The following is a 111,448-nucleotide window of genomic DNA, read 5'->3' on the forward strand; positions in this document are numbered from 1 at the left end:
TGTCAGCTCTTCTAGTGATGGTGAGGCAGGCCTCGCATTGGGAACCCAGGAGATGAGGGGGTGGGAAGACCGGGATGGAACTACCAGTCACCAGCTCCCCCAAACAAGTGCGTCATCCAGAAAAAAAAAAAAAAAAGCTGGGTGAAAGGCTGCCAGTGATTGGTGATAAGGAGGCCTTCCTCTGTGGAGCTCAGGAAAACTCAAGAGCATGCTCATGCTTCATGGCTGAAAGCAGGGAGAGGAATATAATTACAGGGTGGCAGGGAGATTAGGGGCTGCCACTGCTGCTCAGAAAGGCATCCAGCCTGATGAGCTGATACAAAAATCTGGAATGGATTTATCTGTTTCTGTGGTACAAACACAGGAAAACCCATGGCTAATAAACCTGGATTTAAACGTACGGTTCCAGCAGTCATATGAATGAGGTTCTGGGATTTGGTCCCCTGCTCCTCTCATGGGCAAGACTTTCAATATTCCTGAATTTGCTAAAGCATACATGTGTTGTTTTGTTTTGTCTGGAACACACTTCTCATTTTCTTGCACCCTTGGTAATTAGTGTGAACTTTCTGGATGCCCAGTGAATGGACCTGCCTATTGAACACATTTGAAGTGGTGTCCGCTATTGGTGGCTTCTAAAACAGTGAATACTAAGGGTGGATGGTCTGTAATCTCAGAGTTTCCCAAGATTGCATCTTGGAAACAATGACTTCTCCCAGGGTCAGAGAAAATGCAGTGTCCTCATACAAGATGTTACGCAGTTCAGGGTGCCAGATAACGCCATCCACCAACTCAGTAGCCTGTAGGCTGAGGGAGACATGGTATTTGGAGTCCTTCTGTGTCCTTTTGAGGCTTATGCAGGTCAGCTTGTGTGCTGTTTTCCTGTAGTGCCTGAAAGATATCATAAAAGTGGCTGAACCAGTGGGATGCTTTATATGCAGGCTTGAATGGGCCAATACTTTTATTTTAGGGGGTAGGGGATACTCTCCAGGAAGAAGGGAAAATTCAGCCTCTGAGCTCTGCTCATCTCTGTGCCCTGAGAGGCTGACCTCTATGGACTCCTTCATTTGGGTTCCCCTGTCATTTGGCTTCTGGTCAGCAACTGGGGAAAGGGGGAGAAAGGAGGAACTAGAATATTTAGTCTCCCTCAGCTGGAGTTTTGACTATAATTGTGTTTTTCTGTATATGCCCAAACTCATCAAAATGTGTATAGTAAAAGGTGAAACTTTTGGTATATATCAACTAAACGTCAATATAGCTGTATAAGAGGGGGGAAAAGAAAAGAAGAAGTGGGCATGGGACCTTTCTGGGGGCTTCCTGTGTGGCTAGCAGCCATGGGAATGGAGGCCCAACCTGTGATTGGCCTATTTTGGAAACAACACTCTCTACACATAGGAATTTCACTGCAGCCTTATATATCAGATAAGCAACCACACTTGGGGAGGGGGCACCTGGGGCAAGAAGCCCTGGAAAGTGATCCACATCAGGGAAGCTAACCTTGTGCTGGAGGCCTCCTCCTACCTCCTTCAGACCCATGGACTCACAGGTGTCACGGTTCAATCTCACAACATGTTGGAGACTGTGGAAATGGGGCTCTACTTTCTCATCAGCCAAGTCTGCAGGGACTTCCTTCTGTTGTCCAGCCTGAAACCAGCCCATTCTGGAAAAACGGGATGGTCACTGAAAAGAAAATGACTCTGCCACCTGACATTCCTACCTTGCACTGGGTCCTGAACCATCTGAACTAGAATATCCAGCAAGTTCTGCAATGATAGGAAGATGGTCCCTCTAACCAGGGTCCAAGCCTGGTTCCTGATGCCTTAGCCAAATTCAGAGACAGGTGGCTGCCCACCCATTAAACTCAGAGAGACCAACTTACTGTTCAGCCTAAGCAGTTAGCTCACTGGCGTCTTTTTGATAAGACTAGCATATAATGGAAAAGCACAGTTCACTGATGAAATAGCTTGCTTCTGAGATGGGCAAATCCCATGGAACGCCACAGCCATAAATCACAGTGGCCCATAGCACTAGGCATGCTAAACAATGGGTTAAACTTCACGTGCCATTTTTGGCTGTCAAGCACACTGTCCACAGGCACCCTCTGTGGAAGAGCAACAAAATGTAGAGTCTACTCAGTCTACATCAGTCTACTTAAAAAGACTGATGAAGCATATATGGGCCTCATGTCTATCTATATCAGCTCACTGAGTCTATGCTCTAACCCATGACGCTAATGAAACCACCAAAAGGATGAAGATACCCAACTGAAAATTCTTTCAACAAAAATAGAAGCTGCTGTTACTGAAAAAAACCTTGTGCTCTCTGCCCACTCTGCCTGTCTGTCCAGTGATGGCCTGGTGGTCTCTGCAAGCCTGACCAGTTCAGCTGTCTTGGGCCATTTGTTAGTTGCTTGTGTAAGTCTTGTGTTTCATTTACATTGCGTTTCGCTTGTATAAGTTCTGTGTTTCCTTTCATTTACAATAAATCTGTGTTTCATTTACACTGTAAGATGGTTTCTACGGGGTCACATCCAGCTTAGTTTGCTCTTTTGTCCACTGAACATCCATTACTGACAAAATACACTCGACAATTACTTTGTGAGCTGGTGTGCTGACACGTACTGGCTGTCACTGATTGGCTCACTTTCAGCAGCTTAGGGGCGCTCTGTGATTTGCTGACTTTCCGAAGTGTGGGGTGTTGCAGCGATGCTGTCACCGATTGGTTGATTTGAAGAACACAAATTATCTTGTGAATGTTCAGTGGGCAAAAGAACAAAGTTAATTAACTTGATTGTGGGACTCCTTCCGCAGTGTATGAGTGTATCAAATCTTTGTATCATACCCTTAAAATAACTACAGTTTTGTCACTCATACCTCAAAAAGCTGAAAAAATAAAATAGGAAAGATAATAGAAATGAAAATACAAATATACTGAAATATGAATGTAGCATATTTTACTTTAGTCTCCTATTATGAGAAATTTAGAAAATCTCCAAATTTGTTATAATAAATGGCATTTTGATAAATATCATTGTATATTCATTTTTGTGAATTGTTTCAATTATGCTCGTAGCATAAATCTTAGGTTTGGAATTGCTGGGTCAAATTTGCAAACTTTTTAATAGTTTGTCATATATTTCTAAAGGGCTCTCAAAATAGGTTACAGACAAAACCTTGAGTTCTAGATATAGAAGCAGTACAGACCCATATTCTCTGACCCAAATATAGTAAAATCAGAAACGAATAATAAATGTATATTCTCAAAGCCCCACCAGTTGGCCTCAAAAAGCAAATAAATAAAAACATCCTTTAAAAACCTTATCAGTCAAAGAAATTAAAGCAGATGTTATGGAATTATTTGACAATAATGACCACCAGAAGGGCATATAATAATTAAAAAAAAATTTTCTGCCAAAACCTTACCTAGAAGCAAACTAAAAACTTTAAATATTTTCTGTAAGAGACAAGGAAGGAAAATAGATATACAAATCATTCCACCCAAGTTGTAGAAGAACAAGTACATTTAGGGAAGCCAGATATGTACAAATTAAGGAAAAGTCTAATGGAAGGAATTCAGTTCAGTTCAGTCACTCAGTTGTGTCTGACTGTTTGCGACCCCGTGAACCGCAGCACACCAGGCCTCCCTGTCCATCACGAACTCCCGGAGTTCACCCAAACCCATGTCCATTGAGTCAATTATGCCATCCAACCATCTCATCCTCTGTCGTCCCCTTCTCCTCCTGCCCCCAATCTTTCCCATCATCAGGGTCCTTTCAAATGAGTCAGCTCTTCGCATGAGGCGGCCAAAGTATTGGAGTTTCAGCTTCAGCATCAGTCCTTCCAATGAATAACCAGGACTGATTTCCTTTAGGATGGACTGGTTGGATCTCCTTGCAGTCCAAGGGACTCTCATGAGTCTTCTCCAACACCACAGTTCTTAGGAACAGAAAATAGTGGAACTGACATTTAGGTTCCATATCTCACTCTATGTATGTGCAACTGTTGGTGCATTTCTTTTTTTTTAATAATATAAATTTATTTATTTTAACTGGAGGTTAATTACTTTACAGTATTGTATTGGTTTTGCCATACATCAACATGAATCCACCACAGGTACACACGTGTTCCCCATCCTGAACCCCCCTCCCTCCTCCCTCCCCGTACCATCCCTCTGGGTCGTCCCAGTGCACCAGCACCAAGCATCCACTATCATGCATTGAACCTGGACTGGCGATTCATTTCATATATGATATTATACATGTTTCAATGCCATTCTCACAAATCATCCCAGTCTCGCCTCTCCCACAGAGTCCAAAAGAGTGTTCTATACATCTGTGTGTCTCTTTTGCTGTCTTGCATACAGGGTTATCGTTAACATCTTTCTAAATTCCATATATATGCGTTGCTGCTGCTGCTGCTGCTGCTGCTGCTGCTGCTGCTAAGTCGCTTCAGTCGTGTCCGACTCTGTGTGACCCCATAGACGGCAGCCCACCAGGCTTCCCCATCCCTGGGATTCTCCAGGCAAGAACACTGGAGTGGGTTGCCATTGCCTTCTCCAATGTATGAAAGTGAAAAGTGAAAGTGAAGTTGTTCAGTCGTGTCCGACTCTTAGCGACCCCATGGACTGCAGCCTACCAGGCTCCTCCACCATGGGATTTTCCAAGCAAGAGTACTGGAGTGGGGTGCCATTGCCTTCTCCGTATATATGCTTTAGTATACTATATTGGTGTTTTTCTTTCTGGCTTACTTCACTCTGTATAATAGGCTCCAGTTTCATCTACCTCATTAGAATGGATTTAAATGTATTCTTTTTAATAGCTGAGTAATACTCCATTGTGTATATGTACCACAGCTTTCTTACCCATTCGTCTGCTGATGGACATCTAGGTTGCTTCCATGTCCTGGCTATTATAAACAGTGCTGCGATGAACATTGGGGTACACGTGTCTCTTTCAATTCTGGTTTCCTCAGTGTGTATGCCCAGAGTGGGATTGCTGGGTCATAAGGCAGTTCTATTTCCAGTCTTTTAAGGAATCTCCACACTGTTCTCCATAGTGGCTATAATAGTTTGCATTCCCACCAACAGTGTAAGAGGGTTCCCTTTTCTCCACACCTTTTCCAGCATTTATTGTTTATAGACTTTTGGATCGCAGCCATTCTGACTGGCGTGAAATGGTACCTCATTGTGGTGAAATGGTACTCATCTGATAATGAGTGATGTTGAGCATCTTTTCATGTGTTTGTTAGCCATCTGTATGTCTTCTTTGGAGAAAAGTCTATTTAGTTCTTTGGCCCATTTTTTGATTGGGTTGTTTATTTTTCTGGAATTGAGCTGCAGGAGTTGCTTATATATTTTTGAGATGTGTGTGTATGTGTGTGTGTATTCACATGTGCTCAAAGGAGCAAGGACACCGTAAAACTTTACCACATTTTGCTGACAGTTCAGAAGATAAGAGAAACGTCGCCCTAGCTGACACTTGCAGTGGGATTAACTGGGATGATGGCAGTGTCAGCAGAACATCATGAAGGCACAGATGGTGGAAGTGACTAACCTAGTGGTGGGCAGGTCAGTGAAGAAAAGCATCCCCCAGAATGCGACAGCTGAGCTGAACATCGTGGGATGGGTCAGATTTTGCCAAGTAAAATGCTTGCAGAGGGAAAATGGAGCCAGGGTGTGAAAATGTTTTCAAGGTGCCTGAAGTTTTTCCATGCCTAATCAGTCTGAGACATTCATGGAATTACTAACTATGCAGCCTTATCATTTTTAATGATATGCTTTCTTTTAAAGCTGTGATTCTTTTGATTCAGGTAATCTATTTTTAGAGTCTGCTTTATATTACTAGTAATTATGGCAGAAAATGAACTTCATAGAGATTAAATGTCTTTACTTCTTATCTGTACTTAGCTGATGATGTTAGCATGCAGAGCTATATTCAAAACCTACTTTACTTGATGAAAAGGATATATTGCAAGGATTTAAGTGTGGTCAAGGAATAGAGTGTCTGTTAAATCATATGGAAATCTTTTCATTAATTTAAAATTTTTAGGCATTTACTCTAGGGTATCCCATGACTAAGTTCTAGTATTTTGTACGCTAAGTATGCAACAGGAAAAATAAGCTATGTAAAACTTCTTTTCCCAGGAAGATATAATCTTTATTGTCCTTGTTGTTATGAGTATTTTTAAAACTCAGACATGATAAATTAAGTGACTGTTAATACTGCTTTCCTGGAGATAGATACAAGGATGGTGTGGAAAAGGTGAGTTAGGAAAATGAGAGGGAATGAAGGGAGATGATTATTTTATTTTGTTTTATACATTTGTATTGTCTTGTTATTAATACAATGCGAGTGCCAGACATTTGGTCCAACATTATTCTTGATGTGTCTGTGAGGGTATTTCCCGATGAGATTAGCATCTGAATTAGTAGACTGAGACATCTATGAAATCCCCACAGCTAAAGGCCATGGGACCCCACTCCAGTACTCTTGCCTGGAAAATCCATGGACAGAGGAGCCTGGTGGGCTGCATGCAGTCCATGGGGTCGCTAAGAGTCAGACACAACTGAGCGACTTCACTTTCACTTTTCACTTTCATGCATTGGAGAAGGAAATGGCAACCCACTCCAGTGTTCTTGCCTGGAGAATCCCAGGGACGGGGGAGCCTGGTGGGCTGCCGTCTATGGGGTCGCACGGAGTCGGACATGACTGAAGCGACTTAGCAGCAGCAGCAGCAGCAGTGTCACACTTAGCAGGGAAAGACTGAAAGCTTTTACCTGTAGTATCAGGAATAAGACAAAATGTCTGCTCTCATCACTTCTATTTAATATTTACTGAGGATTCCAGTCAGGGAAATTAAACAAGAATAGGAATAAAAGGCATCTAGGTTGGAAAGGAAGAAGTAAAACTGTATTTGCATTTGATGTGATTTTGTTTGTAGAAAATCCTAATGAATACACACACAGACAAATACTGCAGCTAATAAACAGTTTCAACAAAGTGGCAGAATACATGGTCAATATATAAAAATTCACTGCATCCCTATGTATTAGCAATGGACAATCCAAAATGAAAGATAAAACAATCCAATTTATAAGAGCATCAAAAATAATAAAATACATAGGAATAAATTTAACAAAAGTACAAGACTTGCATACTAAAAATTCTAAAACACCATCAAAAGGTATTAGAGAAGACCTTAATAAGTGGAAACTTATTGTTAAGATGGCAATTTTTTCCAAATTGATCTATAGAGTCAGTTTAATCTCTATCAAAATCCTAGATGGTTTCTTTGGAGAAATTGATAAGTTGATCCTAAAATTCATATGAAAATGCAAGCAACTCAGAATACCAATATAATCTCGAGAAAGAAAATAAGGTTGGAGGACTCACATATCCTGATTTCAAAACTCACTAGAAAGCTACAGCAATCATGAGAATATAGAATAAGGAGAATTCTATAGATCAATAGAATAAAATTGAGGCTAAAACAAACCGTACATTTGTCAATTGGCTTTCAATGAGGATATTAAGACAACAGTGAAGAGAGAATCAGATTTTCAATAGACAAGGGCTGGAACAACTGGATAGTCACATAAAAAAGAATGAGATTGAATCCTTATACAAAAGTTAATTCCAAATGGGTCAATGACCTAAATTAGACCTAAAACTATAACACTCTTATAAGATAGCATGCAAGTAAATCTTAATGACCTTGGCAGTGGATTCTTAGATACCACACCAAAACATGAACAAAAGAAAAGAAAGAGATAAAATGAACTTCATCAAAACTGAAAACTTTTGTCTTATAATAGACCCTATCAAGAATGTGAAAAGACAACCCATATAATGGGAGAAAATGTTTGCAAGTATATATATCTGATAAGGGACTTGTAATGATATATATGCTTATATTGCATACTATTTATATACAATAGTATATAAAGGATATCCTAAACTCAACAATAAAAAGACAAATAACCCAATTAAAAACTGGGTAAAGTATTTGAAAAGACATTTCTCCAAAGAAGATAGATAAATGGCCAATAAGCACATGGAAAGATATTCAACATCGTTAGTCATCAGGAAAATGCAAATCAAAAACACACACCACGACAGCTATAATAAAAGAGACAGACAATAACAAGTGTTGATGAGGGTGTGCAGAAATTGGAAACCCCACACATTGCTGGTGGGAATGTAAAATTGTTCAGTCACATTTTTTGATAAAAAAATTCAAAATAAGTTTACATGTTGATACTTATGACTAGTATAAATCTGTCCAAATTAAAATTGTATTAAGGAAAGGACCAAGCAGATAATGACTGGCTTATATATAATGGTAAGAGTTCCTTCAAAAATGGTCCCTAGTGCTAGCATAAGACCTCTCAGTTTGGCAGTTCCTCAAAAGTTAAATATGGAGTTATCTTATAGGCTGGCAATCTCACTCTTAAGTATAAACCCAAAAGAATTTAAAGAATTTGTTCCCATAAAAACATATATGTGAATATTCATAGTATTATTCATAGTACCCCCAACGTGGAAATAACCTTTATGTCCATCAACTGAACAGATAAATGAAGTATGGAGAATTCATACAATAAAATATTATTAGGTAAAAAAAAAACAAGAGAGAAATGAAACAAAATGGAGGACTATGGTACAATGAAAGATGCCAATCACAAAAGACCACATATTGTAGGGTTACATTCACGGAAATGTCCAGTAATAGGCAAATCCAAGGAGACAGAAGGTAGATTAGTGGTTGCCAGAGGATGTGCAGAGGGGTTGGGGAGTGGTTGGTACAAGGGCAGTTTCTTTGGGGATGATAAAAATATATGAACTTAGACAGTGGGTATGCCTGCCTAATTCTGTGACTGTATTGGAAAACCACTGAACTGTACACTTTACAAACAAGTTGATCATGTTCTCATTTCTACCTTTTCTGGAGAAAACAGTTGGATAGTGCTGCGGAAATGATTCTACTCACTTAGTGTAATGAAAACGGCTCACCTCTGCTTATGCCGTATCTCCATCTGTTTCATGGTCCATGTTGACTGTTCAACAAACCCACCAGAATTCCCTTCCATTACAAGTGAGTCTCTGTGCCTGTTACTGTCAGAGCCCAATCAGCCTAAGATCACTAGGGACAAATGTGCAGTTTGGCAAAGTGGGGTTTATTGTCTCATTGCAAGGAGGAGAACCACACAGTAGTCTTCATGGAGCTTCTCAACAAAGGGAAAAGTAGAGTTATTGTAGAATTTGGCAGAAGGATAGAATCTGGATAACATTCAGATGAAATAGTGTTTTAATGCATTTAAAGCAATGCAAAGTGAGTGTAATAAAAGGGTCACAACAGGTCTAAACCAAAATGGACCCAGGGTCATATTTCCTCGGAAACCACTAAGTTAGGTGAAATGTGTACTCCTGTATCCAGACACCTTTATTTGAGTGTCTGCACCTGGGCTTAAAATCAAGTCAGCTTCTCTGTGTCAGAGTGTCTTAGTTACTCCAGACAAGACTGAAGGGGTTTCATTCTTACTGAAATAATTTCAAACAGCCAAGTTTCTGATAGTCTGCTTTCAGGGGACAGGTTTTCTGCCAGGGTCCAGCCCTGGTGGATCCAGGGAATTCGAAGGTGGGGATGGCATCGGCATCTTTGGAAAAATACATATTTAATTACAGATATAGAGAGAGATTAGAAACAGTGTAGTAGGAGATCGTGTAGTGGAGAAAAGGAGGCTGAATCCAGATGGGAATTCAGCCAGAGAAACGGGAGCAAGAAGGAAGCGACATGGGGGAATCAGTCTTTCTGGAAACTGACCCATTTTCTTTATTTTTAGGTTTGCTTATATACCTTTTGTTACACATAGGGATGAATACAGAGTCACGTGGGGGTCAGCAGTCCTGACCTTTATCAAAATCAGGTGCTTCACATAAAAAGGTCTTAGGGATTTTATGATCCTTTCTTTCTGATAACCAAAAAACGTATTTTTTCCAAGGGTGTTTTTTCTTAAACCAGGCACCACCCTCCAAATAAAGTTACATTCCTATAGGGTGAGGGTGTAGTGAGTTACAATCAAGAAAGGAATTTATTTAACCCAAGGTTAACATGATTAATCTTAAAGGTTAATACTTATTTCTCCTATATACTTAAAGGTTAATGTTTATTTCTCCCATATGCTAGTTATATTCGTTATAAGGGCTGGGAACATGGGGATTTAGCAGCAAACATCAGCCCAACAAATGAAAATCCTTTCATCAATGCTCCCCTTAAGATCTATTTAGTCTTAAGATAGTGATAAAGTTACATTTTTACATAGCAAGGACACAGTGATTTATAACAAAGTACAGTGATCTATTACAAAAGAGAAAATTCATTAACTCAAAAAGTCTAGTATTGCTAACCTTAAAAACTACTACATTTCCTTTTCTATATTCCAAATACATTGATTAATATATTCCCAGGTGCCTAAGGGTATGGAGGCCTGGCGGTAATCATGACTCAACAAGAAGAAAAAGCTCTATGCTAATTAAGACTTTCAAAATACTCCAAAACTCTGTGCTGTTTATGGTTGAGGGGTAGTAAACAATCATGTGCGTAGTGGCAGGAGTATGGATAATCCTGTCACACAAGCTAGTCTGTCAGCAGAGAGGTTTGACCTGAGACATCCTTGTCCCACCCAGAGCAGGGAATTAGCAGCAATTATTGACACAACAAATGAAAAACCCTTCACCAATATAATTCCTAACCAACCCACTATACTAATAATTTCTAACTCCCCAAAAGAATTTGCCTTTAGTAAGTCTAAAACATCTCATGCCTCTCAGGTTGGGAGGCTGTAAACAATCACATGTGGCCGGACGAACCTATACAGGCGGGCTAGATAACCTTCAGAGGAGTCCGTAAGCTGAAACACTCTTGTCACGCCCAGGAATTTTTATTGCCTTGGAGCTGCACGTTTACTCCTCCGAGAGAAACGGTTATGGGGGAAGAGCCCCCCGTAAAGTCAGAGGTGTAGGTGAGAGCATAAAACAGACTCTGGTTTTGGGGTAGATGCTTGGGGACAGGGGGTTTCCTGAGGCTTGATCACACCTTGGCGTATGCCAAGCCTCCTTCCTCATGACCTTTGCCATGGGCGGAGTTCCTCACGCTGGCCCCTGGCAGTTTTCCAGTGAGTAAGACAGCAGTGAGTGAAATGAAGTCGCTCAGTTGTGTCCGACTCTTTGCGACCCCGTGGACTGTAGCCCACCAGGCTCCTCTGTCCATGGGATTCTCCAGGCAAGAATACTGGAGTGGGTTGCCATTTCCTTCTCCAGGGGATCTTCCTGACCCAGTGATCGAACCCAGGTCTCCCGCATTGCGGACAGACACTTTAACCTCTGAGCCACCAGGGAACTCTAAGATAGCAGTAGTCATTCCAAAGAGGGATCACATGGTACTTTTCAGCATTTCCTTGGAAGAAATACTGTTTACTGAAAACTTTGCAGCTGTCTTTTCAAGAATCTGTGTCTGTTATCTCAACCTGATGAATGGCAGGGCTGGTTTTCCCTTCCTCAGTATTGAGGGGGTTAACAGAAATGAATGTGATGTTGTTTGCGCTCTTAAGACCCTAGGGGGGAAGAAAGGCAGTACTTGATTAAGGAGGGACCCAGGCAGGTTGTCCCTGCCTTTTTGGTTGTTCTCAAGGTATTAGTTCAGCGGGTCTGAGTGAGCACAGAAGAAAGGCAGGCTAGACTGCAGAGGCACCTGCTTTCCACCAAAGCCATGTCCTCAGTCAGGAAGACACGCTGTTTTGTAGACACCCGTGTCCCTTCCCCCTTGGGGTAAGAGCATCACTTGGCCAAGACCTTACTGCAGTGCCCACGGCAGCTCTGCCCGAGCAGCCACACATGTGTGCAGAGCTGAGGGTGGCGAGGAGGCTCTCCCTCCCCTGCTCCTAGGTGTCTCATGAACTCTATCTGTACCTGGGTGCCACCTCAGGGGTGGGGACCCTTGTTTTCCCGCATGACCGTTGCCACCACACAGGCACACATCCACCTTGTCTCCAGTTTTTGGAGGTGGTCATTTGAAGCCTCCCTGGTGACTCAGATGGTAAAGAATCTGCCTGCAATGCAGGAGACCCAGGTTTGATCCCTGGATGGGGAAGATCCCCTGGAGAAGGAAATGGCAACCCCCTCCAGCATTCATGCCTGGAGAATCCCATGGACAGAGGAGCCTGGCAGGCTACAGTCCATGGGGTCGCAAAGAGTTGGTCAGACAGGACTAAGCGACTAACACTTCATTTGAAGCGGGGGAACCTTAGGGATGGCAACATTTCTTCTTAAGGGTCCTGTCAGGTCTCAGGAAGAGCTGGAGCCTGGGTGAGGGTCTCAGGCGTCGACTAGCCCAGGAGGCGGCCTCTGAGTTCGGGAACTCAGCTGCAGGGGGTGGGCTCTGAGATCTGGGAGGGAAGCAAAGCTGTAGCAGGGGCTCTGCCAGGCCCTGGAGCCCCACAGCAAAGGCGCCGTTTGAAAAAACAGAGGTACGTTCGCTGCAAAAGGAAAAACCTGGTAGCGAGGCTGCCAAAGAGAGGCGGTGGCCTAAGCAAAGAGGATGGAGAGGCGGCAGTAGGTATCGAAGACAGGCTGCGGCCACTGCCAGACTCGCAGCCAGGCAGGTCGGCGCATAGGAAAACCCGGCGCGGATTTGCCAACTCCTGGAGGGCAAAACCCCTATGAGGTTTAGGGCCCAATGGGAACACCAGGAATGCTCCAGGACAATTGTAGACAGTGGACCGGTGGGAACCAGGACGAGGGCTGGGACTCGGTCCCTAACCCCTCCCTCTCTCGCAAGACAAGGCTCCGTATTTCCTGCATCTGCAAGAAACCAGAGCTCGCACGGTGGGGTAGTAGTAGACCGTTCTTTTGTTTGTCAAAACAAAATTGTTTTGCACGGCCTTGGGGCCTTGAAGGTAGAGTAGATACATTCATAGCGACCCCTGTTGGTGACTTCTATAAACAGGGGGCCAAGGGCACTGCCAAGAATGACCTGTACTCCTAAAACCCCACTAGATAGAATCATCAAATTTTCCCCTCTTACCAAGAAAAGGAAAAAAGAAAGAAAGAAAGAAAGAACCCTCTCTATTTGTAGGAATCCTGAATTAGGGAGGTTCTGCAGCTCTTGGCTCTGTGTTCTCTTAGGGGCAGTATAACTTCCCTGGGGCAATGGGGTTTCTTCTATTCCACGTGTCCCTACCTCAGTGCAGAGTGTGAGCTGTCTTTGGTAGCCCAGGAATCCCCTTGTCTTTCTCTTCTCTCCTTTGAGGCTGAATGTTGACTTTTGTCTCATTTTTAAAGGTATGGGGCTAATCTTAGCCAAGGTTTTCTTAAAATGGGCTTCAGGGAATCAAGTAACTCTCAAGGATCAGCCAGTAATATTTATTCAATATTTAGTGTGTGTGTGAATGTTTCTCCATAGAGAGGGTCGATAACTTTCAAAGATGACCTTAAAATGGTTGAAAGGCTTAGACTCAGTAACTGAGGGAATATTCCTCAGTAAAGGATGACTTTGCTGTTCTTATTTTATTTAATATATATATTTTTTCTTTATCAAATTCTTTTCCCAGTTAGGTTGTTACAGAATACTGAGCAGAGTTTCATGTGCTCTGCCAAGTAGGTCCTTGTTAGCTATCCATTTTAAATGTGCCAGTTCCCAGGAGAAAAAGCCTGTTTCTGTTTTGTAAATAAGTTCACTTGTCCGTTTCTTTTTCGATTCCACAAGTGATATCATGTAACATTTGTCTTTCTCTACTTACCTCACTCATGGTGACAATCTCTAGGTGCATCCATTATTGCAAATGGCATTATTTCATTCTTGTAACTATTCCATTGTGTATATATATATATATATACCACCTCTTTATATATTCTTCTATCCATGGGCATTTAGGTTGTTTCCATGTCTTGGCTATTGTAAACGGCCCTTCTATGAACATTGGGGTGCATGTATCCTTTCTACTCCAGGTATATGCCCAGGAATGGGATTGCAGGGTCCTACAGTAGCTCTATTTTTAGTTTTTTAAAGGAACCTCCATACTGTTCTCCATAGTGGCTGCACCAATTTACATTCCCATCAACAGTGTAGGAGGGTCCCCTTCTCTCCACACCCTCTCCAGCATTTGTTTGTGGATTTTTTTCTTTTTTATGATAGCCATTCTCACTGGTGTGAGGTGATTTTGTGATTTTGATTTGCATTTCTCTGATAATTAGCAATGGTGAACATCTTTTCATATGTCTGTTGGAACATGTGAAATATCTGTTTAGGTTTTCTGCCCATTTTTTTATTGGATTGTTTGTTTTGATGATACCGAGCTACATGAGCTGTTTGTAAACTTTGGTGAATAATCCCTTGTCATCATTTGCAAATATTTTCTTTCATTCTGTGGGTTGTCTTTTCATCTTGTTTGTGATTTCCTTTGCTATGCTAAAGGTTTTGAGTTTAATTAGGTTCCATTTGCTTTTGGTTTTGTTTCCATTAATCTGAGAGAGATCAAAAAAGACACTGCTATGATATATGTCAGAGAGTGTTCTGCCTATGTTTTCCTCGAAGATTTTACGGTGTCCAATCTCACATTTAGGTCTTTAATCCATCTTGAGTTTATTTTTTACGTTCCTACTGGGGTCAGGACCAATGAAACTTTATTTGGTGTCCTACACAGCTGTATTGATTCTCTCTGTCTATATCTGTCTCTTGCCCTTACTTCTGACATAAATGTTGATTTATTAGTACTATATTGTTAATAGATTTATTAGTATTACATTAGTAGTAATAGGTGTCACATACTGTAGATTAAAAAAAAAAAAATTTACTTTCATCTTAGAAGAAAAACCCAAAAATGGTTCTTGGTCATTTGACTAGACAGGAGCTGGTACTTTTTAATCTAGATAAGGCATTCAGTGCTGAAGTGCAGAAGTCCAGAAATGACTTGTCTCCTCAGGTGAAGCAATCCATAGGGATCCATGCGGATTGAGGGAAGATCGTCAACGTTGGAGCAGCAGGCTTGGAGCAGCCTTCACGAGGGCAATATGGAGGAGATGGCCATGGTGACGGCCATTGCTAGCATTTATCCAGAGTCACTGTGCACCAGGGTCCACTCTAAGAAGCAGTCGGGAGCAGGGTTTGAGTTGTGACTGAGTTCTGTCTTGATCTATAGTGTATTCTCTATCATTTAAGGTCTTAGTAGATAGAAGGCTTCAACAGTGCTAAACCGACAGAGCTGGATGATGGAGTTTTGTCTGCATTTCTTCCCTGAGCCACAATGAAAGACTGTGCTCCCCTGGAGAGGCTATTTTTGAAGGATTTGCTCAAACAGCGTTGGCAGAGTCTTAGGCTTAACTGCCTTTATGTGTTCTAAGTCGTTTTTCTTTTGTTAACATACCTCTAGATCATTTCGTGCAAACAGAGGGAGGAAAACGATCTGATAAGCACCAGTTTGTAGGGACGACTGAAAACCTATAACCGTTGAAATACCCATGGACCATCTCCCTTCACTTCTTGCCTTTAAGAGTGACAGTCCTCTGGGGATTGCATCAGCTGGGCAAAATTTAAGGATCACAGTTTATACTCTGAAAATATACTTCGTGAAAAAAGACAATTGCTTATAGATTGCAGAAAATTTCAAATTATGTCTAAGGTGAGCCTGTCTCTAAGTTCCAAGATATCCTATCCACCCTTTCCTGCCGGTCTTCCTTTCCTTCTCTCCTAAATCAGGGGAAATGATGACCTCTATCTATACCTTGTGTAGTAACTGTGTGCAACTCTGATAATCACAATAATGGTGGTGGAAATGAAGTTGTATAAAATGAAGGTAGTGATGTAAATGTGCCTCCTATACTGCCTAACCAATGGTTTTAGAAACTCAGAAACACTCAGCAAACATTTCTTGAATTGTGATCTGTTGCAAGTCTATTCAGCAAATATGTGTTGAGTGCTGTGCCCGTGATTTTAGGCTGTACCAGATAAAGTGATAAACAGATGTGGTCTCTGCCCTTCTGTGCTTTATTCTGTCGTTCTTGTTATTCTTCGTAAGAAGGGGCATTATGTTTCTCATGCACAGTGTTCCAGATAATAAGTGAGTGAAGTGGCTCAGTCGTGTCCAACTCTTTGCGACCCCATGGACTGTAGCCTATCAGCCTCCTCCGTCCATGGAATTTTCCAGGCAAGAATACTGGAGTGGGTTACCATTTCCTTCTCCAGGGAATCTTCCCAACCTAGGGATCAAACCCAGGCCTCCTGCATTGTAGACAGACACTTTACTGTCTGAGCCACCAGGGACACCTAATATAGATGATAATAACACCTAATTCCATATCAGAAGACCCAGATGCTAGCTTTTGCTTCGATAGAAACAAGCAGTGTGATCATGGGCTAGTCATTTAATGTCTTAGCATCACCTGAACCAATAAGATGGTTAAACTGAGTTTTTACATCTTTAAGAGCTCTACTAACTGTAACAGGTCTTTATTTTGTTTAGAGTTTCTACTATCCAATGTTGGAATTATGATTAGGTTGACTGGTTACGAAAGGGTAGCTTTTATGTTTTGCTTGTAAAGTCTAAGCTGCCAAATTTGGTCTACAAAGTCTTTTTTCATCTTCTTTGTCAGATCATAGTTTGGATACCTAAACTCATATGATTTTGATAATGATAAGAAACCCACTTCAGCTGTTGATCTTTTTTTTCAAGGAAGGAAAACCATTGACAACAACCACAAAAAGTGCATGATTTCTTGCTTAGTGAGGAATCAGAGCTTCAAAAGTAGGCTGATTCCAGCTGCCAGCTGTCACGTGAAAAGCTCTTGTGAGCCGGTCCACCTCAAAGAGCTGAGTTATCTTTCATTTTCACAAACCCTACATCTGTAGAGTCCATTAGTGCTTAACTATCCTTACTCTTTATCTGATTTTCCATGGCCTCATGTGATGCGTGAGCCAGACAGGTCTAGGTTTAAAAATACTTTTTGCTGTGAAAGTTAATTGTTAATTGAAAGTTGATTGATTTTTCTAAGGGTGAGCCTCTAAACATGGCCAGAGTGCATTAATATTGACCAACCCAACACCCCCTTGCCAAACCAATGTGTAAACATGAAGTAGATAAGAGACAGGGGAGTGTGGAGCATTCACCAGAGAGAGAAGGCCGACACAGATTTTGAAAATGGTATTAATCATAATGACTTGGAAAATTTTTGACAAACTTTTTTTTAGCCCTCGCAGATTTAGTTAAGGTTTAGTTTCATGAAAAGTTGTTGGAGAAAGTTTTCCAGACCCAGATCAATAAGTATTCAACTTTCTGCATAGATTCCCTGAGCTTCAAACAGCTTGGTGATCACAAAACCCAGAAGAGCCGTTCTTGACTTTTGATGTGCGTGTGTATCACCAGGGTAGCTTATTAAGACATATATTCTGATTCTTTGGTTGGGGTGAGAACTGAGATTCTGCATTTCCAACAAGCTCCAAGGTGATGCCTGTGTTGTCTCTGAACCGTATTTGAGCAGCACCATCCTGCTAGAGTTACCCCAGCTTGCGGAAGGGAAATGAGAATAGTTTTTACTCATGAGCTTCTGGCCAGGACTGTCTCTGGCCGGGCCCAGAATTTTATGGAGCTAAAGATGACCCTTGGCCAGTACAGTGAGTACATTACAATTCAAGTGGTGGGGTGTGTGCACTTAGAAACAAAGCTGAGAGGCCATCGGGCACATGGGCAGCAAGGGGAAGGATGTTAGGATAAAGTGTTTTTGAAAGAAGGTGAAGATTAATATGCTAAGATCTTAATGTTGTTGCCATTTCTAATGTGTGGATAATCTGTTCTCAGTTTAGCCTAAAAAGTCAATGATTTCTTTTTTACATAGTTAAAAAGTAGCTGTGCCAACCGAATTGAAACGAACTACTTAATGGTAGTAAAAAATTGGAGATGACAAATAAATATGGTACAATGAGGAAAGACAGTATTTTTCCTGGAGGGATTCATTTGCTCAACAATGTACTGAGCCCCTGTGATGGGCCAGGCCCTGTCCTGGGTTCTGGAACCCCTGCATCAAAGTTTCCCTCTACTGGGGGAATACTGACCTAAAGCAATTCATCTGAACCGCTATCCTTCTAAATTCCCCTTACATCTATGGAGTAGGGAGCAGGGACCCAGAGGCTTGTCCTGGGGGCACATTATTTGCTGTAGGAGAGAAGTGGGAAGGGAAATGCCTGTGTACCCATGGGTCATGGAGAAGCCAGGCCTTCTCTTTCTCCTTCTTCCTCTTCCTCAATTCCTTTTCCCTGTCTGCTCAATTATTACACATTTTTCCTGACCCAGGGTGAAACACTTGGATGTGGAAATCTGCCTGTAGTGAACAACCTGACCACCAGAGGGCAGCATGAGGCCATGGCTCTGCCTGAACGTTACCCAGGTCCTTCCAATGAGTGGCTTCCCCACCAAACGTGAGGATGTCAGGTTCCCAACTCTGTCTTGCCGATTCCATGAACTTTTATAAAACCACGAACACCAGGGCTCCATCACAAGCCAATTGCATCTTAAATCCATGGGAATGGGGCACAGGCGTTGCTAGCCTTTTAAGTTTCTTTGGTGATTCTACCTGCAAAGTGTTAAGAAACACTAATGGAACAGAAAGAATCCTGAAAACTGGAGAGGGCTTTTAGGAATCACCTAGCCCAGCTCATCTGTTCCCATTTCGCAGCTTCAGGACCTGAGGCTCGGAGAGAGAAACAATAGGCCCAGGGATCATTGGCAGAAAAGGGCCCAGGACCCTGATGCTCAGCCTGCAATCCATCCTCCGTGGCGTAGGCTCTCCCACGTTTACACCAGCCTGGGCACCAGGGGCCAGCAGCGAGCAGCTCTTCCCTCCCCTCTGACCTCAGGGCTGCGTGGTCCCTGGCTCTAGAGGCTCCTCCTGATTGAAAACTTCAGGACTGATCTACAGAAATCACCACATGAGTACTGAGGTTCAGAGCCCACCTGCTCTAGGAAACCAGAGGCGGAAGAGAGGGAGGGAGGGTGGATGCAGCCAAGGAAGGCTTCCTGGAGGCGAGGCAGGAGGAGAGGACTGGATTGCAGTGCCCACCGTGGATGGTGAGGGCCACATGCCAGACCAGAGGAACGTTCAAGGACCACCATGGAAACGTAAAATCATAGAAGCACTTTGGAACACAAGTTTGGGAGTTTCTAATAAAACTAAACATAGATTATCATATGGCCCAGCTGTTTCACTCGTAGATATTTACTCAAGAGAAATGATTCCGTCCATACAGATACTTATGCATGCATAGTCACTGCACTTTTAAAACTCATAATAGCCCCAAAGTAGAAATAGCCCAGTTGTAAATCAACAGGCGAGACATGAACACACTGTGCTGCGTCCATACGAGGGAACACTTTTCAGCAGTGGGAAGCCTTGTGGGGTTGAAGGGAAATGTTCGCGAAATGTTCGCTGAGTTGACAGTGGTGGCGGCGATTCCATGGGGTTATACCGTTGCCAAAATTCTTAACTTTACACTTACAATGGGTGGGTGCCTTTTACATCCACATCATAACCCATCAGATTTTTAAAAACTCACTCTCCCGGCGTGATTTTATTTGCTCAACAACGGCCCCCTACGGAGGGAAACACCTCGCGATGCAGGTGGATAGAGGTCAATTGCAGGAGAGATGTCCTTGACTAGGAAGTGGGGTGGGGTCCACAGGCTGTGGATAAAATAGGGACAGTTTATTTTTTTCTTGGTTAAACAGGCAGCAACATAGCAGCTGAGAGAGAGGAGAGAGGGTGTGGGAGTTTTGGAGGGTGTGATGGGAAGGTGTGAAAGTCATTTCAGAGAGTGGGAGACAAAAAATGGACCTCAGATCTGCGCCCTCCCCAACTCCACTCCACCCCGTTCACCTCACCTCGGAGCTCCTTTTCCCCCAGATTCCTCTTCTCCCCATCACTGTCTCATTTGAGCAGTTTGAAGAGGCCACCAGTTCAGTTTAGAATCTTAGGCTTGTTACCATCATTATGGAAACTCCAGGCCCCGTGGCCTGAGGGCACTCAGCCGGGCGGGCATCCCCCGAAGACTTCTGCTTTGTTTCCCAGGCCCCTGCGACTTCCAGGGCTCTGGGGTCTTGGGGACACAGTGGGGCTCTTGGGGAGCAGGGTGCTTAGGAAGCTCACAAAAAAGGCATCCAGCTGTGGAGTGAGGAGGGTGGCGATGGGGGAGGTGTTGCAACAATGACTAAGGGCTAAGGGTGGGGAACTGGCCCGGCAGGCACAGGGACAGACAGACAGCAAGCTGCCAGAGACCCGAGACGTAACAGAAAAACCTTGGTCTGCAGACTTGGGTTTTCCCAGGGCTGCCAAGCATGCAGGCAGCTGGGGAATCCGACGGTGCCACTCCCAGCAAAGTACACAGCCTGTTCTCCCTGCCAGAAGGACACCAACTCCAGCTCTGTCCATCTGGACCGGCTCCTCCATGGAGGGGAGGTTATGGACATCGGTCACTTCTTCACCTTGATTCCTGTTGTGTCTAACCCTAAAGAGGCAGGAGGCATGTCACGTGCATGCCTATGTGTTTGTGTGGACACTCAACCTACCAGAGTCAACTCTGAAATTTGTGGTTTTAAAAAATGACCTTGAGCACTAAGGAAGGTCACCTGGACTTGGAGCCTAGGGAGGAAGTGCCTGTTCCCAGCAGCTGCTGAGTTATGAATAGTTATGGAGCTAGACTGTGATTAGAAATTGAATGCTCTTCAGTGATTTTGGCTAATATCTTTGTAAGCAGAGAACGGTGGCCCTGGGGTCGGGAGAGACTGGAGCCTAATCCCACTTCTCTGCTCTGTGACCCTGGGCAGAGCCGGGCACTGATAACTGAGGGCTAATCTGGCTCCAACGACGTCACTCTTCTCCTTAGCGCCAGGTTTCTCCAGCCACCCCCACGTTCAGAGAAAGACTCGGCATCAGTGGAACCTCTTCTCAAAATACCTTCACTCCCACAGAGAGTATCAGATCTGCGAATTAGTGTCAGGGGAGCTGCAGAGTCAACCCCTATGGCCTGGGCAGGGCAGCGGTCAGCACAGGTATCAGGCCCGGCCCTCCATCACGCAGGATGAGGGAGTCACAGTCTGGAGCCCAGCCCAGTCATCAGTTCCGACCTCTGTCCAGACCTCTGTCTCCTTCTGGTCAGAGATGGGTCTTTCCCACCATAAACCACAGAGCATGCCAGGACCCTGGCTGCTCCCAGGAAACTGTGGCTTGAAAAGCAGGGGGTATGAACTAGAGAGTGGGAGAGTGGGAAAGTGTATGGACCAGACCCCCTGGGACTGCCTGAGGCTAAAGGTCATGAATTTGGTCATGGGGAATGGAGGAGTGGTTTCTCCAGCCACCTCCAGCTATGCTCCTGGAGAGGGGAGCAGGCTAAGAGCTGATCTTGACCAGGGTTGCCTCTTGCTGGGGGAGCCCAAGGAGAGGAGCTGTGGTGTGTGCCCAAGGCTGCTTGTAACAGCTGCAACATGTCAGCTGGAGAGGAAAGGAGGTGAGGATAACCGAGACTGGATTTAACCACACCCAAGCTGTGTGATCTTAGGAAAAAAAAAAATCACTTAACCTCTCCAACCTGTTCTTTCCTCTTTTACAAAATGGGCATCCAAGGGCCCATTTCCATGAGGCTGTGAGCACTGAAGGGGGACACATGTTCTGGCCGCTCAGGGGCCCTGGACACAGTGGGTGCGAGCGTTGCGTTACAGATGGTCCACGTGCACAAATGTGGACCGACCGAGCGCCCCCGGGAAGCACCTGCCAGTGTGAAGCTGAGCCAAGCACCGACGGTCACCCTGCTTCCCCCAGCCCATCTCCTGCAGAGCCACGGGCAGACACCCCCTCTTCCCTCGGGGCTCCCGTGAATGTGTCAGAGGCTCCCATAAACAGGCCGTCTCTCGCTGAACTTGGCTGCTGGCCTGTGGGACCCTCCAGACACTCCTCTGCCTTTCTCATCTCTAGGGCTGTGATCAGAATTGGACTTGAGGCCCCTCGAGTTGACGTCTCTCCCCAGCAGCTCCTTACAGTCCCACAAAAGGACAGCTCAAACCAAGTGGGCAAGACGCCTGTCTGGGCTGTCCCGCCATCTCTCCCGTATACCTCAGCTCACGCCCTTGAAACACAGGGTGCTTGCCACAGCCTTTCCTTTATCTGTGCTCGGCCAAGCCTCAGCCTCCTGTCAGTTTCCTCCCCTGCACCCGAGCTGCGAGTCCTGTGGACAAAAACAGTCAAAGATTATGTTCTTCTGCCCGCCCGGAGTGACCATCTCCAAGCCCAGCCCAGCCCTGGCTGCAGCCTCACGCTGCTCTGGACACCCCGCTCCTTCCCCTCCCACTCTGGAGCACCCCTGCCTTCTCGGGAGGCTCCTCCAGGGCAGTGTGGGCCCCTGGGCAGCAGGACTGGATAGACATGGATCAAAATTCCATCTCCACATCTGTTCAGCTGTGCAACCTGGTGCCACTCAATTCCTACCTGTGAGCCTCAGTTTCCTCATCTGCACTGCTTAGCTAAGCCTCCCCAGGTTTCCCTGCCCCGTTTCTCTCTTCTCCTGCCACAGGTGGAAGCTGCCCACGAACTCCTCCTTCCTGACCCCTCCCTCCTGCTCTTGACTTAGACCTCATTTCTGTGCCGTGACCTCTTGGGTGACCCCAGCATCACGCGCTTCACCAATTACAGCAGTCTACCCTCAGGGACTGAAGAGCCTATGAAGATAGAACCTCTGATTTGTTAAATCTCCGGTGCTCACAGTTCGTGGAGAGCCTGGCGGGATGGGGGTGTGGATGGACAGAGTACAGGTTGGTCTGGCCCCCAGCCGGGACCCAGTTGGCTCTCTGTTTCCTAAACCCACTCCACGCCTAAGCCCTGACTTCAATGCTGAGGTTTCTAGCCAGGTGTGTCCTTACCGGCCTCCCACACCTGTGTCTCTGTCTCAAGGTGGAGTTCAGCCTGTCCCCACGCAGAGCCAACAGAGGTGCCACTTTGACTCTTTTGGTAGAGCAGTACCTCCTTTTTCTTCCTTGTTCAAAACTAAGCTCCTGCAGCAGTGGCCCCGATTCCAGTCTTTCCCACAGCCAAAGGGCCTTTCTCCTTCAAGGACACCTCCAGCCTCTCCAGCACCTCCGTCGTCATTTCCTCTTGACTTGATAACCAGTCCTGTGTCCCTGCTCTGAATAAACTCTCAAGGGACCCTCTCCACCCTCCAGCTGTTGCCTCCTTCCTCACTTCATTCTTGGCCAAAGTTCTCCGATGAGGGACCTACAGCCACCATCTCTGTCTCCTCTCTCCAGCTCTGATCCAGACACCCGGCTGCAGCCTCACGCTGCACTGGATGCCCCGCTCCTTCCCCTCCCACTCTGGAGCACCCCTGCCTTCTCGGGAGGCTCCTCCAGGGCAGTGTGGGCACCTGGGCCGCAGGACTGGATAGACATGGATCAGAATTCCATCTCCACACATCTGTTCAGCTGTGCAACCTGGTGCCACTCAATTCCTACCTGTGAGCCTCAGTTTCCTCATCTGTAAACTTGAGCTGATCACAGTTTTTAATGAAATAACTCACTCATGAGCTCAACGTTTGTTCCCTCTTGTCATCCTGACCCCATTCTCCTCAAAACCCCCTCCTCCCCAGAACTCCAGTGATATTTCAGCCCTTAGTTCTGCTTTTAGCCTGATACTTTTTCCCTCCTAATGCACCCGAAGCTGGCTAGCATCAGCTGAATCTTGTGTCCCAAGCCATGTTCCCCACGTCTCACTTTCTCAGTATGTGTAGCCTTCATGTACATACTACAATAGAATTCTTTTAACAGATGGAGGTATTAAGGCACAGAGAAGGTAATAACGACCCAAGAAGATAGAGCCAACAGGGGGCAGGACCAGTGCTCAGATCCAGGCCACCCGACTGGCTATAACCTCCTTGCTTTTCAGCAGGAGTCCATTCTGCTGCGGTTCTGAGTGCTCTGGGCTGGGGCTGGGACTCCTCACTCCTCCTCAAAGCAGCTCTCCCTTTCCCTGCTTCATTTGCTTACAGAGCTTTGTGTATTTATTCTCACATCTCAGTTCCCAGCCCACCTCCCTCCTCTGGGCTTGCCGGACACCTCCTCCTGGTGGCCTGCGGTCATCTCAGGATCAGAGAACCCCATACTTACTTCCGATCCCTTCCTCTGGCATTGAACAATGTGATCTTGCAGCAGACCAGTGACTTTCTTTCATTCAGTCTTGCAGACTAGCTTCCGGCGAGCTTGCCTGTCTCTTGTACTGGTTGTGAGCTGCCGAAAAGCCGAACTCGGTCCCCTGAAGGCCTCTCTCTGCCTCACATACCCCGGAGGCTGATTCAACTCTCTCTCAGGTCAGATCCGCTCCCAATTTCCCTCTTTCTGCTCAGGGATCTGTTACTTATCCTTTCTTCCTGCTTCTGAAATGTTGCTCCTGCCCCACCGCTCGCCTCTGTCACCCACATCCCACCACCCAGGTCAGAGCTGCCTTCCAACGGTCTCTCAGGTTCCTCACGGCCGCCTCATTCCAACTGCCCAACTGTCATCCCTCCAGACCCTCACCTCCTGGCCATCCCAATGGCTTCCCGGCCCTTTCCCTTGTTTAAATGTTGAGTCTAATAACCTAAAACTTGGTAATATTTTTTAAAAAAACAAAAACAGTTACCCTGAATATAGCTGTGGGTCAACAGTTTACTACCTGTGATTTACAGGTGAATAGCTGGAGCTGGCAGGAGGAAGGTCTTTTTTGTTTGGGGTTTTTTTTTTTGGCTGTGCTGTGGTTTGTAGGATCTTAGTTCCCTGACTGGGGACTGAAACCATGCCCTTGGCAGTGAAAGCTTGGAGTCCTCGCCACTGGACTGCCAGGGAATGCCATTGCCACCCTTGCATAAGGAGAAAGGCCTTGATGAAAGAGCTTTTATCAAGACCTCAGGCTCCAGAATGGCCTTCCAGCGTCACTGCCTTCCGGGTTTTCTGGGTTTTGTGCCCTTGTGTAGCTTCCTTCCACTTTGTCTCAAGGTTGGGCTGCATGATTGGAGAATATGGCAGAGGTGATGGCATGTCATCTTTGAGGTGAGGTTATACAAGTCCTTGGGACAGCTCTCTGTCTCTTTGTGTGTTAGCTTGCTCTGAGGGATACAGGACACTCAAGGCAGCCCATGAGGCAAGGACCCCAGGCCTTCTACCAAAAGCTACATCGCATGAGTGATCCATCTCAGAAGCAGATCCTCAGCCCCCTCAAGCCTTCAGATGACTGCAGCCCTGACTGACAGCTTGACTGGACCTCATGAGAGACTCTGAGCTAGAAGGCTGCCTTCAGATTCTTGTGCATAGGAACTATGTGAGATAATGAATATCTGTTATTTCAAGCTAATAAACTGGGGAGTAATGTGTTACACAATAGGGGGCGTCCTCAGTGGCTCAGTGGTAAAGAAGCCACCTGCAGTGCAGGAGATTCAGGAGGCTTGGGTTCAATCCCTGGGTTGGGAAGATCCCCTGGAGGAGGGCATGGCCCACTCCAGTATTCTTGCTGGAGAATCCCATGGACTGAGGAGCCTGGGGGGCTACGGTCCGTGGGGTTGCAAAGAGTCAGACACGACTGCAGGGACTGAGCACGCACGCATGTTGCACAATAGATAACCCACACAGAGAATGGGATCCACTGGTTCACTACATCATTTCATACATTTCTTTTGAGCTGCTACTATGGGTACTGGGTGTATAGCAGTGAAAAAAAAAAATTAGCCAAAATCTTTACTATCAGAGTTTTTACTCTAGTCAGGGGAGTGACATAATTAAAGGAAAGAAAGTGAAAGTTGCTCAGTCATGTCCCACTCTTTGCCACCCCTTAGACTGTCTAAGGAATTCAGTCCCTGGAACTCTCCAGGTCAAAATACTGGAGTTGGTAGCCTTTCCCTTCTCCAGGGGATCTTCACAACCCAGGGATCAAACCCAGGTCTCCTACACTGCAGGCAGATTCTTTACCAACTGAACCATCAGGGAAGCTCTAAAGGAAAGAAAGAGCGATGTCAGATGGTGCTAAATGCTGTGGAGAAAAATTAGTGTGAGGATGAATTGTAGGGCACATATAGGCATGGTGTTGCTATTTTATACCAGTTGTTCAACAGAATCCTCCCTAATTAAAGTGCTATTTCAGCAGAGACCTGAAGAGGATGAGCAAGCAGACATATAGGGAAGAGCACTCAAGGCAAAGGGAACAGCAGGTACAGATGGCTCAGCATCCACCCACTTCTTACCATTTCATTGCTCATTCCCAGCACAGACTACCTCCCATCAGGCATAAATTGTTAGACTATCCTCCTACCTGTCTCTGATACCAAGTCCAAGCTTGTTCTGCACAACACATGAACAAATCAGGAGACAAGTTGTTGGGGCAAGGAATAATGAATGACTTTATTCAGAAAGCCATCAGACTAAGATGGCAGATTAGTGTCTCAAAACAAAGCCAACCTCCCCCCCCAGCCCAAATTTGGGCTTCTTTTATACAAGAAGCAGGAGCGGGTACAGGGTGTGACTGGTTGTTGTAACCTTGGTGACTGTGGGGACCACTGCGAGGCTGCCCATTGGTGGAGAAGGACAGCCAATGGCTGCCTCACCCTTAATACATTTCCACACTGTCAATGTCTATTCTGGAGAAGGCAATGGCGCCCCACTCCTGTACTCTTACCTGGAAAATCCCATGGACGGAGGAGCCTGGTGGGCTGCAGTCCATGGGGTCGCTAAGAGTAGGACACGACTGAGCAACTTCACTTTCACTTTTCACTTTCATGTATTGGAGAAGGAAATGGCAACCCACTCCAGTGTTCTTGCCTAGAGAATCCCAGGGACGGGGGAGCCTGGTGGGCTGCCATCTGTAGGGTCGCACACAGTCGGACACGACTGAAGCGACTTAGCAGCAGCAGCAGCAATAATGTCCATTCCACAGTCTTGTGGAAAAAGGAGGTGATGATCACTGTGGCCACTTTCAGCTGAACAGGGGCCACGAGGGGGTGATCATGGAATGGAATCGATCAGCCTTGGGCCAAGAATATTCTTTAAAATTGTTAGTAAGTAATACAATTATTTGTCTATAACTATTTGAACCTATTGAAATCTCTTCTACAATGAGATTTTAATCTCAATGCTTATCTTTTTTGAAGAGCAACCTTAAATCTTCTGAGGGTTCACAAACCCATGGCTCTCTAGGCCTCTCAGGAGTTAGGTCATGTTCTAATGACAGTTGGGCTCCCTTAACTCAAGTGGGATGAATCCATGGCTTTCCTGAAGCTAACTTAACAGATGACCATGTGGTAGATAATGACACGTGCGGTCCTGTCCATTATGCAGCCAGCTGGTGCTCAGGCCCTTGCTCTCTCCAGGTTTTAAGGAGGACTCAGTCCCCAGGTCAGAAAGGATGTAAGGCTACTTCAGTTGTTGGATATGCACACCTGCTGGAGGTAAACTCATGAACAGAGGTTAACATGATACACACAGTTTAAACATAATTGGTGACTGATGGGTCTTTCAGAGCATTTATAGATTCTCCCACCCAGGCAGACACTAGGAAAGGCCTTCAAAGGGGCTTAATTTAAGCCTGCTTCTGGGAGCTTCTCTGATCTGTATTAGGGTCTTATTCCAAGTTAAATGGACATATTTTAGCAATGCTCCTTTTTAATGTTACATTCATTTTCTCAGTTTTTCCTGCTGACTGTGGTCTCCAGGATGTACCTAGCTTCCAATTAATTCATAGTGCTTTGGACACCTGTTGGATTATACTAGAGACAAAAGTAGGCCCATTATCACTTTGAAGAGAGGTAGGCAGTCCAAATTGGGGGATAATATCTTTAAGGACTTTTTAACCACTTCGGAGGCTTTTTCTGTTCAGGTGGTATATGCCCCCACCCATTGTGAAAGAGTGCCCTCACAGAGTACAGGAATCCGAAATTTCCTGTGTCCTGGGGCGCTTGAGGCAAGTCTATTTGCCAGTTGTGAGTGGGGCAGGTTCCTCTGTGTTGGGTCACCATCTGGGGAGGTCTGACAACAGTCTTTGGGTTATTTTTAGCACAAATCACATAATTTTCAGTGACTTGCTGAAGATGGTCCTTTGTAGGTTACATCCCATTATATATTTTAAAATCTTTGTCAGATGGCCTCTCTCCCATAATGGGTACTATTCTGAATGGTCTGCAGCACAGTGTCCAAAAGGGTCTCAGGAATCAAAACAATTCCTTGTGCATGACATTTCCAGCCAGGTGAGGTGTGGTTAAGAGTGAATCCCCAGCTGATGTTTTGACAGGTCAGTCTGGGGGGGTTGAGTGGCTCAACAATCCCCTTCCTTTGCTACCTTCTTTGCAGCTTGGTCGGCCAACTGGTTGCCCTTTATTATTAAGAGTTTTGGTCTTTAGTGGGCTGGGTAGTGCACTGTGGCCACCTGTGAGGGCTTATGGACTGCTTCTAATAGAGACGGCATTTCAGAAGCAAGTTTTATGCCTGTATGGTGGCAAATGAGGTGCTCCCTTTCTTTCCAGATTTCCCCGTCAGCATGCAGCATAGAGAACGCATAGCGAGAATTAGTATATATATTTACTCCCTTCCCTTCAGTGAGTAGTAGAGCTCTTGTCAGAGCAATGATTTCTGCCCTCTGGGCTGAGCTCCCTGGGGGCAGGGCTTCAACAATTCTTTTGAGAGTTATCACTGTGTATCCAGCGCATTACCTACCTACCCTGGCCCATGAAGCTGTTTCCAACTGTAAACGGTTCCATATCTGGCTCAGCCAAGGGTTGGCCAGTTAAGTCCAGTCTGCTAGAGTACACCACCTCCATGATGTGTAGACAGCGGTGCTCTGGGGATGGTATAGAATCAACCGGGAACAATATGGCTGGATTTAGGGCTGCTGCCGCTGCTGCTAAGTCGCTTCAGTTGTGTCCGACTCTGTGTGACCCCATAGACGGCAGCTCACCAGGCTCCCCTATCCCTGGGATTCTCCAGGCAAGAATACTCGAGTGGGTTGCCATTTCCTTCTCCAATGCATGAAAGTGAAAAGTGAAAGTGAAATCGCTCAGTCATGTCCAACTCTTAGCGACCCCATGGACTGCAGCCTACCAGGCTCCTCCATCCATGGATTTTCCAGGCAAGAGTGCTGGAGTAGGGTGCCATTGCCTTCTCCAGGATTTAGGGCTAAGTGACCTGAAATCTGGGAGAAGGAAATGGCAACCCACTCCAGTATTCTTGCCTAGAGAATCCCAGGGACGGGGGAGCCTGGTGGGCTGCCGTCTATGGGGTCACACAGAGTCAGACATGACTGAAGCGACTTAGCAGCAGCAGCAGCAGACCTAAAATCTTACATTGGGAGGGTCTAAGAGGATGGCTTAGTACTTGCCCATTCTCCCAGAAGTCAGTCAACGGCCCCTGTTTTGTTCCAGTAAGGAAAGGACATAGTTCATCCACTTCACTAGAATGGAGATGAAGACATAGAGAACAGACTTACAGACACAGGTAGTGGGGAGAAAGGAGCGCGTGAGAAAAATGGAGAGAGCAGCACGGAAGCATATATATTACCATATGCTGTATGATAGTATATACATACCAATTTGCTGTATGACTCAGGGAACACAAACTGGGGCTCTGTAACAACCTAGAGGGGTGGGAAAGGGTGGGAAGTAAGAGGGAGGGGACATGTATATAACCTATGGCTAATTCATGTTGATGTATGGCAGAGACCAAAGCAATATTGTAAAGCAATTATCCTTCAGTTAAAAATGAGTCTTTTTTTAAAAAAAAAGAAAGGGCATGGTAAGGGAAAAACACAGTGGTAGGTTGGCCCAGGGTACACTTCTTAGCTTCCTGAAGTCTGTCACAAGTAGCTACTACAGCTCAAAGGCAAGATGACCATCCCTTAACAGTCTGTTCAAGTTGTTCTGTGAAGTAGGCAACAGGTGGAGGGATATTCCTCAGAGTCTGAATTAATGCTTGCAGACTCATGCTCTGTCTCTCGTGGACGTATAATCTGAAAGGCTTCTTTAAGCCTGGTAGCCCCGAAGCTGGGGCTGAGACTAACTTTGTTCTTATTGTTTCAAAGACTGTTCGGCACTCTTTAGTCCAAGTAAGGGGCTAAAAATCACGTCTCTTTAAAGCCTCCCAGGCTGGTCTGCTCCCCACCCGTACCTTCTGCATTTGTCTTCTGATCATCTCAACTCAAATCATCAGGCAAACCAGCAGCAACATCCGCAGCAACACTGACAGTATTGCTGTTAGGGTCACCCTGAAATTGGACTTGACATCGCGCTAATCCCGCCTAACCCACAGACTTCTATTCTGAGACCCTCCCTGCCCCTACTCCTACCAGGGGAGAGCCCACTTTGGGATACCCCTGCTTCCTCACAGAACATCACAGGAAGCCATAGAGGTTCCCTGTAGCAGTTGGTCCCCACTTCTGCCCATTGCGGGTTGGGGCTCTGCTGGTCCCCCGGGGCAGAATTGTCCCTGACTCTTGCAGTGTTCTGGCTCAGACACTCTTCATCCCAATGCCGGGTCAGTGTCACCATCTGGGGATGGAGTGGAAGATCAGCTGGGAGAACTAGCCCGTCAGACCCTCCTGATGGTTACAGTCGCTGATGGAGGCACCAGGGTGAAACAGCACGGAGAAAAGCATCAGCTGAAACTGGTTTTGCCTCCTTAGATAGGTTGATTGATTAACGAAACCTTGATTCTATTTTAAAGAAACAGCACTGTGCCCGGTGCAAGACGGGATGCCTGGCTTCAGGATGACCCTGAAACCAAGCATCTTCAGTCTACAGTGCTTAAAGAATAGATAGGATGCCACCAGAGCCCTTAAGAAGCGAGATGTCCTTCAGTAAGGAAAATCTGGCTTCTAGCAACAGGAATAGCTTATAGGGACTCCTCCAAGAGCAGCCAATCAGCTTCCAAGTTTGAAATTCCCCTAACCTCTTAAATTTTGCCCTGAAGCCTGGATTAAGGAGACACGTTTGAGAGCTTTGTCTCCTGTCCCCTTGCGGGTGGCTCTCCCCCCAGTAAAGCTCTTTTCTCAAAAGATGGATTGGTAGCTGGATAACAAGGGCAAAATCCAGTTAGTCGGCAGGACAGGGCCTTCTCTTCCCACCTTGAGGGCACAGAGCAGGACAATACAGGGCTCTCAACCTCAAGGCTGAAGCCTGAGTCCTACAGGGTAAGGGTGTGAACTACCGCACAGAGCGGGGAGTGCACCCCTACTTGGAGCCTACACTCCAAGGCTCCTGGGCACGCTGCAGCCCCCAGAGCCCAAAAGCCTTTCTCCAAATCCTCCAGGGCTAGCGTCAAGTTGCCCCGTCCTCATGCTGCATCTTGCAGAGAACAAGTCCCTCTAAGTTCCACCTGGAAATACAACTTCCCTGAAACAGTGCGGAGAGGGCTTCCCTGGTGGCTCAGAGTGTAAAGAATCTGTCTGCTAATGCAGGAGACTGTAGATTCGATCCCTGGGTTGGGAAGATCCCCTGGAGAAGGGAATGGCTACCCACCAGTATTCTTGCCTGGAGAAGCCCATGGACACAGATAAGTGGGCAGGCTAGAGTCCATGAGGTCCACAAAGGGTTGAACACGATTGAACGACTAACACAGACTTCAGGGGCTCGCTGGATCCTACGCTGTCCCCTTTGAGTTGAAGGATCCCAGAGTAGCCACAGGGCAAAAACTGACCCCTGGGACCCGGTGAGGTGCTGAAGAGGCATCTGGGTGGGAGGGAGAGGTGGGAGGGGGAGTCATGCCTAGGTTTGGGTGCCACTCCCGAGCATCATCTAAAATCACCATCCCTCTTCCCGATCCACTTCCTTACCCCTGCCACCCCTGCACCTTCCCATCCCTGTTTCATTCCTCCCCTTCCCCAGGAAAAAGTGACCAGTGACATCCCAAAGATGGAGCTGGCCTCGCTCAGAGACCTGGGCACCGTCTTGGCCCGGTTCTGCCTGCCCAGCGTCGCCACTGTTGGTGGGCGTTGGTAACCTGTGGGCTCCCCTTCCCACGCTACGCACCTGGGGACACTGTGCTTAAAATGCTGGTGAGGTTATCTTCTGTCTTTTCTCTGAATGGGGGGTGGCTCAGAGGGAAACCCAGAAACAGGGGTCTACAGGAGGGCAGCCTTGCCTGCTTGGTCCTGGAGCAAGGTCCACGGCCCTCCCACCCGGGGTGACCCCAACACCCGGCCCCTCGGACATCTGGGCAGAAACCCAGCCCCAGTGAGGGAATTGCGCCCATGGAAGATTACCTGGTTTTCTCCTCCTTTCATTTTGGCATCGTTTCCCAGAGGTCCACCAAGAGACTCCAGGCCTTTCCAGCAGCACCACTGGGTTAACTGGTGGAGATTCAGGACTTGGGTCCTATAGGAATGTTGACAGGGAAGGACACTACCTCGTGGTCAGGGTGAAGGTTATTGGAAAGACCTCAAGGGAAAGCTAGGAACCATCCTCCCCACACTTGAAACACCTACCCCTTTTACAGGGACACCCCACCTTCACCCCCAGTTCCATCCTGTACCTGGAGGGGGCCCCAAAGTGCACACAGGGACACTTCAGCCCCCAGTCTGTCCATATGCTTGCAAATTGTGGTCCCTCGGCCCCCTCTGACCCCAGGGGTGTGCTCACCAGTGCCCATCTGTAGCCTCCAGACATCATGACCAGGGGAGAGCAGCACCCGGGGTTCCTGGGGGTAGGAATTCCTGGGGGCAGGGAATTTCAGAGTCCTCAGCTGCCAAAAGGGGGTTGCCTAGGAGACACATCCCATAGCCCCCAGGATTTCTTACCTGGTTGGGAGAGTGGTGAGTCTAGAGAAGAACCATAACACAGCCAGGCTCTCTGACGTGTGGGTCTTTTGTGGTTGTTCACTTGCTAAGTGGTATCTGATCTACTCTTTGCAACCCCTCAGACCGCATGGCACCAGGCTTCCCTGTTCTTCACCATCTCCTGGAGTTTGCTCAAACTCATGTCCATTGAGTCAGTGATGCCATCCAACCATCTCATCCTCTGTCACCCCCTTCTTCTCCTGCCCTCAATCTTTCCCAGCATCAGGGTCTTTTTTCAATGAGTCAACTCTCTGCATCAGGTGGCCAAAGTATTGGCACTTCAGCATCAGTGGACCTCTTGCTCTGATTTAAAGGTGGCAGTGCCTCTTCCCATCTGTCTCACTTACTTGGGTGTCTCCTCTGCCCTACCCTAGTCCCACCCTAGATGTTATTTTTTTTCTCATTCCTCCATTCTTCTCAGTGGCCTTCATTTTTGGGGACCCATTCCTGTCTATCTCATTCCTGCCTCCTTGCCTATCTCCCAGGTGGCCTCCATCTCTTCTCTCCCTTTAGTCCCATTGAGCATGTCCTTAATAATGATAAAATTCCAAGCTTACTTAATATCTGTGAGCCAAAGACTGCTGTGAGTGCTTTATACATGTTAACTGACTCAATTCCTATAAGAACCTATGCTGCAGGCCCTAGTTTCACCCTTGTTTCTAAGATGCGGAAACCAAGGCTGCTAGAGACTAAATTTTTGCCAAAGACTATGCAACTATTTAGAACTGGGACATAAACCCAGGTCATCTGACTCCTGGGTTTGGCCCCTTAACCGCGACACCCTGCTGCTCCTCTGCTGGGTTTCTTTTCCATTTTGGGGCTTGACTGAGGCAGCGGAAACTTCATACAGAGTTCTACACACAATCTTGGAGCAAGTTTCACTTCTCTGGATCCCATGATTTCTATAGCTCCGTGGGCCTATTTATAACCCATGTTCTTTGAGTTTGTATTTCACTTCAGCATTTGCTAAAGTCCCATTTGAACTTTCTAGTCTTGTCTCAGACAACTTAGAAGGAATGAAGAGAGTAGCGAGGGTGAGCATGTCCCTGTGCAGCCAGAAAGTTGGTGGCAGGAAAAGCAGGGTCCCCCAAAGAACAGGCAAGTAGGAGGCCATCAGCTCTGACCTTCCCTCTGCATGCTTGTCCTTCAGTTCCCACCGCAGAGTCTGGGGTCAATTTCATTTCAGAAGAGGGCTCTTTGCTATTACTTCCTATCCAGCAGTTGCCAACTTCTTGAGGACTGGAGCCTCACCGGTGAGTCTGTTGTAGCCCCAGATCAACAGTTCCTTCAGGGAGACAGGTTCTCAGGTGAGATCAGGGCCTATTTGCTGAATTCAAAGAGGTTCTTACTCAACCCTTCCTGCGTGAGAGACATGGACCCTGGGAAGCAGCCTCAGGAAGGAAGTTTGATGATGTGTTGGCTGGTCCTTCTCTGCTCTGGCTGTCTCTGCAAGAGGAAGAGGGTCTGTCCTTGGATAGCTGAGTTCTGCCATCATCTCCCCTCAGCACCACCCACCAGAAATCATAAGTGGCAGGGAGGCTCTGGAGGCCAGAGTCCCCCCAGATGCTGGACTGTCCAACTTCCACCTCCGGACCATCAGACTGATTTGGCTTGAATTATCTTTTGGAATTTCAGAGGCTGGCACGATGCTTCCTGTGGCACTTGGGGCTAACCTGAAGTGGGCTTTCCTCTGGCAAAGTTACAGGGCATGGATAGGGTCAGGATAGAAGTCTTGTGGGCTTAGATGAGTCCAGCTTAAAAGCAGGTCCCATTTCAAGGTGATCTCAGGGCTACTGGACTCCAGTAGAAGCCCTTGCCTTTTTTGTTGCTGTTGCCTTTGTCATCATGATGATTCAAGTTTAGAAAAGGGGCCGAGTAGCTGCTAATGGTCCACATGGGTGGCAGAGCTGAGGTGGCGCCAGGACTGTTAGGTCCCCTGCCCCACACTGATCTCTCTGCTTGGCTACCCCGCGGCGACGTTTCCTATTTTCAATATCAACCCCAGCCATTATCTTGAGCCTGTTCCCTTTGTATCCATTAGTACTGCCATCAGTTGTTCCCGCTTCCTCTTACGTATCCAATCTCTCCCTCTTAAGTGGCTCCCCTTGGCATAAAAATGCTTCTTTGGTCTGAAAATCCCTTTCCATGCATCCTGCCACTAAAGCTACCATCCTATTTCTCTTTTTACCATCTCCTTTTACTTCTTTAAAAAACAAAAAATAGCTCTAAAAACTAATCTATGCTGTTAGGAGTCAGGAAAATTATTTGTCTAGCTGTGGACTATGTACATTTTGCTATATATGAATACACATGCTATATATGTATCAGGAAAATGTTTTAATATAAATACGTATATGCATAAAAGAACGTAATTTGAGTATGTGTTTTACATAATATTAATTCAATGAATATATGTAAATTCTATTTTAATAATTATAATAATAAACATGCGGGTGTGCTCAATCGCATCCAACTCTTTGTGACCCCATGTACTTTAGCCTGCCAGGCTTCTCTGTCCATGGGAGTCTCCAGGCAAGAATACCAGAGTGGGTTGCCATTTCCTCCTCAAGGGCACCTTCCCTACCTAGGGATCAAACTGCCTCTCTTGCGAATCCTGCATTGGCAGGCAGATTCTTTACTGCTGCACCACCTGAGAAGCCCGAACATATGATCATATGTTACTTCATTAAAAAGTTCATCAAAAAAGAGAGTAGCCTAACTCTCTTTTCACTCCCCCTTCCTTCCTCTCTCACTCAGTCATTATCCTTCCCAGCAATCTGGCTGTCACACCCACCTTCAAAGTTCACCAGGCGCAGCGACCCTTGCAGACCCTTCTTCCTCACTAGACGCTGTCACTAAGCTCTCCTGGCCTGCTTTTTTGTCCCAGATTGACTGAATGATGCTCCACCTTCTCCTCCAGTTTCTCAGGTCTTGTTGCTACCATTGACTCTTCCTGGGATTCCTTTTCTCTCCATCTCTGCCTATCAAGGTTCTGCTTTATGGCGCTGAACTCAAAGAACACCACCTCCTGGAGGCCTTCCCTAGGTCTCCCAATTCTACGTTCTCTATGCTCACTTGGTACTTTCGGGGTTGCTCTGGAATAGAACTCTTCTCATTCATTCAACACTTGCGATGGGTCAGGAACGTGGTACTTTCTGCCCTGTATTAGTTATTGGTACTATTTGTCTTTATTTATTTTGGCTGCACTGGGTCTGCGTTGCTGTGCAAAGGCTTTCTCTAGCTGTGGCGGGTAGGAGTCACTCTTCTTTGAGGTGCACAGGCTTCTGGCAGTGGTTTCTCTTGTTCCAGCTTTCGTGTTCTGGAGCACAGGCTTAGTCGCTGCGGTGCACGAGCTTCGTTGTTCCATGGCACGTGGGCTCTTCCTAGACTGGGGATTGAACCCTGCACTGGCAGGTGGACTCTTAACCACCAGGGAAGTCCAGGTGTTGTTAATTCTAACTTTTGCTATTTGAATGCAAGGACCATAGACTAGCTCAATATTTCACCCCAAATACACTGATATTAAGTCATCGGAATTTCTTTTTTTAAAAAATATTTTACAGGATTGATTTTTGTTTTATAAAACTGGACTCATACTAATGGGAATTTCTTATTACCTTGCCATCTAACAATTTGTCTTCTTCTGAGAATAGAAAATAGTATTGGATTTATGACCATAGTTTCTGAGCCAAGTATGCCAAAGCTTATGTTATCCGTTTCTAGTAAGATACTTGTGAGTTTGCGTCTCCCTACCCCCCCTCTCACTCCCACTCAAAGTTCTTTTGTTCAGGGATCCTGCTGGCTCACCTATAGTTTTAGGCAGATGTGTTTTTCCTTTGACGATTTAGCCTGGACCCTCTGGCTCCCCATCTCCCACTTCCTGCAGGGTCAATGGCTTTAGCCCAAAGGAGACAGGACAGCTCAGCCCAATGTCCTGGGCCTGGTGATGAAAGTCCTGAACAACCAATCTTCTCTGCTGGAGTAACCTTTCTTTAGAAGCTGAACTGTCGGTTGTACCCCACTCCCCTGTTTTTCTACCCAAAATAGAAATGAACAACATCAGACTGGACCCCAACAATGTCTTTACAATGGGAATTTTTCTCCTTTGGCAGAAGATTGAAAGCAACAATATAAAATTTAGATGCAGTTTGGATTGGAGCTGCCACTTAGGGTTATTTCAGTTAAGCACTGCGTGCTGCTCCTTATCTAAAAGGGCACCCTTCACTTCGTAGGCACCTTTATTATCCTCAAAATGTTTGTGTGTTTATTATTATTGTTTATCACAAAGATATGTGGTTTGTATATTTATTATGACTTCCTGGCAGATGGCAGTAAAGTGTCTTATTTTAAGAGGTTTAGTATATTTTGTTCTGCTTCCACGCACAAAGGAAAAATGAGTCAATAATCAAAACCAATAACTGGTCTAACATCATCTAAAATATTCTTGCTTCTGAACAAGAAACTGTTTTTCTATTGATATACTGATTGGTGAGTATTTAAAAAATTAAAAGAAGTCATCATTGTTAGTGTACAGCTAATTTAATGTTTCATGATGCATCAACATCATCTCCTGTTTATTTCCTGTATTCAAAAGGTATTGCCGACTTCCCGACATAAATCTACAAGAAGTTTCATTATTCTCTGAGTCACCATCAAACTACATATGCTCAAATGGTCTATAAAATAAATTACATGCACATATATTAAAGATCACCATTTAATGACCTAGAAATTACATAATAGCAATTACTTGTTATGGATATTCTGTTAGTGAGAGTATTAACACTTGACAATATTTATCATCTTGTTGAGTATATATTTTGTATGGTACATACATGTAGGATTCTAAGATAAAATACTAATTGATTTTTAATCAGATTCTATGAAAGCATTTTAAAAATTGATTTCAGAATCAGAAAACAGAAGAAAATGAAAAAGAAAAATTTAGATCATTAAATACATTTTGGAGAAAATGGAATGAGGGGTCAGTCTACTGGATTAAGAAGGGTATAGAAGAGAAAACATTGAACTGGAGATCTATCTATCCACATATAGGTATATGTATATTCTTCCTATCCAGGTATCCGGCTATGTAATCTGAATATTTAACAATTTGAATATTAACAACACTCCAGCTGAAATTTGTCTATCTTACGTAAGAAATTATGTAACTTTTTATTAAGTTTATTTTCATCAAAGTTTATCAAATTTAACTATCATCAGTGCAGCTGAGAATTTTTCAGAAGTTGTATATTCATAAATTCTTCCTAATGACCAAAAACCCTACAGTATGCTACCTCTAGGATTTCTGTGTTTTATCTACATTAAAAATTCTTTGGGGATAGAGGAAAGTTATCAACTGAAGTGAGAAAACATAAGGAAGGGGGCAGTATGCATCACACACTAGTAACGAGCTGATAAATGCTATGACAGTGTAAAGAACTTAAAAGTTGAAATATGTATTTGAACACTACATATTGAGAGAGATGCAGACAAAGAGACCCTGAAAATGAGAAACAACACTGGGAGCACATAGCCTAATTCAACTTTTGGCCAGGCCGCATCTAGGGAGATTACCCAGGAGGCCTCAAGTACGGAGATGCAAATGGCCTTTCTTTGGCAGAAACTAAAAATTCGATAACATAATGGCACATTGATTAAAAATAATGTTATACATTTTTAAAGGCACAAACTATCAAACCAGATCATTAAAAAAATTGTAGTAGATGTGGGGACTTCCCTGGCAGTCCAGTGGTTAAAATTATAGCAGATGCAAAGAATTAATGAATTTTGAAAAAGGTAAGAAATGAAATTATTATTGGATTGTTTTGGAAACAACCTCTGGTATAAACCTTTCAGAACATGTCATGTTAGATTTGTGGATTTCCAACCAGCAAGCATTTCATATGTGAATGTCTAACAGAGGAGGTTGACCAGTAGATGACAAGACAAAAGAAAGCATATACATTTTTCCAAGGCAACTTACAAAAACTGAATCTAAAGAAATATTGGATTCAGCAATGCCACAAGTATGTGTAGAGAATGTAATGAATTGCTACAGAAGATTCTCAAAAAACAAACAAAAAGAAAAACCCTAGGGCATTCTGTATTTTTTGTCTTGCATATTCTTTACATTTGGCATTGAATGATGTGGCAAAAAGCTATTCTGACAGAACTGAATTTTTTATATCATCCAAGAAATTGTATAACTGCTCTTTTTTGCTTCAATCAAATGTTGAAGTATATTGAACACGCGTTTATGGGACATACAATTTTAAATCATTCTTGCATAGGAGATGGGAAAATTGAGTAAATGCCATCTTGCTACTAAAACTTAATTAGAGGGGGTATGCAGTGCTTATTGATGTTACAGATAAAAACAGATTCTCAAATACAAGTCAAAGTACACTTTTGAAAACATTCTCTTTAAAAAGCATTGCTCAGTGTTAACTGAAATGAAGGAAAAATTAATGTTGTAAACAAAATTAGATGGGAACTGAAAGTCAACATCTATTATGCCCTCAAAAGCATATAATGGGCTAAGAAAATCTTTCAAGAAAAATGAATTTATGATAATTATAAAATATTGCTATTTAACAAGTTGCAAAACTCCAGTACTTTGGCCACCCCATGCAAAGATTTGACTCATTGGAAAAGACTCTGATGCTGGGAGGGATTGGGGGCAGGAGGAGAAGGGGACGACAGAGGATGAGATGGCTGGATGGCATCACGGACTTGATGGACGTGAGTCTGAGTGAACTCTGGGAGTTGACAATGGACAGGGAGGCCTGGCTTACTGTGATTCATGGGGTCACAAAGAGTCGGACACGACTGAGCAACTGAACAGAACAGAACAGAACAAGTTGCAACTTCTTAACATTGATTCCAACTTAAATAATATAGAAACATCGGGGCGGGGGGGAGATTCATTTAAAATATTATTTCCACAATCAATATCTACCTCTGATTCAAACTGATTTCTATTTTTTCTGTAATGGTAACAATATTTCTTTCAAAGAAAGGTTTACATATGTAAAATAGATGCCAATGGGAATTTGCTGTCTGTCTCAGGGAACTCGAACCAGGGGCAGTTCCTAGAAAGGTGGAATGAGGAGGGAGATGGGAAGGAGGTTCAAAAGGGGGGGCACTTATGTATACCTATGGTTGATTCATATTGAGGTTTGACAGAAGACAGCAAAATTCTGTAAAGCAATTATAGAAAACAACAAAATTCTCTAAAGCAATTATCCTTCAATTAAAAATAAAAATTTTTTACAGTTTATATTGCTGAAATAATATAATAGCCTTTACAGTAGCCTAGATCAGTACTTCTCAAATTTTCATCTGTATACAGAATGCCTGGGATCTTTGTTCAGTCACTACGTAATGTCCAACTCTTTGCTACCCCATGGACCACAGCATGCCAGGCCTCCTTGTCCCTCACTATCTTCTGGAGTTTGCCCAAGTTCATTCCATTGAGTCAGTGATGCTATCCAACTATCCCTGCCTGGGATCTTATGAAAATGCAAATTCTGATTTGGTAATTCTGGGATGGTACCTGAGATTCTACATTTCTAACAAGCTCCTGGTGATGCCCTGATTCTGTGCAATTGAAGTAGGTGAGTTCTAGATATCTTGTGTTATTTGAAGAACTATTATCAATGTGAAGTACCAAAGCTGGGTGGAAATGTACGACTGAAATTGACTGACGAGCATATTGAGTTTTGTGCATCATTCATCAATGTACAAAGAACTAAAAATCCAAATTTGTCTTTTTATAATCAAATATTCTCCCACCAAAATATTATGTTTTTATGACAATAATTTACCAGCTTCATTTCCAAATAATTTTGAAACTTTCAAGTTATGACTAATTTTGTCAATATCAATATCAGTGAAGAATGTGGCATCTCAAAATTAAATACGCTAAGAACAATGTTAAGTCTACAGTGTTATAAGAAAGACTGCCAATCTGGTGAACATTTCTATAAAATATGAACTATATTAAAAAGTAAGCACAAAGTGCTTACCGTCAAAAAATTATTTCTTCCCAGGTATGATGTCTGTCAATTTTATAATAAATTATTAGATCCAAGTGACTTAAATTTCTAATATGATCACTAAACATTTGAAGTTTCTCTCATTTTATGTTAGATCACTTAGCTGTGCAACTCATAAAATTACTGTTTTTCTTTAGCAACTATTGAGAAATAATTAACTTTTTTAATTTGAGGAAGGGGTGGCTTTTTTCAAATTCGTATAAAACGCCACATGGTCTGGTGGTAGCCCTGGTCTGGGTAGCAGTAGTAGCAGTGGTGTCAGTCACTAAGTCATGTCTGGCTCTTTGCGACCCCATGGACTGTAGCCCACCAGGCTGCTCTGTCCATGGGATTCTCCAGGCAAGAATACTGGAGTGGGTTGCCATGCCCTTCTCCAGGGGATCTTCCTGACTCAGGGATTGAACCTGGGTCTCCCGCATTGCAGGTGGACGCTTTATCCTCTAAGCTGCCAGGGAAGCCCTGTAATGTACGTAATAAGAAATAAATAAGGTTTGGGGAAGTGTACATAATAAGGAATAAAATGACCTATGAAATCCATTTACCTGGTCTCAGGGTTTTGGTACCTTGAAATTCCTGTCATGTGATTAAAAGAGTCACACCGTATAATCTGGCCTCCAAATAGATTGTTAGAAGGATATTCATGGTACTAAGGAGAATAGCATTCTTGGCTCTAGGTCCATCTGCCAGATACCCAGAAAGACCAACCACCAAGACCTTGCGGGAAAAAGAGGCGCTGTGGTCCTGCGTGGCACAGAATCCTGGAATCAGAAACTAGTCCAGGGTGTAAGGCAGCTCAAGCTAAAAAGTCCGTTTCTTCTGTCCTCAGCAGTCCACACTCCAGCCACACAAGCGTGACCCATTCTTGCCCCGCCTCCTTCCTTGTTCCCTTCTGCCTTTGCTACTGTCTCTATGTGGGTCAATTCGAGAGAATCTGATTGGACTAACGCAGTCACTTTCAGTCCTGCTGGACAAAACTCCTTACCTAGAACCCCCTTGCTAACGGGGTGCTAAGAGGACCCCACCATGGCAGTTCTTCTAAGAAGAGGCCAATGCATAATAACCCCATGCTTTCAGAATGGGGATATGTGAGCTGCCTGTGTAGTGAACATTTTGAAAACAGTCCTGTTGTTTTAAAAATACCTTGATGGAAAAAAATTTTTTTATAGAGGGGATCTATTTTCCTGAATATAATGGTGATGCCTGCCTATTTTAGAAAATATAATAAAAGATAAAGACAAACTAAAACAATCACTTATGATGCATTTTTTCTAGTTAGATATGTATATGTAAGTGTGTGCTTATGTGCTAAGTCCGACTCTGTGCGACCCTATGGACTGTAGCCTGCCAGGCTCCTCTCTCCATGGGGTTCCCCAGGAAAGAATACTGGAGTGGGTTGCCGTTTCCTACTCCAAGGGATGTTCTGGACTCAGTACAGAATCTGCATCTTTTAACTCTCCTGCATTCTCAGGCGGGTTCTTTACTATGGCACCACCTGGGAAGCCCATATGTAAGTATACCTACATGCATATAGAAAACCTTTATAAAATTTGAGATTACACATTTTTCTTTTTAATTAAATTGTGAGAGTTTTTCCTAGGTCATTAAAGAAAAGTCTTCCAAGACACCCTTGCTAACGGTTCCCTTATACTTCAAGAGATGGGCCATTATCAGCTGCTTCACTATTGCAGAACAGATGTTAATTTTTAAGCGGACTTCATCTGTATGAAAATGTTGGAGGGTTGGCTGTGGGGACAATTCAGTGTGTCGTGCTTTGGGGCTTTCATCTCTAGGCCAGACTGAGGCAAAATATCTCTGACTTGTGCCTCCAGATCAGCTTTGGCAGCTCAACCTCCATCTGTACCCGTGGAAGCTCTAAGAGGAGGAGGACCTGGCCTGGGGATTTTCTGCACATTATTTCTGGAAAGGAGTTGGTGGTAAAGGGTTACAGGATTAGAGAGCTAAGCTGAAGGGCTGCACCTGGAGGCCATCCTGCATGCTGAATTTACAACAGGAACCTGGGAGTTGTATAAATGAGTAATGCTTCATGATGCTCTTTTCCAAGCGAGCTGCAGAAATTGGCAGGGGCCCTTCAGTGTGTTGTCGATGTGTCTGGAATTCAAATAATTTGATTCTGAGATACCATGACAATGGGAAGGAAGGCATTACCTTGAGAGAATGATGGCAGAGACAGCTGCTACAACCAATATTCATGGAAGATGTGGCACTAACAACTGTTCTCCATCCGCTGTCCTCCCAAAATTTCTATCCTGTCTCCTTCCAGTTGCCCTTATGCAAGGGCATTAAATTAAAAAGTAACATCACTGGTAATTCTTCTTTATTTTTTCCTCTAGTCCAGGCAGTGAAGAATGGGGAAGGTGAAATAAAAGCCTTGACTGAAACTGATATGTCTCTTTAAAAAAATGATACTGACATTAGACACAGTTCAGAAGAGTGCATTTGAATATCGGGTAGCATTGCAACGTGTAACATCACTTGCTGCTTCTTTTAAATTTGTCTTTGTTGACTGAACCCGTTAATATTTTTCCAAGGTGTAATAGTTGGGAGGGTTCTATCAGTAATAACAGGAGATCTGGTGAGCTTGTTATCTCTCGAATCACAGGGATTTTGCTTGTGCTGGTTGTTGCTTCTATTAGGGGAGCCGATAACCAGATCCAGATTTTATTTGCCTAAATATATTGCTCATGCTACCTCTTATTTGTAGAGTGTTTAGCTTTTCTGAAGCACTTCTTTTAAGAAGGCTTTTTATCCATGGTGTAGCACTCTGGAGAAGAACTGTGGGCTGTGAGCTGTTGGTCACAGGCTTGCCACTGTGACTTTCTTTCTGTATATCTCCTTTTCTCCATCTAAACATGGAAAGTGTTGGCCTTTTCCTCCACGTCCCCAATTCCCTGACTCTATTAACTCGTTTGACAATTTATTGCTAGTAGTAGCATTGACAAAATTCCCAGGTACCTTGACTCCATATTTCCTACAAAAGTCACATTTCTAGACAATCCTGGTGGTCCAGTGGTTAAGACTGTGCTTCCACGACAAGGGACACAGATTTGAACCCTGATCAGGGAACTAAAATCCCACAAGTCTTGCAGTGCAGCAAAAATATATATATATTTATTTAATATGAATTGGGAAAATTACACATTTTTACTCTTTATTAACTTATTGATTAGTTCTGAGAATGTGAACATGTACATAATAATTGTGACCATTTAAAGACCATTTACTCTGTGACCAGTACTGTTGTAATGCTCTATTTTCACAACCCCATGAAGTAGGTAGGTAGGAATTATTATTCCAACTTTAAAATTGTAAGAAGTAATTTGCCATATCTGGTTTCTGCTACAGAAGTACTTTGGACAGACAGTCAAGAAGAGGTAATGAATGGATGAAAATTTATCTATAATATGTCCCCCAACTGTGACTGTGTTAGTCACTTAGCCTGTGTCAGACTCTCTGTGACCACATGGACTATAGCCAGCCAGGCCCCTCTGTCCATGGAATTCTCCAGGCAAGAATACTGGAGTGGTTTGCCATTCCCTTCTCCAGGGGATCTTCCTGACCCAGGGATCGAACCTGAGTCTCCCACATTGCAGGCAGATTCTTTACCATCTGAGCCACCAGGGAAGCAAGCAGATTCAGCCTTTCTCTTGGATTTATGAATTTAGGATCAAACCTTAAGACCTGAAGCCAATATCCAAGGAACAAAGATAAATTCAGCAGTGGTATCAGTTCACCTTCATGAAAACTGTCCAGGAGTGTGGTCACAGGTGTGCCCTGAGGAGTTATGATTGACTTACAGGTCTCTTGCTATGGAATCAGTCTTGCAGCTGGCCAGCGTTTAGACCATTATTCCTTCCTAGTTCACAGGCACTTCATTTCAGCCATGGCTCTGGGGTCAGAGACACTGATGTACTGGGGAACCAAGAAGGCTTACAGTTGGGTCCATATTACCAACCCCTGTTGGCCACAAGCAGCTTCCTTCCATTACTGCAGTACTCTATTCCATATGTGCCAAGATACGGAAATATTAGGAAGCATTAGAAGAAAATTTTTCTTTCTTTCTTTCTTTTTTTTTTCGCTTGCTCTTACTGGGAAAGAGAATTCCACCAAAATGTCCATTTCAACTCAAAGTCAGGAATTCCTTGTGGAACAAAAGAAGAGAATATCATGTGTAAACCAGAATAGTCACACAGAATAACCCAGATTTATTCGTATTCCATGAGAATGAAGTCGTATTTCATTAGCAGCCCACCCTCCGCCCCCCCCCACCGCCCCCCTGCTGCCCCCGCCCCCACCAACCTCTCTCTCTTCAGCACAGTAAACTATACTGCTTGTATCAAAAAATATTTCTAAAGACTGGAAGTCACGGGACAGGTGAGCTTCCCTCTGGCATCTATGGCCATCATCTTGAGTTACCGCTGGAGCATGATGGCCCAGAAATGGCGCCAGGGGAGGCCACTCATTTGGGCCTCCTTCCTCCACACCAGGGAACCAGGCCCTCAGCCTCTCAGATCTAGATACATGATATCATCAGTGTCCCAGAGGTGGTGGCAGATGGGAACGCAACTCACACAAGATTAAACTATAACCGAGAATGCAGTTATAACATTCCAAAATTAAATTATCTAGGACTAACTCTCCTTGTCGGAAAACTACCAGGGAAGCCAAACCAGAACAGAAGGCTGTTGTGAAGGCTATTGAAATGAGTCAGACTAGAGGCTTAGAAAGTGTCCCTGAGCGGCCGGTTGAATCTTGTGTCAGGCCTAAGTTCTTTCATGCCCGTCTGGAATGAATACCCCCTACCCCCAATCCCAGTTCCTGGCAACCATTGATTTATTTTACATCACGGCTTTTCCTTTTTCTAGAACTTCAGTAAATGGACTTGTATAATACATAGCCTTTTGTGTCCGGTTTCTTTCGAAGCAGTGATTTTTGAGACCCATTCATGTTGCTTGTATCCATAGGCTTTAATTTTTCCTAGTATTGCTGAGCAGCCTTCCATTTCTGCATCTCCTTTAGCAAAATATCTATTCAAATCTTTTGTCTATTTTAGATGTTATCTTCAAATATTGAGTTATAGGGTTCATTAAATATTCAGGATTGTTGTTTAGTCACCAAGTCATGTCTGACTCGAACTTAATATTCTTATGCTATTTTAAATGGTCTTTAATTTTCTTTCAGATTCTGATTTTTTTGTTGCTGCTACTGCTACAGCTAAGTCACTTCAGTCGTGTCCGACTCTGTGCGACCCCATAGACAGCAGCCCACCAGGCTCCCCTGTCCCTGGGATTCTCCAGGCAAGAACACTGGAGTGGGTTGCCATTTCCTTCTCCAATGCATGAAAGTGAAAAGTGAAAGTGAAGTCACTCAGTCGTGTCCGACTCTTAGCGACCCCATGGACTGCAGCCTACCAGACTCCTCCATCCATGGGATTGTCCAGGCAAGAGTACTGGAGTGCGGTGCCAGTATATGTAAATACAATTGATTTTTGTATTCTGTTGCCTTGCTAAACTCCTTAGTTCAAAGTTGGCTTTCTGGGGAGATTTCTTTAAATTTTATTCATAGTCAAGCTTTCTGTTTATGAAAAGGCAACTTCACTTCTTTTTCCCAATCTACTCGCTTTCTATTCCTTTTTTCTGCCTTACTACACTAGTTAGAATCTTTAACACAATGTTGAGAAGTTATGAGTGGGCATCCTTGAATTTTTTCCAAACTGAAAGTTTCAATCTTTCATATCATGTATAATTTTAATTGTGAGTTTTTCATATTATAGTTTTCCTTTGTCATATCTGTCTACATACACACAACACATCCTGTTGGCTTTGTTTCTTTGGAGAACACTAGTATCTTGTGCCTTTTACATAATATGTTGTGTGAAAATTCATGTGTGTGCTTTAATCAATTCTGGGCTATTATCACCCATTATCTCTTCAAATATTTCCTCTTCCTAGGTCTCTCTATTCTTTCTGTTTGGAACTCCTAGTTCAGTTCAGTTCAGTTGCTCAGTCATGTCCTACTCTTTGCGGCCCCGTGACTGCAGCATGCCAGACCTTCCTGTCCATCACCAACTCCTGGAGCCTACTCAAACTCAAATTGGTCTTTTCCAATTACTCAACTCTTCGCATGAAGTGGCTAAAGTATTGGAATTTCAGCTTCAGCACCAGTCCTTCCTATGAACACCCAGGATTGATCTCCTTTAGGATGGACTGGTTGGATCTCCTGGCAGTCCAAGGGACTCTCGAGAGTCTTCTCCAATACCACAGTTCAAAAGCATCAATTCTTCAGTGTTCAGCTTTCTTTATAGTACGATTCTCACATCCATACATGACTACTGGAAAAACCATAGCCTTGACTAGATGCACCTTTGCTGGCAAAGTAATGTCTCTGCTTTTGAATATGCTGTCTAGGTTGGTCATAGCTTTTCTTCCAAGGAGCAAGCATCTTTTAATTTCATGTCTGCAGTCACTATCTGCAGTGATTCTGGAGCCCAAAAAATAAAGTCTGTCACTGTTTCCACTATTTCCCCATCTATTTGCCATGGAGTGATGGGACCAGATGCCATGGCCTTAGTTTTTTGAATGTTGAGTTTTAAGCCAACTTTTTCACTCTCCTCTCTCACTTTTATCAAGAGGCTCTTTAGTTCTTCTTCACTTTCTACCTTAGGGTGGTGTCATCTGCAGATCTGAGGTTATTGATATTTCTCCCAGCAATCTTGATTCCAGCTTGTGCTTCATCCACCCTAGCATCTCACATGATGGATGTACTCTGCATATAAGTTAAATAAGCAGGGTGACAATATACAACTTTGATGTACTCCTTTCCTGATTTGGAACCAGTCTGTTGTTCTCTGTCCACTTCTAACTATTGCTTCCTGACCTGTGTACAGATTCCTCAAGAGGCAGGTCAGGTGGTCTGGTATTCCCATCTCTTTCAGAATTTTCCACAGTTTATTGTGATCCACACGGTCAAAGGCTTTGGCATAGGCAATAACGCAGAAGTAGATGTTTTTCTGGAACTCTCTTGCTTTTTCCATGATCCAGCGGCTGTTGGCAATTTGATCTCTGGTTCCTCTGCCTTTTCTAAATCCAGCTTGAACATCTGCAAGTTCACAGTTCACATACTGTTGAAGTCTGGCTTGGAGAATTTTGAGCATTGCTTTGCTAGCATGTAAGATGTGAGTAATTATGTGGTAGTTTCAACATTCTTTGGCATTGCCTTTCTTTGGGATCAGAATGAAAACTAACCTTTTCCAGTTCTGTGGCCACTGCTGACTTTTCCAAATTTGCTAGTGTATTGAGTGCAGCACTTTCACAGCATCATCTTTTAGTAGGTATAAGTTGACACTTCTCATTCTAACTTCCGTTTTTCTTAATCTCATTCTGTGTGATTTTCTTAACTCTGTCCATAGGCTCACTAATTCTCTGTTAAGCTGTTATACCCATTCATTGAATTTTAAATTTCAGTTCTTTTGTTTTTCTTTCTAGAAGTTCCATCTGATACTTGTTCAAATCTACATTTAAAAAAAAATAGAGACTTGTTCTTTTAATATACTAAGTAAATAATATATTTAATATATTCTTAATATATTTAATCATTTTAAAATGTGCTTATTTTATATTATCCTTTAAACTGTTTTTCTATGATCTGAAATTCTTGGGGTCTACGTGTGTTATATTTTCTGATACTTGTTCATAGCAGGTGTATACTTTGCATCTTACTTATTTATTTAAAGCTCATCTTGAGTGAGGCTCTAGATTTTCATGGACATTTTGCATAATCTAAGTTTAGTTTTCTGTGGAAATTCTGCATGATCTGCAAGTATGTCGCTTCAGAGAAAGTTGGTGTTTGTTTCTTCCCAGTGAGACAGGAAGCATCACTGGACCAGTGTAGATCTTTATTATAATTTTCTAGGCTGTGTGTGTTTTGTCAATTCAGAATCTGTACAGGCAGTAGGCCTGAGATGTTGAGGGGAAACTTTTGCTTGCTCTCATCCAGTATATCCAGGCAGAGATTACAAAATTCCCTGACATCTCTCTGAGTCTGTGGATAGATTTTTTTTTTCCAGTCCACTCTTTCACTGTGGATATGGCCCTTTGCTATCTCTGCTTTTATGTAGGTTTTTGCTTCCACTTCACAACAATTCTCATCCCTTAATCCTTGCATGGTGCCACACTGCAGTGGCCAGTAACTCCCCCAGCATGTCTCAGGAAAAACTTGATAAAATTTTTCTGACCTTTATTTCTGGATCTAATCTTTTCTATATTTGTTTTTCCTGCAGTTCAATTTTGCATTTAAATATTTTTTAATCAGTTATATTAAAAAAGTTATAGGTGTTGCAGGTGTTATCTTAGGGTGTCATCTTGCCTAAAGGAAACATTTTCCAGTTTAGATTACATCACTATTACACCTTTTGTAGTGTTGGATCTGATGCATCTTACCTTCCCTTGTTCAGTAATGCTGGGTATACCCACTGTTGGGCACCTTGGTTTCCTTATAAACCATGGCAAGCTGGATCCGGAGCTTTGCTTTCTAGTGGTTACCAGAGGGAAAAGGGTTGGGGAGTGGGGCAAAATGGGTAAAGGGCATCAACTGTATGGTAATGGATGGAAACTAAATTTTTGGTGGTAAGCACACTCTAGTATATGGGCTCAGTGTAAAGAATCTGCCTGCCAATGCAGGAGACACAGAAGACTTGGGTTTGATCCCTGGGTCGGGAAGATCCCCTAGAGGAGGAAATGACAACCCACTCCAGTATTCCTGCCTGGAAAATCCCATAAACAGAGGAACCTGGCAGGCTATAGTCCATAGCATCACAAAGAGCTGGACATGACTGCGCGCACGCACTCTAGTGTATACAGAAGGACACATGAAATTCATATAATGTTATGAACCAGTTACCTCAGCTTACACCATGAAGACAGTGTTTCTTCAACAAAGTAATGATACCCAAGATGGTTAAGGGAGAAGGCAATGGCACCCCACTCCAGTACTCTTGCCTGGAAAATCCCATGGGCAGAGGAGCCTGGTGAGCTGCAGTCCATGGGGTCACGAAGAGTCGGACACGATTGACCAGCTTCACTTTCATGCATTGGAGAAGGAAATAGCAGCCCACTCCAGTGTTCCTGCTTGGAGAATCCCAGGGACGGGGAGCCTGGTGGGCTGCCATCTGTGGGGTCGCACAGAGTCGGACACAACTGACGCGACTTCGCAGCAGCAGCAGCAGCAAGATGGTTAAGAATCCCCTATTAATAGTAGTAACAAGAAAACAACCATGTTTTTAGTGCATGCTAAGTAATTTCAGCTACCTCTGAAGTGTATCTTGATCCTATTGACTTTTCTCCATCCTCATTGCAAACACACTCATTCAAGCCACTGTCATTTCTCACTTGGCTTAAGCAATATTCCCCTATCTGGTCTCTCAATAAAAAGCATGTTTAATAACAATAGTGATAATAAAATGCTGCTGAGAATCAGAGTTTTATTGCTGGAAAAATTGTAGGAAAACTGTAAGAGAGAATTTATTCTCTGAGTAAGTTTGGAATAGATAATTTCAAAAAGCTTTTCAACTCTGGGATTGTATTATTGTGATCAGGGATTTTCAAATTCTCTGTGGAGTAGAATCAGTTTTTGTTTTTAATTTTTCAAACCACCATGGACTGATACTTTGGTAAAATACAATAGAAAGTGAAATGACCAGGAAAATTTAACAATTAGCTTCAACAGACATAAGATTATCAAGTTGCTCTGAGAGTTTTAAAATGTGTTTTAATTATGGCTTACCACATAATAAAATACCTCAGAACTCAGCGGCTTAAGACAGTTATTTATCTCAAATAATTTCTGTGGGTCAGAAATTCAGAGCCAGCTTAGTTGATTGATTCTGACTTAAGAGTCTCTCATGAGTGACATTCAAGGTTGCAGCCATCTGAAGACCTGACTAGGGCTTGAGGCTCTGCTTGCAAGGTGGCTTCGTCATGTTGTAGGCAAGTGCTGGCTGACAGCAAGAGGCCTCAATTCCGTTTTACTGCATGGACCTCTCCATAGAGCTGACTGAGCATCTCCACGGCATGGCAACCGGTTTTCTCTAGAGCAAGTCATCCAAGAGATAGCTCAGTGGAAGCCACAAAGTCCCTTATGACCTAACCTCAGACATCACGCTGTATCATCTCTGCAGTACACTATTGGTTAGATGTGGTGGTGGTTTAGTTGCTCAGTCGTGTCTGACTAGATGGGTTTGTCTTATGTGATATGAGAGGAGACCACACAAGCATGAAGCTGGGAGGAAAAGCTCTCTGGAGGAACAGACTCACAGACTTAGAGAATGAACTTATGGCTGCCAAAGGGGAAGGATGGGGGGAAGGAATAGTTAGAGAGTTTGGGATTGACCTGTACACACTGCTACATTTTAAATGGATAACCAACAAGCTCCTACCATATAGCACAGGGGACTGCTCAGTGTTATGTGGCAGCCTGGATGAGAAAGGAGTTTAGGGAAGAAAGGATACATGTATAATTATGGCTGAGTCCTTTCGCTGTCCACAAGATTATTAACTGGCTATTCTCCAATACAAAATAAAAAAATTTTTTAAAAGAATCTCTGGAGGTATCTTGGGAGACTGGCTGCTACAAATGCTTACTTCCAATTTCCGCACTTCCCTGTCTGTAAACCAAATTTTGAGGAGCAAATTCCTAATCTATAAGAAGCTTCTCTTCTTGCAGACGAGGAAACTGAGGTCTGCCTGAAGACATACCCCTTAATTAGAGACAAAAATCAGGTTTCCAGTTTCCATTTCAGCATTCTTTCTATCACATACATTGACTTCTATCTATTTTACCTACTATTTATCTAAGTGGCATTGGCCTGAGCTTCTCATTAAGTAATGAGAATGAATCAGGTGAGGTGGAAAGGCAGTGAGCGACACACAGAAGCTGCAGCTGTGGGTTTTCTTAGGATCACCACAAAGCTATCTTCAAGGTATCCATCAAATAGGATGATTCAGTGAGCCTGGTTCAAAAGCTTCACAATGTGACAATGGAAATGGACTTGATTTAGCTTCAAAGATTCTATTAACTCAGAGAAATGATGATTTTCTGGGAGAATTAACACACAGCCACTGAGAGAGGACGAAAGTCACTTTAGTGCTTTGAAACTTCTTTCAACTCAATTCTTAGATCTTCACACAAAACATTATAGCTTAGATTCCTGGTCCTATAACACGTTTCAGAGCCAGATGATTACATTGTGATCCTGATTTCAAAGGACATGTAGAATCTGTAGCAAGCTCATTTTATAAGGTTGAGAAATCACTTGCTCCAGGAACTGGCACTACCAGACCTTAGAAAGCGATATGCAGGTCAGGAAGCATCAGTTAGAACTGGACATGGAACAACAGACTGGTTCCAAATAGGAGAAGGAGTGTGTCAAGGCTGTATATTGTCACCCTGCTTATTTAACTTATGTAACACAGTACATCATGAGAAACGCTGGGCTGGAAGAAGCACAAGCTGGAATCAAGATTGCCAGGAGAAATATCAAGAACCTCAGATATGCAGGTGACACCACCCTTATGGCAGAAAGTGAAGAGGAACTAAAAAGCCTCTTGATGAAAGTAAAAGAGGAGAGTGAAAAAGTTGTCTTAAAGCTCAACATTCAGAAAACGAAGATCATGGCATCTGGTCCCATCACTTCATGGGAAATAGATGGGGAAACAGTGGAAACATTGTCAGAGTTTATTTTTTTGGGCTCCAAAATCACTGCAGATGGTGACTGCAGCCATGAAATTAAAAGACGCTTACTCCTTGGAAGGAAAGTTATGACCAACATAGACAGCATATTGAAAAGCAGAGATATTACTTTGCCAACAAATGTCTGTCTAATCAAGGCTATGGTTTTTCCAGTGGTCATGTATGGATGTGAGAGTTGGACTGTGAAGAAGGCTGAGCGCCGAAGAATTGATGCTTTTGAACTGGGGTGTTGGAGAAGACTCTTGAGAGTCCCTTGGACTGCAAGAAGATCCAACCAGTCCATTCTGAAGGAGATCAGCCCTGGGATTTCTTTGGAAGGAATGATGCTAAAGCTGAAACTCCAGGACTTTGGCCACCTCATGCAAAGAGTTGACTCTGGAAAAGACCCTGATGCTGGGAGGGATTGAGGGCAGGAGGAGAAGGGGAAGACAGAGGATGAGATGGCTGGATGGACGTGAGTCTGAGTGAACTCCGGGAGTTGGTGATGGACAGGGAGGCCTGGCGTGCTGCAATTCATGGGGTCGCAAAGAGTCGGACACGACTGAGCGACTGAACTGAACTGAACTGAGAAACTGGCCCTGAGTGGATCCTCCTCCTACATGCATCATTATCTGTATCTGGAAGGAATTGCTCGCTTGGGACACATAACCTTTACTTCTAAGGCCAAAAGTGTATTAAAATTGTGACAAACAAATAGTACAATATCACCAACTTCTAAACTAAGGTATTTTCACTCTATCATCTCTCCTGTTCTCCTAATTAAATCAAAAACCTGAGAGAAGAAAAAGTCAAGATTTCTGAAGTTTTAAAAAAGTTTTATTTGTTAAAGAATCAAACTTAAAAAAAAAAGATGCTAGAATAAAAATCATGCACCTATGTATCCTTTATCTAGATTCATTTGTTAACTTTTTTTTGGCTGCGCCTCGAAGCAGGCTGGGAATTCCCCAACCAGGGATGGAACCCACAACTTCTGCAGTGGAAGTGTGGAGGCTTAACTACTGGACTACCAGGGAAGCCCCTTGCTTTAACATTTTTTTCACTCATTTTCTTTGCCATTTATTCCTCCTGCTCCAACCTCTCTCTCTCGCCCTCTACATACATGCACACACACACACACATACACATCACATGTGAATTTCTTTTATTTGAGAATAAGTTCCATATGTCATGACCCTTTAGTCCTAAGTATTTCAGTACCTACCTGATAGTAGGGATAGTCTGTTTTGTAACCACAGTTGTCAACCTCAATAAATTTAACCTTTGTGCATTAGTTTGAACTGATCTACCTATTCATTTTTCAATATTACCAACTGCCCCCATGATGTCCTCTATAACTTCTCCCCTCTCCAGTACTGGAGGGAAAGAAAAGGGCCAGGTATTAGATTCAGTCATCAGGTCTCCCTAGCCTTCTTGAATCTGGAACATTCCACAGCCTGCCTTTATTCTTTATGACACCTACATTTTTGAAAATAGAGTTTCATCTCCTCTCTTTTTGAAAATACAGTATTCATCATTTTGAGTTTGCCTGGTAATTTGTCTCATACTTAGAGCCAAGCTCTGTATTCTCAGGCAGAATGCTAAAACAGGGATGGTGTGTCCTCCGCAGAGGATCACATCTGGAGACACACACAGTCCCACCATCCCTCACTGATCACCTGGTCAAGGTGCTGTCCAATTTCTCCACTGAGTAATTATGGATTTCCCCCTTGCAATGAATAACAATCCGTGGGAAGGAACTGTAAGACCATCCAAGTACCCTGCTCTTTCTCTGCTGAAATTTAGCAGCTGTTGATACTTCTTGCTTGATTCTGTCATTTCAGTATGATAGTTTCAGAAGGAGGACTTTCCAGCTCCCACACTCTCTTCACATTTACCAGTCAGCAATCAAGACTCTGCAGTAAACGAGAGCCCTTTCTTCTCTCCATTTATTTATTATCGGTATGAACCCACAGATGCTTATTTTTCTCCCAACACTTTATAACTCATTACTGTCCTTCATGACTTTCGTAATCAAATTGCCCCAGATTTGGCCACTGATAGCCCCTTCAAGCTGGCTTCTTTGTCCTCGTGACATGCCTACATTTTTAAAAGCACTTCCTAATTTTCTAGTGTAATAAGATGTTCCAGGCCCATTTTGTACCTCCCTTGCACCCTTCCTCTGTCCCTCAGAGATTCCTGGGTTTGGATCTTGATTTGCCATGCAGACTCAAAACTGTGGGAAACCCTATCTACCGTGTTTATTTACTCACTGGTCCAGCCCCTCTCCAGCCAAAGGTGACCATAATCACCACCATCATGAAAACTCTGGGTTCACTTGACTGCCTGCTCTACAAGGTCGAGGTCTCTGAGTCTTTGCTCTTGTCTGTGTCACCTCCTTGCTGGTTCAGGGACATTTAAAATGCCCCAAATAGCCACGCGTGGGCCAATTGAACAGTTCCTTTACTTGTGTCTCCATAACATTTTTTACATACCTTTATTACGGTATCATTGTACTTTGGTTACATTTCTGGCTAGACTGAAGTCAAATATTTTCAAGTGACCTGGGGAGGAAGGTATTTATTTTCCCTAAACTGTAGATGAGAAACCAGAAGTTCAGGGAGGTGAGTCTAAGAGAATCAGCAGAGCACAGGATGAGGTCTAGATTACAGCCAACTTCTGCCCTGTATTTACTGTAGGACCTCAAGCAGGTGACAAAGCCTCTCTGTACTTCAGTTTCCCTGGAATCAATGTGGAGGATAATGAACAGAAACTGCCATGTAGGGCTGCTTTATGGCTTAAAGGAGTTAATACTCGTCCAGCCCCTAGAATAGTGCCTGGCACATGGTAAGTGATGGGTAAATGTTTGTTAAGTAATTAAGTGATGTCATTGCAATTCAAATCCCAGTCTTATGATGAGAAAGCTCCTAGCCACTGCTCTGTTGTAACTTTATAGGATTAAGATTCCCTGAGAAGCAGTGATTCTATTTTTGTTTCTGCTTAGTGGCTAAGTCATGTCCAACTGTTTGCGACCTCATGGACTGTAGCCCGCCAGGCTCCTCTGTCAATAAGATCTCCTAGGCAAGAATACTGGAGTGGGTTGCCATTTCCTTCTCCAGGGGGTCTTCCTGACCCAGGGATTGAAACTTCGTCTGTTGCATTGCAGGTAGACTCTTAACTACTGAGTCACCTGGGAAGCCCAGTGACTCCAGACAGTAGTTCTATTACAGACAGCAATAAAAGGAAGCTGGTTTGGGGTATAAAACATGAACAAGATAAGAGGAAATGAAATATCCTAGCTAACTGCTGAATTAAGGCATGGACTGAGGAAGGGTGTAGGTACCTTGTCCTGACTCTGGGTCTTGGGGCACTGCCTGCACAGCCAGGTAAGGACCACCAGGTAAATTCTGGAAGTTGGTCCCTCTCTTTACATGTCCTTGTCTCGAGTCAGTTGCGGGTTAGACTTTTGGCCCCCTGGGGTGACATCACAGAGACTGCCTATGCATTCACAATTCTGCAAGATGGTGCTATAGACAATCAGAAAAGTTAATTATTGCTTTACTGAAGATGGGAAAGGCATTAGCCAAGTTCTTAAATCTTATGTGTGCTGTACTGTTGTGGGGTTTAAGAATAAAATTTACATTTCTAAAGCAAGAATCATTTTTATTCTTACCTAATAGTTTACATAACTAAAATCTATTATTATTATCAATAATGTCGATATGGTTGAAAATGGTGGATTGCATTGTGATTGTTCTGGCAGATGACAACTGCTAGCTGAGTTACAAAATTATGTAGAAGTTTTCAGTTTAGAGACCAGGGGAAGACAGTGTTTGTCTGCCTGTGGAAAGGTTACTCAGGGATTAACCATTGTGTCAAATATTAGCTATTAACAATTTAGAGCAGATGCTCTGCCAAACTGGGAGATGTTGGAGAACATTCTCAAGCTTGAGCATGAGTCAGGAGCATTTTTAGGGCTTTTTAAAACAAAGATTGTTGAATCCTATTCCCAGCATTTCCAACGCACTCTGTCTGGGATGGAGCCCATGAATCTTCACTTTTAATAAGTTCTCAAGTGACGCTGATATTGCTGGTTCAGGGACCACAATCGGAGAACCACTTCCCTCTGTTGATTTAGAACAAACATCCCCTCACTGGCAGTCCCTTCCACCACCTGATCTGAAACTCAATATAACTAGGTTTGATTTAAACAGGCCACCCTCAGCAGTCAAATTTCCCAACCACTGTTAGTATTTTACAGACCAAGGGAGCCATCACTTCTTTCTCCAGAAGAAAAACAAACAAACCCAAGCAAACCTTAAAGTTTTTAAAGGAATATCACAGTTAATTAACTGTAGTACTAGACGCATGTTTCTGATGTCTTGATAATTAAAGTCTTGATAAGACTTCGTGGTACTTGCCAATATTTTTATGTAACAATTGAAATACGCCTCTGTTAGTCTGTCATTGGGACATTCTTGAACTAGAGACCTGAGAGGTGATGACCAGCAGGTGGCGCTCTGAGCCAACTCATGGTGGCCTGGACGCAGTGAAAGGCAAACATCCAGACAAGGTGCCTGCTTTAAATCCTCCAAGCAAGGTTCTTTTAACCACTTGTCATAAAACACCCTGAGACACACGTCTTGGAAAATCGAAGTGTCAAGCTCAGCATCTTTGCCACATTTCAAACTAGGTAATTACCTTCTCTCCCAAAGGGAATCTGTTTTATGTATTTGCGTCCTTTCTAGGTTACAGGTTTCCCAAAGGCAAAGATCTTGCCTTCCATTCACTCCATACAATGCTGAAGTGAAATGCTTGTTTTACAATAACAATCTAATTATTCTACGTCCCTCTGAGCTTACATGGTGACCTGTTACATACTAATTGCTAGTAATATAGAAATGTGCCTGCCTCCTATAAACCCCACACATAAACCTAAGTTTTATTTGACCTAAAGGTAAATTGCTTATTTATTTCTTTTTAATATAAAGTCATTTTTCTGCCATCCCAAATTGTAAGTCATTGCCAAATACACAACACTGCATTTTAGTCAGTCATTTTTATTTTCCGCAGAGTTTTTTTTCAAACTACACACAACAAATACTTTGATATAATCTAAGATAATAAAATAGTTGAACAACTTTTTTTTTTTAGATTTACATTTGTATAGAAACAATCTGTGGAACTCCTCACTTCAAAACTAAGGTGTCTAAAAACAGTGATTCATCAGCATTGCTTTAAATAATTGTTTGGTTAAAAGTCGCAATTTTCATTCTCAACTAAAATGTTGTCTCCATGCAGTATCCCTTGGGTCCAAAGCTGAAGGCCTTGGGAAGGTGGCCAAGAAGAAGAGGATGGCCACTCTTTATCTCTGTCCTTCTCTCGTGTGGAGGACAGTGGCTGGAACAGGGTTGTCATAAAAACCAGGGAGAAAATAAATCAATTGCACATCTCTAGTTTTCAAGGGTCAAAGACATAACAAGTCTGGGCAGAACATGTCCCTCTCTGTAGATGGAAGTCCCATTATGACGGCACCGCAGCCCCCCACGACTCTCTCCTTGGCTAATCATGTCAGTTATTACCCAGAGGCTGGGACCACTGTCCCTAAGTTCTCCCCCAAGGCCAGTCATTTTGTGACATTTAAGTTTTGCCCTCTTGCATCATGTCACTTGGATGCTGTGTCTTGGTTCTCGGCGCCCAATTAGGGTCTACCATCCCCTAAGAAATGCCTCAGCCCACCCTCAAATCCCCAGAATGCCCAAGAGCATAAGACCCCACAGAGACAGGGGCTTTTCAGTGAGTCTCCTCCCCGAGATGCTGGGGCCCCTGGCCTATATCATCCCATTGATTTTAGTCCACTCGTAGATGTCCTGTTCGCACACTATGTCAGAGTTGATGAGGAGGTATCTGTCACCCACACAGAAATGCTTCTGACAGGCGGCACATTTGAAACATTCCAGGTGGTACACTTTGTCCTTCACCCGCATCGTCATCTCGTAGGCACGGATCCGCTTGTCACAGGATGCACAGAGACCATCTTGGCCGAAAAGCCTGGGGGGAGGAAAGAGAGAGAAGCTAAAAAGGCAGGGGCAGAGATGAGACTGGAAGAAAGAGCCTGCGGATGGGTTCCATGATGTAGGCTGGATTTCCAAGATGTCGTGAAGCAAGGAAGAGCTGGGTCCAGACAGACGGCCAACTAATTCATGCACCTCACCACAACTGACTGTGACTAATTCATAGTCTTTCCTAGAAGGAAGAGGGTCTTCTGACATGAAACCATGCCTGGGGCATTTGTGTTTGGCATAACTCGCTCCTTTTCCGAGCTCTCTCCTTGCTTCTAGAATGCCCCAGGACCTGCTTCTGTGAAAAGAGCCTTAACAGAAGTGATTGAAGAGGTTAGCTGTGTGTAAACTGATACAGCCGTGATGGAGAAGAGTATGGAGATACCTTATAAAACTAGGAATAAAACTACCATATGGCCCAGCAAGCCCCCCTACTGGGTATATACCCTGAGAAAAGCACAATTCAAAAAGACACATGTACCCCACCGTTCACAGCAGCACTATTTACAGTGGCCAGGAACTGGAAGCAACCTAGATGTCCATTGACAGAGAAATGGATAGAGAAGTTGTGGCACACACACACACACACACACACACACACACACTGGAATATTACTCAGCCATAAAAAGGAAGGAATTTGAGTCAGTTGTGGTGAGGTGGATGAAGCTAGAGCCTGTTATACAGAGTGAAGTAAATCAGACAGGGAAAAACAAATATCATATATTAACACATACATATGGAATCTAGAAAAAGAGGACTGATGAACCTGTTTACAGGGAAGGAATGGAGACACAGATGTAGAGGACGGACACAGCAGAGGAAGGAGAGGGCGGGACGAACTGAGAAAGTAGCATTGGCATACATACACCACCATGGGCAAGATAGACAGCTAGGCGGAAGCTGCTCTATGACACAGGGAGCCCAGCCTGGTGCTCTGTGACAACCTAGAGGGGTAAATCAGGGCAAGGGATATATATATATATATATATATATATATATATATATATATATATATATATATATATATATATATTATATATAGTTTTACATATGTAATTGTGACTTACTCATGTTGTATGGCAGAAACCAACATAACATTGTAAAGTAATTTTCCTCCAATTAAAAAAAAAGGTAAAAAAAAAGCTTAGGCGTGGATTGTGTGTTTCCTCCCAAGGGAACTTTTATTTTAGAAGGGGAGCAGGAGTAAAGCCCAGGGGCCTTCTTGAGAGGAATGCAATGAATGGGCATCTTTCTGAGGCTCCCTCCCACACACTATCACATCAAGGGTTCTAATTCCACCCATGGGGAGGGCTGGTCATTAACTTCTCCAGAGCCACACAGGCCATTGCACACAACAGCTTCTGGGAGATGCAGGGAGCTCAACAGTGAACAGTCCCTCAGCCACCAGAGGGACGAGCAGTATCTCTCCATATGGAATGGAAGATCCTAATTCAAGATCCTCGCCGGCCCAATGGCATAAGTCTCTGAAAAACTTCTCTTCTGTCATCAAAATCAAGACCCTCCCAAGTCTCAGTTGGCTGGTCATTTATTTTAAGCAATATGCGGTGTCAAAGCAGGAGACGCACTATGGTGGCGCCGAGCGCATGCTGAGTTGCTTCAGTCCTGTCCGACTGTGCGACCCTATGGACTGTAGCCCTCCAGGCTCCTCTGTCCATGAGATTCTCCAGGCAAGAATACTGGACTGGGTTGCCGTGGTCTCCTGCAGGGGATCTTCCCAACCCAGGGATCAAACCCGCGTCTCTTACATCTCCTGCACTGGCAGGCGGTTCTTTACCACTAGTGCCACCTGGGAAGGCCAGAGCCTAGTGCAGTGGTTCTCAAAGTGTGGTCCTGGGACCAACCGCACTGCGTCCCCTGGGAACTTGCTAGAAGCGCACACTCAGGCCCTCCTGATTGAGACGCTCTGTGGGTAGAGGCCCAATTCTCTGTCTGGTCCTGAGTACAGCCAGGTGATGCTAATGCAGGCTGAAGTTTGAGAATCAGCCCGCATGAGTTGGATAACACAAGCGCTGGAATCAGAAGACTCAGATTCAGGCAGGACTGGCCCTGAGTACCTACGTGACCCTGCTGAGACCTCTGATGACTGTGAGCCTGTGGAATGACAGTCATCACAGCATCAACCTCACCCGGCTGTTGGAGGATGGAATGCAGCAAGTCAAAGCACCAGCGTTCAAGGGTGAAGCCAATACTGGCTGGGTTTTAACACATCTTGGGGGTATTCCCAAAGGGGCCAGTCTTGCTGCCTGATTACAGGGCATGTCAGCAGGTCTTTTCCATGGGAAACCTTCAGGGCAGTTTTAGGTAAATGCCCGTTCTTCTCAGAAGTTCTTAGGAACTTCAGCGTAGCAGAGAATCAACTGGCAGGTTCTGAGAGGATGTAGGGGCGATGAGAGCAGTTGAGAAATTTAGAGCAGAATGCATGAAACCAGAAGACGCGGTCGGTGGGTAGAGAGCTCGCAGTTACAGCCAGGCTGGCTAGTTTCCCTCCAAATCCCGCTCTCCATGCGAAGATCTCCGAGTGTTTTCAAGGCTCTACCTGGGAGCAAACTCATTACTGGGGGAAGAACACTTCATCCCGAGACAGCAGATGCTGGAACTGTCGGGAACTGCCACCTTGGAGGTCATGGGCTGGAAAGACAGTTCTGATTTCCTGACTGTTCAGTAAGAGGAGTTTGGGCCTGAGTGAGAATAAATGACTCACAAAACAGCATGCGTGGAAAGCAGCCAACCTCCTGGGGTGCGCGGCCCTTACGGAAGGGGAGCATTTATTAAAGGGAAATCGGGGGGTAAATTACAACACACGTCAGGCAGTTAATGACAGGAACCATGAAGGATTAATATCTGGAGATACCTTCAGATCCCAACATCACCTCCAATCAGCCAGTTCTCCTGGAGCCAGGCACATCCTCTGCCTTGGCTTCTGTGTCTTAAGCTGTAAGACAAGAGAACTGGAAGGGAAGGAAGGCCTCTACAGCCCCTTCCAGCTCTGGTGTGCTGAGACTTCACTAAGTGAAAATAAGCTAGGACTTGACATCTAACGTGCACATTCACCTCTGGCACCAAGAATTGGTTACATAGGCTGACTATCCCAGAAACTGACCCTGAGGCCAGGATTTATTAAGGATGTGCCATCAGGGAAAACAGGTACAGTGGCAAGGGAAACCAGACAGAAGATGGAAGGCAGGCCAACTTGCAGTCTTGGGCCAAGTCCCCCAGAAGGGAGCTTTGGCCTAAATGCATGGTGACTCTGGGGTGTAAGTTATGTCTCCAAGTGGCCTTGGCTCCAGGCAAAATTACTGGACTTCGGTCTCTGGCAGTGCCAGCCACTGGGCAAGGTCTGCTGGGCATTGGGTGGGTGGGTGGTGGTACTGGGCAGGCTTCTGGCTTTAACAGAAAGGTGCTGTTGAAGGTAAAACAATAGGGGGTGGGGGCTGCACTGAGCACAAAAATTGTAAAAAGGGATCTGGACTCGGTACTGACATTAACAGCTACTGTTAAGTTCCAACAAAACAACATAAATAGCACAGGGTTTATTTGGGTTCAGGCTTCCCTGGTGGCTTAGATGGTAAAGAATCTGCCTGTAATGCAGGAGATGTGGGTTTGATCCCTGGGTCGGGAAGATCCCCTAGAGAAGGGGATGGCTACCCTCTCCAGTATTCTTGCCTGGAGAATTCCATGGACAGAGGAGACTGGTGGGCTGCAGTCTATGGGGTCGCAGAGAGTCGGACACAACTTAGCGACTAACAGTTTATTTAGGTCCTGCATGGGGATCTCCTGATTATGTGAGGCTAAATGTCTGAAAAAGACTTTAACAGGCCAGGCAGCAACTGGAAACCCTGGGGAGAAGCTCTCCTGGGGTGACGGTAGGTCGGGGGGTCGGGGGTAAGGACTGAACACCATCCCAGGACACATTTCGTCACTCCTCCAACTTGCCTTTTGCAAAGGCACTGTCAGCTACGTTAAGAATGCAAGCAAACAAGTCCATGGCTGAAGGGCCATGCCTGCAGCAAGAAACGATTTTTCTCCTCTGTCAAGAGGTGTCATGTCTGAAGCTTCCACCTGCCCATTTTAATAACAATAATATAAATATGAAAGGATGGTTGGAAACGCCTGCGCTAACACAGAGTTAATTAACATGTTGCCTAGGAATGTAGCAGGGAAAAGAATTATTTCATGTCACCAAGACACAAGTTAATTAACACTGGGTTCTCCCAGACTATTTTTTTTCTCTCCTTTTTAAAAATGCAAGAGATTAACAAGCCCAGGCAGCACAGGGTTTTCTTCTTGAATGTTATATAAAACCTCAGAGATAGGGAGAAACCTCGGCTCTTTTGACCTTACTCTATCTGTACTTCACTTAATAAGATTCAAATGATTTGACAGGGATGTAGTCAGGGGGCCCAGTGGGAATCATTTACCCGTCTGCTTTTCTGCACTGACTTGGCAAACTAGTAGCGAGCAGAATCAGGTCTCTACTTACCCCAGTTCTATGTTCTTGTTCCTTAATAATAATAATAATAATAATAATAAAGGATCAAAATTAAAATCATGATCCTTGGAAACTTGACTTCTTTTCTCTGAACCACCAAATTTGCAAGGACTTTAATCAGGAAATTTAGGGGGGAGAAAATGCTTATTCTGTCAGTCTCTGGGTAAATAGATAAGCTTGCTTCACCATGGAATTGCCTGCAATTTTCTTTTAATGTAAAATGCTCTGAGGGCAGGTTTGGGAGAAAGAGCTGGCCTGGCAGCCAAGGGCACTGGAGTCTAAACAAGCTTCCCTGGGTTGGGTGGTCCTAATGTATTAAGGCTGCATGCTCCACAGACCCTATACCCCACGAAGATGGCAAAAAAAACTGACAGCTACACAGTCAAGCAGATTTGACAGCAGAGGGCATAGAGTTACCTCTGCCGCAGCTAATATGAAACTGGAAATTTCATATGAAACTAGAACATTCCAGGCAAAGGCACTTGTTTGAGAGTCGGAAAATTCACATAGCCAAATGTATGACCCAGAGTATCTGAGATATCTTCAGTGCCTCTCTCAGCGGGTGTTCTAGAGTTCCTCTTCTGCCTTTCCCTCCTTCCATCACTTTGTTCATTAGGTCGGGAAAGACTCTAATGATAAACGTCATGAGGGTTACTGAAAGACAGCAGCTAACATCTATTTGATACCCATGCACCACGCCAAGCACCTTACATGTACCACCCCATCTAATTCCCACCCCTTTCTGGAAGCAGGTACTGCTATTCTATAACCCCATTTTACAGATGAGGAAACTGAGACTTAGGAAGGTTATATAACCTGTCCAAGGTCACAGAGCTAGAAAGCAGTGGTGCCGGGGCTCAAATCTACAGCTGACTTCAGGGCCTTCCTGCTGTGACCAGAACTGCTTGGAGTGCTGGAGTGAGATTGTACTTTCAATTTTTTTAAATTTATTTTTAATTGAAGCATAATTACAATATTGTGTGGTGTTCTGCCATACATCAATATGGATCAGCCATAGGCATACACATGTCCCCTTCCTCTTGAGCCTCCCACCCCATCCCACCCCTCTGTGTTGTCTCAGAGCCCCAGGTTGAGTTCCCTGAGTCATACAGCGAGTTCCCACTGGCTATCTGTTTTATATACATTAGTGTATATGTTCGGAGAAGGCGACGGCACCCCACTCCAGTATTCTTGCCTGGAGAATCCCACGGACGGAGGAGCCTGGTAGGCTGCCGTCCATGGGGTTGCGACGAGTCCGACACGACTGAGTGACTTCACTTTCACTTTTCACTTTCATGCATTGGAGAAGGAAATGGCAACCCACTCCAGTGTTCTCGCCTGGAGAATCCCAGGGACGGGGGAGCCTGGTGGGCTGCCGTCTATGGGGTCGCACAGAGTGAGACACAACTGAAGCGACTTAGCAGCAGCAGCAGTGTATATGTTTCCATGCTACTCTTTTAAAATATATCATCACATTATATCGAGATCTTACAAAAGAATACTTAGAACCTATGCATATGTTTTTGAAGCATCAAATGAGCTGCTAGGAATCTACCCTCAAACTTACAAGCTTCAAAACTCCCAGTTCCCTTGGCATACCCCGCATCTTCCTCCTCCCACCCTCTCCCCTTGTCTGACCTCCAGAGGGAACCACTATTCTGAATTTTGTGCTCATCACTCTCTTGCCTTTAAAATATGAGAACTGGACCACACAGGCATGTGTCCCTGAGAACATGCTTCTCTAACAGGAAGAAAGGCCAACTGCTTCCCGCACAGGGCAGCTGAGACCAACGTGATCTTGGCTGGCCCAGGAGGCAGGGGCCAGGGAGACAGAGCCAGGGCCCCAGGAGGGTGGCGAGGACGCACCTGAGATAGTCTCGGCGGCAGAGCTTCCGGCCCAGCTTGTAGTAGAGGCGCCGGCCCACCTCGCCCAGCCGGCACCCGCAGAGGTCACAGCTGAGGCAGTCCTCGTGCCAGTACTGGTCGATGGCCTTCAGGAAGTAGCGGTCCCCGATGTTCTGCTGGCAGCCTCCGCATGTCAGCAGGGACGGGGGCATCTGCAGCACCTCGTCCACCGGCTCCCTGGAAGGAAGGCCACGCATTAGGGATGGCCTCACCTCGGGGAGACCAGCACCAGGGGCTCAGGAGTCACACTGCGCCCCGCAGAGAACCTCACTCAATTGTCTGGTGACATCAGAGAAAGGAGGGGAGGAGCATACACCTAGGGCCGACGATGGGCAGGGAGGCCCCACCAGCCTTGGGTTAGGACAGGAAAGGGGCTAGCCCCTACGTTCTAGATCCTAGAAGAAGCAAGGGCGGGGCACCAAGAGGCACCCAGGCAAAGGGTACTGCACACCCCCCTCCACCTACAGCCCAGCCCCCTCCCAGACCTGTGGTCTCTCTTCTTCTTGATCCCCCCTCCCCTCAAACTCTACCTCCACACCTCATCTCTTTCCTCCCCCCATATCCCGGAGCCAAGGGCACTGCCCAACCCCAGAGGAGGCACCAGGACTCTAAGAGCTGCTTGTGGCCAGAACAGTGACTAACTAGCGGATTAAACATCTTCAAATTCCCTTTTGAATCTCTGCGCCACCTGGACTCCATCCCTTTCCAACTGCACGAATGTAGAGGTGAGGAAGAAAGGGTCCCCAAATTATTTTAGGTTGCTTTCTCTTTCCCAAATAAAAATACCATCAAGATATAATAGAAATTCTCATTATTATTATTTTTAACAGAAACTCCACATCCTATCCTTCTTACGGAATGAGTCCTTGAGGAAAAAATCTCAGGTGTTGATTAAAGCCACTGTTATATTTATAAAGATCAAACAGAACTTTTTGCACATGAACACTTTTACAGCAGCAAATCCGATTCGCATGAAGTTGATTTAGGAAAGAGAATGGGGAGAGAGTGTGGAAGGCAATTAAACACTGAAATCTCCTCCAGGCAATTGTTAAGAGTGAGCCTGTGACATGTGTTCTTTCATTACAAAATCATATAGTGTCCCCAGTTCACTTAACTGGAATCTGAATCCTTTTGTTTTACATTTTAAAAGAAATAACTCTACTTGCCAGAAGAAGATAAAAAAATAATAGGGTGCGAGAAATGATTCCTGCACCAGATGGGACATGGGAAAAACTGAGTACCTGTTGATCTGTAGCAATTAACAAATGCTCTCTTGAACTTCACTCAAACACAAATCTATTTATCAAAAATCTGTTATGTTTGGAAAAATGGACTTGCTTCTAACTGTGAAACTCCCAAAGGGAATTTCCCCCTTGGTACCTTGAGGATATAAATCTGTGTCTCCTATTTCCAGCTGATGCTGGCTTACTTGGTGACCTTGCATCCTGACTGGCCTGTGCCCACAGCATTTAAGGCCCTTTATACTTAGGAAGGATGAGGCTCAGGGAATCAGTGTTGATAACACACTCTGACACCTTCAGAGAACTGTCTTTAAAGTGCACGCTTCCCTGTGAATATTCAAGCATATTGAAACCGAGCCCACACTTTGCAGAATGGGTATGAGGGTCCTTTGTGAGATGATCTCCTTTTAGCCCAGGGAACTGTAAAACCCAAACTAATTATCTCCTAAAAACTCCACACTTTAAATAGAGTTTTAAACATCCACTGAAGCCTGACTTGTCTTTGTTTCCACAGGTTATGTATAAGGACTTCCACCCTCCCTCCTGAAAAATAAAACACCCAGCATTTCCCTGTGCCTCAGAATCACTTCTCTTCCCTTTTCACAGCCCGTGGCCTTATTTAGGCTTTCAGAAACATTCATGGAACCTCAACACCACTGGATGCCCTGACGCAGATCCTGCCAACCAACTGTGAAAGAAGAGAATTTGCACTTAGCTGGTGCAAAACTGCCTGGAATTGAAATGAACTGCTCCTGTTATTCACAGGGAGGCAGGAGGGGCCACCGACGGCACAGTAGAGGAAATCTGTGTGTGTGTGAATTCTGGCTGTCTTTCTGTCTAAATGTTTCATTTGCATAGGCCTAGGCAAGTTTCTGGGTGTAATTTGGAGTTGCTGATCAGACTGACCTCAGTCACACTGACCCAAGTATGTACTCACTGAAGCATCTGGTAGGGTAGTGGTCCACAGGAGGAAATGTTAAGCCAAAAAGCTACTGTCTGTGATGGCCTAATATGAGATAGGAAAGGACTGAATAAGATATTGGCTCTATCTTTCTATAATTAAAGATAATATCACATTATCTTTGGTGGAGGTTCCAAGCCAATAACTGTGGGACTCACCCTCTAATTAATATTTTACATTCTCCTAGAGCCTATCTGAACATTACACCTCAATACACTTTGGCCTGGATTTCTGGGATAATTTCTCAACAGTTTCCAAGAAAGATATGGGGGAAAAATGTTCTGCAATAATTTCTCAGCTAGCTGGTCCATCTCCAATTAAAGCCTATCTTCACTGGGCAAATAGTGAAGCAAAGGATAGAGAAGAGCACCCTACTGAGCATCCTTCCGCAGATGCCTGCTGTGTTATGAGGTGAACATGTTTCAATTTTCCAGTCTCTTTGTGAAAAAGCACAAACTTTGAAAGGAGCAACCTTCCTTCAGGGAACTGAAACCTCCAGATTTATCTTCTAATAAAAAGATTAGTGACTAAGTTCTATTGATCGAAAAGGCATTAGGCACCTTTCAAAGGTAATTCATCCAATGCACTCTCTTATTGTATTACTATCATCTTGCCCAGGCTCTGAAAACTCAGGGCTAAGTTATCATTCTAGGTTTGTAAAAAAAAAAAAAAAAAAAGTGAGCAAAGCACCCTTCCCAGAGTTTTCCTAAACAAATACTTAAAAAAAAAAAAAAATGTTATTTTTTTCCCTGAGAATTTAAGGAAGCTGGGTTTTTGTTAGAACAAACCTGACTCCTTGTAGATCTGGCTTCTGAACCTTCAAGATTGAATAGTGATGTTTATATTCTCACTGGATCATGGTTACTTCCTGTGTTTTATGAGAACACACTGAGCTTTTATGCTGGTAAAACCCAGGTATATAAACACCATAGGAGGCTGAAATTGGGAGGAGGAGGTATTTCAATCAGGAAAGCACAATTCTTTTAAAGCAGGAAAAGAAAACAAAACAAAACAAATGCCTCTTAAAAGCACAAATGGACAAGTCATTAACCAGCTCCTTTGGTCTGTGTAACAAATCCCTTCAAAGGATTTAGATGGGGACTTCAAAGGAATAAAAATTCTCAAAACCAGACAGCTAATGAATCTTAAAAGGGCATTTGCGCTGACGGGAAAATGACATCTTAAACATCCCTCTCTCCCCATGTTAACACTGAGCAATGGGCCGAAGGTAAAGATTGGGAAGAGGGGAATACTTCAAGCCAGTCAGGGGCTCAGAAAACAAATGCGGTTCATTTAGAGCTCTGTTTCCCAGACCCTAAACCCTTTGAGATTGTGACAAAAGCCGTTTAAGACTCCGCTCTCCGGAAAAATTCACCTATATCCAAAATGGTGCACTAACTTTGGAGGTTCAAAGGTACCCATCGGTGGACTCCGAGGGGAGAGGCGTGTCCGCGTATCCAGACTAACTCCCGTGTTGCTCGGCTGCTCTAAAGTCTCTGGAGGCCTGAGTGAGCTCCGAGGTGAACTCTCGCACCTCCTCACCCGTGGGTCCCCGGCGCCGTGGGCAACCGCTCCACCTGCGGACCCGGAAGGGGACCGTCGGGGACCCGGGGTGGGGGGCTCCACTTGTAGTGTCCCCCTTTCCAGGACCAAACGGACAAAGAGAAGGAACGAGAGGGGAAAAGAGAGCAGAATCGAGTCCTGAAGGCTCTCGGGACTGCACCGGCGCGCCTCTGACCTCCCCTTGTGCATGCTCCCGTGCAAACTTTCTGGCCCGAAGTGGCTTTAGGGAGCGTCCCAGGGAGCCGCGAGGGGCCCGCTGAGGCGCCGGGCCGACCGCATTCCTGCCGCCCGCCACCAGCCCCTCTCCCAGTGTCCCCGGGGTCACCCAAGAGGATGCGGGAGCCCCGCGCACGGCAGAGGGAACCAAGGGCACGCCGCGGGCGCGCACCTGGAGCCTTCCCGCCGGCCGCCCGCCCCACCCCGCCGCCCCGGGTCGCGAGGCCGTGGACCCTCGGTGGCAGGGGCGTCGCACTTACTCAGATGGGTCCAGGCTCTTCCTCTCGATGGCCGAGGACATTGGGGAGGGAGGTGGCGTGCCAGGCGGCGGGGGCGCTCCCTTTGTGGCGCGGGGCTGGCCGGCTGCCGGGGCTCGGACCCCCTCGGGTGCTCGGGCGCCGCCGCCGCCGCCGCCGCTCCTGCGCCTCTTCTTGCTCCGGCGCTCTGGCGGCGAGCTCGCCCCTCCGCGCTCAAGGACAGTCACCGCGCTCCCTTCAAACGCCAAAGAGAGAGAGCGAATCACCGGGCTGCCGGCGCGCCGCGGCCGAGGAGGGGACCGGGGCGCGCAGCCTGGCCCCGGGCGGCTGCAGCTGCTACTGCTGCTCAGGACTTAACCTTCCATCCCGGTCCCGCCGCCACCGCCGCCGCCGCCGCCGCCGCCGCCGCCGGGTCTGGCTCGGCTCGCGCGCTGTCGCCGGCTCCGCGCCGCCCGCGGGGATGGTGCGCGCCCGCCCGGCCGCCCCGCGCCCCTCGCACCTTCAGCCGGGGTCGCGGCGCGCAGCTCGCCGCCGAGGGCAGGGAGGGGGCGGCGGCCTGGGGGCGGGGAGGGGACCGCGCCTCTCTCCCCCGGCTCCCTCCTCTCTCGGGAAGGTCTATTTTCGCTCAGCTTCCCTCTGTCTCTGGTTTCATTTCCTTTTTCCTGATCACGATTCAAATACAATAGAAGGAAATCACATTTAAAGAGACAGCTGCCCCGTCCCCCCCGCCACCACCATCTTTTTTCTTCCCTTTTTTTTTAAACGGGGCTCCTGGGGATTAGCGATACAAACAGCGGCAGCCGCAGCAAGACTGAGTTGGCTTCTTAAAGGGGCCAGCGTCGGGGACAGGGAGACTCGCTCAGAGACCACCTCTCCTTGGAGAGGCGGCTGGGTTGCCTGTGAAGCATTCTTTAGGGCTTTCCCTCTTCGGCGTTCCCCTTTTGGTTAACTAAGATTGAAAGTGACCAGCGGGCCGCTCAAGGAAGAAAGAAAAAACGAAAATGTAAAATAAACACATACAGAGATGTACGCGTTCCAAGTGGCTTTCGCGCGCGTCCGGGTTTGGAGGTCCCAGGTCCGCGGCCAGGGAACGCGGAGATGCCCCCAAGACAGCGCGGCTCTGCTGGCTGAGGACTTGTGACTGCGTCCGCGCTCCAAAAAGACGACGGGAGCTGTGCGAGCAGGGACCGCACGGGCTGGGTACGCCTCAGCAGCACCAGGGGCAGCTAATCCCGAGGGAGGGTGTTTGGGAGGGACCAAGCTGGTCTGAGTCTCCTCTCCATCTGCAGGCGGCAGAATTCCCTCCCTCAGCATCTTTAAAAATCGGACCCCTACAGTTAAACTGGCCCCGTAAAGGGCCAATAGCACTCTTCACAGAGAAAAGTGCCTCTCCAACGATGCAGAGCAATGCTTGGAGACTATTTTGCCCTGGGTCAGGAAAAGAGAGAGAACGCAGACTTGTTTGGTTCAGGCTTCCCCATCTAATCTCAAGGGCAAACTCCAAGAAGAGAGGCGAATGTAGAACGGGAGAGGAGGAAGCTAATAGTCTTCTCTTCAATAGAGCAAAGCTTTAGGTCCCTTGGGCCTCATCAGAGATCCCTGAAAATAATTGCATTCAGAAATTATTACTAAAGGCCTACTTGAGCGTGCCACAAGTCTTGTAAAGAAGAAACTACCAGTATTCTCAGGATCCATGGTTTTATAGGAGCAGTCTAGATCATGGTCATGGACACTGTATTCCCTTTTTAAAGATGGCACTGAAGGGTCTGGATGAAATCACCCTGGAAGGTGAAGTCAGAAGTACATCCCTGTAGGCTTCGTTTTCCTTGTTTAAAGCTGATTCTAACTTCTTACATGCATACCTAGAATTTACCATTGTCTGCATGCTCTTGTCCTTTTCTTATGTCCTTGTCCAAAGCTTAGGTCCCTATGGGTATAATGAAAATCTCTTCCTAATTCCTCCACTGTCTCCTGTGTGTGTGTGTGTGTGTGTGTGTGTGTGTGTGTGAAAGGAAGTCTTAAGAGCAGCTTTGGGTCCAACTCAAGCCTTTCAATCTAAAAAGAACTTCTGCTCAGATCCCTGTTTTTAATTAAAAAAGGAAAAATGTCTAGTATTTTTAAGTCAGTCTAAATTATGTGATAAACATATAACCCACCACTCTACAATCAAAAATGAAAATAAACAAATAGGCTTTGATGAGCAATTCACCTGCTTACAACCAATCAGTGTGGTGGTGAAACGCTCAGACTTCGGCATTGGACTGCCTGCATTTGATTTAGGCTCTTACTTATCAGCTAGTGGAGCCTATCTAGGAAAGTCACTTAATCTGAAGAGGCAGTATTGGGTAGTGGCTGTGGAGTCAGGCTGCCTTCATAACAACCCACGCTTTCCTACCTGTGAATCTAGTGGAAGAGCAGGAATCTATAAACTCCCAGGATCCTTATCTGTCAGTAGGGGTACGAGAGCCTGTGGCATCAACTGTTGTAAGGATTAAAAGAGTAAACGCATGCAGTGTGGCCCGTAGACCTGTAATGAACTGAGGATAATTAATGGATATGAGATTACATGCCTGCAAAGCATTTGGTGTATATTAAGCACTCATAAATGGTCATTTCTGTGTTGTAGAAAAAAATCGCTGGGAGAATTTAGAGAATTTGAAATTAAGTTCACAGGTGAAATGGAGGTTAAAAATAAGAACTTCCCAATTTCCCACCTAGGTTTGAAAACCTGTCCCATTTTTAAAAAGCAAACAGAACAGTGTCCTTTCACTTCACCTCCTTGTGCTCGTATACAAAACATACATGCATTTTCCAGTTTAATGTTCACTATCTTGATGACTGCGTGATGTGTTTTCATCTGCTTGCTTTTATTAAATCTGATAAGTTGCTTCCTTCCTTGCTATATAGTTTTGCATGGAGCCTAAGTTAGTTGTTAAATTAAATATATCCTTGGGTTTCAGGAGGTAACCTCCAAACGGCCAACTTTGGGACCTGAAGTTTCCTTTTAATAATATGCTTCTGTTTTGACCCGAATGTGTAAAGAAAGAGTGATTACTGATGACTTTGGGTCAGTTTCTTATCTTTCACCACTCTTTGGGGAGAACTTCCTTAGAGAAAGTGAATATTTGAAATGGTATCTTAAGATTTCAGTTTCACACACAGTGGTTGTAAGAAATAACTGCCTGCCGGTGGGATTTCATTTCTATTCAACGGGCAATTAAATTGCTCAAATTTAAGTTTAACATTTAGAATCGAGTCTCAAAATGTGTTTTCATTATGAATAATTTTAAAGCAATCATGACCTTATTGTATCCTTCCATAGCAACCTTATGCTTTATGTAGAAGAACGACTCAGTAACTAGGAGGCAATTTGAACATGTAAAATGGTTCTTGAGAGTTGAGGAAATCTCGACTTGATCCCTCCCCAGTGGGTTTGCAATTTAATTCCTTTTACCCACCCTTTACTCCTTGCAAATCTTGCATACCTTAAAATTTAGAAAATTTCCAAGTTTTCCTTCCTGACTATGAATGTCACAGGAAGACTGAATCAGTTGGCATGATGATTCTGACTCTAGGTGGATTACTTTCTTTCTGTTGGCATTTTCTATTCTTTTTGCTTATTATATCTACAATTGTTTTCTCAGGAAGAGCAGTTTCAAGTGACTAAGGCTACATTTCTTTGCTAAAATGGGCTTCTAGTAGAAAGGAAAATGCAAATGTCATTGGGAAAATGCCAAGAATGACAATTTACCTCTTCTATTTTTTTTGCAACCTTTAGAAGCCAAGTTGCATCATATACCTGTTAGTTATGACATTCACGTATAGGGACAAAAATAAAGATTTGTCTTATTATGGCTTCAGCTCCCATGGAAACTCCTTTAAACAACTCAGTTGTCACAGGAATCTGGTTTCCAAACTCATCTCAGAACATTTCAGGGCATGTTGATGGACATATTTTCAGAATGTTAGATCTATCAGTAACATTAGTGAAAAATAAACCAGTTTTCCTATATAGGAGAAAAAAGCCCCGTAAATCTTTTTCAAAAATCTTTATCAACTGAGTTTAGGAGATGAGCATAGGTGTCAGAAGGCATAACTCCGCTGTTTACTAGCTGGGTGACTTGGGGGAAGTCATTTCACCTCTCTGAACCTCAGATTCTATATCTCTCAAATGGAGGCAACAGTAAACTCAGCAGGGTTGGGACTAGAGTAAGGTCACAGGGATATCTGCTTACTTCACAGGGGTTTTAAGAGGATTCAATAGGGTCATGTGTATAAAAATGCTTTACACAGTGATGTAAATGCTCAGAAATGATACCTGTTGTTATTACCCCATCTTTCAGAAGTCATCACTACTGTATCAGGAAGCAGCAATCTCCTAGCCAGTCAGGACATCCACCAAAGAATGCTGAGACTGGGGTGCTGTAGAAAAAGCTGAAGTGTACCTAAGACATCAGCTGGCTTCAGGCTTGGGAAGCCCCCACTTTCCAATCAGAAATTCAGGAATGTGACCATTTAGGTCCTAGGTAGGCTGTTGACAGCTTCATCACTTCCCTTCATCTGCTTCAGCCACAGCCCTGATTGCATGTTTCTGATTTTCCCCTTTCCAGCAACTTCTAAATCACCTGTTAGGACTGAGATGAGAGACAAAGTCAAACTGCTTAAGTAACTGCCCCCAAATGTCACAAGTCCACAGCGAGGTCTTAAGCAGAGTTAAACTCATGGCATGTCTGGGTGGAAGGAGCCTCTGAAATGTGGTTTCCCAGCTTGCTCCTTGGAGCAGTTTAAAGTGTTTCCCTAGTAGCCTCCACCCGTTCCTGCTCCAGCCACAGCAGCTCTGCACCTATTGACATGTTGCTCAGCCTCTCTGGACTTCAGCTTCTGCATCTGTAAAGGGGGCATATTCAGGGTACCTATCTCATGGAACTGCTATAACAATTCTGTGAAATGAGACATATTATATAAGGTACTTGGAAAGGAGACAGGCACAGAGTAAGCTTCTGCAGAAGATTCAGCTTATACAGAGAGATTCCAGCTTTAAAATATTTGAACACCCGTTGGTGATTCAGGGCCCCATTGATGGACAAGGCAAGTGAGACCTAGAGTCAACAGTTCCTTCTTGTCTCTGTGCCCTTCAAACCCTCTCCCACCTTCTCTCTTGGGTACCAGACCTTGAATTTATTTGCTGCTCTGAAGTCAAGGGGGAGTCAGAGCTGGGCGAGCTGACTCGCAAAGCTGTCCTGATGCCCTTTGTTCATGAGATTCATATCCTCCCTTTAATTTCTCAGATGCAGCCCTACCTGAGTGACACAACACAGTGCCTAGGATGCTCAAACGGCACACTTGAAATCCAGCTCCTTTCTGTGACCTTGAAAGCCTTATCCTCTCTGGCCCCTTCTACTCCTTTTCATTACAACCCCTTCGCTATGCTAGATCCACACTGATGTTTTCCCTAAAGTTTAAAACAAACCAAGTCAACTCCTACTGGAGGGCTTTTGCACCTGCCCTTTCCTCTGCCTGAGATGCTCTTCCTCTAGAGCATCCTATGGCTCCCATGTACTTCATTCTGGTTCAAATGTTTATCCTCATAAGAGCCTTTTAAAATCCCATTTCTTATCATCCTCCATTCCCTTATCCTGCTTTATTTTTCTTCCTAGTATCATCATTACTTCCACTTTACTACATATGTGTTTGTTTTTTATGGGTTTGGTTTTGACCTTTCTTCCCAGCTAGAATATAAACTCCATAAGAATATGACTTGTTTCCAATTGTGTCTTTAGGACCTAGAATGTGCCTAGCACACAGTAGGCTTTCAAGAACTGTTCATTGAATGAATGAAGGAATGAATAAATCACAGCCCTGCTCCCTTTGGCCAAAGTATGCCTGCACTATGCTCTCCAGGTAAAAGTTGAGAGGGAACTTGAAGATCACTTGTTTCCCTAGAGCATTGCTATTGGGAGAAAATAAGGGCCCATATACCATTCAGATTCAGACCCAGGAATTTGGTTTGGGAACCAGATCAAACTCGTGGCTCCTAGGAACACACAGATACAGGTGGTGTCAGTAGCAACAAGGACCTGCTTTGAAGCTTGATTCTCCCCTGCAGGTCTCCCATGCCCACAAGGAGACGTGGTTACAGTGGGCCAATGCGTAGAATACAGTCAATTCTGTGGGTAAAGGCACAGGCTTTGGATATAGATCGGCTTATGTTTTAGTCCTGGCTCTTTCAGCTATGTGGTTTTAGGCAAATCATTTGATAGCTCTGAGCCTTAGTTCCGTCACGTGTAGAATGTGGATAATTATATCTTCATCACAGGGTTGGAGGAATAAAATGAGATCATGCATGTCAAATGCTTAGCACAGTGCTCAATGGATGGCGGCTATTATTAGAATTAATGAAGCTAAGAGAACCTCAGAGGAGGATAGTCAACCAGGGCAGGCCCTTCTTGACATACAGGTGGATAACTGGAGTTATGTTACAATATAGGGCTCAGTCCAAGCAGGTGGGGTCAGCCTCCTTGCCTGGGGGACTCCTGCCTTATCTCACCAGCTCGGGCAACCCCCAACCCTCAGGAGGCAGGTGGGTTAGACTCACAGACAGCTGGCCCAGCTTCACACTCAGATAGGCAACAAAAAGAGATGGCGTCAGGAACCTGTGCTGGTCACTGGTTCTTCAGAGTTGGGGGTCTCTGGTCTGAGACATCTCACTCCAGATAGACCTTCCATTGGAGGAGGGGCTGGGCTGCTTCTGGAGAAGCAGTGTTTTCTGGCATTCGTGTCTAGCTGAGAGCCCTGAGCCTGGCAGGGGAAGGGAGTCTGACCTTCCTGAAGACACTTGACTTCCTAAGCTCCAGACCTCAGGCGAAATGAGTCTTGTATGTGATGCTCCTGGAAATATCTGTAACTGAGGGAGATATCTTTCAGCCAAAACCAGGGAAAGAGCTGCTTGCTTCTTAGTGCCAATTTTCTCTGCTTCCCTTCAGCTAGCCCTCATGTATCTGGCTGCCTGACTAACCCATCTGGACTACTCTTTTCTTCACTGTCACCACCCTGCTCAAAAATTTGCAATGACTCTGTTGTTGCCTGTGATCATTGGCAAGTAGCTTAACCTTTTGGGATCTTGATGCTCTCATTTTATAGAAGAAAGAGGTGGACTGAAAGGTTAGAGCTGCAGCTCTATGTGAGATTCTGTCCTTCTAGAAGATCAAGACAAACTCTTGGTGATTCCATGAAAGATGCTTGTGACCCTGCCCATCCCATCGAATCAACTTCATATCCCAAACCCCTAGAGCCTGACCCTTCCCACCAATCAGGCTGCTCCTCTTTGACCTCAGACATCTGGCTCATGCCCATTTCTGTGCATTGTTTTATTCTGTTCTTTCCAACAGGAATGTCTGCTTTGTCTGTGCTCCAAAACTTTGGTGCTAGAATTGTAGAGGGGTTAAGAATAGAGATTAATAAACCTGGTTTCTAGTCTCCACTTTACAACTTACTATCTGGGTAATTAATCTTAGGCAAATCTCTGTGCTTCAGTGCCTGCAGTGATAAAATAGAGGCAATGATAAATATAGGGTGAAGAGGCATGGCTGAGATAATGTATGCAGCAGGCAGAGCACAGAGCCCGGCACACAGTGAGTGCTCAGTAATAGCAATCATCCTGCAGTTTGTACAAAATCCTCCCCAGTCTTCTCTGCTTCTCCAGATTGTGTCCATCAACCTGGAGCCCACTCAAGCCACATCTCTGCACTGAAGGTTTCTCTGCCCCCTGAACTCAACTCCTTCCAGCTCTTGGTTCTGCGGCCTGGGTAGGTGCTCATTAGACTCTGCCTTGCAGAGCCATGATTTTATGTGTGCATATCATCTTGCCATCTCGTAAGTGACTTATGTTCTTAGAGAAGAGAAATCATAATTTTCATTTTTACTAAGTTTGGAGATATTCAATAATTCCTTTTGAATTAAAGAGTTCGCATATCACCACCATGTTATCAGTTTCCCAATTCCTAGCTTCATACTGACATTCGTCAAGATGTGAGGGTCTCCCCGCTATCAGTATTGAGGATGGCCCATGTTTTGTCAGTCATAGACCTCTTTAAAAACCTGCCAACTCAAAACTATAAAACTCATAAGAAAACACAGGGTAAAAACTACATGATGTTGGATTTGGCAATGACTTCTTGAATATGACACCTTTTATTGTCACAGGCTACAAAATGAAAAACAGACAAACTAGACTGTAGGTTAAAAATTTTGTGTATCAAAGGACAGTATTAGGAGAGTGAAAATGCACCCTATGGAATGGGAGAGAATATTTGCAAATCATATATCTAATAAAAGGTTAATATCCAGAGTATTTAAAGAACTCCTATAATTCAACAGCAAAAAAAAAAAAAGAAACCCAATTAAAAAATGGACAAAAGACTTGAAGAAATATTTCTCTAAAGAAGATATACAGATGGCCAATAAGCAGATAGAGTTTCAGAAATAATAATCATCAGAGAAATGCAAAACACAGCCACAATAAAGTACACTTTACATCCATTAGGACAACTATTATCCCCCAAACAGAAAATGACAAATGTTGGCAAACATGTGGGGAAATTGGAAATTCCATGGTCTGCTAATGGGAATATAATATATATATATATATATATATAATATATAACATATGGGCTTCCCTGGTAGCTCAGCTGGTGAAGAATCTGCCTGCAATGCAGGAGACCCTGGTTTGATTCCTGGATCAGGAAGATCCCCTGGAGAAGGGATAGGCTACCCACTCCAGTATTCTTGGGGTTCCCTGGTGGCTCAGAAGGTAAAGAATCTGCCTGTAACCACTCCAGTATTCTTGGGGTTCCCTGGTGGCTCAGACGGTAAAGAATCTGCCTGTAATGCGGGAGACCTGGGTTCAATCCCTGTATTGGGAAGATCCCTTGGAGGAGGGCATAGCAACCCACTCTGGTATTCTTGTCTGGAGAATACCCAAGAACAGAGCAGCCTGTCAGGCTATAGTCTATGGGGTTGCAAAGAGACACAACTGAGTGACTAGGCACATGTATATAATATATATTATATTATATTATATAATGTATTAATGTAATATAATTTATGGTATAAGCATGTTCTGCAAAAAATTAAAAATAAATTAATATGTGACTCATCAATTGCACTTCTGGGTATATACCCAATAAATAAATATGCATAAAATGTGTGCACACTATCTTGCCACCTCATAAGTGACTTACATTCTTAAAGAAGAAAGGTCTGCCTTAAAAAAGAAATCCTGTCACATGCTACAATATGGTTGAAACTTGAGGATGTTATGCTAAGTGAAACAAGCCAGTCATAAAAGGATAAAGACTATATGTGGTACCTAGAGTAGTTAAATTCATAGAGACAAAGAGTAGAATGGGGGTGGCCAGGGGCTGGGAGAGAGGAGAGTTATTTTTCACTGGATATCATATTTCAGTTTGGGGAGAATAAAAAACCTTCTGGAGATGGACAGTGGGTGACAGTTGCTCAACAGTGTAAATGTGCTCAATGACACTCAGCTATATTCTTGGGAGTGGTTAAAATAGTAAATGCTATGCCGTGTATATTTTTCACACACACACACACACAAAACCTGGTAAAAGTTAAAAGACCTTTCCCTAGGTGTGCAGCTGTCCAAGGTGCAAAGAATTTTGCCTTTCATTTCAGGGAGCTTGCAACCTTCTCAGGTTCATCCATAGGTATATTTAACAATATCCAATGTTATGGTGGTGATAGTGGTAAAGAACCCACCTGCCAATTCAGGAGATGCAAGAGATGTGGGTTCGATCCCTGGGTTGGGAAGATCCCCTAGAGGAGGTCACGGCAACCCACTCCAGCATTCTTACCTGGATAATCCCATGGACAAGGGAGCCTCGCAGGCTACAGTCCACCGGGTTGCTAAGAGTCAGACATGACTGAAGCGACTTAGTGTGCACACACACGAGGTTACAGTGAGCCCTGTTGCATGAGCTCTGAGACAGTCTTTGGGCCCCTCAATGGCAATCCCTGCCCACTTAGGCCCCCATCAGCAGTGCTGGTCCCTGACTTCCAGATGATGTTCTTTGCAGGCCCACTAGGCCCCAAGGACAGAGGAAAAGGGGGCAGTTTGTTATTACGTACAGCCTCCTCCTTAAAGGGACTCCTGCTCTCATAGATTCCTATCTGCCCTCTCCTCTGAGAAACCGAGGGTTAGCATAGCAGGCACAGGCTCCACGTGGAGTGATGGTGGCAGGATTGGGGGGTGGTGGGGGGTGGTCCCATAGTAGAGCATCTTGAATGCCCCCTTCAGGGCACAGTCTCTCTCCAGATGCCCCTGGGATGCTCATGGGCCAGTTCAGCTCTCCCCATGATATTAGGCTACAGTCCTTCCCATCACGCTGCAGAAACTGCCTTGGTCACAGCCTGCAAAAGGAGGAGCTGTTAAAAACTCTTCCATTTGTATTTCCTGCATGGCTCTCCATCTGGAAATATCTTTTATCTGGCAACTTTTGCAAAGCGAACTGAATCTTGAAGGAGGTCCTGGCAGGTTTATGCTGGCCTCTCCATCACTCCAATAAGTCATTTCCATCCTAACCTTCACCAGAATCGAGGAATCGTGACTTGGTCCCGAAAACGGGACAGGCATGGCATGGCAGCAAGTCTTCCCGCCCCTGAGGCAGCTTTTTAACCCTGAAAACACCCACTGGGAGGGCAAGAGTGAAATCTAGACGATTACACTATATACACTCTCTCAACTCAAACATTACTTCAGCAGGGAAGGCGCCAGCCCCTCATGACTGTATTAAGACCCAACATTATACGACCCCGCTCCCAAGTTTTTTGTTTTTAAATATTTTTTCCTTTTTATTTATTTAAGTAGAGTTGACTTACAGTGCTGTATTAGCTTCTAGTATACCACAAGGTGATTCAGTTTTTGGTTTTTTTTTTTCAGATTCTTTTCCATTATAGGTTATTATAAGATACTGAATAGTTCCCTGTGCTATTCAGTAGGACTTTGTTGTTTATCTACTCATTGCCAGTTTGGATCACAATGGATAATTCTACGTTTTGTGGTTGTTAAGCACTGTTGGGTTCCCCCAAACACTGCAGGCTCCTTCTGTATTGGCAGTGAGTCCAAGAGCCTAGCCCAGCATGTATTAAGCACCCAATAATTACTTACTGAAGGAATGAATGAATAAAATGCTCTTACCTGCCTCTCCACCAGTTACTTCAAGTCCAGGGTGAAAAAGAGCTTCTTTTCAGAGTTGGTGTTACTGAAAGAAAAGGAGAGGAACTTTCTGGTAGGTAGTTAGAAGTAGAATGGAGGGAGAGGGGGAAAGAGTTCTTTATCTTCAGTTAGGGAAATGTTTTCACAGGTCCCTGATAAACTAGGGACAAATACCTCCAGGGCTTTGCGATGGCCTGAGCGTCCTTGATAGTGTGGCTGGGTGGGGCAAGTTGAGCTTTGGCATCGGGGCAAAGGGATGGATTCTAACGGTTTCTTCACTGGTTGAAAAGGCTGCTTCCTGCCCAGCTTTCTTTTTTTTTTTTTTCTTCATTATGTACCAGCTCAGCTTTTAACGAGGAGGAGTGGCCCCCTTCTCTAAGTGAGTGGAGGCCGGCAGAGCAGGAGCCATGCTTACCACTGCTGTTGAGCCTGTCAGCTGGATGGGCCAATTGCTCTGAGAAGGCAAGTGTCCTGTTTGTGCCTCATACTTTGCAAATCTCACATCCCTGCAGGTCTCAGAAATCCCCCCATCCCTGCCCACCGACTTAGAAAGGCAAGTAGCCAGGCTCCCACTTGATTGGAGAGGAAATTAGAACAAAGTCCTTCCAAACCTGAAACCTGCCTCAACTAGAGTGCCAGGGAATATATATTCACGGGACTCTGGCAGTCCTGCTGACAGGAAGGTCTTTTGACAATTTATTTTTCAAGAGGAAGAGTTTCATTAGGCAGAAATCAACTAAAGGCTATATTCAATACCTACTAAATGGTACTTGTTGGGTCTGTTTTTTGAAGATTATAATTAGGAGTAGATGGGCCCGTTGTAATTAATAGCTGCCTGTCACTGAGCATGCACCATGTGCCAGGAATCCTATATGTTTTATCTTAGTTAATCCTAATATAACCTTCTGAAATGAGTAGTAGTAATATTTCAATTTAACAGATAAGGAAATTGAGGGTCACAGAAATTCAATAACTTGCTCAACTCACACAACTATGTAGTAAGGAAGTGGATGTGAGGTCTTCTGACTCCAGACATTCACTCTTACCACGCTGTGCTCAGTCGCTCAGTCTTGTCTGACTCTTTCCAATCCCATGGACTGTAGCCCACCAGGCTCCTCTGTACATAGAACTTTCCAGGCAAGCACACTGGAGTGGGTTGCCATTTCCTACATTTTCTTGTTAACAACACATATTCTGGGGCCCGCACCGAATCTACCAGATCAAAATCTCTCAGAAAGTCCCTGGACACTCAACCTCCTTGCCAGACACTAACACAGCACTATTTTATTTTTATCCCTGTACTGATCACTATCTGAGATCTTCTCACTTACGAATTTGCATATTTTCTTTCTTCCCCATTAAGTGACAAGTTCCACAAGCGCACCAACAGCACACCCAAAGTTTTATCTCCAGAATACTAAATAAGAGTAGTACCTAGTAAGTACTCAACACGTAATTACTGAATACATTAGTAGACACTGTCCAAAGCACTGCGCTAAGGATGCTGAGTTTGGAGACAGGTTAAGAGGAAGAGAATTTATTGTTAAATACTAGTGTCTCCCAAGGCTATGGGGTGGGGAAATGTTGGCACACATGCCACATATTTGCCACATATTCCAGGGAAAGAAACTCAATCCTAAAAATCTTAAGTGCAAGATGACACAGCATGTCAGTGGGCGAGCCAGGTATAATGTTGTCACTTCCTCGAGGACCTTTATCTCTTACTTGAGAAGCCAAAATGAATGCATATGTAATGGAGAACAGATATATGACTCACAGCAAGGTGCTGAACAGAAATGGAATCAGATTAATTGGATTAAGGAGGAATTGGAGTGGAAATAGATGTGGAAGGTTTTCTGGAGGAAGCATTAATAGAAAGTGAGGTACCCTTGATGAACAAATACCTGGGTATTTCCTTTGTGTCAGACATGTACTGTGGGCTTTACCTAGAGTGGGGTATTCACATCTCTTACAACACCCTAATGGAGTAAGTATTGTGATCATAACTTTATGGATGGGGAAACCGAGTAACAGAAAGGCTAAGAAACTTGCTACAGGTCCCAGAGCTGAGGAATGAGTAGGGATAAACAGCAGAGATTTCAAAGCCCGTAGTCCTAAGCACACAGTGAGTGAAGCACGTGTGACTGGCAGGAAAGAGCCTGAGTAAGTGTCTGGGTGTGGGGTCAGAAGTTGGAGGTGTTGTTCTGAGGGTAGTGATGGAATAAAGACAGGTTCAGGTTCCATTTCACTGGAATATTGTTATGATTCAACTTGACAACTTGTCTGCCATTCCCGCTTGTTTAAAGACATTGCCTGTCCAAACACACCACCCTTGGCTGTGATTACAAGTGACTCAAAGGTTGATAACCTAATCAGACATTGGCAAAGTGAGGGGAATCCCTAGGTGAGCAGCCCCCTGAGAAGAGAGCTCCCTAGCCTCTTCAGGGAGAGAAAGCCTGGTCCTGGGGACATCGATATAGGACAGGAGCCCACCTGCTGAAAAATGCCAGGAGGTGATGGAGAAGAGAGATTAATTTCAGGTGGTCTGAAAGATTAATATACTTGACTGTGGGCTGTACTGACTTCACATAACCAGTTCAGTATGTGAGGTCCCCTTTCTGGTGGGAGGGTCCCTGGAGCAGGTCATCCCAAGAGGCAGGGAACATTCAGAAACTAGAGACTTCAAGGTACTTTGTATAAACTTTGGTTTTGGTTTGATGGCGCATCTGCTGGGCTATTTAGATGACTTTGCCTGCATCGCTTATCCACACGTAGCAGGAAATTCCCTTGAGGACACATACTCCTCCTCTTTGAGGGCACATATATTACAGTGGTCGGGTCATCTGGAGCTAGTCTGTCATCTGCCACTCTGGCAGTTAGGATTTTTGCCCTTCAGTGAAAGCCTCAAGTGCTGCCACTGTTTATGTTACACTGTGAATGTCACAAGGTTCTAACAGAACCTCAGACATTCCTCTGCTGCACTGGCTATAATACATTCCTTATGTAATCAAGCCCTTAATCCCATTCCTCTAGCCCCAAGGGGTCACTTTTATACCTGGGGCCATGCACAGGGAAATGCTCATCATTTCTGCTGGGGATTGTGACCAGCAGGGTCCCCTCACGGGGTGGTTGGAAAAGGTTAAGAAGATCAATGGAGTCAGTAGCGTGTGCGGGTGAGTTTAAGGAGTTGGGACATCAGAAGTGAGTTATCTAGGGGAGGGACACTGGAGAACCAGGTTCCTTCTATAGCTTCTAATCACTCATGTTTCTTTACTATCTGGGCCTTTACTATCTTGGAGAGCTGTGCCTCCCATCATGTTGTGTGGGCCTGGGAAGTCACCAACACAGGCATGTGGATTTGAATGGTTACATGATCCGGACTCATGGGCCAGGGACCAAACTTGATAACATTCAATCAATGTCCTGTCGGGTCCTGGGTAAGACAGAGCAAGACATAGAGACCTAGACCAGTAGCATTAGTATTGGTGGGTGTAGCGGGGAGCCTTTTTTCATGAATCTTGGGTCATCTGGCATGGTGTGAATAAGGAAGTGGCTTGCTCATAGGGGCTGAGTGCACCCAGTGACTGGGTCTCTGGGATGTAGCCTTGATCATGTGTACATACAGACTAGCTTGGGGAGGGCCTCAAGCAGGAGGCTTGCTTTAGGAGGTTTAGGAGCGGAAGTTTTAGCCACAGTGGTAATGGGGTTTATTATGCCCAATGGGGAGGAGACGGTTAAGTCTGGAGGTCTGTCTGGTGTTCACCTCTTTTGAGTACATGCTGAGTGGGCTCTCCCCTGAGGGGAAGATCCCTGTGTTCTGACAGGGGCACCTTGGCAGATGATGTGGGTAACTGGGTAGTCATTCTCTGAGTGGTGGTTGTCTGGGTTCAGGTCATCACCTGGAAGGCTGTGATAGGCTCCCTGGGCAAGTGCAGCTCTTGACCCAGGTCGTGGATGCATAGGCTGATATTAGAAAGGCTGTCACAAGGATTCACAGGGTAGAAGGCGTGTTAGAGGGCACAAGTTGTTATGTGCTGGGCATCCAACTGGGCATTGTAACTATGGTAGAGGAATCTTCAGAAGTGGACACTAAAATGCAGAGTCACATTCCTTTTTTATTTTCCTGCTGGCTGCTTAGGATAATGTAATCTGTTTGGCCGGTGGTGCTGGGGAAGAAGAGTGGTACACTCCAAACAGATAGGAATGCCAGTGTGGGTGCCACATTGCCCAGTTGTCCTGGCACTGAGTAGGAAAACTGTGTCCCAGACTGAGCCTACATCAGCCATATCAGGTGGAGCCAGCTAGCGAAAACCTGCAGGTTTGGCACTAACATTTTCAGATGTGTAGGCTCCCAGTGGTATTCAGGGATGTCATTCATAATGCTAGGGGGCATCTCTATCCCACAGTGTGAAGGGCTGTCCTTGCTTCAACATCGTGTGGTAGGGAATAGAAAGCCTCAGACACGTTCTCTTAGAACATCAGTGTTGAGGATCAGGATCTCTTTTGCTTTTCTCCAAGATCCACATGGTGGTAGGTGTTGGTCCAAGGGCTTTCCCTACAGGAAGGGTCTGAAATTAGCCAGGCTTTAAATTCATCATAAATTCCATCTTGGGGGACGTTTTAGAGGCTGGTGGTGCTTGTTCACCAGGCTGGTAAAAACATAGTATTGGGGATTTTACTGTACTGCGTATGGCCAGAGGGTCCCAGTTTAAGATGTGCCCTTGGTCTGGACATTAATCCTTTGTGGATTGAGTGCTGATTGAAAAAGGATAGAAGAACGCAGGACCAGGGGCGCTTGCAGCCGTTGGATACAGGAATTTATGACTGGAGCCTGCATCTCCCATTAGAATCAGTAAAGGCAAATGAGGTCATTTTGTTATGGGTGAGGGGCCCATAGGAGCAGGGATCAAGGGAGGTAAAAGTAGTAAAAGAAAACTGATTTGGGAAACCACATGCCATTTTGTAGCTTTAAGAAAAAAAAAAAAGCCAACTCTGTAGACATCTTCAGAGTTTAGTTTTATAATAAAAACTGTTTGAATAATTAGACCTTCACATTCCTGAAGATAAAATAAACATGTACTCTTTTATCTCATCTTGCTCAATAAAATTGTTCAGAAGATCAAACGTGGTAAAGACAATGTAAAATTTAACATTTTAATACTGACACTGTTTTACTTAACATTTTGGGGAGTAACTGCCTCTGACTTCAACTCAAGAAAACACTTTTTGTTGCTAATGTAATCAGTTTTTGTAATGGCGTCAGCAAATAAAGGGATGCTTATTATTCAAAAAAAAAAAAAGATGCATTATCGCCAAGTCCATGGTAGCGCTATGGGAGGGGTGAGCCAGTAATAGACAGGGGTCCTGTCCACCATGACCGGCACGTGCGAATCTGGCTCAGGGAACCTGGGATAAGGGCCCATCTCAATCTGTTCGTCACTGGGAGTGTGGTCAGGCTTTTTTCCTCAGTCATTCTGCTGAGACTGACAAAGCGCACCCAGCTCTCTCCCCTAGGATTAAATATTTCTGGGAGAGCAGTAGAATATGGCTGGAAAAGGTGAATGTAGCCTCATATTGGAGGTGGTTCTGAATGTCAGTCTCTAAGACTATGAACTTAATGAGCCATTAGTTCTTTGCAGACTTTTGAGCAGAAGAAGGGATGTGACTGGATTGCACTGGGGCTGGACTGGGGTGGGAGAGGCAGGAGGTGTCTTTGCTGTCTTCCTCTCCCTGGAATCTTATTCTCCTGATGCAGGTTCTCCTTATTAGAAAGGCCTCCCTTCGTCCCCAGAATAAGACACTGATAACCCTGACTGCCCACTTCCTTTCCCCACAGCACATGCACCATCCAACCCCCTATCTGTTCACTGGCCTATTTGTTTAGTGTTGGTCTCTCTCTCTCTAGTTTGCAGGTACCATTCAGGCAAGAGCACTGTTTGTTTTGTTCACATAAATGTATCTCGGGGGCCTAGAACAGGTCCCGCCACGTCTTAGGCGTCCTGAGGTGAATAGGTGAATAGAGTGTATTATTGCCTCATTTGGTGAAAGGGAAAATTGATGCCCAGGAGAAGTAAGCAACTCATCCAGATAAGACAGTTAGCGGTTGCCAGAGTCAAGATTTGAGTCCAGAAAAGCCTGATTACAAAGACTGCTCTTCCCATAGGGTACAATACTCCAGAGGAGACTTAGACCATTATAACTGAGAAAAAGGGTCTTTAATAAACGGAAGTGGGAACCTCGACAGAAGAAGAGGGTTAGGTGGTGATGGAAGAGAGATGAAAAATCCACTTGACTCCACGCTTGGAGTCCGGGAGGACAGGAGAGTCCTTGGATACCCATCTGAGCATGCTGTGCCAGGCACAGTGCTGGACACCAAGGATTTAAAAGTAAACAAGACACAGTCCCCATCTTGAAAAGCTTACCATGCAGGGGTGGTGTGTCGAGGGTACACTTAACTGGATTCAGGGAGCAGGAAGGATCCCCAAGCCCCCACACAGCATCACATGGGCATGCTGCCGGCTCCCTTAGCCAGGCACTGGCTGAGTAGCAGCATCTCATGGTCCTGTTCATCTGTTCAGTACAGTCACTGAACACGTGGGTTGTACCAGATGATGTGGTGATATTACAGATACAGAGGCGGGTTAGACAAGGGTCCATTCTCAGGCGCGTGCAGAAGCAAGAGGTGGCAAAGCTTTCACTCTGATTCATTCCCCAGCTAGAAAACAAGTGCCTCCCACGTGCCAAACACTGCTAGACTCTGAGGATAAAACAATGAACCAAGTAGTTAACATCCCTATACTCAAGGAACTTACAAGTGGTACATAATTATATGTGGTATTATTACTATTACTAATAACAGCAATGACTGGCAAGGGCTAAGTGCCAACTGCTGTCAAAACATTTATGTGATTTATTTCACATATTCCTTACAATGACCCTATGGTTACCCCAATATTACAGAGGAAGAAACTGAAGCTACCGTCTCCCTAAAGTCTATGATTTTCTGGGAGCACAAAGGAGAGTGTAACTAACTGTGATAAAGTCAGAAAAGGTTTTACAGGATTTTTCAGGGGGCACTTAAGGACATACGAGCGTCCTCGAAGCAGAAACACTGGGGCAAGAATCTGGAATGGTGAATACCATTACAAATGGTGAATATCATTTGAAGCATAATACCTGCTTCAAAGGGTAGTTGAGAGAAGTCATCAGGATAAGATATGTAAAACCTGAGCCCCGTGCCTGGCAAGAATTCGATATTCTCAAATGTTTGCTCTCCTTCAGGTCCCTCGTGGTGGCCGGAACACGTGACCACTCTCTCCATGCACTTGGATTTTTAGAAGACATACAAGTCATCTTGCCCTTGGAGGTCACTCCAGGACGATCTCTGCCCTCAATTCAGAGTTGGAATGTTTGTCATTGCCAGCCAGGGCAACTCTTCATTGTATGAGGTCGTAGTACAAACACACACACACACACACACACACACACACACACACAGGGTTGCTGGGGAGTTTGTGGTAGACACCAGCCTCTCTTTTGGATCAAAATAACTGAGTGGTCTTTGTGGCTGGTCTAGAGGAACACATTACATGAGTAAATTAGCAGTTCCCCCATGACATGAGTGACCACGGGGCGCACACTCACAGACAACGCCTGACTCACCGTGGGGCCTCTCCAAGTCACAGCCCATGAATAGATGCTCTTCCTTCCTCCCAGAGAGAAGCCAGGGTGCCAAATACCCCGGAGAAGCTTAAAGGCTCGTCCCTGCTATGGAACAGTATTATTTTACAAGACAAATCTAACGATCACTTCTTCTGGCTCCTGGAAGAAGAAAAAAACAGTTCCCTCTCGACACTGCACTCATCGGAGAGTTAATCAAGCCTACTCACCGGCCGATGATGTAATCCTGGTGACTTCCCCAATCAGCTCTAGGCTGCCTGCCCGCCCCCCCCCCACCCCGGACGTCTTCCCAGCTAATTGCCCTGCTTCGCACCTGTTCCTTCTTGGGAGGCTCTGGCACCCTAGCGCCTGGGGCCTGTGCTACCTCCTGTCTCTGCCAGGACACCCGCAGGCCCTGGTGGACAGCCAGGCCCCCTCCACAGCCTGGGGCTGAGCGGATACTTCCTTCTCACTTCTGCTCAGGGTCAGTGGCTGTTCTGCGAGGGGGTTGCAAGCCCACGGCTCGGGGGCTGGGCCTGTGGGCCGCCTGGGTGTCTGTCTGACCGGATGGAACGTGGCTCCCGCCGTGAGCTCTCATACCATGTGTGCTCTGCGTGGCACCCCTGTGTCTTCAGAGCAGGGCCACTGCAGACGGCACCTGCCTGATGGCGCACATCCTAATTCAGACCCTCCTTTTCTGCCTCAGAAACTGGAGAAGACTCATGATTACAGCTTTGAACCAGCTCCAACAGGCCCTCTGATTCCAAGAAGCCATCCTTGACGCCGTGCCTGCATAGCACCCCCCCCCCCTCCTAGGGCTCCTCCTGTTGCTCTTCTCCCCTGCACCTCCGGCAGGTCTTTACTTTTTCCTCAGAGTCAGACACAGCTGAACATCTAAGCACACTCACTCAATGGAGCACCCTATTATTCCAGTACAGGGATGCTGCAGGCTATACTAGAAAGTTCAGAGGCTCAACACAGGCTTGGATCTGAAGCCTGGCTCAGCCACTTACTAGCTGGACCAATTCAGATAAGGTACACGGTTTCTCAGAACCTCAGCACCCTCGTTTCTAAAACAGGGACAACGGTCCCCACCTTGCAGGGCTGTCAGGTGGATTAAACGAGATAAGGCAAGGAGAGAAAGAGCTTGTGCAAGTGCCAGTATGGCATGACCCAAGCAGGACTGTCTCAGCCAGCAGTAATTTCAATGCATGGATTTGATCTGCTCTTCATTAGATGTGAAATTCTAACTTGGCTCTTCCTTTGAACCCCTCAGGGTGTACGTGTGTATGTGTGTATGTGTGTGTATGTGTGTGTGTGTATGTGTGTGTGTGCACACTCAGTTGCTCAGTCTTGTCTGATTCTTTGCAACCCCATAGTCCACCAAGCCCCTCTGTTCATGGGATTCTCCAGGCAAGAATATTGGAGTGGATTGCCATTCCCTTTTCTAGGGGATCTTCCCAACCCAGGGATCGAACCCAGGTCTCTCTCATTGCAGGCAGATTCTTTACTGTCTGAGCCATCAGGGAAGCCCCAAGGCACATGGATAGGCAAACAGAATTCACTCATAAGTAGCTGGGTTTGTGTTGGCTACATGTTGATAAAAGAGACTCCTGACTCCTACCTCTCCTTGTCTTTTTTTTTTCAGCTGTGCTGGATCTTAGTTGGGACACCAGGGGTCTATTTGCGGCATGCAAGATCTAGTTCCCTGACCTGGGATTGAACCCAGGCTCCCTGCATTGGGCACATGGAGTTTAAGCCACTGGACCACCAAGGAAGTCCCCTCACCTTCCTTTGTCCTCACCACAAGCCTCCTATCAGCAGCTCTCTAAACCTGGGCTCTTTGGCCCCGGGCTTTGGGGCCACATCAGGCTCTCCTTTCTTTGTGCCCCTAGTGAGCTCACCGGCTTTTGAGGTCCTGGTCTCCATGCTACCGTTGTATCCCTGAAATGGCTACTTCCCCACGAGAGCCTTGTCTCTCATCTGCCTCCCCAACGTTTGCCATCTGTCTGCTGGGCCAGGCCCTACCTCAGGTTGACAGCTCACCAGGCCTCACCCTCCAAGTCTCTTCTGAGCATAAGCAGCCCAGCCTGGTCCAAAGATAACCTTTTATAGCTGACGGTACCGCCTACCATCCAACTAGGAGCTTGTCAACAACTGGGCCATCGCTCTTCCTGCAGCGGCTGACTACACAGGTACCCACAAAGTCTGCTCTGGGATAGTGGAGTAAAATTATTCTGGTGGTGGAGGTGATACTGAGCACATGAGTTGGAATCTAGGTGAATCTGAATCTAGCCCAGCCTCCTTGTTTTGTGAACAGACGCCTCATCCTCTTTGGATCTGCCTCAATAAGCGCAGCCCTTGGCATACAGCAGGCACTCAATAAATAAACACAGGGGAATTGAAAAGACCAAGGACACATTTTTTTAAACTAGCAGGTGCCCTTTCTCAATGCCTGTTGATGTCCAATTCATTTCTCTAGCAAATAAGAAATTTCTTTTGCAAATAAAGTTAGCTCACGTCTAATCTCTCATAATCTTTCCTTCCCTTTACTTCTGTGGTTGAAAATAAACTTATACCCGAAAAGAAAGAGATCTGATCCCTTCTTCTTTCCTCTTTCATCTTCCCTTAATCTTAGGATCATGGCTGGGCTCTCTGAAACTCAGGGCCATTTTCAGAAACTAGCGCTGATGAAGGAAATATGACACAATCGAACATTTTTCTTATCTGGCAGTGTGGTCTGGTGGTTCGCACAGAGGCTCTGCAAGTCGGAAGTCTGGCTTTCTATTTCTGGGGCTTAAGTGAAACCATGTAACAGCAGTCTTTGCAGCGCTCACTCTTGCTTTCTCTTTCTCTTGTTCCCTGTAATGAGTCCGAAAGGGAATGGCTTTAGCCACAGCAGTTGGTATTTCAACCAAGAAAGGAAGCGTCCCACCCTGCTGGCCCCCGCTTCAGCCTTGGTTGAGGCTGTGAGGGTTAGTGGTGAACAGATGAAAGATAATCCAGAGAAATGGAAAGTGAGGGTGATGTACCCCAGAGTGGTTTGGGGCTGAGAGTCTGAAGACACCGTGATGACTGGTTTAACCACATCAAACTAAAGCTTTACTCTTGCTACAACCCAGAAGCCTGAAATTGCCAGAGCTCTCGGGGTGGGGGCTGCGGTGGGGATCTTATTCGGCTAAGGAGCACCCTGTGTGCCTGGAAAAGGAGATGGGAAATCACTGGGTTTGCCTTCCAAGGAGTAATTTCAGAAGTGAGAAAATGGGGAACTCCTTTGAACTGCAGTAGAAAAATGGGAAGAGAGAGGGAGAAAGATCCAAAAAAGAGGGGGTATATGTATATATATAGTTGATTTACTTTGCTGTACGGTAGAAACTAACACAACAGCGAAAGCAATCATATGCCAATAAAAATGAAAACAACAAAGAAAGAAAAGAACCAAAGTGACAACGAATTTAATGAAACCAGAAAGGGACAAAAAGAGGCAGGAATTAAAATGAGATCCTCGGAGGGCAGAAGACTACGAGGACACACTTTATTGCTGGCCTAGGAGAATTTACACGGTGGCTTGTGAAGGGCCTCCTAAGAGGGTATTTGTGTCAAACCAGCCTAACAGAGATAGAGGCATAAATTTCCTAGGAATTCTACTACACCCCAAACTTCGAAGTACTTCAAGTTTTGAACAGCCTGAACCTTGGCAGAAAACTTTCAGCCTTTGATCGATCAAATCCTCCCACTGTAACTATGCAAGTTCTGGAACTGTATCTAGAAAGAATAGGGCCAGTTGGGGGAAAATAGTCATTTAACATGCCATTTCCTTCCTCATTTCTACTCCGCTGATCTTTAGGTCTCAATTCCTGCTACTGTAGTTGTTGTTTTAACAACCAGGAAGCTATGAGACCTTTTGGGTTATCTTTAGAGTAACACCCTGCAGAAAGTTTTAGGCTGAGCCTTGGGCTGGGCCATCAGATGGCATTTGCCATGGGCTTATTGCTTTGAGGTTCTCTCTACTGGGATGGTTCAAACATTATATTTTCCCTGTTAATTATAAGTGCATTTTGTGAAGTCTCAGACTATGGTGGGAATATGTTGTTTTATGAGCTCTCAATGGTAACACACAAAGAAGGAGGCTGTTTTGTGTGCTTTGGGGGTGCTTTAAGGAAAAAATCTCTCTGGAGAGGCAACACTAAGCAAAGGACGCTGTAGTTAGAAAAACCTTAATTTGAATTCTGGCTCAGCCCTTTGTACAGGCAAGCCACTCACTCACTGAATTTCCACTGTTCGTCTATAAATGAGGATTATAAAGCCCTCTTCAGGCTGTTGTGAGGATTTAGTAAGACGTAGAATTGGTGTAATTTCTGGCACATAGTAAGTGGTAATTTATTGCCCCTCTATGCAACCTGTGACAATTTTTAAAAATTAAAAAAGGGGTTTTCACTGTGAGATTTCTCTCTAGTGTATTGATGCTTATGGAGAAAAAGCCTTAGTTGGCAAAGGCTTTCAAACTGGTATGGGCTCCCCTGGTGGCTCAGATGGTGAGGAATCTCCCTGCAATGTGGGAGACTTGGGTTTGATCCTGGGTCAGGAATATCCCCTGGAGAAGAAACTGGAAACCCACTCAAGTACTCTTGCTGGGATGATGCTACGGACAGAGGAGCCTGGTGGACTACAGTCCATGGATTCACAACGAGTTGGACTTGTATAACCTCATTTTTGTACAGGGATCAAATCAGCAATAACTCCCGTGTGAAGTGGAGCTGAGCAAGGTCCCTGCACTGCTCTAGAAGACGGCAGCAAAGGAAGAGCAAAGCACTTGTGTCATTTTGATTCCAGTGTGTTACCACCTTTATGTATCAGATAACATAGCTTAAGCTGGGCCCAGACATGTTGGAACCAGGCTAGAGGACCTGTGGGGCACCATCCCTGCCCAGGATCCAATTACCTGCAGGACTAAGCTGCTTCTCAGAAGATGACTTGTCTCAGGGAGAGGCAAAGTTGAGGGCTATTTGTCCAATTCAAGGACAATGGGTAACAGTGGAGAGAGGGCAGAGTTGGTTCTGACGACAGCTAAAGCATCCACAACAGAGCCCTGGAACAAGAGAGCTATAATAAGAGTGAGTGAAAATTGAATCAAAGGTTTCTCACTCGAATATCTGGGGGATAGAAAGACGTAAGACATCAGAGCCAGGTCCTTGGCTGTGAGCAAAGATGGTACTAGTGGCTTCAAAAGATGATTGCCTTGGTCTGGGCAACAGCATGGTGTTTTTGATTTGTTTTTAGATTTTTTTTTTTCCTACCTAGTGATGTGAAGATTTATTTAGTTTTCATTTGGGGGCAATTAAAATATTAATATTTTATGAGACTGCAAAATACATCCTGAAAAACAAAACACCAGTGCTCTGATTCTCTACTTCTCCAAATCAGAGCAATGTCACATCTGTTTAAAGAAGAACAGATTATAATTGACAGAGATATCAGGATTTTGTCAAGATTCATCAATATTAATTTGAAAAGATTATGTACTGAAAACAGCAACATGTATAAGGAAGCTACACCCAATTTTGACCCACAGATGCATTCACCTGTTCAACACATTTATTGCATGAATACCTGTTATGTGCCAAGTTGGACATCAGTGTGTTTGGTGCAGACATCAGTGCTGTCAATACACAAAGTCCACAAGAAATATTCCTAGGAAATTTTGTGCCAAGACTATTTTGGGGGGAAATGTGATGGATCTGGAGCCCCCCGCAGAGCTGGAGGCAGGGGAGCCTATAAAATCATACCTGATTACAACACGCTGTGACCTTGTTTTATCTGCAGGCTTAGGTGCGCAGTGGTTTAGACACATAACTCTTATCTGTGAGAAAAAAAAAAAAAATCGGCTCAACCAAGTGATTTCTAAGATCTCTATTTTGTTTGAACGTCCACAAACTGAAATTCAAAGTAAGCAGTAACAAATCACTAACCTGGCATTTTCAAAGCAGCATATATTACTTTGGGATCAGTTTGATATGGCCTTGGCTGATCAGCTTCTGAAACGGTCCACATCTTCCCCTTCTTGCTTTTATCTCTCTTTTAGCAGGATCAGGCACTACTTTGCTGTATGCCCTTGCTGCCATGTAGAATTACAGTCCCCCAGATAACAGCCAATAAGGATTTCAAAATGAATTCATCTGATTTTTAAATATTGGCAAATGATTCAAAAATATCTTTAAAACCTTGCATGGGCCAACACTGTGTACAATCAAACAACAACGACAACAAAAAGAGCAAGCTAACTTTAACCTAGTGTATCTGGTTTGCAATCTGATTTTTATAATTAGGACTGGACTGAGTTAGGAGAACTGGAATCCAGTCACACCTTCCTCTGATCTCTGCATGGCCTTGACCAAGTCATCAAACTTCCCTGGGACCCAAATTTCCTCATTTTATGATGAGATTTTAGAATTCAATATTCCTTCCAACTCGGAAAGCTTGTGCCTATGTTCTAGAGCAGGGCATCATGAATGGACATGTTGGCTCATGATTATGTCCCTGTTTTGTGTTCAAGACTAGAAAGTGCAACCCATGTCCTTTCGGTCGGGAGGCAAGGAGGTTCTGGAGGAACTTAATGGCCTACCTTTCCTCCTCTTCCCTTTTGTATTTTGAAACTACTGAGAACTAGACCAGGAGGCCAAATGGGAATTAAATTGCAACATATGTTTTATGGCAGGTAAAGCTAAATAATGACCTTGCTTTTAACCTGTGGCCAGAGTCAGAGCCTCCCATTACCTCTTCCCAACTTCAGGCCCAGCAACCTGCTTGCAGACAGTTAGGGCTGCAGAACAGAACCTGACACTGACATTCTTAATAAGAACCTGGCCTCATCATCTCATGGGAGCGTTCCTGAGCGACAGCCAGCACCCAGCATGCCCCCTCGAGTCATGCCCCAGGTGTGCTCACCTGGACCAGGAGCTCCAGGAAGTAGAAGCAGAGAGGAAACCTGACTCTGCCTGCAGAGAGGCCACCAGGGACAGAAACAGGGCTGCTGCTAGTCCACATGGTGCCTTTGGAAGAATTTTTTTAAAGCTTCCCTTTCCTCCAAGCAGACACAACCACATCTTGGGTCACAGCTTGGCAAGCAGGAAACAAGCCCAACTCAACCATTTGGCTGCATGATCACAGCAATGGCTGGCTAAGGAGCTCACACTGTAGGGGCTGAGGACAGAACAGCAAGGTGGGGATCTTGAAGGCTCCCTCTATACACTCAAAGTTATTGTCATAAGTTTGATGGTAACACTGACCAGTATTGTAGCCACTAGTCACATGGAGCTACATAAACTGACATTGAAATTCACTGAAACTAAAAATTTCAGCTCTTAGTCATACTGCTGCTGCTGCTGCTACTGCTAAGTCACTTCAGTTGTGTCTGACTCTGTGCGACGCCATAGACTTCAGCCCATCAGGCTTCCCCGTCCCTGGGATTCTCCAGGCACGATCACTGGAGTGGGTTGCCATTTCCTTCTCCAGTGCATGAAAGTGAAAGGTGAAAGGGAAGTTGCTCAGTTGTGTCCGACTCTTAGCGACCCCATGGACTGCAGCCTATCAGGCTCCTCCGTCCATGGGATTTTTTAGGCAAGAGTACTGGAGTGGGGTGCCATTGCCTTCTCCACTCAGTCGTACTAGCTCCATGTTAAGTGCTCAATAGCCATACAAGGGCTTCCCTGGTGGCTCAGATAGTAAGGAATCCTCCTGCAATGTGGGAGACCTGGGTTCAATCCCTGGGTTGGGAAGATCCTCTGGAGGAGGAAATGGCAACCCACTCCAGTATTCTTCCCTGGAGAATCCCAGGGATGGGGGAGCCTGGTGGGGTCCATGGGGTCGCAAAGAGTTGGACACGACTGAGCAACAAAGCACAGCCACACAAGAGAAGATTCTAGAGAGTCCCTTGGACTGCAAGGAGATCAAACCAGTCAATCCTAAAGGAAATCAACCCTGAATATCCATTGGAAGGACGGATACTAAAGTTGAAGCTTCAATACTTTGGCCACCTGATGTGAAGAGCCAACTCATTGGAAAAGACCCTGATTCTGGGAAAGATTGAAGGCAAAAGGAGAGGGGGGTGACAGAGGATGAGATGGTTAGATAGCATCCCCAACCCAATGGACATGAATTTAAGCAAACTCTAGGAGATAGTGAGGGACAGAGACACTTGGTGTGCTACAAGTCCATGGGGTCGCAAAGAATCAGACATGACTGAGCGACTGAACAACAAACCACACAATGCCAACTGGCTAGCATATTGGACAGTGCAAATACAGAACATTCCCATCACAGGAAGTGCTCTGGGATAGCATTCTTACTTTCATGGGATCATTCTTGGTTGTATTAACTACTTCTAAGTCTTGACCAGCTTGCCTTTCTCACCTCCCTCTTGTCACTGCCCATTATGTCCTACATTCTCCAGCCTTTTAGACCATTCGTGTTGCTCCTAATACTCTGCTGCTAAGCTGCTACTGCTGCTAAGTCGCTTCAGTCTTGTCTGACTCTGTGCGACCCCAGAGACAGCAGCCCACCAGGCTCCCCCGTCCCTGGGATTTTCCAGGCAAGAACATTGGAGTGGGTTACCATTTCCTTCTCCAATGGATGAAGGTGAAAAGTGAAAGTGAAATCGCTCAGTCATGTCCAACTCCTAGTGACCCCGTGGACTGCAGCCTACCAGGCTCCTCCATCCATGGGATTTTCCAGGCAAGAGTACTGGAGTGGGTTGCCATTGCCTTCTCCGCCTAATACTCCGGGTCATATCAAATCACTATATTTTTGTTCATGTAGCTCCTTCTTCCTAAAATTCCCTTTCTCTACTAATTACTTTTTGTCCAATAAAATCCTGCTCACCCTTCAAATCCCAGGTCTTATGCTGATTTGCTGCATCCCCTAGGTGGACATTCTTTACTCTCAAGAGCTCCCAGAGCTGCTCATTCATCTCAGCACATTTCGTGTTGATTCTAATGGTGTCTGCCTGTCTTGTTTTCCCTGCTCACTGCGTGCCCTGGTGGGCAGGCCTTTTTCACCTCTGTCTCCAGGGCCTGTGTAACAAAGACCCTCAAAGCTGCATCTCTGGAAGGGAACATAGCATTAAGGCTCTGGGTGGGACAACTGTGTAATCATATCTTTAGATACAAAGCTTTGAGATTCACCAGCAGTGTTTTGCCCTCTCTGGCTCTGAGTCTCAAGCCACTGGGAGACTGACACTGTTTTCCCCAATTTCATGAGGGAATAGAGGCTTGGAGAGAGGCAGTCACCCAAGATGACTCAGCTAGAAATGACAGAGTGACATTTGGACAGAAGTCTCGCTGCCTCCAAAGCTCAGATGCTGGGGTACCTCTTGTCTGAGGGAGAGGTCTGTGAACGCAGCCTGGCAGACCTACACTGGCTTACTTTAGGTGTGACTAGGACAGTCATGTCCAGATGTGAGAGTTGAACCATAAAGAAGGCTGAGCACCAAAGAATTGATGCTTTTGAACTATGATGTTGGAGAAGACTCTTGGGAGTCCCTTGAACTTCAAGGAGATCAAACCTGTCAACCCTAGAGGAAATCAATCCTGAATATTCACTGGAAGGACTGATACTGAAGCTGAAGCTCCAATACTTTGGCTATCTGATGTGAGGAGCTGACTCATTAGAAAAGACCCTGATGCTGGAGAAGATTGAAGGCAATGGAGAAGGGGTTGGCAGAGGGTGAGATGGTTAGAAGGCACCACCAACTCAATGGACATGAGTTTGAGCTAACCCTGGGAGATAGTGGAAGACAGAGGAGCTTGGCATGCTACTGTCCACGGAGTTGCAGAGTCAGATGCAACTTAGCAATTGGACAACAACAGGACAGGGTGTTCTAGTTAAGCAGAGAGTTAGGCAGCTATACACAGACACCTGCCCCTACCCCCTGACACCTGCCCCTACCAGGGAGATGACTGACCCTGGGAGATTCTACAGGCTTAATTCCTCTGGACAGGGCTGGGCCTAGTCCAGGGACTCCCATTTGTCCTTTTATTTTCCTCTCTGTGTTCTTTTTTTCTACTGACGGGATGCAGTAGAAAAGCCAGTGTGACTCTGAGCTGGGAGGGGACCTGTGTCCCTCGCTTTCCCTTCTGCCTCGGCTTCAGGTCAGATGCTCTTATCTCCACTCTGTCCTCAGAGTCACCATTTCCACAGCAGGTTTAGAGGAGTTGAGCAGTTTTATGATGACATAAAAAAATATTTCCTCCCTGTGAGAGGCTTCAGTGTCATAACTAACTCCAGGCATCTTATTACTAGAACTCTTCCTGCCTAGGGAGAGATATTTTATACTCAAAATTTGTTCAAAAGAGTGGACAACTGTGGGGGAAGGAAGCCCAGGTTGTTCAGTACAGCCTGCCCTCCCACCTTGACCCCTGAACAGGTTTCTGGGAGCAGTACTGTGGGGCAAGGCAGTAAATGACACAGCTCGATCCTCTAACCTCACAATCACCTTGGTGTTGTCCTTCTCTGCTCTTGCCCTCCTGCAAATTCTCATTTTCTTATTTCCCATTTCTTTCTTCTGCACACACCTTAAATCTCTCACAGAATCCCCCTGGCATTGTGTGGCCTCATGGTGGTACACTCAACACAGAAAATGCTTTGATGTGGTCTCTGAGTTCTGGCTGACCACTTCTGCCCCCTCTCAACCCTTCATGAACTATGCCTTGAGGTCCTGATTCAGCACAAAGGGGTTGAACTGTGAGCCAAGATACACACTGATGGGGAGAAACACCTGCACATTCAGAGCCAGGTCAGTTGGCTTCTGGCAGATCGCCTCTGGCCCTGCCCCGACCCCCCGCCCTACCTCAGGCCTCCTGCACTTGTTATTCAGACCTTGGCAACCTGATTTTCTGAGCACTGGGGTTCCTGGTCTGTCTTTGTCCCTGTGTGTGACATTGGCTGAGCCTAATCTCTAATTGAGGACCAGACTGACAACCTGTTGTCTCCTCTGCTTTGATTTAGCATTTTCAACCTGGGACTGTCCCCAGCTCATGTAAGCCCTTTATAAAGCCTGAACCTCTTCTAAAACTAAGCTCTTTGATGTAGCCCCTAGTGTGAGACTGGTTGTATTTGAACCTTAGTCCTTGTCACTTACTAGTTGTGTAGCTGTGGATACATTATTTTGCCTTCCCAAGCTTCCTACCTCTTACCTATAAAAGGTAGAGATTATAACATCATCTCATGAAAGTGCTGTAAGGATTCATGGCAAATGAGATATGTAAAGAGCTTCTAACATACTTGGAACATATTAATATTATAGAAAAGACTCAATAAAATACCATTATTCTTATCTTTTTAAGTGTTTTCATTAGTTTCCAAATAAGGAACATTTCTAGGGAAACCTAGAAACCTAACAGGCTCAGGATGGTTTTCATGGAAGCATCCTGAATTCCCCCAAGATCGATGAAGAAGGCCCTCCCCACATGGGATGGCTCCTACACAGACCTCTGGGGAACCCACAGTATTTCCTCTACTTCCAACCAACTCAGGGCTTAGGATATTTTCTGTTCATGAGCTGTCTCCAGGCCTGTATGCTGATGAGCTATAACACATATGCATTAAAAGTGATTTTATCTTCAGATCTACAAACAGCACCAGTCTTCCCACTTTATAAGGCCAGAGAAGGGTCACAAGGTCAGAGCTTTAGCCCAATTGTAGAGAATGTGCCTCTGGCCCAGGGAGGTCCAGAAGACACTAGACTGTCCCTCTCAGAGCTGCTGGATGCCCAGGCCTCCCATCCTAGGAGCCGATCAGGCTGACAAAATCTAGAGGTGTCTGAAGTACAGAGCAGGGCTGGTTGTGGGAGCAGGTGGGAGTGAGGTTGGGAGAAGAAGGAAGGCAGGAACCAGAAATGATACCGTGAGACCAAACAGATGGAAGCTCATCTCTTGAGAACTTGACAATTATGTCCGAAAGAGTAAGAACAAAACCCAAGTGCAATGTAGGCAGATGATGATGATCAAGGAACCCAACCTGATGGAGCAGGCAGATGGTGTATGTGGACTGCATGGCCCCAGGGATCAGAAGAAGAGCAGTGCAAGAAGCCAGTAGCAAGATGCATAGGCAGGAATTCTGCTATAGAGCCCAAAGCTGCCCATCCCTGCCCCTGGTCTCCTGCAGCATTAGGGAAACCTAGAAACCAACGCTGGGAAAAGGATCAAGCAAGTGGGACAGGAGTTGTAGCCTGCTGCTGGGGTTCAGAACTAGGGCTCTGGTCTCTCTCGCTAGGTTCTAGAAGAGCCAGGGAGGTGGGTGAGCACCACAGGGAGCAAGGAGGCAGAAAGGCACAGCACAGTGCTTATGACCTTAACCTCTCTGTACCCAGTAAGGTTTGCCTCTTTGGCACTCATCCTCCCTTTCTTGGTGACAGCCCTTGCCATTCCCCCGGGAAGCCATCTCTTCCCTGCTTTCAGTCCCTGCCATCTGTGTAGAGTTCTTACATCCAGCCACCAGAGTAGACCACATGACCAAACCTGGCCAATCAAAGCACTGCCTCTCTGGCCACAGGGATTGGTTCAGAGAAGAGCAGTCACCTTAGATAGCTGATGTTGCTGCAAGCATTTGTGACCAGGCAAAATGGAGACTGAAGGAAGAAAAAGAGCAGAGCAAAGAGGAGACAGTTTCTAATGATGCTGTTGGAGCCCTTAAATCCAGCTGTTCCTGGAGCTAGTCCCTGGTCCTGGGTTTTCAGTTGCATATATTAATAAATTCCCTATTAGCAGAAATCAGCTTGATCTGCATTTTCGATCACTTTCAACCAAAGCATCCGAACTGAAGGCTGAAGCAACTGAGGAGAGCCTATTTTCAGGCACAGGTTTGCTCATTGATAGATAGCAGGTTCCTGGTGTGGTACGAGGCCAGGCTCCCACTGGCTCAGGGCTTGGGTAAGACTCAGGCTACAGAAGCCAGACATCACTGTGGATACCCTGGCAAGGCTGAGTTGGCAGAGAAATGATCAGAGATACAAAAAGCCAGGTTCTTTCTAATGCCTTACACTCTGCTTTTGTATCTGCATTTATCTACCCTTGAAAGAGTTTATGTTTAAACTATACCTTCAAAAATATCTTTATATCTGTATAACTCTATCTATATATCTACTCTCTTGCCATGGAAAAACCAAGGCAGAGAAAAGTGTAGATGATTCTCCTAGAAGGCAAGTCCCTGGAACAATCAGACTAAGAACCCCATTAAAAATTGAAAATTTTATTTATTTATTTATTTATTTTGATAGAGCCAAATAAATTTTTTTTTCCTTTTTTTTTTTCTAATTTTAAAATCTTTAATTCTTACATGCATTCCCAAACATGAACCCCCCTCCCACCTCCCTCCCCATAACATCTCTCTGGGTCATCCCCATGCACCAAATTAAATTGAAATTTTTAATGACAGCAAAAGCACCCATTGCTGATATCTGTCACAGTTCCTGATTTCTTCCTTCTTATAGGCCTAAAATGTGAAGACTTGGTTGCCATATGACTTCATTTAATTAGTATAACTGCTGAACCAACAGACCCCAAAAGCCTAATGACGCAACATAATTGAGATTGACTTCATGTTCTCATAATGGCACTGGCTTGGTGAACAGCTCACAGGGCAGGCTTCTTCTGTGCAGTCATTCAGAGATCCAGATTGATGGAGGTTCTGCCATCTTCAACATGTGAGATCCCCTGGATTCTAGCCAGCTGGACAAGGAAAGAGCATTGTGGGAGAGGATTTTATGGGCCAAACTTGAAAGTGATGAGCAATTTCTTATTCCTTGACTAGAATATAGTCCTGTGGCTGTTGTTACATGCAAAGGAAACTGGGGAATGTAGTCCCTCTGTGTGTCCAGGAAGGAACAGAAAATATGTGTCGTCAGTCCCTGCAACTGCATTTGATGTTTCTTTTCTGAATTCTGAATGGTGCTTTGATCTTGAAATTTCTTTATTAGTTTCTTCTTGGGAAACTTTGCAATGCCCAGTGGGTTTGGCACTATAAGAACTGCCCAAGAGAAGCAAATTATTTCTCCCATGTACATTCAGCTGGATACTCAATTCACATTTGTTGAATGGATAAGTGAATTCAATAAGCCTGTTTGAAGGTAATATATTGTTTAACAGATCCAGCAGTTTCAGTTATTAAAAACTGGAGAAAATAAGACAAAATTTACTATTTAACCCTAGAAATCTAATTTTCTTAGAATTTCTGCTTAAATGGACATCTCTTCCCATCTTCATTTTACGAATAACATCAACATCATAGAAAGGAAAAATCAAAGAAGTAGAAGCAAATACACATGCTCTTTCCCATTTAACTCAACTGTTATCAAGTACAGGCTACTCTCCATAGTGTCGCAGAGTCAGACATTGAAGTTACTTAGCACACACACAGCCGGTTACTACTGAAACTTTTCTCTCTTTCTTTGGGCTTCCCAGGTGGTGCTAGTGGTAAAGAGCCTGCTTCCTAATGCTGGATAGACCCAGGGTTTGATCCTTGGGTCCAGAAGATCCCCTGGAGGAAGGCACGGCAACCCACTCCAGTATTCATGCCTGGAGAATCCCCATGGACAGAGGATCCTGGAAGGCTACAGTCCATAGGGTTGCAAAGGGTCAGACATGAATGAAGTGACTTAGCATGCAAGGGGAATCCTTTGAATGCTTGAGAAAACTGCTCTCGCTCTCTCTCCTTCTGTGCCTCTAATATACAAAAGTCCCAAGTTCTTAGCTGGTCTTGGTTTCTCTCCTTTATGGCTGCTGGAGCTTGAATATTGAAATTCCTCACCAGGGCTTTTCAATAGTATGGCTTCCTCCTGCAATGTTGAGCCTTACTGCTCATTTAAAAACCATTTAGCTACATGTTTTCACAGTGCTTCCACTGCCAGGGTTTTATTTGATCCTCCAAACAACTTTGTGAAGGTGAGATGAGGTCACTGTTATCCCCAGCTCCCAGAAGGGTGACCAGGTGCACACATTAAGGTGGTCACAGAGCTAGAAACCAGCACCCAGTTCATCTGCCTTTCCATTAAACCAGGGGTCCCTAGCCTCTGGGATCTAGTGCCCAATAATCTGAGGTGTAGCTGATATAATAATAATAGAAATAAAGTGCACAATAAATGTAAGGCACTGGAATCTTTCCAAAAACATCCTCCCACCCCATCCAAGGAAAAACTGTCTTTCACAGGGCTTCCCTGGTAGCTCGAATTTTCCAGGCAATAATAGTGGAGTGGGTTGCCATTCCCTTCTCCAGGGGATCTTCCCAACCTAGGGATCGAACCCAAGTCTCCTGCATTGCAGATGGATTCTTTACCATCTGAGTCACAGTGGGCTCTAATGAAGAGCCACACAGCCAAAAATAAAAATAAATTAATTAATTAAAATGATTTTTTTAAAAACTAACTTCCATGAAACCAGTCCCTGGTGCCAGAAATGTTGGGGACTGCTGCACTGAACCATCTCCTAAAAGAGCGTTGTTTTATTCATCTCAAATAAATCCCCTCCCTTCACTGTTTACTCCTGTTTGCTATTGCAGATAAGGAACAGAAAAAAAGACAAAAGATCCAGATCAAGATAAATCTCTTATCCTCCAGTCAACACAGTCTGTATCCAAGCCTCAAAGTAGTTCCCCTAACAATAGATAATTTGTTCACTCAACTTCCTGCCTGCCTTATTTATCAATAAGGAATTTGCATGAATTTCCTCATTGTAACCTAAGAGGCTTTCTACTATTATGGGCTGCATCTTAAAGGGAGTAGACCCATTTTCCTCTAAACATTCAAAAAGGTATTTTGAAAATAACAGAGCAGGGTGTGGATTTGTTTTGTTTTTTAAAGTATACAGTGGTTTCCTCACTTCCATAAATACAGTCAGAGTCACTTGTTGGCACTGTATCACTAGGGGATTAAAGATAGAAACTGGGTTGATTTCTACATAATGATCCAAATAAAAAAGCCTGAGAAATGAGCCCTGAGCCGCTAAGCCCACTGCAGTGTATATAACCAGTTTATGTTTAGCAGTGGCCATGGCAAGTTTCCCTGATTTGTGAGCATAAAAATGAAGCATTTTTCCTGTGGATTATTTCTAACCTGCAAATTTTTTCCATAGCCAGATTTGCCTTGACCCCAGGGGTAAACCTTTAGTGAGCAATGTTTCTCACTGGCTGTTCCCATGATGCTATCAATCCCATTGTAGGACCAACAATTAATTATAACAATAAGAGAGACATTATTCATCCAGTCCTCCCTTCCTGCTCTTAAATTCATAAAAATCCCTGCCACCTGGACAGCTGTTGATGTGCGTGTGTGTGTGTGCACACGTGTGCACTTAAAGTGACCTGATTAAAATTATGTGTAAAACACACAGTGGAAAAACCCTGAAAGGAAAAACGTTAAAATAATTAAAGTAGCTGCTTAAGAGTGGTGGGAGATATGTCTTTTACCTTACTCTCTTTTTCTAAAAATAACTGTGATACCATTTGTTACATGAATAAAATTGTTATCATTTATTCAATATAAAAAATTTAAATACTTTGTTTTTCTTCAGTGTTCATTGAGCACCCACTATGTGCCAGGTTCTCATCTGGGTCCTAAGAATAGAGGATGAATAAGATAAACAGTTCCTTCTTTCATAGAGGTCTGTCATAAGTAGGGGAGACAGGACATAAACAAGTGATTATATATAACTGATTTATTAATTCATGTATTTAACAAGTATTTGCTGAGTACCTATCACATGGCACAAGTGTTTCTAAGCACTACGGTTCAGCAGTGAACAAAGCATGTAGACAGCTTTGCCTTCAAGAAGATTACATTCTAATGATGTAAATACTGATTTATTTCTAGCTAAAATAAGTAGCACGAAGTAAAAGTACAGGGGACCTGCCTCATCTGATATCCCTGAGGAAATGACATCATTTTAAGCACCTCAAATAAGATGAGGCTTTGTTTTGCCCTCCAGGACTGAGAGGGCTTCCCTGGACAGGGCAGGAGTTTTCCTGGGTGACTGAATTCTGGCTGAGGCTGCCTGAGTTCCATCTGCTTTAGAGAGTAGCCTGGTGTGAGAGATGCTCCCGGCGATAGGCAGACAGTGGGTAGGGATTTGAAACTGCGTCTCCATTAGCAGTCACCATCCATTTTTGCCCCAGTGCATGATGTCTGGGATGTCCTGATACAAAAAAAAGCAAGGCCATCCTTCCCCTGTAGCACAGACAGTAACTAATGGACCCTCCTTCCCCAGACGGGAAAAACAGGGCAAGAAAAGACAAACCCAGCCTGAGCCTGAGGGGCCTGTGCTTTGCTGGTCAGGAGGAAGCAACTGCTCGATTTCTGGTCTGCCTTTCAGACTGCAGAGCTGCGGGTCGCCCGCCTAAACCGCTTTCATGCACATCACGCCTGGGTCTACATGGAAATGGCGGAAGGCACATAAATGGAACACCCAACCTTTGTCCTCACTTTGAAACCGCAGGTAAGTATTTAGGTCTGTGTTGTATCGATCATGCCTCCCACTGGCACCAGGAAAAACACTGTGAAGCAAGTCAACTTCCCAGTGACAAGGAAGTCATTCTCCTAATCCGCTCTCACTGGACAATCAGGTTGACAAAAACCATTAAGTTTTCTAAGATTAGAAATTCACTGTCAGAGGGAGCCATGTATAGAGTTTTCCACTCCATTACACCCAGGACAATAACCAGAGACCAAGTGACAGGAAAAGGCTTCTTAAAGTTTCCTGTGTCCTTGGGTGGAGGGAAATAAATTAACAAGTGCCTCCCTTTTGAAGGACGTGGGTTATATATTATCTCATGAATCAATGCAACCACTTCCGAGGTGGGCTGCGTCGTTGCATTTGATAGAAGACTAAGCTGGGGCTCAGCAGGATCGGGCACCATCTAAAATCACCTGGCTCATTCACATGAGACGGGACTGAGAATCAGAGGCACTGGGCCAAGGGGGGCGTCTGAAAGCTAATGACCTACTTTCTTCGGGTTGAACTGCACTTTAACCATTCTTAGCCTCATTTCCCTCTGAAAGATGCCATGGTTCTCTAGTACAGGGGTCACCAACCTCCGGGATCGAATTCTTGATGATCTGAAGTGGAGCTGATGTAAAAATAATAGAAATAAAGTACACAATAAATGCAATGCACTTGAATCATCCTAAAACTATCCCCGATCCACCTGGTCTGTGGAAAAACTGTCTTCCATGGAACTGGTCCCAGGTGCCAGTTTGGAGCCCACTGCTCTAGCAAGTGGAGGTAGGCTGGTGTAGTGCTGAAGACCAGGGGGTGCCAAGTTTGTGCATCAGCTCTGCTCTCACTGTGTAACTTGGGGGGGAAGTACCTGCCCTTCTAAGCCTCCTCCTCCTCTTATTCATAAGGAGACAATAAAAAACACTCCTCCCACAAGGGCTCTGGAGATTAAACGAGATCACATACATAAGGCATTTAGCATCTTGCCAGATACATGACAGGTACTGAAAATAGGAGTCAGTTACTAATAGGAAGTGGCTCTTGAACTTATTTAACTCAATTTGATGATAAATTTATATAACTTCATTACCAAAGGTTTAGAAAATAGAAAAAAGGAAATATCACTCATATTCATAACTACTCTTATCATCACTGGAATTCCTTCCAGTATTTTTCCAATGCATCTTTCTTCTCTTACAGATATATTTATTTTTGTCTTTGTATTTCAGTGTCCATAAATAAAGTTCTTTTGGCACACAGTTATGCCAATTTCTTTATGTATTATTTATGACCAAGCTAGTGCTCAGTGGAGTTGAGTAGCTGTGAGACAGAATTTGGCCCTGAAAGCCTATAATCGTTACTATTTGGTTTTTGACAGAAAAGGTTTGCTGGATATCTTATCTAGAATATATGCTCTTGAGTGGAATTTCTATGTTACAGGGTATGCACTTGTAACATCTTTCCTGGACAATGTCAGTTTCTAAGGTGGTTGTACCACTTTTATATTCCCATCGTTACATTCTTACCAACACTTGGCTTTATCTGAATTAAATGTTAACCAGTCTATTGAGTGTGCAGTGGTATCTCCTTGTGGTTTAACTTGCATTTTCCTGATTAGCTATTGGATTTCTACTTCAGGAAATGCCTGTTCAAATCTTTTGCCCCCTTTTCTATTATGTTATCTGTCCTTTATCTATTCTGAATACAGTTCCTTTGTCATTCATATGTGTGAAAATATCTTCTCCTTGCTAAGATGTGTCTTTAAACCTCATGATGGTGTCTTTTAATGAACAGAAATTCATTGTCTTTTTTTCGATTAGCATCATACTAATTCATTAATTAATTTCAATTCACTTATTCATGTTGCTTCTGTCTTTATTTGAATAATTGCACAATATTCTATGGTTGACTTATCCATTCCTTCATTGTTGTTCAGTCACTAAGTTGCATCTGACTCTTTGCAACCCCATGGACTGCAGCACACCAGGCTCCTATGTCCTCCACTATCTCCTGGACTTCGCTCAGATTCATGTCCATTGAACTGGTGATGCTATCTAACCATCTCATCTTCTGCCGCCCTCTTCTTTTGCCTTCAATGTTTCCCAGCATCAGGGTCTTTTCCAATGAATCAGCTCTTCACATCAGGTGGCCAAAATATTGGAGTTTAGCATCATTCCTTCCAATGAATATTCAGGGTTGATTTCTTTTAGGATTGACTGGTTTGATCTCCTTGCATCTAAGAGACTCTCAAAAGTCTTCTTCAGCACCACTGTTTGAAAGCATCAGTTCTTTGGCACTCAAGCTTCTTTATGGACCAACTCTCACTTCCATATGTGACTACTGGAAAAACCATAGTTTTGACTATACAGACCTTTGTTGACAAAATGATATCTCTTCTTCCATTACCTGACATTTAAGTTGCTTTCAACTTCCCCTTGTTATCACCTAACAATATGTTGGAAATGAAATTGTGTGGGTACTACCCTAGACTTAACTTAATGAGAATCGTTAGAGAGACGGACCAGGAATTTGAATTTTAAGAGGCCCTTGACTATTTTCATACACAATTAAGTTTGAGAATCATAGCTGTGGAGAAACTCACACATAGATGTATAAGGATGTATATACAGGAATGTTCACAGCAGCTTTGTCTGTCATAGCCTCAACCTGAAAACTACCCAAATGTCTGCTGCTGCTGCTGCTAAGTAGCTTCAGTCGTGTCCAACTCTGTGCGACCCCAGAGACGGCAGCCCGCCAGGCTCCCCCGTCCCTGGGATTCTCCAGGCAAGAACACTGGAGTGGGTTGCCATTTCCTTCTCAAATGCATGAAAGTGAAAAGTGAAAGTGAAGTCGCTCAGTCGTGTCCAACTCTTAGCGACCCCATGGACTGCAGCCTACCAGGGTCCTCCGCCCATGGGATTTGCCAGGCAAGAGTACTGGAGTGGGGTGCCATTCTAGGATCAGTAAAATGTTCCAAAGAGGTAAAATAGGTAAGTGGAATAATATTCAGAAATGAAAATGCAGAAACCAGAGTCTTATGCGATGCTATACTGTGCTTAGTTGCTCAGTTGTGGGGAATATGGATAAGTATTAAAAAAAATAATGTTGACCACTCATGCATACACACACAAAAACAAGTCTAGACACAAAAGCATATGAACTTGATGATTCTGTACAACAGAATGTTCAAAAATAGACAAACTGAATTATACCATCTTGGGGTGAATACTTAAGTGACAACAGTAAAGTCAGGCAAGGAAGATATGCTCATTAAAGTCAAGGTTGTTATATTTGAGGAAAAAGCACTGTGTTTAGGAAATGGCACATGGAAGTTTTGGCGGGCTGGCAGACCAAGGTGATGCTTGCCTATGCATTCACTTTATAATGATTTGTTAAAGTATACATTTATGTTTTTTTCACTTTTCTATATGTGTGATTTGGGGCTTGCCTGGTGGCTCAGTGGTAAAGCATCCATCTGCCAATGCAGGAGATGCATATTCGATCCTTGGGTTGAGAAGATCCCCTGGAGAAGGAAATGGCAACTGGCTTCAGTATTCTTGCCTGGGAAATCCCATGGACGGAGGAGCCTGGCGAGCCACAGTCCATGGGGTTCAAAGAGTCAGACACGACTTAGCAACTGAACCACAAAAACTTGTGTGATATATTTCACAATAAAAAAATTTAAAAGAAAAGTAGCTGCCAGAAATGGTGACTCTGAGCTAGCCCTGTGTGTGGAAACTGCCAGATCCACTTCACACCTTGCCTTCCCACTTGGCCAAGTCCCCATAGCCCACCCAACTGCAAGCTGCAAATTTATAGGCCAACCAAGCCCAGATGGTTTCCTGTGATAGCTGCTAGGGGCACAATAATGAATACATGTCTCCCCGCACGTTTCTGAATGCGTTTTGGCAGGATTTTTACTGCAGGCAGTAAAACCTTGTTACAAAGTCCCTCACTGTCTCAGGAGCTTGGTAGCATTGCGATGGAGCCACACCACCTCTTGTTATAGGCAGCCCGTCCTCCTTGTCCCACATAGAATCCTTGAGAGCTGGCTTTCTCTCATTGTCCTCAGAGGCCATTTGATTGATTGTTACTAATAATCACTGTGTTTCAGGACAGAACCCGATTCCTGTCCTCACAGCTGGAACTTCCTCTTTGCACTAATTGGAAAAACATCCTCCGGGAAACAGGGCAGCTTTATTGAGTCAGTCTTTGGCCATGGCTATGTCAACTGGCAAGATGAAGTTTGCAGCAGAGACATGAAAGCTCTGAAACCTTCCTGGTGCACTGGCCCCAGGACTGAGACCAAGAAGCCAGGCTGACTGGATCGATATCCAGACCCCCATTTGGAATTGTTAAGGGCCACATAAAGGAAGGGCTAGCTTGACAGGTTGGGGTCAGTGCAGAAGTCCAGTAGCCATCCCAATTAATGATTCCCTAGTTTCCTTCCCCTTCTTTCTCATTAACAGTAGTCCTGAATGTTAGCTGCATAATTAAGACCACATTTCCCAGATTCCCTTGCAGTTAGACAGGCTCATGTGACCAATTCTGACTAATGAGAATGCAAGCAGAAGCCATATATGGAACTTCCAGGAAGGGTCCTTAAAGAAAGAGTATATGTCCTTCTCTTCCCTTCCTTTCCTTGCTTTTGGCTGGAATGTAGTTGGACAGGGTTCAAGCCATCTTGAACAATGGGGTAACTTAAATGGAGTCCATGCCAGTGGATAGCAAAATACTGGACCAGCCCTGGACTCACTTCCTGAACTTTTTCAAAAGAGAAGCAAACTTTTATCTTAAGTCACTGCTTTGGGGGACTTTCTGTCACTTGTAGTTGAACCCAATATTAACTGATACAAAGCATTTTTATAATGGAAAAGAAATGAAAGCAATCTCAGCAACCCATAAAAAGTGACTGGTTGCATTTGTTTAGCCATTTGCTGACTCATCCATCACATTTTTAGTGAGTACCTACCCTATGCCTGGCTATCATCTAGGCATTAGGAATATAGTGATTTTAAAAAGAGAGAGAGTGGGTGTCTATGCCCTCAAGAACTTTGTTAGAAGAGGAAGCAGAAGGCATCAATAAATGGACAGCTAAAATGTAGCTTAATTAGTGGAACCGTAAAGGCTGAATTGTTTAAAAATATATTTTAGCAAGGTGGGAAAAATGTTCATGACATATTGCTTAAAACAGTAGGTTATTAAAGATCATGCATAGTGAGTCCAGTTTGTAAAAGAGCATATCTATTTGCATGGAGAAAATCAAAACTGATGGATACTTTGAATACCTTGAACAGTCCTGGCATTTAGCAGGTGAACAATAAATGGTTAATTAATAAAAAGAATCTATCTCAGGGTGGAGGGATATTTCTATCCTCTTTCATATACTTTCCAAATGTTCCCCCTATAATATATATTACTTTTGGAATAAGGCAAAAAATATCATCATTAGGTAACAATGCAAATTATAAAGTTGAGAATCCAGACAAAAGCTGTCGCATAGTGATTTAGAAGGCAAACTAGGCTGTGCTTAATAGGCTCAGAAAGAAACTCAAGTCTGAGGTCTGAGTTTGGTCTCCCCCTCAGGGGGAGGACCCTGGAAGGGTCTGGTTCTCTGCCCCAGGCGCTGTCTGCAAGCAGGCAGGAAAGTTTGCCCAGGGCTTTGTTCTCCATTTTTAGTGGAGCAGGACTCACTGCAGCCAAGTTA

At 44.7% G+C, this 111,448-nt stretch overlaps 1 protein-coding gene and 1 long non-coding RNA gene across 12 annotated transcripts; one reads left to right on the top strand and one right to left on the bottom strand.

Moving 5' to 3' along the window:
* Nucleotides 1–57,696: 57,696 nt before the first annotated feature.
* LMO2 (LIM domain only 2) lies at nucleotides 57,697–90,369 on the bottom strand. 9 transcript variants are annotated; one of them, XM_069553637.1, is made up of 7 exons: nucleotides 88,268–88,482; nucleotides 80,588–80,651; nucleotides 73,691–74,006; nucleotides 69,872–70,034; nucleotides 69,376–69,607; nucleotides 65,096–65,311; nucleotides 57,697–58,707 (listed from the first exon to the last, which is right to left on the bottom strand). In XM_069553637.1, the coding sequence occupies exons 5-7, from the start codon at nucleotides 69,414–69,416 to the stop codon at nucleotides 58,488–58,490; spliced, it is 477 nt and encodes a 158-aa protein (XP_069409738.1). In that variant the 5' UTR covers nucleotides 69,417–69,607; nucleotides 69,872–70,034; nucleotides 73,691–74,006; nucleotides 80,588–80,651; nucleotides 88,268–88,482; the 3' UTR covers nucleotides 57,697–58,487. The 9 variants fall into 9 exon arrangements, with proteins under 9 accessions (XP_069409738.1, XP_069409742.1, XP_069409744.1 ...); XM_069553641.1 differs by lacking the exons at nucleotides 69,872–70,034; nucleotides 73,691–74,006 and adding an exon at nucleotides 90,293–90,346 and having other exon boundaries at nucleotides 88,268–88,372; XM_069553643.1 differs by lacking the exons at nucleotides 69,872–70,034; nucleotides 73,691–74,006; nucleotides 88,268–88,482 and adding an exon at nucleotides 90,293–90,369.
* LOC138420428 (uncharacterized) lies at nucleotides 88,193–90,854 on the top strand. Of its 3 annotated transcripts, none has more exons than XR_011249234.1 (3): nucleotides 88,248–88,505; nucleotides 88,971–89,299; nucleotides 89,913–90,854. It is a non-coding gene; the product is annotated as an uncharacterized lncRNA (long non-coding RNA). The 3 variants fall into 3 exon arrangements; XR_011249233.1 differs by having other exon boundaries at nucleotides 88,261–88,505; nucleotides 89,198–89,299; XR_011249235.1 differs by lacking the exon at nucleotides 88,971–89,299 and having other exon boundaries at nucleotides 88,193–88,505.
* Nucleotides 90,855–111,448: the final 20,594 nt, after the last annotated feature.

The sequence above is a fragment of the Ovis canadensis genome, chromosome 15 (assembly GCF_042477335.2).
Source record: "Ovis canadensis isolate MfBH-ARS-UI-01 breed Bighorn chromosome 15, ARS-UI_OviCan_v2, whole genome shotgun sequence".
Classification (NCBI taxonomy): Eukaryota; Metazoa; Chordata; class Mammalia; order Artiodactyla; family Bovidae; genus Ovis; species Ovis canadensis.

What these genes read in the sequence shown, in the direction of transcription:
- LMO2 (XM_069553635.1), bottom strand. Translation starts at nt 70,686, where the DNA reads ATGCTGAGGGAGGGAATTCTGCCGCCTGCAGATGGAGAGGAGACTCAG. An exon ending in CTTGGAACGCGTACATCTCT is followed by an intron (nt 70,035 to 70,392) that starts GTATGTGTTTAT and finishes AATCGTGATCAG; the next exon opens with GAAAAAGGAAATGAAACCAG. An exon ending in AAGAGCCTGGACCCATCTGA is followed by an intron (nt 65,312 to 69,375) that starts GTAAGTGCGACG and finishes CCTTCCTTCCAG; the next exon opens with GGAGCCGGTGGACGAGGTGC.